This window comes from Python bivittatus, unplaced genomic scaffold (assembly GCF_059951505.1).
Source record: "Python bivittatus isolate LINGU-HERP-01145 unplaced genomic scaffold, Pbiv_v1 ctg000480_np1212, whole genome shotgun sequence".
NCBI lineage: Eukaryota > Metazoa > Chordata > Lepidosauria > Squamata > Pythonidae > Python > Python bivittatus.
In genome coordinates this window covers 69,713,277-69,835,179 of record NW_028277075.1, presented here as the reverse complement: position 1 = coordinate 69,835,179, position 121,903 = coordinate 69,713,277, and the positions used below count along the sequence as shown (strand labels likewise).

Here is a 121,903-nt window from a genome sequence, read left to right as displayed (position 1 = left end):
CCCAGCCATGGGATGATTACCTTTAGGAACACTTTAGCAACAAAATCTTCTATTGTTGTGAGTCTATAGCATGCAGAGTTAGTTTATTTTTTATGTTGCTGTTATTTATTTACTACAGATGCTTTATGCCACTTCAATCATTCCTATATCATGGACTATAAACATATAGTCATCACAATAAAATACTATACTCATACAGTAATGAAAGGAACCATCGTATACCAGATACAATAATCACAACCTATTGATCTCCGGTCACCCGTGGAACCCGCTACCCACCCAGCCGGCAAGTTTTCACAAGCTTTCTGTATCAAGAGGGGAGGCGCAGGTCTTATTTCTGAAGGAAAGGCATTCCGTAGGAGGAGAGTTCCCGCAGGTAAGCTTAAGAGTGATTGCCTATGTTATATTTGTATCTTCCAAAATAAACAATTGAAGGAGTAAAATTCTGAGCATGCTCCTGGTTAGGGTTTAAAGAGCCTTCCTACACTCCTTGGACTGCATTTCCCAGAAGGTAGCTGGCCTTGGGGGCTGGAGCTGTATTTGAATTTCCCCCGAGGGAGGTAAAAAAAAAAAAACTGTGCCTACAGTCGGAGCTGCTGTTCCACTCCTTTTCTTCAAGCTCGGGACAAAGTAAGTATCCACCCAACTTTTCTCCGGGTCGTTGTCCAGTTCCAAAATTGCGGGTCGCCTGCCATTTCCCTCCGGCGCGAGATCTTCCATTAACGCAACTTACCTGAAGTTTTAGGACGGGGAAGCAGCTGTACGCTTTCAGACAACCTGGCGTGATAGTGGTAACCACCTTCTGCCCCGCGCTCCCCGAGAAGGCAGTTGCGGAGAATTTTGTGGCTATCCCGCAGATAGTGGTTAAGCCGAGAGATGGACTTAGAAAGAGAGATTCGGTTCTTGTTCAACCGGTTGGAAATAGGATGGCGGTGGAAATGGCGTGGATTATACACACGGATCCTGAGATTATGCTTCTTCTTACATTCCTGGGGACAAGCTGTGTGGCAGAGCCACCAAGAGTCTCAAGAAAATGAACTTGGCGTGTAACTGCCTCCTTGCTTTGGAGTGGTATTTTTAAAATAAACATGCTCTAGGTAGTTTGCCTACAGTAGGTTTGGCTTTTTGGAAGCAAACTTCAGACTTGGGAGATCTGGGAGATTTCCGGGAGAATCTGGAAGGTCTGGCTACTGAGGCTTGAAGCAAAACAATGATTTTGGTAGGGGGACATTGGTTGTAGAGTGGGGTGTTTCTGAGCACATGCTGGACCTTGGCATTTATTGTGAATACCACAACCAAACGTTCACATCCTTTCCATTTTTAATTTTCTATCAAGCATCTGTGTGGGGGGGGGGGGTTGGGGGGGAGACATGCTGTAATTGTGGAGCAGTAGAAAACGACAATACGATCAGCGTTTGCATTTATCACCAGTTCTGCAATTTCATCTTCTAAGCAAGAAGTAGTAGCTTACATTATCCACGCCTTAGTTATACCATATTGGCTATTGTAAACACTCTCTGGAACTAATCTTGAAAAGTGTCTGGAAGTTCCAATTAGTGTAAAAAGTTGCAGCTTGGTTGCTGCCTAGTGTTATGATATGTATACTGAATGATTGTGGCTAGTGGCTGATTGCTTACTGGAGACAGTTAAAAGTGTTGGCATTAACTTTTAACCCCTAAGCAGTGTAGGATCTGACTATCCAAAGCCTCTTCTGTTACAAGACTGTCTGGGTATGAAGATCTGGATCTTTTCATTTTAAGCATTATTACCTTATGTATATATTTGAGGAAAAAAGCAGGGTATAAATTAAGTAATTACTTACAATAATTTGTATTGCTTGCAATTTCTTGGTTAAGACTGCATTTAATTTGAGATAAGCACCTGAAAGGGATTCCATATTCTTTAGGCATGGCTGATTTTTAGCAGCCCCAGCTAGCATGGCCAGCGATAATGAAACTAGAAGTTGTTGTTCAACATCCAAAGGGTGACAGGTTCTTCTCATGAAGAGAAATATATCTTACCTTAAGGAATGTGCTCTTTTGAATTATACTTGCAGAAAGGCTGGGTGTGAAGACAAGAACCAGAAAGATGACCGGAAGGAAACTTACCTTATGGAATTGCCCCAAGATAATGCTCACCTCATCCTTGGGCATCATTGTATTGCTCTCTCTCACACACATGTGTGTAACCAGTGCCCAACACCACCAAAGTTCATCTTGGCAAAAGAAGCGTATGGAACCTGACTTTTTATCTGAAGTGACTCGCACTGTAAGGAAAACACTGGAGAATTTGATTGGTAAAGAGAACTTTCTGATGCTGAATGAGGTATGGCAGAAGTGCTATCCTTATGTTTATGTATGTATGTGTGGAAAATAAGTAACAAAGGCATCTATGAATTGAGTGACACAATTTGGGAAGACATACAGTGATATAGTTTTTCCAGGGAATTATCCAGAGATAGGAGAATATTCAATCATGCTGTGTAAACATGGCAGGCAGATGAGACTGGAGGTGAAGGTATTGCCGTGCAAATAAGCGTGTGAAGGTGGTTCATGCTTGTTCTAAGTATGCTACCCTGGATAGAAGCCTCATCCTGGTAAAGTTTCCATAGGAATTCAGACTACTTCTATTTCATTGTCCAGTGACTGAAAATTTTAGTCACTGTATCTTCAAATATGCTACTATATCAGCCAGGCAAGCTCTTAGTTTAACATATCATTCCTAACTCTTACAATTTGAAGTGCAAGTGCTTTTATGTTTTCCATTTGGTTTATAGTTCTAGTCATCAGTTAAATCTGCACCTTATTATCATTACTCAATTTAGTCCCCACTGGTTTCAGCACTGGAGGGAGCTGCAGTCATACCATCTGCTATGTAGCCCAGGTGAAAAACCATATCCTTTATGGTAAATTGACTTGTATTTTAAGAGCTGATAAGAATATTTGATAATAAGGGAAAGAATTCTGTGTGTGTCTGGTCTCCTTGCAGAATATCTCTTCCCTGCTTTGGCTAGTTTCCTCTGGAATCTCTTCAGCCTTCCTTGTTGTGGCTCGAATTGCAGAGCAGTTTCTCACATCCTTTGGAATGGCTGGTAAGTGACCAGGTTATTGGCATAGTGGAAAAAAAGGTGCAGGTAAACAGAAGAGGCTAAGCATACTGCAGTGCAACAGTATCAGAGGACACAGCCCTATTCTCACTTAGTTACCCTTTCAAATTTTGTGGGATTGTCTTCCAAATAAGCAAAGGAAGGATTGTGATATTAAATGTTTACCTAAACTGGATCACTATTGAGTGGGAATCAGCATGTAGGAGTCTGAATAAACATGTAATGAACTCAAGAAAAGACCTGCTTGGTTGCAGCACGGCCAGCCTGGTTTGGTTCCTAGTTTATTTTTTGAATCTTGGACTAGCAATATAGCATGAATATTGTTGTTCATATTAATTCAGGAGGTTATCTCATTAGTCACTTCAAAGAGGTAAAGCTGAACTCCTGGTGATCAGGCCCACCCATGTGGTTTTTTTGGCGACAAGGTGGAAGTCATTCTTCATGAGCTTCTTTTGAGATACTATTCATCTTCCTGATAGCCTTCTGTCCAGCTGTTTGATTCTGGATACTTATTTGAGATAAACCAAAGTTGAGCCACTTAAGTCTGCTACTAAGTATACCCAGATCCGAAGCCGTTTTTGGGGTGGCCCAGCCACACCACTGCTAAATCCCATACCTCTCTCCAACTGCCAATTTTTTTTGTGTTTCTACTAGGCTGGGAGAAGGAAAGCCTTTTTTTCCCTCTTCCTACAGTCTTCCCTGCTGACATCATCAATTCTTTTCTTTTGGTAGATACATTATATTGCTGACCAGTTATATGGTTCAGAGTGTTACATTGGTGTCTTTTTGCCTTCAGCATAAATGCACTTTGTCCCGAGTCTTGGGGATGGGGTGTTTTCCCATATGAAAGGTCTACTGGGTTCAGTGGATTCAGCTTCCAAGTACAGGGTGCACAGGGTACAGTCTTATGACTATTTCCCAAACTGCATTTTTAAGAGAGTGCAAAGATATGTATGTATCTAAGAATATGTTTAAATATGGATATGTCTATTGCACAAGCAATACTTCCACCCAGATCGATGAAATTAAAGGTAACTTTACTGACATTTGTACATCCCGAGTTTTGGATTATTACAAATGAGCATGATTGTTCATAATTTGATGTTCCTTGGCTCTTCGTCTCCTCAGGAATAACAAAGCACACCCAGGAATTTTCATCCATGATTTGTTTAGCATTACATCAGAATTAGGGTCCGTGTTTAGTTGCTCCATAATAAGCCAGAGTCTGAAGTTAAGAACAAACCTTCCTATTTTCATGTATTAGCAGACCTTAGATATATGTTATAGTTGAGATTTTGTCATGGGGTTAGGTTTATAATATACTTGTATTGGATGTAGGACAAGTTAGAGTTTGAGTTCATTAAGGGTTTTGGTTAAAATTAGTGCCAGTGTCTGAGAGCACTGTTTTGATGTAGTGTTAGATTTAGATTACAGATGAGCTTTTTCAGAGGCCCAGTTTGCAGGGTATATTTACATATGGTGAACTTAGGATTTGGGGTAATAGAGGTTTACGGTTACATTTAGAGTCAGTGTTAGTATAAAGGCCAGGTTTAGTGTTAGTATTTTTATGGTTAGCAGTAATCTTAGTATTCCTCATCAAGTACTGCTACGCTGCCCCTTTGTGGTGGTGGGAGGAAGTTTCTTGGAGGGATGAGTGAAAAACACTGGGACTATACTGTATACCGGGAGTATATTCTCCCAGGAGGGTCACCCAAGGCATGAACGTCATGCCAGGTGCCCAGGCTGTCCAGGGGACAATATCAGTGTCCTGAACAAGTGCCTGGAGGCTGGGACTGGATGGGGAGGAACAGATTCACTCTCAATCCTGACAAGACCAAGTCGCCTTGCCCTTGGATGGGGTTGCACTTTTGCATTCCAGACTGCTGCACAATCTGGGGGTTGTCCTGAACTGACAGCTGGCAGTTGGGCAGCCTCTAAATCCAAAGAAAAATAAGCAGACGCCTATATTGGGATGTTGCTGGAGGCTTATGGAAACTTTAGTGACAACAACAAAGGCATCATTTCATATTACAATATACAGGAGAAGGCAATAATAAATCACTCCTGTATTTTAACAAGAAAATCACATGGATAGACAATATAAAGTGATTGATAATATAGTGTCGGAAGATGGGCTCCTCAGGTTGGATGCCATTCAACATGTTACTAAGGAACAGCACACAGAAATCAAATTGATTATATTTTTGGGACAAGAAGGTGAAAGAGTTCAGTTATAACAGCAAAGACGTGGCCAGGGACTGACTGAAACAGATTGTGAACTGCTCGTGTGCAAGTTTCAAGTCAAGCTAAAGTGGAAGAACACTGGTTTCTATGACGTGTTCTTGAACATAAACTCGTCAATTTCAAGGAGAACATCAGGAATCTCTTTGAAGTCCTGGACCTCATTGATAGGGAACCAGAGAAGCTATGGAATGAAATCAAGTAAGTTGTTAGGGGTAAATGTGAAAAGAAGCTGCCAAAGACCAAAAAACTGAAGAAACCAAACTGAATGTCAAAACAGTGGAAATTGACAAGAAGAGACAAGTAGGCAAAGCCAACAAAGACAATACTGTATCTCAGAACAAATTTAACAAAGCATTTCAGAGAGAAGATACAAAAAACAGTATTACAACAATCTGTGAAGAGATTAAAGATGGAAACAGACATGCAAAAACAAGGAAAATCTTGATCTCTAAACTCAGATGGAAATTCTAGCCATGAACTGGTATTTTGTAATACTTACTGTACCATTAACTTTAACTATAGTCTTTTATGATCCGGAACTCTAATCTTAACAATAGCTTAATCTTATCTCCAATGCAAATATGTGCTGTAAAACACAGAACAATACTGCTACTGTAGGCTTAAACTCAACCCTGACAAGATTGCGTTACTGTGGCCTTTTGGAATGCCCAGGGCTGGGAATGTTTCATCTTTAATCTGAATGGGATTACACATTTTCTTTTGGGACTGGTGTGCAAGTTGGACTTCTTGGACTCACAGCTCCTGCCCAAGGAGCAAGTAGAAACTGTGGCTAAGAAGGCCTTTGCACAAATCCATCTTGTGTGCCAATTGTGTCCTTACCTGGACCAGGAGTCCCTTCAGACAGTCACTCACAATTTGGTTACCTCACATACAAACTACTGCAATGTAATCTACATGGGGATGCTCTTGGAAACTATTTGGAAGTTGCAGCTGGTTCAGAATGCGGTAGCACAGGCAATTATGGGAATACCTTATCAAGCCTGTGTAACGCCTTTCCTCCTTGAGCTGCACTGGCTGCCAGTAGGCTTCAGGATACAATTCAAGATGCTGGTGATTACCTATAAACCCTCCAAGGCATAGGGTCTAGTTATCTAAAGACCATCTGTCTTTGGTGACCTCTGCCCAGCCTGTATGATTGGACAGAGTTGGCATGCTGAAGATTCCATCTATTAAGCACTGTCATCTGATGAGACCTAGGAAGTGTACTTTCTCTGTTCCAGCACTGCTCCCCCCAAGATTTATCTGGCTCCCACCCTGGCCATGTTCAGAAGAGCTCTGAAAACATGGCTTTTGATTAGAGTGAGAGGTGGGTCCTGTATGTTTGATTGCCTTTTAGTGGTTGTTTATCTTCCAGTGTTTAAAAGTATATTGTATAATTATTTTTACTGTATGCCACCCATATATGTGGTAGAACCCTAACCCTATAAATCTAAGACTTGTTCAGACATGAGGTTAATCATACCATGGATTGAAATTTTCTTGGGTGTTTAAGTGTTAGTGCTGAGAGGGGAGCAAATAGATGCCCCACCCTTCTTGTTCACAATGAGCCAAAATCTTCAGAATCAACCCAAAGCTTAATAGGCAAACAAAGATTTGCTCCTGTAAATTGTGGCAAAGCGCTCACCAGCTTCTTTGTGCATACTGGAATTAAGCCATACCATGAGGCAAGAAAGGAGGAGCTTGTTTGAGCTGTAATGCTTACACTTAAGTAAGCGAGCGTAGTTCTTCTTTGAAACAAAGTAGGCAGCTAGCAGGTGTGTTTCTTTCCTGCATTTGATAACACTTCCTCCTAATCTACCATAGATGTAGACCGTCCTGGCTGAAACCTGTCTTAATTCACCTGGGGGTGCCATGTGGGAAAGGCTGGTGTAGTGCTACACTGGACTGAATGTATTGCTTTTTCTTTTTTTGTGTTTCAGGAGATGAATTAACTCAGTTTCTGAAGCTGAGCCCTGACAAAGTGCAGACACTGCTGCTCTGGAGCCTGGCTGCCCTGATAAGCTACTGGGTGCTCTCGCTGCTGTTGAGTCTGTTGCTCGCGATTTTGAGCCGCATCATGTGGGGCCTCAAGTTTGTTCTCTTTGGAAGCTGCTTTGCATTTATTGTGTTTACCGTGCCCGACCGTTCGGTACAGGTTGGGCTTCTCTTGGCCTTGCTAACGCTCTATGTCTTGCTGGGTTGGCTGAGTGGGTCCAATCGCTCTGGTGCACGGCTGGAAGCTAAAGTGCACAGCTTGGAGCGCCAAGTGGAGGAACTGCAACGCCGGCAGAGGCAGTCTCCCAGGCACCTGGATGAGGAATAAGTTTCAGGCAGGGGGCTGCCACCTTCATTTACGCATCTTCTCTAAGAAGCAACTACGTTTCTCCCTTTCTTTATCCCTTACGTTACTTCTTTTCAGGCTGTAGATGTTCCTGGGAATCTTTTCACCCACTACTATTTAGGAGCATGGACGTCCTCCCTTAGAAGATGATTGCACCTGACATACTATAGCTTCTCAGTTGGTAGTAACATGTTGAAAAGCTTTTTCTTTACTTTTGTCTTCTGTCCTGTTATTTTCATGCCCCTTTTTAGACCCCGTCTTCCCCACTCTGTTTTTCATTTGACTCATGGCAGCCTGTTTGCTTCTTTAAAGACGATGGGCCTGATCATGAAGAATGCTGATTTCTGGGGATAAGAGAACAGGAATTTGCACAGTTCACACAGGGGTCCTTGGGCGTGGCTATCCCACACTAGCATGCTCATATTTATAAAGCTCAGTGCCTCTGTGAAAGTTAAGGATGATTGCTGTGTTTGTGACGATCCCCACAGCAGATCAGGACATTGTGCGTGTTGAAGTTGTTTTAATACTCACAAACCAAAGATGCCTTTTAAAAGCAAGGTTACACCATTTTCTTATGCATGCCAGTGCTGTGTGAGAAAATGTAAGAGTGTTATGACAAGTGGTGTTCACCTGCTGATCCGGAACAGAGATAAGCCATAGACAAGCGACCAAGGGAAGGTACGCAGGCCTTCCCGCCGGACTGAATTTATGCTGCAAGCAGGCAGAACCATAAATCCAGACTCATGACTACTTTGCCTGTTTGGGAATGGAGGCCTGTGGCTTTGTGCTATTAGCAACATATTCAAAAAAAAAAAATATATATATATATTTTAAAGCCCCAATTTTAAACAAATTGAATTACCTTCTTCCAAATAAAGCCTATCAAATCACATCCCATTGGCTTTGGCTGCTTTTTTCAGGCGATCCTTTTCCAAAGGGAGGAAATACATCGGTATGTAAGCTGCATGCAAGAAGGTTGTGGATGCACAGGCCATGTTAGTCTCTCTTTCCTCAGAATTCCGCAGAATCTTGTAGAAAAAACTTCTAAGGGTGGGAGAAGAGAATGGTTTCTGGTTTGACTTGACAAAGCAACATTTTTTTCAACAATCAGTGCTGAGCATACCTGCATATGCAGGTTGGTTGTATTGCAGTCTCATTCTATGAAACATTCAAGGGAGCTTATTTTTAAATAGCTCTACAAAGAATGTTGGCTTTGTTCTAATACTAGCACGTAACTTTTCATTAAGTCCGTACCATTGTGTAATGTAGGCTAAAGGTTTGTGGGTCGTCTGTAATAAAGAAATCTGTCTCTTCAACATATCCACAAATCTATGTTTACCATCATTTTCACTGCATGGGAAAAAATACATTTTCCTTGGAAAAGGTGTTGGACAAGAGGATGTTTAGGTGGTAAGCATTCTGCTACCTTTTGATTGTACAGTGCAATGTGATGTGGGCCTGGGGAATGAACATATGTCAGCAGTCTTTTTGTCCTTTGCAGTTTCGACTGCTACTTTTGCACACAGGTCATTGAAGTGTGTGCTTGGATCTCCCACCTGAGCAATGTATTTATTTATTTGGCAACCTGGTGTCCTCCAAATGTGCTGGACTGAGATTTTCACAACCTCCAGCCAACGTTGCTGATGGCAACTGATATACAGCCCTACTGGAAGTCTCCAGCTTAGGAAAGGCTTATATCAAGCTTTCCAAATGTAAAAGCCATGACACCACTTATGCTGAACCACAGCATAAATATGCCTTGGCAGCACTGTTTTTTACTTTATTGTGATGGCATACTTATATCCCCAGCCCATACATGAGACAGACTTATGTTGTCCTTAGCTGTGTTGGTGTTGAAAGATGATCCCCACACCCATTCCAATTCCATCCATCTGTAAAGATGTGCAAAATCTGTATGGCTTTATCATCCATTACCTGGGTTGGAAGGATCCACGTGATGGGGAGCAGAATCAGTAGAGGCAAGATAAAGAGAGGGAATGGATACAGCAAATTTCAAGCCAGTATGGATGGATAGCACTTCAACTCAGCAGGAGAGGGAAGACTTGAATGTCTTTATGTCTTGTCTGGATTAAAGAAAACGTGTTTTGTGGCAAGAAATATAGTTAATAGCTTCTATTCTCTGATGAGCAAGAGGACAGAATTACTAGAGTGAACCGATTTCACATCCCTAAATGCAGCAGGTGATTTGATGAAAACTTCAGATGAAAACTCCAGAACTCCTGGCCCATAAACAGAGTTCATGTATCTTGATGGTGCTTTATTCCAAGAACCTAGTGTGGAATTCATTCTAGCCCTTCACAGTTTTGTCTTGGCAAGCCAAAGATGCTAATTGTTCTACTGAGTTAATTTTTCAAGCCAGCCTCATTCATTGTTAAGCAACAGCTGCTTTGTCATGGCTGTTTTTTTATTAATACAAATTTCACTTACAAGCTGCTTTTAAAAGCCTGTTTCTAGTCATTCCAATGCAAATAGAGCATAGCGGTGATTAAACCACACTTAGGTTTGTTACAATAAAGCAACACAATTTTTCTGCAATTCATAATAGTAGACCTACTGCTTATACAGCTGCACCAGCTAATACCTTTTGGCCCTGAAAGCCTAATTTGTCATACAAGCTCCAACAGGAATGCTGTCAAGAAGCAGAGGCTGCTGCTTCCTGCCTGTATCAGAACCTGTTGCCCCAGGCCAGGCAGCTCAGCTTTTGGCTGTTGTGGAGCAGAACTCTCCTTAGCGAGACACTGTTTATTCCCTTGTCCAAATTCAGATCTCTGTTTCTCATTATTCTCCTAACTCTCATGGGACCAGATCTATCTCCTAGTCAAGTAATCACCAATTGCTGGAGGAACGATTTCAACATTAATTAACTAGAGGTCAGAAAAAAATTCCAAAAGGTCTTTTCCAAACTTTAAACCAAAAAACAAAATAGTAATGCTTTTTAAAAATGGCACCTAGCACTGGTGCAGCACTTCCAAATACATCACACATATGATTTCTTATAGTCTTTACAAAAACCCTGTAAATAAAACAAGTCAGGAATTATGCTTTCTATATTTCAAGGGGATATAGGCTGAAAATGAGACTCCGAATGCCATGTCATGAGATCACGGCAGATACGAATTATTAATTGGGGACTTTCTGATTTGTACCTCAGTCTCTAGGCTGCTACACCCCAGCACACCAATTCTTCTAGCAAGTGTCACATGATCAGAAACAGAGGATATTTATTTCCCTTTTTTAAGTATCGGGGCTTAGGTCCATGCCATCCATAGATCAATTTAATAATCAGTCAGCAAGCAAATATTATGATCTATCTAAAGATACCATCTTGCATCTAATAAATGGAGAGATAGGAGAAGTGATACTTATAATACCTAAATGGTCAGTTATGTAGTTTCACTGCAGTTGCATATCAATCATGTTGACCACTTTGCATAATAATGATGTGGGTAATGAAAAAAAAAAACTCTTTGGCCTACATTACTGAAAGAATGGGGTGGGATTGGACTCATGTCATAGAAGGCAACAGCTTGGTCAACCTAATAATAATGAACTGTTGCCCCAATCCTATGAAGATTCCATGTGTCTCTTCTAAAGATGGAGTTGTGAATGGGTAATAGTCACCAGATGGAAGTAGAGCTTGTTATGCTTGGCAGTTATGAGTAGATAGCTTATTCTCATCTATGGACTGAGTTTTGAAGAACATCTCCCATTCATAAAGTTCATATATTAAGCATTCATGTTCTTCCTGTGGAGTTCTTGGGGCTCTCTGAGCCTGTTTGTTTGTTTCCAGGCACTGTGCACTGATGATGTTACCTAGTTGGGTAATGAAACATCTGCAAGCAAACAAGCTCAGAGAGCACCAAGAACTCAGAGAGCATCAAGAAATATATGTAGCTCAGTTCAACCTTAAGCTACATGTATTCTCCTCTACCAGATTCATATTCTTCCATTTTTACCAGGACAACTGCTTCATTTCTTAAAATAAATAATAAATGTTAAAACAAGCCTTTTCCTAATTTTGGGTTGGGCCTACAGCTCCGAGTTCCCAGCCAACATGCTGGCTGAAATGCTAAATTGAGCTTAACCCTTTATTAGTCAGATATTTAAGCTCCAGTCATTGGAATCCAACTAAGGAACTCCACATTTGTTCCTTACTGACTAACATTCTCTGTCATTGATGATAATCAGCCAATTGGTCATATGAAACTATTATCTGATTACAGTGTGAAATGTCCTGCTTATGAATTCCATTTCCAAATGGATTCCAAATGCAACTGGGCAAAACGAAACTGCAACAATAACATGCCAAATACTGTACATAGATGGCCTCTGTTTAGGTTCTATTTTTAAAAGGGGTGATGGCAACCAGGCAGAGAGACTAGGCTTTTACCACAAGAAGTCTATGTTGTATAAATATATATACAAAATAGTCAAGATGTTCACTTGCTAAATACTGCTATTTCTTATTTGGGTCAATATTAAGCATCATGTCTTTACATTTGTTCTTTTCTATCATTTTTGAACTTAATTCCTTTTAGTTAGCTTTCAGTTTTTAACCTTGAGATTTCTCTGCATTTAACAGACTTTCTCTCTTGGCAAACACTAAATTATTCACTTCACTCCTCCTGATCTCACTTCTCTCTAATTATCTATCTTTGTTAATGATTTCCTGTGTCTTGTACGACTCAGACTTTTTTTATTGCTTTTACAACCTCTTGTTTCTTTTTCTCCCCCTTTCTCTTTCTTCCCCTAGAGTAATCCTTTTCTGCTTTTTCTGCCTTCTTCCTTCAAGAATCTGGGTTTGAGGTTGGTTCTCACAATAGAATATTTTATTACAGGTCACAGACCCACCAAGGATATCCAAATAAAAACAATAAGATGTGATACAATAAATACTCTGCTCTACATCAATCCAAAATTAATTTGCAATTAGTAAAGCATTAATTCTGTAGGCTACAAAGGCAAACTTAGCAACGGCTTGTGTTATCTTCATGTCTTTGTTTGCCAGAAGGAGATTTACATAAAATTCATCTGGTCATTGGGGAATGGCCTAAGGAAGAATGTTAAGAGCTCACTATCCATCTCTCTCTAGAAGTTACATCAGAGTAGAGGAGTACAGGGGCCAGTGATTTGATATTCACAGACTGACAGGGACAAGTTCTTTTTGAATAGGCGGGTTTCTAAAACTTGCCCTCCAGGATAGCTGAGGGCAGATATCAAACCACAGCAGAATAAAAGCCTTACAAAAGGGCTTAACTGTAAGCTGGTTAAGAAACTGAACCAATTTAAAGTAGATCTCATTGTATTCCAGTTGGTACGTTGCTATTTCAGTTTGCAATTCTGCATCCAGGCTCCCTTGTCTAAGAACTGCCATAGCGTGTCCTTGTCCCAGTGTCAATGATGCCTCTGGTGCAACACCCAAGTTCTGAATTCCATCTCCAATTTGCTCTTTCCAGGTGGGTTGGAATTGCCTAACCAAGTAAGAGAGGTCAAGGTAAGAGGGGTGTTTGTGGGGTTCCTCTATAAGGTTTCTTCTACCAAGAACCTACACAGGTGTGTCCACAAAGTTCCCTGGTGCTGAGCTCAGTTTGAGGGAGACTTCATCTGCAAAACAGTGAGCAAATGATTTGATCTCAGCAGAACACTCCATCACACATTCCCTTTGAACCACTTGGCCTGATGAAGCCTTCTGGAGATCTTAAAAGTTTGCACACTATTTTGTAGAATTTTGGTTAGGATCACCAAATGGCAGCAAAGAGACAGAGAAAACTCCAACTCTTTGACGCCATCTAGTGGTTCTCCAGATTTTTGCAACCCAGATCTGGTAGCCCTAACTTTGCTTGGACCTAATAAACTTTGGCACATCTATGGATTCTCTCATTATTTTTTTCTCCCTCAGGGAACCACACAGCTTCCTGGTTTCCTCCCATTCTCCCTCCCTCCCTTCAACAAAAAATGTTAATAATCTAGCTTGCATTGTATTTTTCATTCACAATTCAGGAGACATAAGCTAGTTGGGATCAATGGCTTTGGCGTGCTTCAAGTAGTAGTATGAAAAGGCCAATGTCCCACAGTGCTTGTCCTCCCATTGGCAGGGTGAGGTAGACGCCTTAGGTGGGGAAGGGTAGATGAATGGGTCAGGGCACTGAAGTGTCCCAGAATGGGTGCTACTCACCCCCCCACTAAGTTACTCAGCTGCCCTCTGGCTGGCTTTTGCACATGAGAAAGGAGGTAGCAGAAGTTCTCATGGCTAGCCCTGGCACCCTCAATGTTTTTATTGTACGTAAGAGGGTAGGAGTAAAGTTGTCAGTCAATATTTAATAAATCAAGAAATAACAATGGGGGGCTGGGGAATAGCAAAGAGATACATCTTATTGCTATGCTGCAGGAGAGGTGGTGAATATGAGATTTGAACTGCCCTGAGGATGAAAAATATGCAGATAAGTCTTTCCGCTACTGATTCTATCACTCTGCCCTCTTTGCAGCTGGTTCAGGGAGAAAGCATCTGCTAGAAATAGCAGAAATGAGGTATGCTAATTTGGCCTGTGTGCTGTGCACGTCCTTAATTTAAGTATTCAGAAATAAATCGCAGCCTGTGTAAATGAGGCTGCCTGGATGTGTGAGCCTGTGATAGGGCAACCGTGTTCATTAAGTGAGCAAATAGCTCACCGGCAGGAGCCCGGGAGCAGCAAGCAACAGTCACAGCAATGGTTGCTGCTGTCACCACTGTCGTTCTGGATGGTTTGATATGCAAATGGAAAGGAGACAGCTTTTGCAAAACAGAAAATAGTCTCAGTTTCTTCACTTGATATTTCAGTGTATTTGCCAGCTTAGGATTTTGAACAGAAGCCTAGTTAGAAATCAAGCATTCAGAATTAATATTAACATAGATAAAGCACAAGTCAGATAGTATCATTTGCTGGGTTCATCCGTTATGCCAAATGCGTGTGTGCACACGCATGCACACACGCACACACACACACGCTTTGGCTGAGAATAGTTGTGTGAACCCAGTCACTTGGTTAGGGAAAAAATGGTTTATGTCTGGTTTATAAACCAGGCTACAATGCACAACACTGCAATTAGATGGCATCTCCTTTGAGTCAAGCTGGATTTCTAGTAGCTTCATAAACATGTTCAGTTTCCTTGGTAAATGATGTTATATTAGGTACTGACTAGAGGAAGCACTGCACAACCAACTCTGTCCTTACTGGAAATCTTCAGGCATAGACATTCTCCATACGAGATGTTCTACATTCAGCCCTTTAACAGGGATTTGATCCTGTGGGTCTTGCACTCGATAACTCTACAGTACATTTAGCTTTAGAGCTATCTTGGCCCAGCTGTCAGTAGCTTGCAGGAAGGGAGATCTTATAGAAGGTACACAGCTGCCTCCTCCTCCTCCTCCTCTCTCATACTAGAGGAATTTGTGATTTTTCTTGGTAGGAGTATAGAAGTTATTTGGCCTCATCTTCATCTGGGGTGTTTTACTGATTTCCGAGTCTAGCCACAGTCCTGATATTTCCTAGTGGTCTCCCATCCAAGTGCTGAGGTTAGTTTACCATGATCGTCGGCAGATAATGTGAGTTTATGATTGAGGTGACCCTGAACAAGGGACTTCCCAACTCACATTAATTGTATCAACTCTGAGTTGAACCAAGGGACCCCAACTATTGTTAATTGAAGTGTACGAGCAGCTTTCCCCAAACTGGAACTCCTACAAATAAAGAGTGAGTTGGAGCCCTCAGGTTATAGAAGAACTGGAAAATTTTCTGACTTCACGTATTTGGCATGAGGTTTTAGTAGGCTGTTTTTCCTTACCCCAGAACTACTTTGACTACCATAATGGTAAGAAATAGTGTACTGTACTTTTAAAGTGATGGGCTTCTTTGGGGTCACTCACTAAAAGCCCAAAAGCTTAATAAGTGAGTGTGCATGGTCCATTATCATACTAACTGAAAGTTGCACTTTAATCAAAGTTTGAAGTTTATGTGTCATCCAGACAGAAAATGGCCCTTCTGAATTTGTGGTAACCAGACTCTCTAATCCAGTGCTTCTCAACCTGGACAACTTTAAGATGTGTGGACTTCAACTCCCAGAATTCCCTAGCCAGCATAGCTGGCTGGGGAATTCTGGGAGTTGAAGTCCACACATCTTAAAGTTGCCCAGGTTGAGAAGCACTGCTGTAATCTATGATAAGCCTTGGGTACAAAGTCTGGTTGAACCATTCCTAAACAGTAGCTAGCTACTTTGAATTCAGATAACATCCTAAATCTCAAGACCTGATTGTAGGGTAATGCACTGCAGAATGGGACAAGATCACAATGCATGCATGAACTGTAGGCTCATTAACCAGGCATTTGGGTCTAATGAGTTAACTGAACATAACACTGTAGTTCAGTTATTAATATCGGTGTACAGGGACCTAGATGGTGGTATCTGGTAAGAGCTACATGTCATGGTGTGAATCTGTATTTCAGTCTGAGCCAAAATGTCCTTTTGTCCTAGTATGTGGCAAGAGGCCACCCATTCTGGTTTATAAACCAAGGTTCACTTTAGCATGAAGCCAGCCTATTGTCTTTGGTTTAACAAACCATGGCTTAGGAGGATACTTAAAACATTGTCATTATGTTAAACATGTGATTTCTTTTCAGGGGTATTTTGTTAAAAAACAGCACTGTAGGGGTCAGTTGTGGGTTAACTCCTTCATAAGCCCCAGTCCTGATGAAAGTGCATCCAAGGAAGGAAACCATCAGAGGGAAACTGCCATGATTCAAATTTGGTCAAGTCCTTCTGTAATTACTGTTCTGAAATACCACACTGAACATACTCACTTAGCTCTCACCAAGCTATGTGTTCCCACACTAAGTGTACAATAGTTTGCTTAACCATTCTTAGCTGGGCTCCTACATTTCTGTAGCTGGGCTCCTACAACCAGACAAGCTATATTATGACGCAGTGTTTTGTGCAAAACCCATGAATTATTAGATATGGCTAGGATGCTAAAGACCAGTCCTCCCCAACCTAGTGCCCTCCAGATACAATGGGGTTCATAAGACATCTGGACATGCTAGTGGAGAATCCCAGGAGCAGCAGTCTCAACACGCCTGAAGGGTGTCATGTTGGGAAAGGCTGCTGTTGAGGGTCTCAGCCTGTGCTGAGGAATTTCCAAGTTTCTCTGCAATGGGAACATCCCGGTTGCTGGCTGATCTTTCTTGGTTCAGTAACAGAGTGGTTTTGCAAAGGAGAGCTTGTGGTCCATTGTTGTTACTGTTGTTCAGTCACTCAGTCACTTCTGATTCTTTGTGACAGACGGGCATCACTTTGTCAGGATTGTCTGTCAGTAAGGTCCTCTTTCAATTCTTGCACGCTCCTGCTTAGGTCATCAGAGATAGCATGCAGGCATTTGTTGGTCTCTTTTTTATCACTACATCTCTGGAAAAAGATGCAGCTCTTCTCCAAAGGTGTTTTCTTCACTTTCTGTGTTCAAAATGTTTACGTTTTAGTTTCCTTAATTGTGCTTCGAGTGACCCTTTAGATGCTGCTGAACTGAAACTCCCATCTTGGCCATGGTGGAGGCTCAAGGACTTGTAGCACAGGAACACTGGAGCGTGTGTGTGTGTGTGTGTACAGGTTTCCCTATTTTAAGAGCAACATAAAATAGCAAGCATGTAATGGTTGAAGTGGACTTTTCTTCAAAACAGCTTTTGAAACAGTTGTGAGGATAGATGGGGAGGGAGGGAGGGAGGAAGGGTTGAGTAATTCCTCTTCTTTTCCTTCAGAATGGGATGCCATTCCTCAGTCTGAAGGAATTGGTGAGCTTAGGGTTGCTCATAGCTTAATTAAGCTGCTAGTTCTTGCCAGAAGCCCTGAAATACGGTGGGATGATGGCTGAGGTAGCAAAGTCACCTGTACCCATCTCTCACATGACTGTCCCACTTACCTGTCTGGTACTCGCTTGCTTTTCTGGAAGGTAAGAGGTAGAGTTGGTTTCTTTTCAGCTGGGGCAAGAGCTTCTTGGAGAACCAGTTTGGTGTAGTGGCGAAGGTGCTGGGCTAGAAACCAGGAGACTCTGAGTTCTAGTCCCACCTTAGGCATGAAAGCTGGCTGGGTGACTTTGGGCCAGTCACTCTCTCTCAGCCCATCCCACCTCACAGGGTTGTTGTTGTGGGGAAAATAGGAGGCAGGAGCACTACATATACTGCCTTGAGTTGACTAAAAATAAAGGCAGGATCAAAATCTAATAATAAATACATAATAACAGTGATAAACAGTAATAAATAATTTCCAGTGATAGGAGCAGAATTTTACAAACCTCACTGAATGTGGGGCTGCAAAAATGTGAACATTTTCCTACTAGTAGCAAAGCAAAGGTTGATCTTGTTTCCACACCGATCAGTCTCTTGCTCTGAGGATGCTTACAAGCAGGCAGTGCTAGAGAAAAACATTCCTGTTTGCTTTATCTTGCAATCAGTATACTACCAACTCCGAGCAAGGAGACTCCAATTATACTACTATGGCTAATACTGTAGAACTCTAACAGCCAAGGATACCATAGCAAATAAATTCCTGTATAATACCAAACATTTTCACAGCACTACTCCTACACTGGACAGAATGCAGGGGTGTCCACAGGGTATGGTAAAAAAAATCAAGGTGGAGGTCACAATAGTGCGATCCAAGATTTTTTATTTGCGTTGCACACACAATTCACATATAAGACAGTTGGAGATCTGATTACGCTGTCATGGCCACCCTCTTGGCTTTCTGGGCCAAACCCTGTGGACAGCCCTGGCAGATGGCAGTACCATTTGGAGCCATTGCAACCATTCAGAAACAGCAATCTCCTGATGTTGGCTTAGTATGAGGCAGTTTTCCCCACTCCATTTTTAATCTCTTTTCCAATGCTAGAGTTCTGTATATCTTGTGGATAGTTTGTTGTTTCACTGGTGTGAATTCATGCTTCACCCTGCCTCTTGGATCTGTATTTCACTCATGTACTATTATTTCACAGGACTTTTAAGGGGAAAGGTGCCTTGACAACTTTGAAGCTCCCTTTCATTGCAATTCCTGAGATTTTTTTGCACACAATCAGATAGATACATACACCATGAAGAATTTCTGCTTTTATGTGGAATGGGGCAGAGGGGCTACATTTTATCCAGCACTAGTGGTACCTTTGGGCAAGTTCTATCTGAATGAAGTTTTTTTGTGCTCTCTCAACATTTTGAGGCCAGTGGAAAGGAGAAGGATTACAGGTTGACTTCAAACTACACTGAGTATTAAAGAACAGACACAGTAGCAATGTGGAAGTGCCCAAAGATTGGGAGGAAGCCAGTTTCTCCAATGTGAAGAAATATGAAAGGTGTTCAGGGCAAAGAACTAAAAGAGGAGAAGAGGTATGGTAAAATGGTATGACTGAGTGGCTCCATAGTACTAATTGGCAATTGACTGGGTGGAATAAAATGGAATATTTTAGAGGAGAATCTAGCTTGTTAGCTGGAACCCAAAACTGGAATGTAGTGTAATGGGGCTTTTTTTGCCATGATGAAAAACATGAATGCATGCCCTAAGTTACATGTAATAGATTTACTGGATTGCTTTGGGAAACATATGATTTTCAATGTTTGGTTGTTGTTTTTTGTTTACTTTCTATTTAAGAACAAAAGGGCAAATTTGCATGGGAACAACTCGCTTGGCAGTCCTGCTTCTTAATCTCAGCCATTCCCCCCCCCCCCCCCAATTTAACTGGGCAATAATGTGCCTCACTTCAGTGGGATAAGAAACTTTAGACATTTAGCCATGATGAACTGGAGTATAGATTCTTGATCATTATTTGGTGTAATATCAAAGAAAGCCTGTGATGAGGTGGTGAAGGCATTGACTGGGACCATCAGGACTCAGGTTGAAGCCACAGAAACACCCTGGGTGGCTCTCTGGGCCAGTCATCCTCTCAGCCCAACTTACCTTGTTGTGGGAAAGTTTCCCTGAGCTCCTAGATTAAAGACAGGAAATGTTTTAAAAATGTTGTGAATGGAAACAAACAACTTGCATTAAGACTAGATAAAGGTAAGAACTGAACCAAAGCATAGACCTATTCACCCTCTGCTCTGCAAAACCATTTCCCTGGTACTCCCTGAAATATTCCCTGCCCAAGAAAAGGGGGGTCCATATTCCTGTCTCTCAACCAGTTAGCCATGCCTGGGAACCCAAAGTCACACCACCTGTTATTGTTGCCTACCTCAGACTGTAGAATTATTAATATTTGGACAGATGGGGTGTGTGTTTGGAAAGGTCTTATTCGTTCCTTCGGGACATCTTAGAGCTACTACTGCGAATGTATAATTCATAAATCTGTATCGGCATTGCTGGTTTCTTGTTATGATAATCGATTTAAATAGATGAACACGCTGTTGTAAGGTTGTAAGCAGAGTTCTATGCGATGATAAAAAACGTGTGAAGAACTTCGTATCGCTCGCTCGTTCGCTCGCTCCAGATTTCCTCAGTTTTCTCCGCCCCCAGTCACCTCCTGTTTCCTCTTCTACTCTCTCCCTCCTTTCCTGCCACCGGCGCCGCGGCCCCGCCTGGCTCCGATCGCGATCAGTTTCTGCCCAAGCCGCTGCCTCGTCCCGGCTGGGGCGCTTCGGGTGTCGACGGAGGAGTTCTAGGACCCAGCAGGCACCCGCGCCGGAGCTGAGCCCATGTGCTCCGCTCCCCTCCTCCTCTTGCCTATCTCTATTGTCTGAGTAGCCTGGCGGCGGCAGCAGCACCAACAGCCTCAGCAACTATCCGGACAGGCTGCGCTGCGCGACTGGGGTAGCGAGCGGGCGAACGCGCGCGGACCAGCGCTCGGACAGGCGCCTGCCCTAAGCCGACTTCTGCAGCCGCGCCGGGCAGCCAGGCCCGGCGGGGTGGACATGCGTCCGGCAGCGGCGCGAGGGCGCATCTGAGCGGAGGGAGAGGCGGATCGGGTCCGGCAGGATGGGCTCCAGCCGCGCCGCCCCCGCGCTCTGGCTGGTCCTCGCGGTTCTTTTTCTGCGCGCTCCCAGAGGTGAGTGCTGGTGCCGGCGTTGGGAAACTTCCCCGGCTCAGCCCTACCCCTGAGGGAGCGGATCTTCCCCGGGAGTGTCTGTGCGATCGGGATCCGGCGGGGGGCAGGGGAGTCTCTCGTTCCGAGGGGAATCAGCCAATTCGGGTCTTCAGATCTCCGCCGCCTCGTGAGACTTGTTGAGTAAGGGAATCCCTCGGCATCGGGTCCCGAAAACTGCCTCGCGTTCCCGGGTGATCACCATGGAAACGCTGAGCCCGTCTGCGCGGTGGCGGTGTGCGAGTGCGTGTGTGAATGTAGATGGAGCCGCTGGGGCTTGCCGCTGTGGGCTCCCCTTCTCGGAGTCCTGGGCACGGCTCAGGGATCGCTAAAGGAGGTGCCCTCCGGTTGTTTGTCGAAGCCCAGAGGTTTCCCGCGGCGTTTTTTCAGGTTGCACCTCCCCCTCTCACAACCTGTATCTCCAGATGCTGCGGGATTTTCAATTCTTTCCCTCTACAAGTTCCCGCCACCTTCTTTACCTGCAATAGCGGGTTTTCCCGAAAGCGCGCTCCGCTGCTGGAACCTGGGACATCCAACTCCCCCACCGGCAGGACAGGCTTTAACTTGAAATGCAAAGAAATCGTTTCGCATCTCCGTAGCCCTCGTCTTCCCCCCTTCCAGTAGGGCAGGATCAGTCTCCATGGAGTAACTCTCTTCTCCCGCTCTCCTTCTCCCAGTCTTGAAGGAGGGCAACGGATGCCGTTTCCCTCAGGAAATAAAATTCCCTAAGAAAAGGTAATACCATTGTGCTTTACTGCTCCCTGAAAATATTCCATCTGACTCTCCAACTGGCTGAAAAGCTCATGAAATGTGGTTTGAAAAGCTCATCAAATATGGTTATTTGGGATCATTCATTTCTATGCACTTTGACCTTATTGCTGTTCTCTGAGTTCATTCCATGCATTCTTCTCTTTCAAAGCAGTGATTTGTCCAGAAAAAATATTCACCCCTGCCCCCCCCCCCATTTATGCTTAAAGCTCTTCTAGTGAGGGTAAGTGCTCATATAGTTGCCAACAGCACTTTAAGCAATTTCTCAGGCAACTGTGCTCAAGAGCGTATTAAGAATTAAGAGCAGAGCCTAGGTTTTGCCAGAGCAGCCTTCCCTACCCTGGTCCCCTCCAGAAGTACTGGACTATAATATTAATATTCCCCAGCTAGCATGGACATTGAGCATTAAAGTTCACACATGGGGGGAGACACAGGGTCAGAAAACTGATAGAGTTGCTGTGCCTTATTTGTTTCTCTTGTGGTGCAAATTGTTATAAAAGCCAAGAGCCAACAAGCCACATTCCTGCATTCTCGTTACAGTCCTGACTGATTTCAGAGCCACTGCTGAAGTCATATGAACAAGAGATACATAGCCAACGTGGATCCCTTAATACTAATAAACAGGATTGCATCAGGATGTAGTTGCCTCAATAATATTGAAGAAGTAAATACATGGAAGTGGGTCCCAATTATATTCTCAGCATCATTTTGCACAAAACTGATCCATGTGAGATCCTTGTTCTAAACCATAGATTATATCCTATGTTGAATTAAAGACATTTAATTCTCTTGAATTAAAGACATTATATCCTCCCTTTGAATTAAAGACATTTCTGGGCTCAGAGCCACTGGGTCCATTTTACAGTACTGAATCACTCCTCCTGGTTCTCTTCATTAAAAGCAAGTTTATAGCAAGCAGGAAAGTTTATCATTGCCTGAAATCGTAGAGTGCGTGTTCAGTTGGGGAGAGAGGGCCATTTGATTGTTTGTAATACCCTGATTTTGCTATGACTGTGAAATGGAGAGCTATTTCAGTGAAGGAAATTGTGTTGCACAAGATGGCATATGGAAGATTCTCCTTGTGGCCAACAGAGGGGGAGAGAAAACATAGGCGTATTGTGGGTGATGGACCCAAAATCTGTTGCGAGGGAGAAATTTCATTCTTAAAATGAAGTGGAAGCTTATGGCTGGATCACCATGTCAAGTTGATGAAGAAATAGTAATTAGCATAGAAGGGAGGAGAGGTGTCCCAGGTCACAGCCCAAGGGAGGAGGAAACCAGATTTGTAAGGAGTCCCTTGTTTCCTTCCCTGTCATCCCCCATTCTGGGACCTAACAGGGCAGGGGGTGATGTCATGGTATCTCTCAACCATCTGCTGCTTCTTCAGCAGGAAATCCTGTAACACAGAACCTGGGGGAGTTCTGATAAAGGGTGCCCAGGGGGTTCAGCATCTTTTAATGGACTGATTACTGCTCTGCCCTCACATCAGACAGAGGAGCAGGTGGGGATAGCAGAAGAAGTTGGTTTATGGCGGTTGCATTATAACCACTGATACAGATTTATGTGTGTGCATGCGTGTGAGAGAGATTCATTGTTGGACCAAGCACTTTCCCACTGTGCCTGCGGCTGCTAACCTCAATATGATATAGTGAAGTCTGGATCCTTTCTTATCCTTGCTCATCTGGCATAAATCGAGGATAGGATCATATAGGCAGCCAGTTTAACTCATGGTATTCTACGGTCAAAAAAGTAGTGTTGTAATTTATATGTAATAACAACACAATTTTAGTGAATACATCTCCTGCAACAGTTTAGAAAGCTGAAAATGCTGTTTAAGAGCTAACCCAAAAACCTAAGATAAACTAGAACTTGGTAGTCTGGCACTTTGTCCCTAGCGTGGATTGCCAAATGTCTTGGAATTCCCACAAGCATCGCCTTCTCATCTTGCCCAGGCTCTGGTCTTAAGACATATACTGTATCTGATCCAAGAGCTAATGCATAAATATCAAGACTACAGTAATCACCATTGATAGCCTTAGCCTTAATGACTTTATCCTCAGGTTGGCTTTTCAACTGACTGTCAACACTGGCTTCCAGCCAGGTGATGCTGAACCTATGCCTGCTTTACCTGAGTTTCAAAGAGCGACAACTATGTCAATGACTGTTAGGCAGACATTCATATTGCTCCAGAGAGTAGAAGGAAACCTAAGAGGTGGAAATTTCAGGAAGGTAGTCTTTCACTAAATATAAGGAAAACTTTCCTGAAAATATAAAATGTTCAACAATAGGACAGACTGCTTGAGGAGACGGTGAGATCTCTTTTGCAGAAGGCATTTAAGAAGAGGCTAGATGTCCAAGTATCTTGGATTAGTATCAGTTATATCTTGCATTATAGGACCTGTGTCAAGCAGTGGGTAGGATTAAATGATTCCCAGGTTCCATTGCAGCAGTGTAGAACTATTATTCTACTCCTAAACTGGGCAATCATAGAAAAGCATAAACTTGGTGGTTTGGATAGTAATTGTAGTTAAGTAGAAGTCCACATTGCATTGGTCTGTATCTTTTCCTGTTACAAAGGATGGTAGCTGCAGGGGATCAGTACAGGCATAAAGTCTGTGAGCATGGGTGTAGTGTGGTCTAATGGGCTGTGAGAATAACCCATTTATGGACTATACCTTTGCACTTGGACTTGTACCACATCTGAAGTTTGGGTTTCTATTAACATAAAACATTATCATATTACATCTTGCCTGAGTCATGATAAGAAGGACAGATTTTTCCTGATTAGATAGCAACTCCTTTTAATTGTTCATGTCCATAAGCACAACTGTAATGGTTGTGTACTGTTTGATGCTTTAATCCAAAAAGTGTCATTGAAAAATAAAAGCAGCAGATTTGAGATGATGTGGTATATAATAACACCATATTTATTTTGTATGCCATTTAGTTTTATAGGCTGTTTATTAGCACACTCAGAGAAAGGAGAATTTGCAAGAGGAAGTGGTTCAGTGAAGCAGTGCATCTTTCCTTGTTTTGCCCATTCCCATTCCCAGATCCTGCACTCTGCTAATACATTGTTCATGCCTGCAGTCTGTGATGCAATGTGACCCTTGAAGAACTTGTTATACTCTGGTTCCTTCAATGGAGGACCAAGTGGGATGTTGGATTTGTATCACGGAAGGCCAGGTGCAAATCGCCACCCAACCACGGAGCTTAGTATGTATCAGCCGGAGAATTATCTTTCAGATTACCCCACTTTACAGCTGTGTTTTGGGAATGAATCAGAATAATCTTGTGTGCTTTTACATTGTCCTTGGGGAAGGAAACAAGTATCAGGGATAAAGAAGTGCAATTTTGGCAGAGCAATTTGGCTTCCTAGAATATGGCATTTAGACTCGGGTTGAATACAAATTGTCTTTTGAAATTCTCCAGTGAATTTGTGGGCAGAGAATTAGGGTAAATGATTGTCTCCAGAGGAAGGGGAATTATTCTATCACTTTTTTCAAGAGCAAGATTTTCCCTTAGGGGTGATAGCAGCACCACTCTCGAAAAAGCCCTGTGTTAGGAATTCCCTCCTGATGTTTTTTCTTGGTACTTAACAAAAGCATGGGAAGCCCAGCAGGCTGCAGATTGCTGAAGAGAAGATAGTGCAGCAAAGATAGTTATTCTTACACAGTATCTGGCCAAATTGTAATTAGATAAGTCAAGTACACCACACTCCACCCATTAGATTTCTCCAAAGCCTTCCCCAGCCTAATGCTCTATAGAAGCATTGGATTTCAACTCCCAGAATACCCAGCCACCTTTGGGACTTCTGGGTATTCGTTCAACTCATCTGGAGGTCACCAGGCTGTTATACAAATACTAATCACTTTGTAACCACCCCCTGCCCTGGCAGCAGCCCAGGGCTTGAATTGGGGAGAAGCGATCACATCATTTCATTTAGGTAGGACTCAGAAGGTTCTATTCAGCATATCATATCTAGCCTCAAAATTCCAGATACCACTAGATCAGGGGTTCCTAAATTTTTTGCCATCAAACCTCCCTTTAGTGTAATCTCAATGTACACACCTCCCCTAAAAATCCAAACACCAAAATGAACCCAAATGAACAATGAAAACAATACAATGAAACTTTGGGAAAGATGGATTTATTCTAACAATGTAACTAAAAGGTTCTTCACACCTCCCCTGGACTCTGTCTGCACCTCCACACGGGAGGTTCACCTCACAGTTTGGGAAACCCTGCACTAGATGGTAAGAGAGATCTAGAGTTTTCTGTAACTCTTTCCTGCCTTCTAGGTGTCCTCCAGGCTGTTTGCATCTCAGATATAGTATGCCTAGTTTTTGTTTCTACTAGAGCTAGAGATGTTATATCCAAAAAGACAGAAAAACTCAGGACACCAACATTGGAAAGATTCTAAATCGCTCATGTAAAATATATAATTCACATGATGCAAATACCTTTCCAGTAGACCATCTACAGTACCACATACACACACACACAGACACACACTTTCTCTCCACATGTGGCTGCTTCAGTACTAGAAAATGCTACCTTTTGCCAGACACATAATTCACAGAGCACTTCATTAGACTTCAGTTAATTAAAACAACATCCTTATCATTTTCAACATTGTTGGAAGCTGGAAACATGCCAAACTAAAAACTCAAGTGTAGTTAAATAGTATTGTTCCAAGAAACTCTTACTGTTACTCCTTTGCACATCCAGAAGAAATAAAATGGCTGCTTTGAAACTGAAATCCCAGGTGAAACTGAAGTGCTGATCAGAAAACGAGGAAAACTGGATAAAGCCCATTATTGAGCAGATAGATGAGAAGGCCAGCGCTACCAGATTTGAACTATTGCATGTTTGTAGGGCCATTTGGGAAACATATAGTATGACAAGTGAGTTGTCAAACTCTGGAGTTTGTCTGCTGAGATCTGGGAGCCTTAAGTAGGGACAGTGGTTGATGTCCCTACTTGTTGATGAAACTGCAGATTTACGCTGGCAGAGACATCTGCAGGAAATCCTTAAACTGATCAACAGCTGTATTTCGACTGGCACTTATTTATTTATTAAAAACGCCTTTGATTTTGATTACGCAACTCACAAAGTAAAATGTAGTTCAAGATGACACAAACTAAGAGCTACAGCGGCTTTCTTGTGTTTTTGTCTTTACAATCAATTATTTAGTGATGGGCCAGAGTCAATTTACTATTTGTATAAAATATTTTAACCCATCTTTCAGGATAGTTAGTCTTCTCAAAGCAATTTAGATGATTATGAAACATCTACTGAGGGCACAGAATTTGGATGGATAATTGGAGTTAATTAATAATTAAGAGTTCCAATGAATGAAAAAGGAAAATAAAAGTATATTAGCATTTAAAAAACCAAACAGGAATAAATGTGTCTTCAGAGTTTTGCTTTGTTTTGTTTTTAAAAAGGATATTTTGGAGGACTTTCCCTCATATCCATCAATCTAACAGCTTGAATTGATGGGCCAGGGAGTAGAACTTTGGTTGGTCATCTTTGCAGTGGGCAGCATAGTGGCATAATGCCATCATCAAAGTGGGTGCAACAGAGTTTCTTATGGGACAGGTTTTTTTCAGGAGTTGAGCTTTGTAGGTAAGGGATTCTTGCGGCATTAAACCTAAACAAAAGCTTAAATCTTTATTTATAGTGGTTGTGTGTTGAAAAAAGTGAGAGACCATGCCTCCACATGCTATCAAAATTCAGCATGACAATTTTGGGAACTCTGTATATTATAAAAAGGGGGCTGAGAGATGCTGATCATTTCCATGGAAAATTGTCTCAAGGACATTAGGAAATTACTGGAGGTGGGGGTAGAGGTATGAAGGTGTGAAAGGCAACCATTGAAATTGGTCTTTCAGCTCTGTAACCCAGATGTTATGCCATAGTGCTCTGCTCATCTCAGATGGGATTTCATGGTAACAAGTACCCGCATATCTAATTATTCAAGCTATAATTGGTGCTGTACCTAGGTTTGTCTAAAGGAGGGTCAAAATCTGAGCACAACCAGACAATTGAAGTCCCATCCCTTTTAACATGTGTCACGAGCATTGCACACATATGAAAAGGGACATGGCCCAGATTGCCTGGTCACACCTGCCATATTGACATTATTGTCTCTCCCTGGCTGTACCCATACTCTGGAGAAGTCATGAGAGATGTTTATATCCCTAGCTTCCCCTAACTAGATCTCTGTTTATAAGCATTTATCAACAACACCCTTAAGACTTGAGGGGATTGTAGACAGACCCCTTCAGATATCCTGAATGAGGGATGGACTAGAAGATGAAATAAATTATGGAGGACAAGATCCCCTGCCCTTTAGCTGACATGAAGTCTAAATTGCCATAATAGTTTTTATTATTACAATAATAAAATAACTTCCGTGATAGGGCCTCCCTCCTTACCACACTCTTCAGACATTCCCAATTTCCCTCAAAAGCATACTGGGTTCCACAATCACCAAAAATGATGGTAAAATGCAGTTATTCTTGATCTATGTTATCCTAGCTACTGTACTTCTGCTTTAGTTGGGTCTAGTGCAGTCTCTGAGCTACTGGACATATCTGGGTCCTGGCTGTTTCAAAGATTTCTTTCTTACCCCCCAACAGTTTCATATCTGTCCCTTACAGAACAATTGGGAAACATGCAACCTTGATGTTACACAGCTATTTGGCTTTCATTCCCTTTCCTCATCTGATGGTGCCTGCATTCACTTTCTATCGAGCTGTGGGTGCCCAGAGAATTCTGAGCAGGATGAGAATTGAATTTATAATAGGAAGTGGGAAAAACAGAATGCAAACATCTGAAATAGAGACAGTATATCTGTCCTATGCCTTTCTGTGTATCACAAGGACAGAATTGTCGGTCCTAGGTACTGCAAATAACTGTATCTTACAAAAGGATTTGATTTTTCTTGTACTATTGGGTCGCTTAATCTTTTATGTAGAATCCTTCATCCTGAAAACATTTTAACTTCCCCATAGGCAGCTTTTGACAAAATGGCACAGAGTTATAAAACAGCTAAGGATTTAAAATATCTAGTAGCGTAAGTCAGGGTCAGTTCCCTTGTTGGATCTAGATTTGGTCATGCTTAGATTGAACCCTCTGAAATCAGATGGACTTAAATTAGCCAATTTACTAACCTAAATTTCATTTAGTTCAGTAGGCTGGATCTAAGCATGACTTAATCTGGACCCTATCCAATAAGAACATCATAAGAGCATAGGAGGGCTGTTTTATAGCCTTCTTTCATGCAAGTAGAACATGTACAGGGCACCTGAGAGCTAATGCGATATAACAGCTAGTATTAGGCAAGGACTGGGAAGACACAGGTTACATTCTAATCTTAGCCATGTAAACTTACTGGGTGGCTTTGAGCCAGTCATTCTCTCTCCGTACAATATATCTTGCAGGGATTATTGTTTTTGAGATAAAATGAAGGGAGATCTCATGTAAGCTACCTTGAGTTCCTGATTGCTGATACCCTGGAGAATTTAAAAAAACAAGCAAACACCAGCATGTGTAGGGATATCATTTTGTACATTCAGCATGCCTCCAGTAAAACTGGTCACAGTAATCTGCAAGCCGTTTGCCAAAGAGGAAGTCAATAGTAAAATGTGCTACAGATTGTTGTTCTGGTGCAATTCCAAATAGGCTGTACTGCAGAGTACAACAGTAGTTCACTTTACAGTACAGTCCTAAGGATACTTACTCTGAAATAGGTTAAGCTGAATTCATCAGGATTTACTCCCCGAACAATGTGTACATAATTTAGAAATATCTGATTGAACTCAAGACACATTTTTATATACAAATTTAATAGCTACAATTTACCAATTTCAATATTCAGAAAGAAAGTCCCTTTAGTTATTTCACCAAAATAGTGCAATTCCTAGGACAGACTTGAGGGAACTTTAACATTTGCAGAATTAGAGAGCTATGTAAAAGGGGCAAAAAAGCTCACGAAAAAGAAACATGAGACCACTCTCAATATACTTCTGTGAGAGCTTGAAATAACATGTAGGAAATAAATAGAATAAGTTTGTGACTATCTTAAAACATTGTATGAAATCTCAGTGGTAATAACAGTAATTTAATTCATTTTTATGTTTTCTTATTAAGTTACATTTGTTCACAGAATTTGTAACCTATTTGTCATTGATAGCAGAATCTCAAAGCATGGATAAACCATTTTTTTAGTGTAATGAAATATTATCTAGCTTTTTATAATCATAAAGGTATTAAAACCCTGTAACACAGGATGGAAATTCTAATACACAGATAATCAATAGCAAAACATGATGACGATGACGATGACAACAGTAACAATGTGGTACTCTCCATGGTACTGAATATAACCATTTAGACCCTCTCTTACATTGCTGCTTTACTAGCCTTCTCAAACTGTAGTTCAAACATTTGGACAATATCCAATAGGAGAAGTCATTGGTTCATTTGTCAGATTCTTTAGATATAATATACAGTATATCATGAGATTTGTTTAACAAGATCTTTAGTTGGGGATTAATGAGATGTTTGAATCTACTGAGCTGGTCCTTAAAATAGTACAATGGATAGATTGGATTTATTTAGAAATATAGATTTTTTAAAAATGTTTTAAACATTTTGAAAAAAATGCATTCTAGCTGCCACTTTAGGTTTGAAGACACCTGAAATGGACCTTGGCAGGAAGTGAAATATCAGTACTTTGTGCTACAAATCTGTCTTGATTCCAAGAACAGAAGAAATGATCTTATGTCCCACTGCCAGTCATTTGTTTTCTGGTTCTGTGTGCTTCATGCAATCTTTGTGGGTCTTCAAGAAGAGTTAGCAAGTTCTCCAGGAACACTACATAGTTTAAGAGTCCTTTCTAGTCATTCCTCACCCTCATCCCCACCCTGCCAAATCAATATGTTAGGTTTTAGGTGCTGGAAATTTTATATTGCTTACAGAGATTGTATCTCTCATTTGTGTCTTTGTATACTAGTTATAAATTATATGAATACATATATGAAATACATATGATTAAATATAAATTATTGCTGATTATCCCCCAACAAGGGTTCTACATATATGATATAATTAGTGCCTGTCAGCTGTTCAAAATAAGGTAAAAAATGAGAGACAAGTCTGCCTCCACCAACAAACCAGCTGATTGGTGCTGTTGAGAGGCTTCTGCCAAACAGCAGCCTTGTGGTATTGGTATATTGCTATGCAAAGATGTTGAGCAGCTATTCCATCTATCCTTCTCTTAATGATGAAGGGCTTTCATCATTAAGAAAAATGCCAAAAGAAATGGTGGGGAAACATGGGAACATTATAAATGAAAAAGAACATCCAAATCTCTTGTAAAACTTAAAAATCTATGAGTAATGCAGGGTCCTTGCACCACAAATATATTACAGTACTTGGGAACAAATTCATCAACAGATGTTTCTCTTGTTCTTCTGAGAGTCCATGAAGTCATATTAAACCAAGTAGCCAATTGCTGAAACAATTCAATTTAAAACTTGTAGAGGAATAAAAGTCAACTTGTTTGGGTGGGCTTTCTTTTTCATAGTTATACATTGCTTTGCACTCTTGTTTGATGAAGAAGAGAGAGAGAAAAAAACCCCATCCTCAATAAAATAAAGATTAACTTTATGCAATTGAATGTTGTCTTTGAAGTAGATTTTATCCCATCCTTCAGATATGTTACACTTCAACTTCCACTAATGCAGCCCAACTTTTTGGCTTGGTTTTGGTGGGAGTTGTAGTCCATTGTGCCTGGACAATATAACTGGGAAAATGTTGCTATATACTAAGTTAATACTCTGGCATTCTTGATATAATTTGGTATCTGAAAACATGCCTCCAAAATCTATGAGCAAATAATGGAGTTGAAATCATGCAGATGATCCAGACCTATGCCATTCTGCTTATATAAACTCAGTATAGTTTTAATCGTGAGCCACCCAGAGTCACCCTCTGGGGGAGATGGGCAGCATATAAATTTAATAAATAAATAAAATAAATAAAAATAATTTACTTATAAGAACTGATCACTAAGCAGAAGTCTGAGAAAGTTTGGTTTTCATTCTCCAAATATTTAATAGAAGCTCTGCTCAGATTGACTGTGAAGTAGAAGAGGCTGTCACCTGGAAATGTAGCCCTTGTCTCTAAGATGATGACCTGGAGACCAGGCTGATGGTCACACTCTACAATAAGAGTTGAATTTCCCTGATTGTAAAGGTTACATGTATGGAGCATATGAAACTCTTATTGTTCACAATTACAATTTTATTCAAGTGACATAAGGTCACCAGTTATGTGGGATTAATCTCATTGATGTATTATGTGCCATCAAGTCAGTGTTGACTCTTAGTAACCACATAGATGGATTTTCTCCATGAGGATTAATCTACATCCTTAGATATTTGTGTGTTTGTTTGTAGAAGGATATGGTATTTGGGCTGCAAAAACCCAACAACTACTAAATGGCAGCAAAGAGAATTTTCCATATCTCTTTTCCAGATTTCACAGTCTAGATATGGTAGTCCTATTCTTGAAGCCATACTTTTTTTGTTTCAGAGTGTGTATAGTAACCGGAACAACACTGATACAAAGCGTTATATGGGTGGATTGTTGCTTCTTTTTCTTTTAGTACAACTTTAGAGGAATTGGAGCCAGAGATAGTTGCCTTGGGAGCTAGTTGCCTATCTCTGATCCAAATCTGAGTTCCTAGTTTCAATAAGATAAGCTTGAACACAGTAAATTCCATGCTGTTGCTTAGGCTTTCCCCCCATCTCATGGAAGGATTGAGAGTGGGAATGGGGGCACAAATGTATATGCCTATGGTGTGTGATGGAATGGAATTATGAAGGCCAGGCTCAGGGTGAAAAACATTTTCTTAGCTCGCTGGAGGAGCGTGGGAGATACAAGAGGATGAGACTGGCACCTTCCTGAGGAATTCACAATGTTGTGGCTGGCGTTACTTGGGAGCTGGGGTTTCAATCTGGGAAGATTCTTCCTGGAGGTTGTAGCTAATAAACATAGATGGACTGAATTTACATGGTCTCTTGGAGTTCCTTGGGCTAGGCCTGACATCAATCAAGAAAATGTTTTTCGCCCTGAGCCTGGCCTTCATAATTCCATTCCATCACATGTGTGAGGAAGTTATATGTCTGATGTTGATGGACACAGTTCTCCTGTTTGCAGTGGATTGTGAATCTGATCCTCCTGACACGGTGTACTTGCCAGCTGAACTAAAAGTACTCAATGGCTCAGAGTATTTCCATCTTCAGCGTACTGACCGTTACTCACCAGGAAATGCCTCCTTCAGCTCTCGCTCAGAGACCTTCCTCTTCCTTCATCGTCGACTTGCAGGAAAGCCCAGCATCCAGGCTACCTACCTTCCTTTCACTGCCCAGCAGGTAAATTTGGCTTTTAATTGTTTGGGAAGATGCTTCAATGTAAAACAAGAGCCACAACCCTTGAATTGCATTTGGAACTTTAAGAGCATGTCATGGGAACTCTCACAAAATGTCCACCATGGAGAATGTGGCCAAAACTGGTGAGTTTGCATCTTGTTACACCGTCTCTTAGGATTCCCCTAACAAGAGGGGGGAGGGGTGGGAGGGGAAAATGACAAAACATGTTTTACAACAGAAGTACAAAAAGAGTGGGGCTTATGTGATGCCATAATGCAACATTTTGACATTTTGGTGTCATTGTGGTTAGGGATGGACACCTGTGTTCCCAATTACCTCTGTCTACTACTGTCAGCCTTTTTTTAAATAAATATCTTTGCTTCTAAACAACACAAAAGTTTGCAGCCACCTATTTTATTTCTTTTCTAAAAATGCATACGGCATCCACATGGGATCCAGAGTCATGCTTGTCAAATAGGATGATGCTAGAGGCTGCCGCTTTGCTTTGTAACTGGCTAGCTTACCATTTATATGTCTCTTCTAAATTGGGGCTGGAAACATGATAGGTACCAAGTGGGCACTACACTACACTAGTACCAATCTATGGGCACTACACTGAGGGCCCCAGGTGTAAGAAATGGAACAGGGCAGAGCTCCATTCTTCTCTAGACTTGTTCAAGGAGATTCTGCCCTGAATTCAGATTCTCTTTCCTCTCCAGGCAGTTCCAGCAGATAATTCCCAGTTGACAGATGTTGCTACCACCTGGGACATCCGTGCGGTATCCATTGAGGGCACAGTATCTCCTTATGAGCCATACGCTCGCGTCCTTTTCCACCTCCAGGGGCAGGATTGGATGTCAAGACAACAGTCTCTGCCTTGTGTCAGCCTACATGTCTTCCATCAGACCCAGGTTGTGCATCGGGCCTGCCGCCTTCAGGTAGGTACAGGATATATGTTTACATTCTCGCAAATTGTGGAGAAATTAAGTATGTGCTTTCAGATGCCATGAAAAGTAAAGCCCTGCTATGGCTGTTTAGCTGCACTTGGTTTAAGACAGTGGAAATGAATATGTGGAAGTAAGCAGAAGCTGTGGGGCACTAGTTGCTTGGAGGTACTCAAAGAGATCATGGACAAACAGCTCTATGATAATGATTTAATACTACAAGCCCCTGCGATGCTCTGCATGGTAAGGACCCATGCAGTTCATCCCAGAATCCATGATTCTAGAGCAGACAAGGTCAATCTTTAAATATTAAATAACATTTAAATATTAAATAATAGCATTCTTCTTGTAAACATTGTTTAAAGTAGAAGTGGCATGCCAAGCTCCTGACTGGTCTACCGCATCCCTTTCTCCTCCCTAATATACTTGCCATTCTAAATCCTCCCACCCCCTACCCACAAAGGCCATGAAGGGTAAGGCATGGAGTAATTGCTCCTTTCTTCATCTTGCACAACATGCCTTTATTCATGCAAGAGAATGATTCCAAGCTTAGCGCAAGGAGATTTGCACTAGGTGTATGTAATAATAAGTCTGAACTTTCTTTTGACATGAAATGTGTACTGTTGTTATGTGTTGATTCCGTTGTACTGAGTATCATTGCTCCAAAACATGGAAGTGATCCCTGCCAAAAGGGATCACTTGACCCTTAAAAAGATAGGATGGAGAATGAGAGGATTATCACTAGAGTGGTAAGACCAGGATGCTTTCAGAAAAGTATCTAGAAGCAGCAGATATTTGGGATAGGGGCCATAGCACATACATCTTGTATTTATAGCTTTCAAGTTTGATCCAGCCATTGCACTTAATAGTGTAAATGTGAGAAAGGTGTGTGTGAGAGAGACATTGGCCTCATTTCCTCAGGGACCTGTTGCCTATTAGAATAGGTGGAAGTAAGCAAGATAGACCAGGGCATTACACAGTATAAGCTTTGTGTAGCTTGAGGGTGGGCCTTACAATGAGTCAATAGCATGTGAGTCTCTCTGCTTTTCCTATCTAGGCTCCCCTGGGAATGTGTGTGGTGGAACTAGAACTCCCCCCTCGCTGGTTCTCTCCTCCACTTGCCACTCTTCAGCACAGATCAGAAGATTCAGCCATCCTACCTCTAAGAGCAGAGCTGTACTATAGGCTGGAGCTCTCTTTACCCGGGAAGATACACAAAGATTGTCCCCATGTGCGAACACAGCAGAGGCCACATCTGGGTACAGAAGGCCCCAAGGAGCAGCTGCACTACGTGGGCCCTGTGGACATCAGAGTGATGAGTCCGCCACGACGCCAGGAAGTGCGGCTGGATGACAATGTGATGGTCCGAGTACCTGACACTGCCCTGCGCCCAGGACAGCTGTTCACTGCCACTCTCATTCTGCAACAGAACTTCACAGCTGATCTGCTGACTCTCCGGTGAGTTACAGTTGCCATGTGCTTATCCCAATGACAGAGAGAATTTTGAATTCAAAAGTCTTTTCAGTTACAATGTACACAATCTTGATAAATAATAATAATTGTAATAAATAAGTATCACATTGCTTTCAACTATTTCAAGTGCATTGCATGCATTACTTAGTTATGAAATGTACAATGACTCTGGGTTTCTATATTATTCACCCCACTCCTGTAGTTGGGATTGAGGATGTGAGAGGGTGGCTTGCATAATTAGTTCATGGCAGAGGTGAGATTGACAGCAACTTATGGGTTTCTGGATGCGCAGTTCAGTCTCCAGGTCCTCTGATGCAGGGTTTCCTCTCTTCCAGAAGGTGCTCATCCTTCTAAGACTTCTCTTTGCTCACCTAACCTTACCACTGGGGCTATCTAGATGGCCTTTGCTTCTCTGTCTGTACGTCTTATTTTTATTTCTGCTTCCTTTCAGAATCAAAGTAAAGAAAGGGTTACAGGTTCTGGCTGCTCGCCCCACCAGACCAGAGGCTTGGACAGCAAAGCTGGACAAGTTCAAGAGTGCCAAACACCACACCGCTTTGATCACTTGTCGTCGTTCTGCCAGCAGTGGGTTGGAATGGAAGTACGTAACCATAGGCAGTGGAAAGACAGGGTCATAATGGCTTCTACAGAGCTACTTGGCTCACCTTGGGATGAGGCATCAGGCAGCACCTCTGATCAGGTTGTAGTGTATTGGGTGTTTTTCTTTTGAAAGGAAAACCTTGCCCTTATGTACATATACCTATGAAGAAAGCACTGAACGAGGACTCCATATACTCTGTCCCTCCCCATTCCTTGTATAGGACAATCCACTTTTTGCATGAAGAGAAATTGAATACTGCATCACTTATCAATTATATAGTTTGAGCAAAGTGCATGATTACTTAATTTGCATAATAATATAACTCTTCTAGTTTGTATAATTCTTGGTTCGTTAGTGACAGGAGGGGCAGGTTCTCCTTACAACAGCTGGAAATGTTAGTCTGCTGTTTCCTTCTTCACCACCACAAGGACTAAAAACTTGTTAAGCAGAGGTTGTTAACAGAAGCTGAGATGCCCCAGAAATGTAACTCTACACTCAGTACTCAGTTCTATGTCTTTAGGAGCTATTCGAATTGGAGCACAGTTCTGTAGAACTGTGGCATTATTCAGACAAGTCTGGTTTTTAGATTCTGAATGCCCTGGCTGGCCAAGAATCTAAAAAAAGCTAAGGAGTTAGACATAAATCCAGGGAACACAAAGACTTGAGTTTTTCCTTCCTTGGACCTCAACAAAGGAAGCTTCATCTGTTCTTCCCACCCACAGTATTGATTCCAGCTGGACACCCTTAAAGTTCTTCCCCTCTGATTTTTTTCTGGATAGGCACAATCATGGGGGTGGGGAGGGGGGATGAAGAGATAGTTCTTCCCAAAATCCAGCCAATCAGATTGGGTGTCTTATCTAGCATCATGCCCCCCCCCCCATACCCCCACTCTGCATTTGTTAATAGCAGTTCTCAATTCAGTTTGATGAAAGAAAATTTACTTGAGAAATTCTTCCCAAGGAGATGAGCATTTGGGAGAAATTCTCAGGGGCAGCATGTCATGTTCTTGAGTTATGTAGTGGTAAAGAGATGTATCATGAGACTATCCTGTCTTTCACTGTACATTCGCCTCTCTAGAGGTCTATAACCTCCCTGGCTTCTCATACTTCCACCAAATTCCAGGAAAAGAGATCCTGAAAGAACTTCTCCCATTGGGTTTTTTCCAATTGGGAAGTGAGGACAATCTGGGAGGCTTCTGAGTGAGGGGGAGATGTGTCACAGGAGCCAGTGTCAGCGGTAGTACCCTCTGCCACTTCCAAAAATAGAACGAACTCAGCAACGGTACCTAAGAGTAAGGTTCAAAACAAAGCAAAACCAGAGATCTATTTTGCAGGAAACTAAACATCTGAGAGAGTATAAGGCAGATTTTTGTCCAACAGTTTCAGTACCAATTGAAGATAATAATGATGATGATTTTCCTCACTGGGGTTGCACTTTTTGTTTATTTATGTATAAACAGAGGGGGATGTGGCTGAAATAGTTCATAGGCCATGAATTGCTTATCCCCGAGGCAAGACTAGGAGGAGAATAGCCATTTCCCCAGTGCGTGTTAGAGGCATTTGTGTGATGCTGGTGTCATCTTTGACTCTTACCATGAAAAAGCAGGACAAGAGTGGCTGGTTGGGTATCCTTCTTAGAGGCATCTGCTGTATATTTCTTTGTACCTTTCATGCTCCAGAGCAGAAAAGGAGACAGGGGACTGATTTAATGGTGTTGAGCTCCTGGGCTAATAGGCCAAGGGCTAATTATTTGCTACCCTGATGTTTTACCAGCAGCTGTGGCTGGCATCTTCAGAGGTGAAAGCGGTCTGCTCTGTAGTGGACTTCCTGGCAGCTCATACTGATGGAGCTCTTGTGTTTGCAGTAGACTATGGACTATGTCATCGGAACTCTGGAAAGCCAGTTTCTGACTGGGTTTTTTTTATGCAGGTGAATTTGTCTGATTTGAAGAAGTTCCAAAGGAACTAATTTTTTTTATTGGTCTTTCTTTGAAACACGCTGCTGTTTATTATTTTTCAGGTGAGACTGCTGTAGATTCTATGTAGTGTCGGTTAATTAAGGGCCGTTTTATTTTAGTGTGGTGTAAAGCTGGAAACCAGGCTTTGTTAACCTTCAGACTCTCTTCTTTCTTGTTAAAGTTATTGGGATGTTTATAAATTTCAATAGCTTCTCTGTGTAGTCATACAGGATGATTTGACACAGTTGCTAGTACTTGTGTGTCTTTAAACTGAATGTTGCACCCATTATGTAGCAGCAGGTGTTCAACTACCACAGATTTTTCAATTTTTTCTAGCTGGCAATATCTTTATGTCCTTTGAGTTGAGTGTTAATACTACATTTTGTAATCCCAATATATACCTGTCCACAGCTACAAGGTATGTGATAGATTCCTGATGATCAAAGTGGACTTCTATGAACCTGGAAGCTCATCATCATTGGATTGATGCTGGCTGTGAAAGCCTGCATTGATATAGAAGACTGATTTTCTCACTCTGCCCTTGTCTGGCTGGCAACTCATCAGGCTTGCCAGAGGGAGAAAGCAGTACTGGGCTTACTATAAGAAACGTTTTTTGAAAACCTGAATGTTTTTTGAGCCAGAGAATTCCATTCAGCTCTATCAGGATTTCACCTCAATGAAGATCAAGATAAATGAGGTGGACTTATTATTGTTACAGATGTTCTGTCATCTCCTTGGTTTTCCCTGGGTTCTCTGGCCTCTTAACTGTTGACTTCTAATCTCTCCATTTAGGGCAACGTATTCTCCAGAGTTCCTGTATTTGGATTTTCTTGTGGAGAATGGTACAGGTTCTCTGGCCTCCACACGTCCTGTCACCTGGCAAGTGGAGTACCCTGGCCAGGATCCTGAGGCTGAGAAGGACAAGATGGTGTGGGAGATTCAAGTATCAGAGAGAGATGTGCGGGCCTTGGTTCCATTAGTAAAGGTGAGGCCTGAGACTCAGTGTTTTTCTTCTCATGGATAACTTATAGCACTGGATCCTTATACAATTCCCTTGGCTCTCTCCAGGAACAGGAAATTGTGAACACTGCACTCCTCACAGGAATCCCTCAGTCTGTGCCCGTGAGGCTGGTTGTGGTTGAAACAGGAGGAGCTGTTTCAGAAGTAACACAGCAGATGGGGTGTGAGTCTTCTAATAAGCAGGTCCTACAGGTGAGAAACAAGTGACCTCATAAAGGATGTGCTTCTGAATCAAAATCAGTAACACTTATTAAGACTGCAGTCTTCTTCCCTCATTGCCAATTTATTTCTCAGATGAGAGTCAGAAGCTGGGTTACAAAATATGCTTAATCATGTCAGTTAAAGTCTTAGGGGTTGTGTTCACACATGATAGACTTCGTTAAGTTTTACTAACTTATCTTAGTTAATGTTTATAGTTTAGAGCAGTATTTCTCAACCTTGGCAGCTTTCAGATGTGTGGACTTCAGTTCCCAGAATTCCCCAGCCAGCCTTCAGGGAACTGAAATCCATACATCTGAAAGCTGCCAAGCTGAGAAACACTGGTTTAGGACGTTAGCAAATTCAGCCTGTTCAGTTAGTTTATGAATCAATATATTGTGCAGACAGACAAGGGTTTAGTAATCAAGTTAAGTGTGTTGTACAAACTCAGCCAGAGTTTCTATTCCAAATACTCAGACACCCTGTTTGTATTACTTTGTATTCCCAATTGTCTACTTATCTGTGGAAAAAACAGACCCTTCATTACTACCTGGAATGCTTGGAGATCTTGGTCACTAATCCTTGTAGCTTCCTCTTGATAACACCTCACCTTAATTTTACCTTAATTTTACTGTTTCCCATCATACACTGTAAGACTTGACAATCCATTGATCTAGCAAGCTCATACTATACTTTTAAGATGCTTCCTTCTAGTTTTCTCCATCAGTGGGCACAGCATTGTCTTTGTCTGTGTCAATTGTTCTTCCTCCATGTTTTCATGCATGTACCATTTCTATGGGAAACATGGCATGAAGCAGAGCAATGCTGAAGCTCAGGAAAAACAGTTATATATCCAATGGTAGTGAGTGGCTTCTCTTTCATCCTCGCTTATCTCCTTTGGAGTTTACAACACACTCCCTGTACCACCCAAAAGGACTTGATCTCCCACTGATAGATTATAAGAACTCACAACAATTTCCAGCTACAGTTCCATCTTCAGCTGTTCTAGAAGGATGGGAAGAGGGGGAAAAAAAGGAAAGAAATCCATACTGAAACAAGAAATCAATATGGGCATCCTTGCTTTCTTCTAACACTTTCTTATGCCTTTACATAGATGCCTTTACATCTATGGACCTCAATGTGTTTTCTAATTCACCTGTAGGTATCAGATGTATGTGATGCTGTCTATGTAGGGGGAAAAGAGAGCCGAGGGGCACGTGGCGTACGGGTGGATTTCTGGTACCGTCGTCTACATGCATCACTACTCTTTACTGTCTGGGCCCCACTTCTGCCTTTGCGCATTGAACTGACTGATACCTCTTTGGAGCAAATACGAGGCTGGAGGGTCCCTGGCCCAGCCTCTGAGAGGTAAGTGTTGTGGTGCCAAGAGAGTCATCCGCACTGGGTTGAGTAAATGGCATCTTTCCTCAACTTTGTTCCCTATAGATGTTTTGAGAGTACCGTTTCTAGAATTCCCTACCACCAAGACCAGTGCTGGTACAGAATACTGTGAGTTGTGACCACAACTCATCTGGAGGATACTAAATTAAGGAAAGCTGGCTTATTCTTTATATCTCAGACTAGGGCTGTCACCTATTCCTAAGCATTGTGGGAAATTATCATTGTGTAAGAATGTAGAAAGAAGATAAGGAAGGTCCATTTCAAGTACCATTGTCCAGAGTGTTGATATTTTGATATCTAATTCCTTCATGCCCAATAACGATTTCCATATAGACAGTGTTGCTGTGGGGGTCCAAGAGAATTAAGAATGTACAGTTGTGTGATAACTTATGTTAATGAAATCAACTTTGGATGGTGTAAGTAGGAACATGCAAGAGGACAAGAAAAAAAGTGTAAAGAAGTAGGAACAAAGTATTTGCATTGATGCAAAGTACCAAAGCAACCTTTGTTACGTCTTTCAGTTGGAAAAAGGATTTCTTGGGATATTGAAATTGCCTTGAATGCTTCTCTAGAAAGATGATGGAGAAATTAGAAACAGGCATTCTAATCAAAGTTCCTTATCTGGAGTTGATGCCAGTTTAATATAGATTAGTGAAAAAATGTACCGGAAGGATTGAAGTATATCTAACTCTTGTAAATGTGCTATGTGTTTGCATTTCTTCTCTGAACAGTCCAGCAGAGCCAGAAGAGGGTGGAGAAGAAGCTGAGAGGAGAGCGCGTGGCTGTCGGCTCCAGTACCAACGTGCAGGGGTCCGTTTCCTCACCCATTTTGTGGCTCACCCTCTAGATGGTGGACGTCACCTGACCTACATGCCAAGCTCTGATTGGCTGCTGGATGTCTCGCATCTGGTGCGGAAGCATGCTAGAATCCAAGACCCTCGAGTAGCAACGCTGGAAGGTGGGAGTGTGGTGGTTGGCCGTGAAGTAGGAATGACCTCTGTGGAGGTAAGGGCATGTGAGAAAAAAAAATGGGGGCTGAATAGTTCCTTGCTGAGATGGAGTGGGATGAGAAACTTGCTTGAAGGGTAATGATAGCTTGTTGCAGAGGGATGGGCTAGATGCTGTGCACATGCTCTGGATGTTACTTTTGTCTCTGGTTTGGGGAAAAGGTGGGATGGGTAAACTTTTAGAAACAAGGAGCCATGGTTAGTACAGAAGGAAATAGTAGATGATGGCCTGGTGTAAAAATGATGAGGTTGGCATAAGTGGGGGTAAATTCCAAGATAGAATGAAAAATTATATGGTGGATGTGGATATGAAGAAAGAGACTATGAAGAAAAAGAGGTTTGACAACCTTACAGGTAAGGGGAACTCACCTTCCCTATTTGGTCACTTGGCCGGCAAATTAACCATGCAATTAACCATGACCTGAAGTTGGGATGGATGAGAAGAGGCATCAAGTAAGATGGGTACAGGTTCTGTGGAAAGTCTCCTTATGAGAACAATTGTATATTCTCTATTCTTGTTCAGGTGCGTTCTCCTGTTTCTGATTCTATCTTGGGGGAACAGACTCTGGTGGTATCAGAAGAAAAGGTCTTGGTCTCAGAGCTGCAAGCCCAGCTGGTATCAGGTCTATCATTGACACTCTCTGCAGAACCAGGACATCTGAATGTTTTCACTGCGACGTGCCAGGGACTTTCTGCTTTGCATTCCCTGAAGCAGGTGAGAAGTTCCTCTAACAGTTCATACCCTAATGAATTTAATTTTTCATCCTTCTGGATTACAGAAGCACTAAATTGCATGTTGAGGGTGCAGCCTTCTCCTTCCGTGGTTCACTTCAGCTAAAGCTAGACATGATAGGAAATGGCATATTGCGGTTATCCTCAAATATAGAATCCTTGTGTCTTGTCCTCTCCATTTTGCAAAATCTGTTTCTATGCTTGGATGGCATGACATGGGATCACTGTACAGTGAGTTTTCCTGCCAGGATGTGTAGTATTCTAAGAAGAGGGGTAGACATTTGGTAATGTGGAAACTGCTGCATTGAGTTGGGTGACATGATTTAAATCTGCTACCATAATGGACTATGATGCCTCTGTCTGTCAACTCACTGAACCCAGCATTATCATTTGAAGCCAACTTGAGTTCCTAAACTCATGGATTCCATACTGCTGAGGATTCTGGGAACTGATATCCCAACCCAGTCAAAGGATACCACATTGGAGGAAGTGGCTTTAGCTCACATTAATCTCTGTATGTGTAAATCTCAACCTCTTAGTTGCATGATTCTCTTTCCTCAGATTCCAATTTTCTTTCTTTTTTTCTGCAGGAAGCAGTTCTGAGCATTTGGTTGGTATTCAGTGATCACACCTTGGCTCCAGTAGAGCTTTATGGTTGGCGGGATGCATCTCTCTTGCTTTCTTCTTTGAATCCTGATGTGGTTTCTGTGCGGCTGGAAGAGGAGCACTCTTACCCAGTGATCATTGCTGAAGGTCCAGGCCAGGGGTCCCTCCTGCAGCTCAGCCTACATTCCCCAGACTCTTGCCGCAAGGGGAAACATAGGGCTCCCCTTTCCCAGGGGACAGCATGGCTGGAAGTGAACTTTGGCTGGAACCTTCTGACCACTAAGAGCCCACAGCAAGAAGATCTCCATCTACATGGTAAGGCCCCCTTTCAGCGAGCAGAAGGTATCACATCAGGTGAAGCAGTGACTGTTGCAGCTATCACAGAGAGTGGAAGAGGTTCAAGGAGGCATGGCCCTGTAGCACTAGGGCCACCGATGACCAAATTTGAGGGGGCTGGTGCTAGCTCCTATGAGGATATTGAACAAGTGGAGGAAGTGGAGGAAGATGAGATGGTGAAGGCACCTGCAATGGTGACAGATCTAGAGATTGGCATGTATGTACTCCTGGGAGTTTTCTGTCTTGCCATCTTTATCTTCCTCATCAACTGTGTGGCCTTTGTCCTTCGTTACCAGCACAAGGAACCTCCTGATGCTGGATCCACTCCAGTTTCTTCTGCCCAGCAGCCTCACAATTGGATCTGGCTAGGCACTGACCAGGAGGAGATTAATCAGCAGCTGGATCTGTGCAAGCAGCACTGCAAAGACCAGCCTCAGGGCCCTTCTAGCGCCAATGATGAGTACGCTTGCTGTGCAGGGCCAGAAGGAACTTTGGAAGCTGTGGCCCCAGAGGGCCCAGCCCCATTACCAGAGCCAGAAACAGGGGTCTCTGCTAGTAATTTGGGCCTGACTGCCCCAGGGAACCCAGCTCTTACCACTACCTTGTCCAGGAAGAAAGAGGGCAGGGAGGTGGGTGGTCGGAGGAAGCGTGTAGAATTTGTGACCTTTGCTTCACCATCCAGCTCTACTCCCAGCCCCCCTGCTTCTGGACCAGTTGTTCAGTCCATCCTGGTGGCCAGTGAAGATGACATTCGTTGGGTGTGTGAGGACATGGGGCTGCGTGATCCAGATGAGCTGCGCAGCTACATGGAAAGGATCCGGGGTAGCTCCTGATCTCCCCTACCCCATCTGTATGGGCAAACCAATAAGATGGTCACCCCCTTAGGTGCTCTCTTAGGATCATTCAGCTGAGCTTTCTACCTGCTCCTTTTTAATGGGGGCTCTCCACAACAGGACACCAGCCTTGGACTAGTTTGTGAGGGGAAAACGGGCCAGAGATATTTCTGCTGCTCTCTATGTTAGAGATCCACTTCCTTGGCTATCCTATCGTTTTCATTCTGGTTAGAGACATTCTCTCCTCCGTTTATTCTCTCAGCAGAACTAGCACATTCCTCCTGGGAAGAGAGCCCACGTGTCCCCATTGCGTCTCCCTCCACCCCCTAAAATAATTCTTATTAGGTGTGGATGAGGGGTTTGCAGACCAGAAATTAGCTGCAGGTGAGTGGTAAGCTGGCTGTGATGTGCTGTGGAGGTGATCTAGGGGGGCTGGTCCAAAACCTCACATATTGCTTTGACCCTCATTGCCAGTGTGTGTCCATTGTGATGGTTTGAGCAACAAGTGTCTTTCCGTCCTTCCTGTGGTCTGAGCCTGGGGCTCTGCCCCCACCCCAGTCCCCTGATCCCTCCCCTAAAGCTGGGCAAGGACAGAGCTCCAGGGAGCACTGGCTGGGCCTTTCCCACCCTGGTTGTGTGCCTGATGTCCTTAAGAGTTTTGTACAATCGCTCATATTTTATACCGTACTATTGGGAGGCTGCCAGGCAAGTCCTTTATTTATGGAAGATTTTTAATTCTTACATTGTTAAAAAAAAAAAGTAAAATAAATAATAACTAAAAACAAGAGGTGTGTCATTTTTGTGCAGTCTGGTTTATTTGTGTTTCCTTGGTAATAGAGAGTAGTCCTCTCTGATGCAGGGATTAAATCCAAACAACCAACAATTCCTTTCACTTTGACTGTTTGTGGACTTGATCCAAGCCTAGGGCCAGTGTGGCATCGCTGTTGCGGCTCAGGAGATCCTCTGTATAGCTTTGGGCATGGTTCCTGTGTAGGTATTTGAAAGTATAAATAGTATAATATCAGTCCCTGTCAAAGAACTCTCTATCTGCTAAAAAAACTTTGCAACTAGGAAGTAGCTCATAGGAAAACTAAAGATCAGCACACAAAAGGATTTATGGCATGTACTAACAGGTATTGCTAGGTGTATTGTCTAGGTATTCATTAAACAAGAGTGCTCAGTAAAATTGTGGGCCACAACATAGTGGGTGATGTAGGTGGCTCGTAAATCATGTGGCTGCTGTATGCGTGGTTGCTGCTTCCCTAGGTTTACTAGCAGTGGCACCAGGTTCATTTCTCCTTCAGCTGCAGTGATGACTTCCAGCTTCACCATCCAGTCTTTGTACTTTTCTAATTTGCATAGGCAAGAGAGCTTTTGGAAATGATGCTTTTCACATCCTTCCATGTTGTATCTGCTAGAATGTTTCTCTTCTATGCAGCAATTCCTAAACTTCCTTAATTCTAAAAATTGTCAGCTCTGTGCAAACCTCCCCCAGCTGCTTTAACCAACTTTCTTCTTCCAATGTCTCCTCAAATAAAGCAGTAAATTACAGATCCACTAATTATAATTTTTTTCAGATTAAATTTCATGCTATCATGAACCCTTACTTCTCATCAATCCTATAATCCTGGTTATATCTAGGATTATACAGGCATAGGGAGTATAGAGGATGGTCTTGAAGGACAGAGGGAAAATCCATTACCAAGGCAACGATCAGATAAACATGGTTTGAGCCCAGGCTAAGAAAGTGGTTTATAAAAGCACCTCAGACAGGCCTCCCCCCCCCTCTATTCACATAAAGATAAAAGAGGATAGAAGGGAGACACACACAGACTTGCAAGATTCTGTTACTACAGCTATTCTAATAAAAGTAGGTTTAGGCCCATACAATAGCTGTTTTTTAGTTTGGTCCACCTTAAATTCTATAGAGAGTTAACAGCAATTTGAGTTTTAGAAATTCAAGAGCAAATTGAATGCTTGGAAAGGTGGATCAGAAATAAGCAAGCCCAGTGCAGTGTGTTTGATGTTCCAATACAGATCAAAAAGGCTTGATTTTAATTACTGTATCACTTTGGATCTGCACATGCTGGACATTTTTCACACCAATTACTTGGGAAAAATCTCCTTTTCAATTTTGTCTCTTAGATTTTGCAAGAATACTTGTACTTTCCATTCTTGCCATCCTGAAAGGAATAATGGATTTTATATCAATATCAAACAATTTCCTGAAGTTTTTTTTTTAAGTTCTTTAAGTTTTTGTACATGAATGCAGAAGTGCATTTCTCCAAAATGAAAGCTAGTTGCTATGTGCACGTACGGTCACATAACTGTAACTCCCATTATATATGCCCATATGCATAATATATAATGTGATATTTCTGTACTCTTCACATGTCACATCCAACAATATTTGAGAGCAAAGATTTTCATGCCCACAGATGAAGGACAATGCATTATTTATAGGAAAAAATGCTGCTACTGGTAATGTGCATCGTTAAGACTGTGGTAGGTTGCCGAAAAAGAAAATCTTCTAATACCTTCCTATTACATTAACAAAAGTTAGCTATCAATACATTTATTCCATCACTATGATCCCCATGAAGTCTCCATTTGCAACACTGATCTTTGGCTGGAGAGTATCAGAAGCTTCTGATGATTTTCAGATCTCCCAAGTATGTCTATGTACAGGTATATACAGTATGTATGACTTTCTCCTTTTTCTGAGGATTTAATTTTGCCTTCCCAAAAGATGGTTTAGCTCAAAGGGGATTGTAAGTACTAAGAGGGGCAAGAACACTTCTGGGAATGATCTATTTAATTTACATAGAGTAGTTAATACCCTAGGGTAATCTTAGCTTCAAGCTCCCCATAACTCCATCATTCACATTCAGTTTCTGGAAAATGTAAATAAGAATAAGAACTTTGAATAAGAAGCTGTAGTTCTTAGTATCCTGATTAGCTGCCATTGTTGGTAGTCGTCTGGATTATTTCCTCTAATTTATTAATATAGCTTTCACAACATTTGAATCAGTTAACTCTCTGCAACAGCCATGGCATCGAACAGCGTGCTGAGAACTGGAGAGGAAAGGCGCCTTCTTGCAGTCCTAAAAAGTACTATCAGTTATTCCCTCGGCTGGAGGATCGCTGCTGACGCTCATAGCGGATGGAGACCCAGATAAAGAGGACACATGTTGCTGCCTGAATCCCACCTAGGTGGAAGAAATAATAATCCATCCGACATTTGTTGATGTTTCCTAGGAAACAGAGAGAGCAAGAGAGCCTTTAGTATACAGCAGCAGGAAGATGTCTTCTTGCATTCTGTAGCATTCGCAGGTCTAGGAATCCTCTGTGTACAACAGTCTCTTGACACCACATTTTTGAATAATTTTCTCTAGGTCACCTCCAGTCTGCTTGCCATTACCAACAGACATTCAAGTTTGCTGGAGAACCCCGTGAAAACCCCTTGAACTCTCTTGGCTTCCCCATTGTCCTTAGTGGAAGAACTGCCCTGGGGATATGGCAGATACTCACCAAAATCTTCTGGACAGTGCATCCAACCAGTGGCTGGCAGGGAGAGTAAAGTGAGGAGGCCAGGTCCTAAAGGGGATCCAACTCCAGAAATGAAGAAGAAAAGACCCATGATCACTCCTTGCATGGATCTGGGAGCTTCAGAATAGGCAAACTCCAGCCCTGGGAAAACAGGAAGAATTCATAGGGTTACCAAGCTAGAGGAGCCCATTTCAGTTAGGTTTGAGGGACAGTTCAAGGCTTCTGAAGCCACAGTGAGAACTGTGGCCCTGTGCTCTTTCATCTCTTGGTGCAGTTAAGCTGCACTACCTCCAGATCAGGAAATCCTGGTTTAATGCTGATTTAGGAACGACAGGGAATAAAGCCTTGTTCTCTGGCTTACCTGGAATGCTGGCAAAGATTTCACTGATTCCAATGAGTAAATATTGAGGGATTTGCCACAAGATGGAGATTGGGGCTGCAAAGTATTCATCTTTCCCAATTTGTTGTGTGATTGTGTGATTGTTGTTCACATATTGCAGCCGCTTAGTCTCCAGAAAGCCTAGAGAGGAGAAGAATGCTTGGATCCTGAACAAGATATCGTGAAGGACATACATGATAGCATACTCATAGTTGAGGCAGATTTTTTTTTAAATAGAGAATATGTGGTCATATTTTTGTTATATTGGGTATATAATATTTATTAAGAATATCCTTAACCAACAATAGCATATCCTGTTAAAAAAGGAGCCATACGAAGCACTTCAGTGTCCTGCTTCCCAGTTAAAGCTTTGAATGGTCCTCTTGGTGTTGTTTTGAAAAGTTGTTAGGATTGCTCTGAAAACTGGACACTGAGAAAGTGAAAGAAGACAGGCACTTTCAAACTGTTGCTTTGGAGATGGTTATTAATAGTACCATGGACTGCAATAAGAACAAATTCTGGATCAAATTAAAACTGTGCACTTGCACTGATGATCAGCACATGGAAAGCACTACATACTTTGAGTGTGGGACGTGAGCAAATGAAGGACTAGAAGAAAAGATTATACTTGGCAAGGATGAGGGATGTAGACAATGGATAAGAGAGACTGACGGGGTTCAAGGAGATCATTGGAACATCCTTGGAACAGCTATGGATTGTCATCAGGGAGAGCTTACGATGCCAGGCACTTGTACATTCAGTCTCCAGAGAGCAAATGATGGCTTAAATGTTAATTATCAAGATTCTTAATTACTGAGGCACAGACAGCACTATACAAAATAACGGCGTTGTTTCCCTTGAGTCAGGCTCCTATTAACTACTTGATTGACTGATTACATTTTTATACTGCCAGACTTAAAAAAAACTCCTGGCATTTTACATCATAAAAACTTCAAAAAAGACTAAAATCAAGATAAAACAACATCTGCAATAATATGATAAATGTATAATGATGACTATTCTCTCCTCAAAACCCTCCAGAAATGCTTTGTCTTTAATTATTTCTGGAAAGCTAACAATGAAGGAAGTACCCTAATTTCCAGAGGGAGGTTATTCCATAATATGGGACTTGCAACTGTCCATGAGCCCCTGTCTTCACTTCATGTACTTTAAAAGGGACCATTAAAAGATGTGGTAGCGTGGGGTGAGTTGAGCTGGCCACTTCTATGCAGAGAAGGAATCACGTAAGTACCCTGGTGCCAAGCTTTACAAGGCTCTATTGGTCAAAACCAGCACTTTGAGTTGCACCAGGAAAGCTATTGTTAACCAGTGCAGCAACCATAAAACAGGTTTTAGGTGATTACAGCAAATTTGATTCACCAAGACATGGGTTGCTGTATTTTTCAAGGTGTCTTTGACGGCGGCACCATGTAGAGCTGATTGCAGTAATCCAAATGGGGGAGTCAGCAAGTACATGAGTAGCATTTTCACGACAATATAGAAATGATGTGCATTGCCTTCTTTCAGGGTGCAGAAGTGAAGGTGGCCAACATTGCATTTCAGCTGTAAGGAGAAATGGTTTTTTAAACCTTTATTTGCTTTAATATACAAAGGAGGGAGCAAGAAGGTGTAAATGAAAAGAAAAACCACAGGAAAGGGGAAAAGAAGAGGAAATCAAACTTTTTAAAAAATCATGTTTTTTTAGCACTGCATTAAACTTTGACCACATGGAATAATATTAGCCAGTCTTGCCTTTATGTCAATAGAGAGCCAGTTCAGAAAGAGAGAGTGAATGTGTATCACCAATTCAAAATCTTAACTTGGGGGGTAACCAGGGGAAGCTAATAATTAAATTATCCAGGACACTCTCTTGGTTTATTATTTGTATTTCCCTTTTGATTTTTGAAACATCAACTGGTTTCTTTTGTATGTCCAGTGAGACATCCTTTTCCGTGCCATTTCATAGCCTGTCATTTGTAGATACACTTTTGATGCCATCTCTGTCTTGTTAAATAAAACTTGTTCCTCATCTGCCATTTCTTCCATAACAGCTTTTGAACACAGTCTATCCATAGAAGCAAACATCACTATTGACACTGTTGATACTAACTTAGTGGTTAGTACAAACTTATGGACGAAATGCTTACCTGCTAATAGGACCGAGCCAAGGCCAAAGAACATGACTAGAGCCATCCTCCTCAGTGCTGATGGCAGAAGCTTCTTCTTTGCTAGGAATGGGTCTACCACCCAATCCTTCAATGGAATGAGGATCAGCAGAACCACTACATTGGCTAGAAGGAGCCAGGCCCCTGGGAGCTGAAGAGAGAGAAACTGTAAATCCCCCTCCCCCATATAAGCGAGTACAAAACCTATTCTGTGCCCCCCCTCCAACACCTTTAAGGTAGGTTGGCTTGAAAGAGAGCAGCCCAAACTCACTCAATGAGTTTCTATGGACTAGAATCTGGGTCTCCCTGCTCCTAGTCCAACACCTTAACCACTGTTGCCAGTTGAGTTCTTTTCCATTACAGAAAAAGGCTGCTGATTTTCTGGACCTCTAAAGAGTCAATACACCAAACCAAACTGTCATATTGTGTAGATCTATGCAGAGTTTCACAGACACTTCCAATACTTGTGCAACTGCTTATATCTTACAAGTTCTCTCCCACTAACAGCATTAGGAATGGCTACTAGAAGTGATACAAAAAGTGCTAGGGGATGTGGATGGAGTTGTGAATTGAATACCCATCGATGTACCATGACACTGCTTCTTTTAATGCCAGTATCTGCACAGATTCCCTCAACTAGCATCCATTCTCAGTGCTCTTGTTCAGGCTTGTGAAATGCAGATGGAGAACACCTGAAATCATAGTCTACTCCTGATTATCATAGATTGATTATGTACAGTCAAAAAGCTTTTAGCACATTGTTCCCGCTGAAAATGATTTGCAAGAAAAGCAAATGCTTCTCTTGGTTACCATTGCACTTTTGTCCAGACATTTCAACAGATTTCTGTAGAATATTATATGCCTTAGTCATGTCAATCAGCTTTCAGCAAGACCATTCTGTAAACTGGGGCAGTCACATTTCTGTTGGCTGGGGCAGCGAGAAATGTGTGGTGAATGATCCAGCAATTGAAAGGAGCAGTGCTGCATCGCATACGTGCAGTCCCTTCCCCCTCTTTTTTTAGTTTTTTGGGGGGATAGTATTACTTTGGCTGTGGTTAGAGTTCAAGATGTCATGCCACAGATTCTCAGCAATAATGAGCCACCTTTGCCTCAGAGTTCAGTTGAACTGTAGTAGGAGCCTCTTAACCACAAACAAACGTGTTGACCAGCTAGATCTAAATGGATGGTGATGGGAATACAAATTAAAATACGAAGAACAACTATTTTGTTCTCATCCTGAAATAGATCTCTTTGAGAAAAAGTTCAAAATCAACAAAAGTGTCAAAGGTAGTTTTCAAGAATCCTCGCTCTCCTACTTATACACACTCTCCTTTCTCCTGTTTCAGCAATTCCTCTACCACAACCCAACTTGTGGCTTGAAAGAAAATAGAACAGTTTCTCTTCTGTCTGTGGTAACCCAGGCCTATAATCATAACTAACTATGACATATGCAGTTGGTCAGGAGGTTTCCTGCTTACAAAAATAGGGACTGTATTTGGGTTCTTTGAGGAGAATTGAAAGTATCTGTTTCATGCTGCTTCACTCCATAAACAATCACTTTCCTTCCACTCAACAGAGCTATATATTTCTTAACACATCTACATTGGGCAGTGGCCCTTCATGTGAGCTGTTGAACACTTGTAACCTCTCCATCAGGGGGACATTTATTATGATTTGAGAGGGGCCACATTTGTCCCAGTGCCAATGTATTTCTGAATGAAACATTTTTTTTTCTTCCTAGCGTTTTTCCCACAGGTGCAGGGACTGCATTTTTTTTTCTGAATTAACTGAATGTTGATCCATTGGTTACAACGGGAAGTGACTGACCGGCTTGCCACTCGAGCCTGATGTCGTGGGCTGAGAGGGAGTGACCAGCCCAAGGTCACCCAGCTGGATTTCATGCCTAAGGCGGGACTAGAACTCACTGTCTCCTGGTTTCTAGTCTGATGCTTTAACCACTAGACCAATGACACTGTCACAGCCAAACTCCTTCTTAGAACATGAAACAACCCAAACTGATTGGCTGAACTGCCCAATAGCTTACCGTATAGCCAGTATCTATGGCTGTTGAGAATGCACTGTTGTTCATATGACTTTTCTGAAAGATGTTGGGGATGGAGAGATGGAGGCCCTGCAAGTAATAGGTTGACTGCATCTAAAATTCAATAGAAAGGGGTATTATTAAAGAAACATGCATGAAACTTAAAAGTTTGTCTATATAGCTTTCCTGTAGTAAAATAGTGTAGGCTAAACCTGACAGCCCTGAGACATGTTGGATTATGATGGCTGGTGATTATGGGAATTGAAGCTTAATACATTAGAAAGGCACTAAGCTGGGGAAAATTAATAAATTCTTATCTTGTGTCTTCAACAGAAGACCCTATCCACCTTCATGGAATGGTGAGGCTCATTATCTAAGCATGTCACATGGCAATGCTGGTTAAAAGTGTCCTGTAATAGACTCTTTGTAATATCATAACATAGCTAATCAGATATGGCAATTATGATGTAGGATGAGTTGGAAAGTGCAGGCCATCAACTTCCCCCCATCCCCCCAGTCAGTACAGGAATCCAAATGAGAGTATCCCTGACAGATGGCTGTTCATCTGCTTGAACACACCTAGTGAAAGTGAACTCCCACTCTCCCTTTGGTATTTGTTTCATTGCTGAACTGCTGTTTTAGTTAAGAAACTTTTCCTACCATTCATATATATGATTACCAAGCAAGTTGTCTCTCCTCCTATGCATGTTCATTTATTTTTCCTAAATGAAGAACTTCGTATTCAGCCCATTTCTCTAACAAAGCAAGATATTTTGAATTTTGTTTGTCTTCTAGAATAACAATTATCCCGTCCACTTCTTATGTCATCTGTCTAATTGATGTTTTAGAAGACGTAAATGAGAAATTAAATAAACACCTATCTCTCTTCTACCTTACTGTATGTTTTTTAAAAAATTTAATAAGCTTTTTGTGCAACCACATTGGTTGTTCTGCTGCTGTTGCTTTTTTTTTTCTTCAGTTTCTTCATTTTCTTTGTGATGATACTTTTAGTATTTCCATTTTTAGAAACTCCTATTCATTCTAGTTGCCTCTTCGGATGAGTTTCTTCCATCATGGAAACATACTTATGTTTAATAAAATCTGTTCTCTTGAAATCTAAGGTAGGCATTCATTTCTTATTTCTGTTTATCACTCTTGCCTTGGCTTTCTTCTTTCTTTGATCCTCTTCCTTATACAGAATTGTATTCCCCAAAAACTCCTTTCGGTTCTCACTGTTCACTCACTCCTTGTATCACAGCTGCCTTATATTCTCTCTACAATCGCTGCAATAGTCCCTGATTACTCCACAGGAACCAACCAGTCATTCACAATGAGCAGCCAGTAACTTTCAGGACACATCTTTTGCAATCAACAGCTACTCAGGAGATGACCTTTTCAATCGATATGGCTGAGCATACAGTCCGTGTATACGGCTGCTCTGTTACTCTCCTTTCCCTTTCCTGATGAACCCTACTGTCAAAATTTTGGGGAAAGGGGGTTAAGGATAATCCAGTGGATCCCTGTTGTCTTCTTCTTTTCTTACCCATGTATTTTTTTAGAATAATTGTTTCTAAATTTTCTTGGCAATCTAAATTCAGTGCATAACAAGGATTTACAATTCCTTAAAAAAAGGCTATAGAAACATACAGACTTACATGTTTTTGCTTTTTAAGTGCACATTTCATTCAGTTTATTGCAATCATTTATCAACTTTATTGCTGTGTTATAATAGCAAACAGGCATCAGGGGAGAAATAAAAGTGGAAGGCTTTTATTTTTCTCTATCCAATCTTTTTCAACGATTTAGAATGCCTGAAACCTGGCAGGTTAATGCTATTGAGGTGAATCTGGCTACTATTTATTCAGTGGGTTTAATCTGAATTTTGCACGGGCTGAAGCCTAATGGAATCTCCCTTCCTGCTAATAATTGGGCAGAGTTTATCTGGGGAAAAGACCAAGCTATTTTCATGTTGTGCATGATCAGGCTACACAGTGTGGGGATTTTCTCTAAAGACTGAGTAAAATCATGGCTATATAATGGCTATATCAATCAATCAATCAATCAATCAATCAATCAATCCGTCAAAGAACCTGGAGATATGAATGTTGTTTTTCTACACAGAAAAAAATCTGCCCAAATTAGTCTTCCAGGATTCTCCATCCAATTTAATGACACAGATATTAGGTGGATGATTTCTCCAAATTTCTTAAAAGTAAAGAAAAACTATTCAACTATTTATTAGTATAGGACTCCTCTTATTGCTAACAGTACCATTTAATGGAAGCACGGCAATCCTTTCTCCAAACTTCCAGAGGGAGGTTTGAACAATAAAAGAATATTCACACCCATATTTTGGCTGACTATCTTATAACTAACTCCCTAAGTGCAAGAACAACCCGCCACACCTATGAACGTTTCACTGAAATGCTTTTTTTCTTTGAAAGAATTTCTAAAGGAAATGCTCTTTTGTGAAAATGAATGAGGACTGATAGAAAAAAGATGCAGGAGAATTTCTTTTCCTGGTATGAGCTGAAATCCCCTTTTCTACATGTCTGAAAGATTCTGGAGCTCTCTCTTGCTTGTCTACAGACAACATTTCAAAGATCAAACTCGAGTTGCCACAAATATGCAATCTACAGAAGGCAGGATTCCCATTTTATATAGAGATCTCAGGCTGCCACCCCAAAATTATGACATGTTTCTCAAGGTTAATTGTCCTTCACCAGAGCACAACTGAAATAGGCAATACAGAGAAACAGATGGCGTGGAAAAAGAGCAGAACGGCTGTAGTCTGGTGATGAAGCACATCTTTTTCATATAATAGATATCAGGTTCAACCTTTGGCATCTCCTGGAAATATGAGGGCAGCTTTTCTGAAACACTGGAGAGATCCTAGCATTAGGACACGGATTTTCCACCTGGCCAGCATTTTCCTTCCCCAAATCCTCAGAACTGTTCCTGCAGCTGCCTCTGAGGGTCTTGGCTCAAACATTGCAGGAATGGGTATAAGCAGCCTGCACTCAATCCCACACTTAAGAAGGGAAAACCAAATTCAGTCCTCAGACAGAGCCTCACTTACCCCACGGCCTGCCCTTGGGCACAGCCAGATGGCCATGCTGAAGCGCAATCCACCACTCCTTGAGCCAGCAGAAAATTATGTTTGGTACAAAATTTGCTTGGAACAATAGATTTAGCTGTTTGCCACCTTACCCAGCTAACCGGCCGCAGCAGGTGTGAAGTGCTCCATACCTATGACCCGGTCAGTCAGACAGCACTTTACATTTTTAGGTATGCATCTGTAATGCTGAAAGTACTTTTTGGGAGAGAAAATGCAGCTGTATATAAATTGTCCACTAAAAAAAAAAAAGAACTTTTAACATTTTTGAAGATGCTACATCTTTTCTGAGGCATCTGAGATTCCTGTGTGACGCAGAATCTTCCAATTATGTTAAACTGCAAAGAAGAAAAATGTATCTGCCTGAAGTCCCCTTTTCACTGAAATCAATCTCAAGAGTCTTCTCTGGGGCTCCCCCAGGATGGAACTAGCAAATAGTGAGCAGAGAACAGACCTTTTCTAAATGGCCCTGCAATCAGGGAAGGCTTGCCCAAAGAAGCTGCTTGCTGGCCACTTTTTTTTGGTAATTTTGTTGCTAGGCAACTCCCTTATATTTCCAACCATTCAACTAAAAGGCTTCATCTAACACTGGATTTTTGCTGCTGTCCTTTTGTAGCTTCACTTTTAACCAATTCATTTTTACGTTATTATTGTTTAATCTTATTGTATGTGTGTGTGTAGATAGATTGTGTGTATAGATAAATAGGTAGACAGACAGACAGACAGATAGATAGTGGGGGAAGATGGAATATAAATCTGTAAATAGATACTAAGCAAGTGCTCACTATTAAAGTGCAAATTAAAAATGGCATTCTCTTCAGAGGATTTTCCCAGTTAAATGCTCCCTCCCAGAACACCTCAAACCTACTACTTTTTCTTCTGCTCCTTCTGGCTCTTCTACCCACTGATCAGAGCATCCTCCCGTATGAATGAAGCACTGCCCTGTAGGTTTGCTACCTGGAAGTAAACCATCCAGTATGGGATCAGGGTGAGCAGAACTGGCAGGATCTTTGCCATCACTTGGAGGTTGGAGGCGTATTCATGTGAAGACCCCGTGGGCTGGTTCCTTCCCCTGAAAGGGGATCAGGCCCTTCCGCTTCCAAGAGGGGATTGCTTGCCCTGTAGAGAAAAAGGAGAAGAAAGATGTTTGGATCTAAAACAGCTTTTCCTAAAAAGGAGCACCCCCAGATGGGTCAGACTACATCTCCCATAATCCATAGCCAGCTGGAAGCTGTTTTCCGACTACTGGAGGGCACCAGACTGGGAAGAACTGTTATCAGACATGATCAGAACCACATTCTGGGGTTCATAGGTAGCAAACTAGTTTCTTCAAAATGGCAGTTTCACTTCCTGTTAATTTATACGCATTACAGCTTTTACTTCAACTGCAACCTTCTGTAATCCTGCTCAATGGTATCCAGCTTTTTCTCACCAAGATTGCAGGACCCATCAGTCTGGTGACTGAGAATGCGTAAACAGTTGCCTGTAGGACCTCGGCAACAATGTGTAGAGAGTAAGGAAGATGAACTTGATGGAGATAGGTAGAATCTACTGCACTGCCTAGGCAAAAGGGGCTGAAATCTTTTTCACTCTAGAATAATGAGATAATATTTGGAAATGCTCAGGCAGACACCTCCCTAATCCACTGAATTATAAAAAGGAGGAGGAGAAGATACAGCACAATCAGACCCGCAAGATTCTGTTCTTATGGCCAATCTCCATAAAAGTAGTTTTAGCCTTCTTGTGGAGCTGATTTCCTGGTCTGGTTTACCCAGTGGGGCTAGCACAGTGATAATGAATTGGACTCGCACTGGGAAGACTCAGATTCAAGTCCACCCCTAGCCATGGAAGCACACTGAATGACTTTGGGCCTGAGCCCAATCTACCCCACCGGGTTGTTGTTGTGGGGAAAAACGGGAGAAGGAAGCACTACGTACATTGTCAGGGACTCCTGAAGGAAAGGCTGGAACTAAATCTAAGAAATAAGTGCTCAAGTGAAGTAAGGAATTCTCTTCCTGCTGTTCATGCTGCCAGAGAAACCTTGTGGGGAAGGGACATTGCTCAGTGGTTCCGCTCATGATTCAAACGCAAAAGGTCCCAAGTTTCATCTAGCAGCTCTAGTCAGGCCTGAGAAAATCTAAAATTCTGGAAAGGTACCACCAGTTATAAACAGCAACGTTTTCCTGAGATGGATGCACCACTGCTCTGACTCAGTCCTCAAACACTGAGCTACGGTATGAGGTTTAACCGGTTTGTTGAATAAACCACAATTTGCCTGGAACACACAGAATGCGAAGCCTTGAGTGTGCTGCCAAATTGTGACCAGCCAAAACAATCTCTCACCTCCCCACCCCACCATATTATTGCCTTCGGCCGTGCACAAGCCCTGCCAGTAGAACGCAGCTTCTTGTATACCTGGTGAGGGAGAAGACTGCACTGCTTCTTCTAATGCAATTTGAAGATTTCCTGCCCACCCCCTTATTTAATGGCTCTACTTACGCAATTTTCACTCATGAATTCCAAATAAAAATGGAAAAGCTCTCTCTCCTCCCATGGTTTAACCTTGGAGTTTCATCCATGTAAACAAATCAGAAGATGATGGGGAAGCATTATAAAACGGCAATCCCTCACTGCAGCTTGAAAACATACAGCCCATTTTACCAACTCTACCCTTGAGTCAAGGGCTGTATGTTTTCAAGCTGCAGTGAGGGATTGCCATTTTATAATGCTTCCCCATGTTTGTTTGTTTGTTTTTAAAAAAATGCTCTGCAAGCAGAAAACAAGCTCCTTTAGTTTTAGTTAGATTTAATTAAATCCTTTTTTTTTTTTTTGCTGATAATCCACAAGGAGTTCCTTGGATATTCCTCCTGCACCATAAAAATAGTAAAGTCTGTCCATACTCACGTGTTCTACCATTTCCTTCTCCTGAACATGCCCTCAAGTCATTGCGCTATGTGGCTTGCAGGGACAGCCACAGGCTTTAAGAGGTGTATAGCCCAGTCCTAAATTCAGAGAAGCCAAGTTTACTTCAAAGGCCTTGTCCAAGCAGATGGAAGTGGGCTGCTGAGACTCGTTCAGTGCCAATGCATGAGTCCAGATGGCTGCTACCACAGAGGGGACAAGTAACCCTGCACAGGCCACCTTGCGCAAAGAGGCATCTTTCTGCCTTACCTGATTTTTCTGGTCACCTTCTGCAGTGCTTTGCCACAACAGCTGTTCTGGAAAGCCAAATAGTACATGGTGGGGACTTGGCTGCCAGCAGCTGGCTTTGTGACAAAGATGGGGGCAGATAGGAGGAAGATTACAAGGGCCAGGGCCAGGCAGACAGCAGGAATAGCATAACCAATCAGGAAGTCCACATTCTGTGACAAGCAGCGAAAGCACAGCCTCAATGTTAATGCTCCAGTAGAACCAGTTGAAGAAACGCCGGGTAGCATCTGGGCCACGGTCTGTCACCTGGAATGAGAAAAAGAGAACAGAGTGAGGCTCCTTCTTCCTGAATTAGTCCCTAATATGCTAAGCCCTGTAAGAATTGTCCAGTCAGTTATGTGTTTGTCAATTTCTCTTTTCCTTCCTTCCTTCCTTCCTTCCTTCCTTCCTTCCTTCCTTCCTTCCTTCCTTCCTTCCTTCCTTCCTTCCTTCTTTTTTTCTTTTAGTACATCCAAATATAAAGCGGGCTCAGACTAATAAGCATTTATATAATTTAGCAACTTTTGTTAAATTATTGGCAAGTACAGAATGCATATAAAGAGCATCACTGGAATGCAGATAAAAGAAAATGTGAATATTTTATTTATTTATTTATTTATCATATTTATATAGCCTCCCATCTCACACAAAGTGACTCTTTGCATATGAATAAAACTCTGTCGTGTTTTATCCTCTGGGAAAGGAGATGACTCTCTATTGCTCTGTACAGAAAGCAGCAGTTCCTTGCACCTGGGAAAGGATGAAGGAACAGAGGAATTTGGGCCCAGGTTTGATAATGAAAGGATAAGTGTTGGCTGGGGGGAAAGAGAAGGAATGGGGTGTGTGAAAGCTTTCCTTTGGCAAGTGGCACTGCTCTTCCAGCTGTGGAGGAATTAAGTGGCGCTGAAACTAGGCCCTATCCCTGCTTGTACTTTACACAGCAGAGTCACACCCTTGCTTGCATGATATTGCCTTCATATCATCTCCAGGCTGTGCTTGAAACAACTTTAAATCTTTATTAGAAATACTAGTCTTAAAGCAACATTTTCCCCTTAAACCAACATTATCCCATCATAGCCCCAAGGGGTGTAAAATTCATCATGCTTTGCTGCCCCCTAGCTTGGAGGCAAAGTCAGCTATTGTGGATCTCATCAGAGGCAGGTTGGGAGGCCGAGGTGCATCCTCTGTGGTCATTAGCCATCTTCCACTGCAACCCTGTCTCTCCAAGAGTTAGTCCTCTCCATTAACACTTTGTTTCCCGAGTTCCCTTTAGAGCAGTCATCTCCCCATCTTCCACTCTGATTTGACATCAACTTCTCCCCCAGCTTCCAATAAGGTAGGTGAGAAATGAGCAGGCCACCATCATTTTATTTAACAAAGAGGAATATATTTGTTCTAGTCTGCTTAGCAACCCCAGGCCTTCCCTGTTCCTGCTGCTGTGCTCTGATTAGTGGATATTTTTCCCAGTAGTGATTTGAAAGGAACAGGAGCAAAGCTTGACTGTCAGGGATCCATAGAGGTGGCAAGGGGGACAAGTAACAAAATCCCCCTTGCAAAAACCATGACCTACATACTTGCATCAGACTTCAGAATGCAAGTATGAAGTTCATTTCATGATGTTATTATATCTATGTTGTCATTTTGATGTAATGTTGGTTTGCGTCAATTGCGTCAACTGGGACACCACCATTTCGATGTGACAGATGCAACAGAGGCAAGATAGGGATTGACACAAGGGACAATAAATTGTTTAACAGCTTAAGACCACCACTTTAACTGAATAGTGAGGAAAGATCCATATGATTTGAAAAAGAGAGATGAATGGATAACCTCAGGATTTCTAAACAAGAAAGAGTTAGCATTACAGGAGTGCTACGGGACTTCTGATTTGGAAGGGAAAAAATGCTATTCTGCTGTTCTGCTGCCATCACTGCTTCCACACAGCAAATTAACCACTGATTATGTTCTTTCTTTCCTTAAACTGTTTTATAGGAAGTTTACTATGTACTCTTTTTCCTCATTCTAAAGAATTTTTGCTGTAGTATAAAGCTCAGGTCCCCTCCAAGGCTGTAAATTGCTCTCTCTTTTGCATTAAGGGTGCTGCTTTAGCTACGTGGCCTAGAGATCATCTTGATGGGGAGGAGGGTATATAATGACACATCATGATTGCTGGAAGCACTTCCCCAGCTCTGGAATATTTTTCCCACAGAGCTTTGCCTTTTTAGTAGCAGGTAAAGTTCCTTTAATTTTCAGAGGCCTTTTCTATCTTTGCCTAATTTAACTGAATTATTATTGTGTCTTCCTATAGTCTTACTGATTTTAACTTGTTTCAGATGGCAATAATTTTGAAAATGTGTATCAGAAAGCATGGCACAAATATCAAATCAGTAAACATTAAACAGTAAAATACATTGCATTACATCAAAATATGTTTTTAAGAGCCCAGAGACAAAAAGCTGAGGATTATTGGAGACAGAACCATCCCAGCAACCCAATGAAAAATTTAAAAATCATTCCTTGATTTTTGCCTTGAAATAAACAAATAAAGAATGGATCTGAGAGAAGATCTCTCACCTGATCAGCACCAAACGGAGTGAGGTTGGCTTTCACAGAGCTGATGCCAAGGGCCAGGATCAGTAGACCAGTGTACAGGAGAGAGGCACAGTATGGACTTGGCAGCTCTTGCTCACACCCTGAGATGTTACCTTGGCACGAGGGCTGTATTGGGTATGCTGGCATCTCTCTGCACAGCCAGAGGTGCCCCTCCTGTGAGGCCGTGGTGGGCAACAGGCTTGCTGAGAGAAGGTAGAGGAGGAAGCTGAACACAATAGTCCAGTAGCGACCTAGGTAAGCATCTGTGAGCCAGACCCCGATGGGGGAGAGCAGGTAGGAGGCCCCTATGAAGACCAAAGCTGCCTGAGAAGCCTGAGAGCCACCCCAATTGAAGGTACTGCTGTTGAGGTACAAGACAAGGTTGGAGATGATACCAAAGAAAGTGCTCGCTCCGGGATCTCCACCAGCAGCACAGCCAGACAGGCAGCCTTTCTGCCTCAAAGGAAGATGGGGCTGGCCCACTGAGGGCTTCCTTCTGCTCGAAAAGGGGATTGCGCTCCCCTTGAGCTTCCCGGGAGACCATGGTGGAGGCCCTATCTCAGAGTCTTTGTTTTTGCCATTTCTCTCTGGATCTTTCTATGCTGGCTTTTATTTCCTGATCTCTTATCTTCTTCAAGCCTTTCAGTGCAGCATTCACTTCTCCATTTCTCTCCTCCAACACAGGCATCACATGACCGCTCATTTCCCTGAAAGGAAACATTCACATTACGCTGGCCAAGATGGACTTCTTTTTCATGGGACTCTTTGCATGTTTTCCCCTGCCCCTTTTCCAGTACCACCCCTTTTGCATCTGCTTTAAACACACACAAACACACACACACAGCCAAATTGCCTGTGTCTATCAAGGCAGAACTACATGACATAGGGGAGCCTCTGACAGACAACATATTTTTAGGTAGGATCAGCCCCAAGTGAAGTGTCCCTAATGCTATCAGTCAAAAACCTTATACAGTTACAGTATTCCAGATTTTCTTCTATAAAATTTTTTGCATGTGTCCACAAAAAAGAAAAAGAAACAAGAAACAAGACAGAAAAGGGTTACCACAACATTTGGACTTTCATAACGTTCCATGAATGAGTCAGGGTGATAATGCGATAAACTGCTTACTTAGGTACTGCCCTATTCACTTCCTTCCTTATAAGAGACAGAACATTCGGTATCTATGCTAATTTATCTCACTTTTGAAGATTTTTGTTGTTCAGTCGTTAAGTCGTGTTGATTTCCTTTAAGATTGACTGGTTTGACCTCCTAGCAGTCCAGGGGACTCTTAAGAGTCTTCTCCAGCACCACAGTTCAAAGGCATCAATTCTTTGGTGCTCAGCCTTCTTTATGGTCCAGCTCTCACAGCCATACATTACTACTGGATTTTGAAGATTAAGAGCTTTCAATAGGTTCACACTGTTTTTGAGAATTATTTTTGAAGGCATACTTTGATTTACACACACACACACCCTGCAGGTCCTGCTGTGCTGCCTCATTGTGGTGGTGGTGGTGGTGGTGGTGGTGGGGTTCCTGGGAGGGATGAGTGAAGAACATTGGGAGTGTACACCAAGAGTATATATTCCCAGCAGGGTCACCCAAGGCATGAAGGCCATCCCAGCTGTCCAGCTAAAGCAAGCAGGCACCTATACTGGGCAGCAGCAATATAGGAAGAGGCTGGAGGCAGATGATCACTTTAGTGACAATGGCAAAGGCATCAATTCATACTGCGCGGGAGAAGCCAATGATAAACCACTCCTATATTTTTTACCAAGAAAACCACATGGATAGAAAATATAAAATGATTGACAATATAGTGCCGGATGATGGGCCCCTCAGGTTGGGTGGCACTTAACATGCTACTGAGGAAGAGCTGAGGATTTTTCAGAGCACTAATGGTGTTTATGACGTGGCTAGATTAAAGCCTTTGGGATGTCTAGTTGGTGATGTTATTATACAGGAAAAGAAAATCTGAAACTGCAAAGATAGAATTACAGTAGGAACATGGAACATAAGAAGCACGAACACAAGAAGTTCAGCACAATGAAAGATGGAATGAAATGACTACAAAAGGACATCCTAGGCATTGGCCAATTGAGATGAACTGGGATCGGACACTTTCCTGTTCACATGAAAAAACAGGTTAGGGATAGATTATTTTGGAGAAAATCTGTCTATGTGGTCACTAGGAGTCAAAAACGACTTGATGGCACATAATCGATCGGGCTTGATTTAATTGATATTTGGAGCATAGTATCACATGCAAGTGATGATTGTCTCACTCAGAACTCTTGATGCACACTCAGCTCTTCTGCTGAAGATTCTTTTCCCACAAATATCAATTCCTGACCCCAATTGCTTTTAAGATGGATCTTTTGGGCAGTCATAACTTGTATGTCCTGCTGAATACAGTACAATGTGCTAGAAAGTGGTTATACTGTTTCTTTAGTCCTGGGATGCTAAAAAGGGAAGATGTATGCTACTTATATAATGGTGTGTGGAAAAGCAAACCAGGGAGTTTTCTACCAGATTGTGAAATGGAAGATTAGATTCTCTATTAAGAGTGGCTTAGGAAATTGTGGAAACAGCAAAATGTGTGCGTATGTGTGTTAAAAAGGCAAAATGAACAACCTGATCTCTGCTTCTCCCAAAGGATTAGTGGGCAAGAAAAAATGGATTTCTTCTTACTATTTATAACAATGATATCTGATTTGCAGGAATTAAGGAATGATTTGATCAGATAATCAACTAAATAAAAAAAAGCACAGCTGCAATTTCCATTTTAGATTGCATTAACAGTTTCAAAATTACGAGAGAGAAAATTACAGCTCTAATTCTATGAATCTATAATGAACACACACAACTGCAGTGCTATTGATGTCTAGAATACATGATCTTTTTAGCACCTCCTGCTTTTTCTGCAGCTATCAGGGGCATTACCTTGTACTCCTTTCTAAACACAGCAGATTAACTGCATGCCTAGTAAACAGCAACTTGATTTGGAAAACCACCACTATCTGGCACGTCTTACACACAAAGAGCTCCAGTGTAGAACTTGTCATGCACTCACCTGGGGGTTGGAAGGAATCCCATATTTGACTTAAAGAAGAGACAAATGGGTCATTATCAACAGGGGGTGGGGGCTGGCATTTTTCAAATCTTGCCATGGATCCTGTTAACAATTCCACAGGAAGGTTGATGTCTCTCAGCTTGTGATAATCCTGCATTTCTTCTTTGAGAGGGAAGATGAGATGCAGGCAAAATACAGTGGGGCTGCTAGCAACAGTTGGGTTTGGAAGGCGGAGGTTTGGGGATCAGGAATCCACGTTGAAGTTCATAACCAATGAATAGAGAGGAGGGGAGATTCCTGATTCAGCACACAGTAGCCAACTGGAGTGGAGATTTGTGCTGAGAATGAAACGAAAAGCAGCAGGTGGACTAGACGCCATCACATGTGCCAGCACTGGTCAGAAAACACTACATTTTGTACATTGCAAGAAAAGACAAGGGAAGGTTGCTTTCCATGCTGTAGTGTCTTCAAGAAATGTTAGTGGCCCAAGGTTGTGGTGAGGCACCCTCGTCACGTAGATCAGCTTCCCTCTCTTTGCTGAATGCTGCTGCCATTCCCTCTCTGTTCCTTTTTTGTGTGTCTGAAAACATGTTCTTAGTTATAATTTTCAATAGGATTGATAAACCCCACAAGTCTGTTTTAGCTAACTATTGTTCCAATTCCAGCTTCCTGCTTGAAAATGCCCTCATTTTGCTGTTGTGGTGGTTATTTTTGCTTTATTTGGGTTTGTTGTTCCCCTGTAGAATGTAGGATGTATCTCCATTCAAAACCAACTGAAATTCCACACTCAGCTGTTACTGTATTATGTTTCTAGATTTGGGTGGTTTTATTTTTTTCTATGTAAACCAACTTGAGTTGTTCATAGTATAGTAGGACAGAAATCTTGTTATGAATAGATACAGCATTAGGAAAGGCAGCTCTGGAAACTTTCATAAGGTAACCCAGGAATATATCATACTTCTCAGAAGTAAATAGTAGATTGATACAGTCCCTGTGGGAAGCTGTAGTGGCAAATCTGCTGTGAAATGCATGTTTTGAATACCAGCTCTGTAAAATGATTCACAGACAAAACACCCATCCAATTTAAGTAGCTGAGAAAGGGATATGGATTAAATGCTAAAGGCGATGTACCTCTGCATCTGTAATTTCCTTTTGCAAATGGAAGAAAGACCCAGAAAGTAAGGGGACATTTTTAAAAGGTAAAGTGGATAATGTGGTCAGACAATTGGAAATGCACAAAACAGAGCTTGCAACTGGCAATTCCCCCTGTGTCAATTAAGACCCTTCTGTGTGCTGTTTCAATTGTCTGGTCATGTTATTCACTCAGACATAGCTTACTACACACCAGAATGGTCATCTCGTTCTTCATCCTGATAGATTACTGTCCTTTGGCCCCATATGTTAGACTAGAAATTCCACCATTTCTAGCTAAGATACCCATGCTGACTGGGGATTATGTGGATAGCAGCCCAGGAGGAAAGGTTCTGGGTCAGATGCTTGCACGAAGAATATCCAACTGCTCATAATGCTAGATGTAGTTTACTCCTGCTTGTCTTGCCTTCAGGGTACCAAAGAATCCATTGGTGACGGAGGTGAAAGGAGGATGACTGCACACCAGGCAATTCTCATATGCCATTTTTATACAAGCAAGATTAAAGTAAAGACTAAATACTGTAGAGCTCTTGAACCTTTAATAAATGTTTCTACAGTTTTGTGGATGTCTAATCTGCAGCAGGTAGCAATTTGAGCTGACCTTGAAAACAAAGCTGAGTCGGACTAGATTCATACTTGGATGGGAGCCTGGAAAGTTAAAAAAATCCCAGAAGAAGGCAAATGGCAAACCACTTTCATGTACTGTAGTTGCCAGAGTCATTCAGGAGTGGAGCATGATTTAAGAGAATTTAATTAGTATTTCAGGAGAAGTTGCACCTGTCAAATTCTCCCTTTTATACTTCTGCTATACAGGAGCCTTGCCAGTGATGGATGATCCTATTCTCCTCCTTTCTAAAGGCTCTGCTTATTCTATTTTTAAAATTGATTATTTGCACTGAAGCTATTTCCATCGATGAAAACTCAGTTGGGAATGTCATAATTGAATGAATATGGTAGGACTCAGACCACCAATAGAATTTGGGAGTGTAGTTGTAGCACTAGGATGACTGGAAAAAGAAATAATCAGGAACAGCTTTTCCCAGGTTGAATTTGCAGGAATGGAATATATGTATGTATATATGTATGTATGTGTATAAAACCAGCTGCATTTCTGCTGATCATGCAGCTGTTCAAGGCACAGAAGTAAAGGCCTGCCTCCCTCTATTCACAGGATCTACACTGTTCAACATATCATAGAAAAAAGAGGAATATATTCAGGACTTTACCTGTATCCTGAATGTGTCAATACTGTATACTTCCTGCAACTTCTAGTTAGTGTAATATGCATACAGTCTTTTATGGCAGTCACTAGATTAGACTGGCATTAGATGCTAGTCATATGGCACGAAATAGCATGAACAAACATGGGGTAAAACTGGTCTTTGGTTGCACTTGTGCTATATTAGCAAACAATTGCCAGAACTGACACGGCACTCTTCAAGGAATGCTGCGTGCAGCATAGCTATGACTGAGGCTAATAAGGTAGTCTACATCTTTTCTATTTTACTAAAAAGCATTATGTGAAGGACTCAAAGGCATGATGGGGGTAGAGATCAGCAACTCTGAGCCTGTGGTAGAACTTGGAATGAAAGAAAAATAAATGGCAAACAGCATCAATTAACCAATGAAACAGAAGAAAGAAAAACAGATTCATCATATGTCTGTAAAGCTGAAAGAAAGGGGAAATATATGATAGGTCTGAATAAAGGTGGTCGTATCATGCGGAATGGAGTTGATGAATGCGTGCAGGGAAGTGAAAGTGAAGGTTTAATTATAAATGAAAGGACTAAAATGTATGTCAGAAAGTATAAACTGGTATCATCTAGATTGCTGTGGATGGATGTATATGAAAAATAGAAATTCAGAGGTTGGTGTTAGTTATAGGTTACACTCCAGTGAATTTTTGGAAAAATTGCCATTCTCAATGAATATGATCGGGGAGAAAAGCTATTCTGTTCGGTGACATGGATGGGTGGGAATAAGACGAGAGAGTATAGAGAAAGTGATTCAACCATTCAGAGACCTGAGAATATATGAGAATAGTGACTAGTGAGTATCTGCCTAGAAAATTTCTGTTTGTTTCAAATATGCAATTTAAGCTACATATGGCAGAGATATGAATAGAAATTTAAGAACACAAGTAATTCTGAGCAGACCATTTTCAAGAGTAGTTTTAACAGCAGATCTTGGAAAAAATGGGCACAGAAGAGAAAAGAAAAAAAGAAAAGAAGAGAAAAAAGAGAAAGTTTTAGGAAGAAACAGTATGAGTCCTGTAAATGTATTTGACAATACAGTAATCTCCCAGCTGAATGAATGGAAGTGGATATAAGAGAAAAATATGAGTAAGCTGCTTAGAACAGAGTGAAAATAATTATGTTGCAAAATGCAACAGAAGGATGTGAAGTTAACGCTAATGGGAAATATAAAGAATGCTTTGTGGAATGATGAAGTGAAAGAAAGAGTGGATAAGAAGACATGCGTGTGAGACAGTTACAAAAATGAGGATGAGAGAAAGCTACTCTATAATGTACATAGAAAAAATAACTGCAAAGCATACAGTCAAAAGAGAATACAGAATAGTTCAGAATAAAAGAAGCTGACAAAATGCAAAATGATTTTGATTGGAAAAAATTGTTTTGGAAACTGGTGAAAACAATTAAAAAGGACCCTCCAGCAGAGTGAATGGAATTAAAGATTAAATGATTTGGGATAAAACTGAAGCAAAAGAATGTTAGAGATCCCTAGGGGAATGAAAATGGTATGTCAAAGAAGGAAAAATGAAACAAATGCTATATATGTAAATATCCAATCAATAAAAAATGGATGAAAACGAAGTCATACATCCTGTGACAATGTTGAAAAATGGTGCATGGCATAACTGAAGAACGTTGATAAATGTTTTGCTTATGTGACTTTTTAACATATGCGTGAAGATTGTATCCATGCCTTTGTACAATGAGAAAGGTCAAAAGAAGGTACCTGGGAAGGCATTTGACAGAATTCGAACTGAAAAGGCCTCAGAGGCGACAACAAACAACACCTGGGAAGGCGAATCTGAATGCTGAGCAGGGGATATGTGGCTCGGAAATTTTCTGTTCAGCAGGTCACTGAAAATTGTATGAGTACGAGAGAGAAATGCATTGCCTGTTTATGGATTTAGAGCAGTGTTGTCCAAACTTGGCCACTTTAAGATGAGTGGACTTCAACTCCCAGAATTCCCCAGCCAGCCACTCATCTTAAAGTGGCCAAGTTTGGACAACACTGATTTAGAGAAAGGGAATAGGATTGAAATTATGAAACATTCTGGAAACTATGGGGTTGATTTTTTAAATAAGTGAAGAATAACTAAGATAAACAAAACAAAAACAAAAAAGAATGGGTCAGTCACTGTACAGTAAAAAAAAAAAAACGACACATGTTCCAGTGATTAAAGTAAACTGAGTACAAATGAAGAAGTAAAAGAAACTAGGAGGGGGGAAAAAAGCTCCTTTCAGTGAAAAATTAATTCAATCCTTAAATGTATCATTAAATGTAGAAACATATTGCTTCATCTTATGTTAGAATATAAAGATATTTCAAACACTGATAAAGAATATGCATTTTGAATCCATTCATTAACATCAGGAGAATAAATTTCCTTCCATTTACATAGAATTATTCTTTTTGCCAAGCCCCAGACTTGATAAACTGAAGCTCATCATAAACGTCAAATTCCAGTTTTTAGGAGCATAATTCCACATCACATTTACACTTTTAACTATTATAGTTTTCCCAGGACTATCCCATTTTTTTACATTTACATTTTTTTTACATTTCTTAAAACTTAGATCCCCTGATTTTCCAAAACTGGATATTCCCACTCCTCATTTCACATTTCTATGAAATGTGCAGTTGAAGATTGATTGCTGAAAGTGATAAGAGATGATGGAAATAAAGTATGTGGGGAATAAATGGAATGTCTAGCAAATGGCTCACCATTGAGCAGAGAGTGAGGCAAGGATGTTTAATGTATTGATGGACAAATATATAAGGAACGTCTGTGGTGACTGTGAAAGTATGTGTGTCAGCAATGTGAATATACAGATACCTTGTATGCAGATAATTTTGTGTTGCTGACTGAAAACCTAAATGGCTTGCAGTGAATTTTAGATAGATGTACGACACAGTGAGAAGTATGGATCTGAAAATTAATATATCAAAGACCAACGGAATTATGTTTGTCAAGAAAATACAAGGACCAACTGCAAAGTATATATAATTGTTGGGAAATTAGATCAAGTAGTGGAATCTGTGTACCTTGACAAAATGTTTAAATATAGAAAGATGGAGAAATTGTAAGATTTATAAAAACTGTAAGGCCCATAGCTAGCCTAAAAGTATAGCTATGAGCTATGGGAGGAATAGCAGCCAAAGAATTGGGGGGCACTGCTCTCTGCATTAACTAGTCTGCAGACAAGTTTTAAGTCAATGTTGTAAACTTTGATTAAAACTGTATTTTTGCAGCTGTAATTAATTTATTCTCCTTGCGAATCGCAGTTGCATTGAATTATCTTGAATCAATTAATAAAAAAGAAAAAAGATACCAAACACAGAATCAATACATAACCCTAATATTCAGTTTGCATAATGATTTGTTGGTTCTATAGTTAACTGAGAGATAATATTGTGGCTCATCAATTTTTTTCAAGAAACTATGCCTCTTGAAATAAAATACCTTTTAAGAGTCACCAGAGTTGAAGGCTTATTGATTGATTGATTATGTGCTGTAAAGTCACTTTTGACTCTTAGCAGCCATATAGATAGAACTTCTCCAGCTCTTCAGTCCCTGGCCCTTTGTCTTCCACCAGTGCACCCATCACCACTATAATCAAGTCCATCCACCTTGCTGCTGGTCATCCTTTTCTATATCCTTCCATCTTTCCCAGCATTATATAAACTTCTCAAGAAAGCTGTGTCTTCACATAATGTGTCCAAAATATAATAATTTGAGCCTGGCCATTTGTGTCTTGAGTGAGAATTCTGAATTGAATTGTTGTATGATCCATTTGTTTATTTTCTTAGCTATTATCTATAGTCAGGAGTCTTCTCCAACACCAAAGTTCAAAAGTGCCAATATTCTTTCCATTCTGTTTCTTCAGACTCCAACTTTTGTATCCATAGAATGTCACAGGGAAAGCCAATGCCTAGTGATTCTGATCATTGTAAATATAGACATATCACAACATTTGAATATCTTTTCCAATGCTTTCATTGCTTTCCTACTAACTGCTAATCTATGGTATATTTCTTGACTGCTGATTCTTTAATGTTGACAGTTGATCCTAAAAGGCAGAAACCATCCACCACTTCAGAATCTTCATTGTCAATTCTAAAGCTAGCTGTTGTCCCTGCTGTCATTAATTTGATTTTCTTTACATTTAATTTTAGGCCCATTTTTTCACTTGTTCCCTGATTTTCTTTACTACAGCTGGCACGTTATTTGCATTTTCAGCTATCAGAGTAGTGTCAACAGTAGGTTAATGACATTTCTTCCTCCAATTTTAAATCATGCTCACCTTCCTTCAGTCCAGCTTCCCTCAGTATCTATTCAGCATATTGTTTGAATGAATAAGGAAAAAGTATACAGCCTTGTCTCACTCCTTTACCTGTTTTGCTATGCTGGAGTATGGTTTCCTGTCCCATGTATAGGTTTCTCATGAGGACTAAGAAGTGTTCTGGGATATCCATCTTTTCACACCTTGATATGGCCTATGCAATCAATGGCCTTTCTGTAATCAATGAAGTACATATTGACTTCTTTCTGATATTCTTTGGCTTCCTCAATTATCCAGCGTGCATTAGCAATAATGTCTCTTGCTCCTCAAATTTTCCTAAAATGTGTTGGATGAATCTAAGCATTATTCTGCTAGCATGTGAAATTAAGGATATAATACAATAGTTTGTGCACTCTGTTAAGTCTCCTTTCTGGTACTGATATGTAGATTGACCTCTTCCAATCTATTGTCCACTGTGTTGTTCTCCAGATTTGCTGGCATAGCTTGATTAGCACCTTTACTGATTCTTCTTCTGTTGCTTGCCATATTTCTGTAGATATTCCATTAATTCCTGTAGTCTTTTGACTTGGTAATGACCCAAGTGCTGATCTAGCTTCACCTTCTAATTCTAGAGCTTCTTATAAGTAAAAAATATTTTCTAAAGTATCATGTATATTGAGATCTCTGCTGTACAGAATTTCAATATATCCCTTCCATCTTTATTTGATCTTTCTTGAAACAGTATTTGTTCTTTGGTGTCCTTTGTGTACCAGTTCAAGGTTTGAACTTTCTGTGTTTGGAGATCTTTTGGAAGACTTTCCTTGCTTCTTTGTGTCCGTTTTCATCTTTGATGTCTTTACAGATGTCATTTAATACTGGTTCTTGTCTCTTCTAACAGCTTACATTCTTTGTTAAAATCCTTCCTGAGATGGTTGTCTTTCTCGGCTTTGACTTCTCTTCTCTTTGTTTAGCTCTACCATTTGATCTGACATCCCCTTTGCTTTCTTCTGTTTCTTGATCATTGGTAGTCTCATTTGAAACTTGTATCTATGGTGGCCTATCTTTAAAAAGAGATTTAGTCAAGTGATGTTGTGCCCTTAGATTTTGTAATTTTTTATGCTGGTCAGGAGTGTGTGTTAAAATTTCACAGAGAATGGATTAAGTGACGCACACAGCAAACAACAACAAAACATTAACAAGTGGAACTGTACCAGAGGAAGTCCCTCTGCTGGATGGTTCTTCTTCTCCATCAAAAATCAGAATTAAATTAAAATCCAATCATTTCTTTGCCCCCAAGCTAAAGAACATTAACTTCTAAGATTAAAGTGCCTTCTATAATGTCTTGTATCCACCTTCTTTTGCCTTCCCCCACCTACCAGAAAACAAAATAAATAGACAAAAATCCCATCCTCCCCCTCCCAGAAACATAAGAGGGATTAATTTATATTAAAAAATACTTCTGCTGCTGCCTTAGCTCTTGATTCTTTTTTGTGGCTCCCAGCTGAAAAAAAAAGATGAAAATGAAAATTGTAATCCTCATTTAGGAACCCTCAAACACAATTTATTTATATTCAATTGCTTCCTCTATTGCCTTAACTCGTCCTCTTTCTTCTTCCCCCTCCCTCTCATTATACTCAAGAGAATAAAGACAAAATCACTACTTTTAAATTTGTTAAAATCACTACTACTCCAATAAAGCAGAGCACAGCAACATGAGAAAAATCAGTTTTTCTAACATAAATGGGCATTTTGAAATAAACATGAACTCTCAAGCACATATTTCTATGGTTGAATGTATTCTCTGAGTTTGTAGTGTCCTATTTTGTAGTCATTAAGTATGTCTTATTCCAAAAATACTGTCCTACATTTCATGCAATGCACTGCCACCTCAGCCATATTTGGTAGACGACATACAATATAAAGTATAAATTCAATATGCCCTTCCAACTTGTAGATATAATTAAAAATAGGCATTGGCCAGTTGAATTACTTGTTCTCTTCTTTTTATTAACCTCCCTCCCACTTTTTAACAAGGCAAAGGCATTTGACTAAATTAAACTTAACGAGGCATCTATAAAGGCAGCCATTGCTAGAGGCTGTTAAATGACAGACTGGAAGATGTATAATTCAAGCTGGGTATTAACTATAGTGCCTCCACAACCTCAGCTCTGGGTGATGAGTAATTAATACATAATCAAGAGTGACATTTGGGGGATGGGAATGAAGCCCTGGAGGGGCAATGTAAGACAGCTGTGAGGTTACAGCAAGGATGGACATATGGGAGAGGCTAGGCTGTGGATGCAGGCGACAGAAATGTTCCGTTTTGTGGTGCGGCACGCAGCGGGAGCCAGTAAACATAATTATAAAGTTAAAACCCTAGCAAACTTCTGCTATAATCAGTAAGGCCAACTTAGCCACCTTGCAGATACATAGATGTCTAAGCAGGCTGCTTTCTCTCTCTGCTTCTCTCTGCTATTTCTGTCAGGCCTTTCCGAGTCAAACAGATTGGAAAATCAAGCATGATGCTTGATAGCAGACTGACCCTTTCTCCCTGAATCTCCCTGTAGAGAATCAACAGTCCAATTTTGGAATGTTCTGCTTACATGGGAATCAATCACTGTATTTCTTATGCCAAAGTGAGGAAAATATATCAGATTCAGATATTTATTAGAACTGATCATACCTGCTGATCTTTGTGACAGACTAAGCTGCTTCACAAGTTCTGAAGTTGGAAATAATCTCTTTTGCTGCTGAATGTTTGACAAAGTTGACTTCTAGATCTCCTTTATCACTGACCAGTGATAAGTCCATCTTTTGAAATAATCAAATTGATCCCCAGACGGTATTATTGATCCTCCTTTATGGTGCTGTTTCCTTCTGATGTAATTTCTGAGCTTTTGAGATGGGTTGTCACCACATTTCAACCCCCCCCCATCCCCCCTATCTGTGACCTACAAATTGAATTCTTTAAAACAAGAGGAGGAAGGGAGGCCTAAACTAAAGCTTGAGCAAAGCTCAGGAGACGTTTGCTGTTCACATGTTGTCAGACCTTAATCTTGGCAGTCATGTTCTGAACTAATTTAAATAAGGAAGATGAAGTGGGAGGGGGAAAACATCTGACATGGAAGTAGCATCCCAAACCACCACTTGGCAAAGGCTGCTCTTCATTCTGGCTGAGTTACATCCAAACAGCTTGATGCTGTCAAAACAGATTGTATGTTACTGGGGAGGTGTCCCTATTGGTACAAAATCTATAATCCTGCATAGCCTAGGACCAAATTAATGATAGCTGCACTAATAACTGATCTTTAGATAATTTGGCAAGGAACCGTCTCATGCTAATTTAGAGTCAATCATGAACTACTGTGCCAATATTATACCCACATCTGTTTCATGAAGGCAGAAGTCAAGCAAGTTTACAAAACTATGGACTGGACAATATCAGTTACTTGCTGCAGTATGATTCAAGATGTACTGGATTAATCTGGACTTATAGTCCATCAGTCCAATTTATAGTCTGGAACTTATAGCTTTCCCCAGTCTGGTACTCCTCAGATATCTTGGACTATAACTCCCAAAATTTCCAGTCAGCAGAATGATTGGTCACACTGGGTGGACAATTCTGAGTAGTAATTCAAAGTATCTAGAGGACAACAAAATGGGAAAAATTGGGACAGGTGGAAGAAAATGTTGATGTTATATGTTCTACTTTCCATATCTCACAATGTTTCCATTTCTTTTGCGTTCCACATTTTTCTATTAAGTGCTTCAAAAAGGCATTTTTCCTCTCTCCAAATGAGATTTTCTTCACTCACAGTGTCAAGACTTGATAGTTGAGGCAATAGATCTTTGAGTTAAGAAGCAGGCAAGCACCCAGGCAGGAAGGAATGCAGATAAACAGGCAAAATATTAAATCAGTTGTGTGAATGCCCAGTAGGCAATTTCCCTGACTGAGCTAATAGATCATAATCAGGAGCTTTATAGCAGTGTTTTTCAACCTTGGCAACCTTAAGATGTGGGGACTTCAACTCCCAGAATTCTTTAGCCAGTGTGCTGGGGAATTCCAGGAGTTGAGGTCCACACATCTTAAAGTTGCCAAGGTGAAAAAACACTGCTTTGAAGATTCAGGAGAAGGTGAACCTTCTTGGTTTTTGGAGCCCTTCCTCACCAGCCAAACTTAACAAAACCCAGTCACTGCTGGTCTAGTTATCTGTAGTCTTGTTCCTACTTTATAGCACCGGGGACTGGCTAAATCAAATGTGTGTTGTCTGCTAAGGCAGTGCAGATCTTTGAAGAATATGCTTTGCTTTTTGTAAGTTGAGCAAAGTGCCCCTTTTGAAGCAAAACTAAAAAGCAAAGTGGAGTCCCACTTCTAAACTGCAAAAGGGAGTGGGTGGATTGCTTTGCTGAATACCCACAGAGCACATGTTTAGCACATGCACAGAAAACAGAAGCTCCTGATATTGAAACAAGCCACTCATCAAAACCGACTGCCTCTGCTCTGCCTCGAACTTTCTCAAGGCTGATCACCACTCCTCCAGAGGACTTTATCACACTGTGTGGTTGATTGGTGAGCAAGTCAAAATTCTTCACTGAGGCAGGTTCTGGGCAACACATGGGGGAGGTGGTATATATTGAAGGTGGGGATTGGCTGAAGAACAACCAGGGGCACATACTTCCCACATTTCTTTTTTGTAAGATATGCTCTTTGTGTCAGTGTCATCTGGGCATGAGAATCTACCAATTAAAATCAAAGTTGATCTGGCACATGAATCTAACTCTCTCAAAAGTCAGATTGCAAAGAGGCAAAGTTACCATGTTTTTTCCCATCATGGTTCTATGTTGAATAGGAAAAAAAATTGGTTAATTTGTAATAGTTAAACCAGTGGGATTGCATTATTTAAACCATGGCCTAAGGATGAGAGGGGGATGCAGTGGCACAGAGGCTTAATAACGCTGAAAGTTGCCGGCCAGAAACGGTCGACGCTTCAGCGGTTCGAGTCCAGCCTTCGCATTAACAGGGTGAGCTCCTGTTTCCTCCCCAGTTCCTGTCAACCCAACAGTTCGAAAACTCACGTGAGTAGATACAGTAAACGGGGACTCTCACTCCGGTGGGAGGAAAAAAGCTGGTGGCGCCTTGCAGAAGGAGTCGGGAGCAGTTGCCGGTAAGCGCAAAAAACCGTGCACGCCCAAAAAGGGCGCAAAGCAATGGAAACCCCGCCTCCTGCGCTCGCCAGCTGGGCTCTGCTCTAGGAAGGAGGCTCTGGCAAACCACTTCCAAAACACCTTGCCTTGAAAACTGCAAGGACTCGTCCAAGCAGTCACTGCAGAGTCGGTAACGACTGAGCGCAGATTAAAAAAAAAAAAGGATGAGAGAAGATTGGTGTCAAGAGACCAAAAAGGTAACACTGGGATTTTCAGGCAATTCTGGTGAAGCTGTAAATCTCTTCTGAGGAAAACCTCTTAGACATATCTGACTGAAGTGATTCTTCTTGTTCTTTAAATAATAGCTGTGGGAATTTGTTATATATGAAATTGGCACAGATTATTTCTATTTATTTCTTTATCCAATTTATATAGCCCCCCATCTCATCGAGTGAGTCTGGGCAGTGAACAGAATTAAAATAAAATAAAAACAATAAAAACATTATAAAAATTAAAATACAGGCAGCCAAGAAATCACTAACACAACCAAGAAGTGGGTCCCTGCACACACTTGGAGCCCCAGGCCCAGGCCCAGAACCAGATCCTGAAGTCATTTTGTTAAAGTTTGAAAGGACTCACTGACATAAGTGCCTCCTGTCCCGAATCTTTCAGGAGATTCAACATTATATACAAAGGAAGAATGGGTGGTGAAGTTGATGGAGTTAACCGAGATGGCGAAATTGACAGCTTTGCTTAGAGAAAAAACACTGATTAACTTTAATGCCAGTTGGGAGCTCCCTTTGGATGTTTTTGCAGGAAACAGAAAAAAATGAAATTATGATATATGGATTTAATGATTAGTTAAATTAATAGATTAAACAAAATATGTATGTCAAGATGTAGTTTTAGAGTAAGAGGTTATTATATGATTCATTTATATCTGCTGTATAAGAGGTCAGAAGTTATTCTTTTGTATTTCTTTTTTCCTCTTCTTTTTTTCTATTTTCTACCACTTTTGCTTTCTTTCTTTCTTTCTTGCTTGCTTGCTTGCTTTTCTTGCTTTCTACTCTTCTTCTTGATTATTAGTTCTTGTTTGCTTTTATCCTTTTGCTTTTTAAAATTTAATACAGTTCTTTTTTAAAAAGTCCCTCCTGTTCCTATTTTATTTATTTGCCCTCTGCATGAACGTCCTATGGGAACGGCATTGGCCAGGTCCATGGCTTTGGATGTGTGCAGCATATGGCTTACATACTCTTCCACATGAGTTCCCCTTTGGAGATTACAATAAGAGTCCAAAAGGTAGAACTGTGCAAGAACAGTATACCCAGTTACCAGCACCTGTCCTGAGATTAAAGCCCATCTGTTATAATCCAATAATGATAAATTAAGTGCAACTGGAAATTCCTGAGCTCTATTCATTGCAACTGAGCAGATGCATCTTTCACACTGAGCCCTGCTACAGCCCTCCCCGCTTTCAATCAAACCCATTCTGTGTTTTCTCCCCATTGCCCTTGTCGTCCCTGCATTCCAAACACATGGAGGATTTGCAGAGAGACCACCTTTGGCAAGTCCTGTAAACATGTTAACCCAGCAAATCCTGAGCAGAAAATAGTATTCCATGGGCTTCTAAAAACAAGCTGAGAGGGAGGGATGCAGCAGGTAGTCTCCCACATACTGGAGTGTGAGCGGTATCTGACACTGAGGCACACAAGAGAGAAAAATGGGATGATGAGGAGACAACAGAGCCTCTCACAGCTTGTAATATGTTACCACTGCTTTGCACTGGCCATTGTACAATAGATAGAGGTGTGTTCCGGAGCAGGTGGATCGAACATGTATAGGGTTCAACCTGTCAACCTTCCAGCTTAGCCCTCCCCCATATATTTCTGTAGTACTGATAGAGTTCCATTAGAGGGCAGCATTTCAAAACTTCCTGGGATTTTGTGCAGAGGACTAGAGGCTAAAGTTAGAATTAAAACTATATTTTTGCGGGCTTTTGCGACACTTTTTGCGGGCATGCTGTGTTTTCTGATTTATCTGGTTAAAAGCACCAGATCAAAAGTCACTGCATGTGCAGTCCAGTGGAAATGATACTACAAAAAAGGAAATCATTAAGGAGGGAGGATTGTGCTGAATTGATTTTACTCAGTAGAGCTGAAGGATCTTCAGAAATTGCCAAAAGATATTCCAGCTTTAAAAAGTGCCCATCTTTTTCAGCTAGCGCCCAGATGGTTTCTGCTGAGTTTTATGACAGGGAATTAGTCAAACTAAGGACACGATGAATCAGATGACACAAATGTGGAAACAGCTGGTTCAAAAATAATGCATAGAATTTTATAATCTCAACAATCTTCACTGAAATTCACCCCATCAGAAGAAAAGGGAACACGTTCATTGTAGAGGAAAAACAACAGCTGAATCATGCAGTTCTGAAAAAAAGAACAACGTAAAAGTATCAAGGCCTTGTTCTTTGTATCTTGTTACACTCTGCTTCTCCTGGAAGGAGTCCTCTGTAGCATCTTGATCTCCAGTATCATTTCAGAAGGGTTTTATTTTTGTTTCTTCCTCCAGCCTCTGAATGCTGTTATCTCATTCGGCTGTATTTTTCAGCTTCTCTGAGCTGCCACCAAGACTAGGACCATATCGACAGCTTCTTGACGAGCGAAACCACAAGTGAGTGAGGGATGTTGCTATATGGAAATTAGTTACAACGTCAGGAGAATGAACTACACAGCATGCTGGGGATTTTTCTTTGCCCAACTCTGAAGATCTTTGTTTGTAATATACACTCAAGAGAAATGGATTTGGTGGTGGTGTTCGTTATGGCCCTTTCCCTAATGGCTGTCAGAAAAGGTACCTCTTCCTTCTTGCTTAGTTCTGTGTCTTCATTCCTCTCCTTTCAAGCGTTCTGTTTCTTTCTTAGCTTTTTCTCAAGGAGCTTTGGATGAGGCCTCTGCTCAAAGTCAGTGTGTCTCTTCATTTAATATTCAAACCTCCTCCTTCTTTGGGGTCTTGCCTTTTGTGATAAAGTTGCAATTTCTACTGACTTGTTGGTATCAGCAACACTTTGTGGTAGAACCTGAAGCTCAGAGGTGCTGCTTCTCCATTTTCTTTGTTCTGCTCAAGATAGAAGTACTCTGATGTGATCCCCGCATTGCATGGAAGGGTTCCTGATTAACCCCTTGCCAAAAGAGATGGGAAGAGACTCTTTACTCATTTCATCTGCAGTTCTTAAATGGCCCTCAAATAGCTACAGAAGTGAAACTGAAAAAGCAATTCAGGTAAATGATAGATGACAAGTCCCTTAATCATCAATATTATTTCACTGCTCAGAATCCAAACATCATGTCAAATGTTCATCTTGTATCCAGAAGACAAGAAACATGTTAGGAAAAGTGGAAGAAGAAGCAGGCTACATTCTTAGGAAAGATAATACGTAAAGAGGGGTATCAGGGAGCCCCTGATCACATTATCCCAGTGCAGATGCAGGGACCTCTTAAGGAGCTGCGTAACAACGTAAAAGGAACTCTAATGGTTTGGGGCAAGGATCTTTCTAATCCAGGACCATGGCCAACAAACTATTTCTGGAAAGTGCACAAGCAGAGGATCTCAGCAATGATTCTTCTCCTCACCCACCACCACACTCCCAGTTTGCTCCTATCTAGCTGCTGATAGTTTTATTCTCTACTATGTGTTTGTTCAATCCCCCTTTAAAAGCTATTTAAATTTTTTGGAGACAGTAAATTCCTTAAGGGACCATTTTCTTTTGTCCTGAATCTGTTGCCAGCCAATTTTGATAGGCGATTCTTAAATGATAACAGAAAAAGCAAACATTTAATTCAATCATGGACTTAATTTTATAATATTCCACCATGTGTGTCTCCTCCACTCCCACAGTGATCATTTTTCCAAACGACAAAAACACTGTATAGTCAAAAAATGCTGCTCTAAGCATTCAATCCCTTGTTCTCTTTCTCAATTATTTCATTTTCATCCTTTTCTGAATACTCAAAAGCATGGGATCTGTTGGCCATCTTTGCTGTTTTGCACTGAACTGTCCCAGATTTCTCTTTCCTGATAGTTCAGATGAGAGAGAGAGAGAGAGAGAGAGAGATCTGATAGGAATGAAATTAGGAATTTCATTTTTGGCCCAATTTGCTTCACTTCACTGTGGTTATTTTATTTTTCACAGTTGGGGAAAAAACCTTGTAGAGGTTCCATCATCTGATAGAATTTTCAAAATTTCAGTGTATTTTCTACCAAATTCTCACAAAATAAACAGAATTCTCACAAACAAAGCAGATTTTGGGGTCCTCCAAGAATTTGTATTAGGACTAGTGCTATTATCTGGAATAGCATTTGATAACTGGTACAGGGCGAATCTTAAAGTGTTGAATGAAGTTGTCTTCGGCCATTGGTTTTCATGATTGTGAAAGTTGTTACTACATGCACATTTTTTTTTTTTTTTTTGCTGGTGAGGAAAAAGCATTTGGGGAGAAATACTCCATTTGTTCACAGCAGTCTAAGTGTTAGTCATCGATCTGGGTGTTGTTTGCTTCCTTTGGAGGCTGAACTCCATTGTATTGGGCTGATCTATTAAAGCTTATTGCTAGTCCCTTTGGAGGCCTAATGAAACATGACAAATAAATTTTCAAAGCAATTGGCCATACTTTCCCAGCTTCTTTTGTAGATGCCGATAGGAAGCAGAGATTTTAAAGGTCTGAATACCGAAGTTGGTTGTGCTCCTAATACAAAGGAAGCAGTCCAGAGCAAAAGGAGTGAACTTGGCAGCACTGTGTTGCACCTTTCAGCTGCTCTTTTAAAAATCAGGTTGTGCATCTTGCACAAGAACCAAGTACCTTTCGCCTTCTTCTGAACGCATTACCTGAAAAGGTATTTGCTGGATATAATTCTGTAGTGAGGAGAACTGCCATCAGTTTTTAATTCACTAAGGTCTGTGGGCAAGGCTTCGGTGTTTTTAAAAGGGCTGCATCTTTCGTAAATGGCCAAATGAGAGGTTGATGTAGTTTATTACCTTTTCTGTCCTTGTACTGTACAGCTGACATCTTTTAAAAGTGAACCAACCAGCAAATGAGGGATCTGGATAACTGCTGAATTTCGGGAGGAAATGACATTTTGCTCCCCTCCACCCCCTGCTTCTCAGTCAAAAGCAAGCCCATCTTTCCGTTCCCATTTATAAAATGGAGGAAATTGCCCATTGGTGCCAGCCATTGCTAATAACGGGTGAAGGGGGAATAATTCCAATCGGAGACTTGTGGTGTGTGCACAGAGTCCCAGTCTGGCACAGCCTCTCTGCCCATGTCAGCTTTAATTTTCATAACTAGCTATGCAAGTACAAAACCATGCATCATTTATAATTTGGTCCTGCTGTACTTTATTTTATAGGAGGAGAATTTTTTTTCTTAGTTAATTTGTTATTAGAGGTCAGTACAGCTGATCACCTCAGCCCGGCGGCCATGTGTGCTTCACAACTGCTCTGTAATCCATCAAATCCTTGTTAAGCTTCCATAGCAATAATCCAACGAACAGCATTTAAAAAGAGTATAATCAATATGCTTCCATTTTAGCAGAATTAATGCTACCCATAGTCCTCAGAGTCCATTCTGAATGGCTTGTTAAAAATTGACAGAAGATGAGTCAACCTTCTGCATTTCAGCTTTGATCCATTTTGTAAACTTCAGATGCAAAAGGATCTAAAGAACTTTGCAAGATTTATCTGGACTGAAGTCACAGAAAAGATGGGACAGAAAATATAAAATTTTTAATTCTAACATGGATAACAACAATAAGTTGTTGGAAAATGAGTCCGTTTTTGAGTACATAATTATTATGAATTTCTTTAGTCTCTAGGACTATAATTGCAGTTTAATCCATCAATATAGAACTGATGTTACTTAAAAAATATGGTTGCTTGAGTTTATTATTCATTCCCTTTTATCAATGCTTTTTTGTTGTTTCTCCATCATTATTTTTTTAAAAAAATATTTAAATAATCACTATACAAATGGTTGCAATACAGCCTTTTTGCATTGGTTTATATATTATTTTATTCTTCCTCAATTATTGTTAAATAGAAATAGTAAGCAAGATTTAATGACACTAGTTCCTGCTGAGCTTCATATTTGTGCCCCTCTCTGCTGAGCATCTAAACAAACTGATCCTCTCTTTGAATCATCTCCTGCTTCTTTCAGATAAGTCTAAAGAGATATCAAGAAGGATTTTAATGATTATTTGTGCATTTGAATCTTGTTCCTGGAGCTATAGTCAAAATCATTCACTCTCTCAAGCCATTGAAGCCTTTTTTGCATGACGATAGATAGATAGATAGATAGATAGATAGATAGATAGATAGATAGATAGATAGATAGATAGATAGATAGACAGACAGACAGACAGACAGACCGACCGACCGACCGACCGACAGACCATTGGGAGAGATGATCAGGACCAAGACTGTTCCTTACTTGGAGATGTGTTTTTCTGGCATCAAAGATGACTCCTTCCCTTCACCCTGCAATGGGATTCAAATCCTGATCCACCCTCCCTCCCACACCCTCATATTGGCCATTTAACACTTTGGAAAAAATCAGAACTCCAAAATACATCCATGCATTCACATTTTGTTCAGTTTGGTCACCAATGAAATGGTCCACAAATATGAAACAGGCCTTGCCAATGACCAAATATGTACACCTTGCAAACTGTTACAAAAGTCTGAATTCAGTTCTTCTTAGCCAGCAGGGAATAAATCTTTTTCTTATCAGTTTGTCAGTTTATACAATTGAATTGAAGGCCACAGCAGGCACACATAAACTTCCCACATGGGACAGGTCCTATTTAAATGCACTTTCCATATGTGCTGGCCCATTTGTGTCTTATTGTAAAATAATAGTGAAAAATAGTTATTGGAGGCCTGGAAGAATGTGCCACTGATATGCTGGCAATGCTCACAGTTGGTTAAATACCTCTGCTTGTGGAAAATTGCTATGTTGCCATGTTTTACTCTTTGTCATGTTCAGAAACTGGTACAATGGGTACTTGAACCTGGTGTCAACTCTGGTAACATAGCCATGTCATCCCCTGTGTCTTAGGGTGACTTTTTGACTTAGAGAACCCAGGACAGGTTGCATTAATCACCTAGTCCAAGATGTCACTGCAACCACCTGCCCTACCTGCAAGTGTTATGGATTAATGATCTCAGAAGCGAATTTGGGTAAGCTGCTTCAGACTGCAGATAAGAAATCATATTTTTGAAAGCTTCTGTCTCTAAAAATAGAACACCTGTCCCTCCCAATCTCTCTTCAAACAGAAAATAAGCCACATGGGAAGAAATCTGGAATTGAATATTATTCTGATTGTTAATTTGTTTATCTGATACATGGTTCTTGGAGCATTAGAAAATGGTATCCATCCTATCTACAGACTGAAATGACCCAAGATATTCCTACCTCCCCATTTTTCTGTCTTTGTAACAAAGGAGTTGCATTATTCTACTAAAATGGGTAGGGATTTGTGGCTATTTATAGGTATAAACGAAAATAGTTCCTTAATATTTATTCCTTCTAAGTTTCCTATCCTATAGTTACAACTCACTTGACTGGTAAAGCTCTGCCATTTCATTATCAGCTCAAGGTTAGACCTGAGGTTTTACAATTTTTGTATGTTGCATGAAAATCTCATTCTTCTAAACTGTGAATGGAAAATTCCAGCTAGGAGGGCACATGAGAAAATATTGATGTTCCCAGAAATTGTGCCTTCTGGCCGGTCTGTAGTGATCCAGTGAAACGAGATTCTTGGGCCAGCTGAATAGTCTAGTGCTAGGAATGTATCATGAGAGGAACAGCTTGCAAACAATTATAGTCAGGGTAAGGCTGTGCTGGGTCAAGTCTCACTTGTTGGCTGCAACTCTTTTTTGGAGCGCAAGACAGGTAAATGTTATGATTTAATCTAAGTGTGATTATGTATCTGTCAAAGCTGAAGCGTGAGGTCATTATCTATTGGAATAAGCCTTTGAAATGAGAATTGGAGCAATTAATTCAGGCCAAATGATGCAGGATAACAATTGCCAGCAGCATGGAATTTTTAAAAATTAAATTAAATTTATTTACGGTCCAAGTCCAAACATCAGCACAGAAGTGCTTAAGTCTGCGGAGAATCATTATTATGCTGAGTCTGCTCACTGATCAAAAATCTACTTTTATATGAGAAATAAAATTCATAGCAGCAAGCTGTGAATGAAAGACTAAGCTAAACGTAGCAGAGACAGAAAAGCAAGACACAGAGATATTTATTTAAAGCATATTCAAACTTTGGAATGCTATGAGCCATTAAAAAGACATATGCATTTGTGTGACAATCCCCCAAACTAATGATTTTGTTGACTTTAGGGTAGGGCAAGAAATAGATATCCATGTATTTTTAATAATTAAGTTTTAATCTATATATCAAATAGATTGAAAATACTGAACTTTACTAATGCATACACTTCTATAGGCACTTCAAGGGCTGTGGATGAAGTACTAAATGTCATCCTAGTGGAGCAGCCAAAGCTCTTAACAAATACAAAAATATTTCCAAGCAAAGACAAACTCATTAGGGGTTTTTGTCAATGGATCACCTATATTTCATAACATCAATCCCATAATTGTCATGCGATCAAGTGTCAGTTGCCATACTCTACAGAAATGGAAGTTTTGTCCATTTCAACTGCATTAAAAAAAATCTGATTCACAAAAATCATCATCGTCATCGTCATCATCATCATCATCATCAATTAAATGTATATGCTGCCTGACTCCCAATGACTTTGCAGTTTACAAATTGTTAAAACATTTAAAAAAAAGGAACTATACAAAAAACGCAAAAGCAACCCAAAACAAAGGAACAGAGATGGCAGAGAAAACAAACCCAGATGGGAACAAGGAAAAGGAAGAAAATGGGCATCAATTGCCTCACCAAGGGCCTGGGTAAAGAGCCAGGGTCCTTCAGGGTCTTTTGAAACACCAGTAGGGTAGGGGCTGTTAGAATCTCGGGGGGGGGGGACCTCATTCCAGAGGGCAGGCGCTGCTACAGAGAAGGCACGCTTTGGGGGCCCTGACAAATGGCATGGCTTAATTGAAGGCACCCCGAGTGCACCAGCCCTGCCTGATCAAACTGGCTGGGCAGATACTCTGGGAGACAGGTGTTCCTCAAGTAACCAGGCCCTGTGCCATCTGGGCTTTATAGGTAGCGACCAGCACCTTGAATCACACCCAGAAGCGAACTGGCAACCGGTGCAGCTCATGAAGCAGAGGTTGCCAGTTCACTGAGGCATGCCCATCCCTTTTTGAATTTAAATTTAAATTAACTCAAATTGAATGTTGAATTTAAATTTTAAAAATAAATTTAATAATTTAATTATACTTTCAGTAAAGCAGATAATGAAAGCTTTCAAAATATCTGACACACGGACAGCTTTTGATGGAAACATCGAAACATTTTGTGAAATAATTAGAGATGCACGTATAAAAATGCTCATTTCGAAATAACATTCCGTGATGTGAAAAATAATTTAATGAATGCAATTTGGCCACAGTTCTTAAGAAAAGGAAGCAAGTGAAACTTGTTCATAAGCTCAGCGCTACTCATATTCTGAGCTAGACTACCATGATATTTTTAAAGGATTTTTTTTTTAAAAAAATTTTTGATTGCCTTGAGAATTTACACATAGTTTGAGAATTCTTGGGTTAGCGTAAAATGAACCTGTGTTAACAATAAGGTGCATTAGGCTACAGTCTATTGGCAATGTGGTTCACACAGAATAGCAAGCCTGGAGACCACAACCTGTATTTGAAATAAGCTCCTTCTTTTGCCCCCAGCAGTTATCGGCAGAGCTCAGTGGTGGGGAAACAGAAACAGTCACAATCGCAATAAGCCTATTTTAATTATTAGATTTTTCGGTGCTTTGCATTTTAATCTGCTAACCCTAATCATTGCCACTCCTGTTGTATTTGGATTCCTAACCTTCAATTTGGAATCATTTATTATGGATAGATGGCCTTTCTACAAAACATAGCAACAAAAAGGGAAAGCCTGATTCACTTTTTGTTTGTGGAGTCTGATTCAGATTGCAATATCCTGTTTTATGCTGTTGGCATTTGATCTATCGTAACATTGTATTTCTCTGCAGAAGGGGCTTGGTTCTCTTATGTCTCTGGACCAATTGTTTCCTGCGTGCCCTTCAAGTATGTGGAATTCAACTCCAAGAATTTCCCAGCCAGTACTGTATGGCATCACTATGGATTTAAAGAGCTGAAGTTCACATAAATGGGCGAAACTGTCATAGGCTATCAAAACTAGAAGAAAGAGGCCTTTATTGTGACCTAGGAAATATTTATTAAGTTGCAAACTACAGGATCTGAAAGTTTTAGAATGACAAAGAGTTTTGTAGTATCACCTTAAAGGCTTAAAATTTTATAGACCTGGGAAACTATTCTTTGAAACATTACTTGTACCATAATATTTTTGTTATTCATGAAGATGTCACATCCAACTGTTTTGTTCTTTTTACTGGACCAGACTAGTCTGTCCAATAATCACTTACTTTATTTATTTTATTTTATTTATCAAATTTGTCACCTCCCATTTCATTGAAACGACTCTGGGTGGTTTACAGCAAAGATAAAATTCATTAAAATACAACATAAAACAGTCCTAATAATAAATAAATAGCTTCCAAGAAAGATGGAGAGTTGGAGGATAATTCAAGGGAGCGTCATCAGGGTGCTAACCACCCCCAAGGATGGTTAGAGCCCATATCGCCCCATGCACATTATGTTGATCTTATATGTGGTTTCTTGAGTACTTTGTCACTGGAACTAGCATTCCTTGCATGATGCCCCTCTTTAATATAGAAACAATTAACGATATATTGAAACTATGCAATCAGTTGAATGCTGATATTTTAGTGCTTTAGAGTTAATTCCACTCTTTATCAAGGGGTTAAGCACAATTAACAACTGTGTGTGGTTCACCAAGGTTAGGTGCTGCCCCAAGAATTCTCTCAGCTATATTGTCAATATGCCAATACATTGTGGCAATAACAATTCAATGTGCTTTGGCAAGCTGCACCAAAGCCTTCTTCAAGGCATGTCTTCATGCGCTTGCATGATGACCTAGTTACTTCAGAGCAGAAAAGAAGCACGTCTCACCAGGAAAAAGCAAATTCTTAGTTGCCTGTTATGAAATCCAACGAAATACTGGCATGTGTATGTATCTCCTGCTATCTTAACTAACTTGACCTAATGTAGGTGAGAGTGTGATTGTGTGCAGATAATTATATTGTCATCTCCTAGGTTTCGGTTTGAAGAATGAATGGCCTCCAAGAATACAAAAGTCAGTCCTCTGTGCTCATAAAATCCTTGACATATGTACAGTTGGAACAAAGATAAGGGATGATTCTCAGAATTGTAAAAATTCCATTTCCCATGTAGTTTTCAACTGCTATAGTACAGCTAGATAGCTATAGGTTTGACAGTCTCACAGAAGCTCCCTTTAACCAAGCAGGCAATGACATTTGTCTTCTTTGTACCTTCTTCAATCTTAGCTTCACAACGGCTTCTGCATTCTTAATTCATTAAAGCAAAAACAGAAACAAGCAAGCCAGTTTTTTCTATCTGATTTAAAAAATAATAATTTGAGTGTGCATCATGCTGAATTTTTGACTGGTATCACAGCACCGTTGTGCCTAAAGAAGTAAAGGCAAGTTGTTTGCTTCAATTGCCCTGATGCTAAAAGCCTTCAGCTGGAATGGAAAACACTGTTCAAAAGATTATTTTAACATTATTTATCATAAAAATAATAAAATAAACAGGTGGGTTGTATGCATACACATCATTATCATTTTGGAGGTTATTTCATTAACAAGAATCAAATAGGAGTAATTCTAAATCCTAAAACAAACCTGTTCATTTGAAAATTGTGATTTAATTGAGTTTCAGGCCTGCCCAATAAGGTTTCCTTCAAGAAGCAACTTGGTGGGAAAAAATAGGAGGATTTTTAATTTGTTTGGAGTTTTTGTTATAAAATAGAATTAGAGATTGGGGGGGGGGGGAGCCTGAGAATAAGAAAAAAAAAGTTTGATGCTGATAATAATTAAAATCTCCTTATGCTGCTTTTGTACATTAAGGGCTACAGAGCTTTAAAAAAATTGGTTTCATTTCAATCCATAGGGTTTCCTAAAGAATTTATTTACCTTTAATGGAGATTAATTTATTCTTAGTCAACATTCATGTGAGGACTTGAAGCAGTATAATTTTCTGGTCTTATGCTTTAGAATTTCAAAGATGTGATTATGTGCCATTTTCTTTCTTTCTTTCACACCAAAACTCAAACAAATATTTTTTTTCCCCACCAGCAATCTATTCTGGAACCAATTTAGGGAATACAATTAATAATTAATTGCATTTTTGTAGAATAAATTTTGGTGTAATATAACAGTAACTGAGAAAATAAACTTCAGGACAACATTCATTTGAATTACAGTGGTGATTCCAACTCAGGAATTTAACATATTTTCCTTCTGTACAAGCTTTTTACAGTTATTAACTGAACAAATTGTTCACGGAAAATAAAACTATCTAAGCATATGCAGATACTCTTATTCATGAGTATTTCAAGAGAATGGCTTTCAAGAGACATTAAAATATTGCTTAATTAGATTTGTGTGCTGAGATGAAAGATCTAATGTCAATAATGCAGATTTCTGCTAATCTGCTTTCTGCCTAGGCTGATGATGACTGTCAGGGGTGTCCTCAGGGTATAATCAAAAAAGTCAAGACACCATGTGCAACACACACAAAAAATAGATGAAGCTTCAATTGTACCGTTGTGGCCGCCATCTTGACTTTTTTGCCATACCCTGAGCACACTCCTGAGTCCTGTGTCAATTTACATATAAGAGTGTTCCTGGAAAACCTATGAGGCTTTTCAATAACTTTTTATTGGACTAAGTCACACAGCAAATTCTAAGATAACCTCTTCCAGATGTTTCACTGAATCAGTGGATTTGTATGAATATAAAACAAAATATATGTTGATGTTTTAGTTTGTATTATTGGAAAACCCGGTTTATATATTTGCACTTAAGGGTACTCAGCCGAGATACGAAGGTGATCGTTAAATATTTTGGAATGAGTATGCGATACTAATTGCTTGCTTGCTTCTTAGATTTGCCATTTGCCTTTTCCCTGCAAAATGATGTTCGAGGGAATTAGCAGAGCGGAAACTGTGGCAAAGTATATTTTTGGTGCTGGGCGGTTGCTGTATTCTGCACCTAAAATTTGGTCAGGGTGGGACAAAGAAGTTGGCTAAGGCAAAAAAAAAACAAACCCAACAATTAAACCCCCCTCCCCTTAAAATATTAATGGATTTCCGTTACACTGATTGTATGGCCTTAAGGTATAGAATCACTACGTATATTTCATGATGTCCTTCTATGATATTGCAAATTGTCTTTTGGCAGTCATCTCTGGAGGGACTCTACTGGCCTTGTGGCTATACACGTTATGTACTGTCCTGGCGTCTACAGAGCGGGGAGCCGGTGGCCTCGCAACTGAGGCTGGACGACAAAGTCTCATCGTTCCTGGCCATGCGGGATGGGGCTGGTGGGCACTGCAGTCTAGAAAGCCACAGGTTCCCCAGACCTAGGATTAATTTTTTGCCTTGATCAGAACAAGGCTTTATCTAAGTGCGAATCCAGGCAAGCTAGCTAACAGCAGCAATAGCTGGTGATTTGATACATGGATAAAAGCATCCCAACGGCAGATGAGTTCCACTGACTCATCTTTAGCTGTTTATTTCTGCTTCTCAGAATTTTTTGAAAGAAACGTGTCCTATAAATCACGCTTGAAAGGCTTCGAGGCAATTCAGCAATATTTCCCGCATGTACAAATAAACTTTTTCCAAATTAATTTGGCAGTCTGGTTCAGTTTGGCGATTAGATTTAGAAATCAGACCAACTTATTGAATTACAAATTCAAAGCAAATAAATTATGAAATTTGAATCAGTTCAAATCAGATCTGATTCTCATACCCTTAATAATGATTTCTGCATGTTATGGTTATATTACATAAGCCTCATAACAGTCACATTCCCGTGCCCGGATGAAAATAGTGTTGCAAGCCTAGGAAGGGATCCATTTGCTACTAGGGAGGATGGACTGGATTTGGTCAAACTTTAAATATCAAGCAAAATTTGTGGCTGGACAAGGGAAAATGCTATTTCTCTGAAGCGGCTCAGAACCAAAGCTCTGCAAGAGATTCTTTACTTCTGAGCCCTTAAAGAAATATTGTTCCCATTTCTCCATAAACAGCCTGGACAGAAAGAGGATTGGAGTGAAATGGCTGAGTTGACTTTGTAGAAACTGTGGGTTTATCAGGGCTCTCCACTCACAAAGCTTTGGAGGAGATCTTTGTTTATGGCAGGGTTTCCTAAACAGAGGTGAACCTCCCTTGGGGTTAGGGTTAGGGTTTGGGTTAGAGTTAGATGGAGTCCAGGGGAGGTGTGAAGAACTTTTTAGTTGTACATTGTTACAATACATTCCTCTTTCCCAAAATACTAGTTTCACGTGAGTAACATGGTGATAGAGGAGGCACAAACTTTGCTTTTTTATTTTTAGGTTTTATTAAAAAATCAAGTTTCATTGTATTGTTTTCGTTGTTCATTTGTGTTCATTTTGATGTTTGGATTTTTAGGAGTGGCATGTACACTAAAAGAGAGGTGTGATGGCAAAAAGTTTAGGAACCCCTGGTTTATGGGCTCTTGGCACTATAAGTAGCTCCAGCCTCACGCTACTTCTTAGCAGTCCCACTCTCAACTGTACTTGGCAATGGAGCCAGTTTATTTTGGCCTGAGCTGTGGGAATATCTAGAATTGCAAATAGTGTGCATGGATCTTGAGTTATCTTAGAATGAGGTACAAAGGCTTTGAATATCTACGGCTGTTCTGGTTGTATAAAACAAAACAATACCCCAAAATCCAAAGAAGCAATTTTTTCATTAAGCCAAAAGAAATTTACAGTTCTTTAAAACATTAGTTGGCATAATAAAGGTATTGCCTCTATAGATATTGGATTCTGTGTGGGGCTGGACCTTTGTGTGTGTGTGTGTGTGTGTGTGTGTGTATTTTCTTACTCCTGTATACAGTTTATAATTTGGGAACTGACAGCATTAATGCTCCAAGAGATACTGTTTTGATAGATATGACTGCTAAACTTGTAAGCAGAGCTCCCTTTCCTTTCCTTTCCTTTCCTTTCCTTTCCTTTCCTTTCCTTTCCTTTCCTTTCCTTTCCTTTCCTTTCCTTTCCTTTCCTTTCCTTTCCTCTCCTCTCCTCTCCTCTCCTCTCCTCTCCTCTCCTCTCCTCTCCTCTCCTCTCCTCCTCCTCCTCCTCTTTTTCTTTTTTACTTCTTTTTTCTTTTTTTTCTTCTGCCACCTGAATTCCCCCTCCCTGCCCCCCCCCCACTGGTGGAGGATGAAGGAAGAATCAGGAAAGAAGAAAACCAACAAGATTTCCCACTCATTCCTTCTCAGTGCAAACACAGCATTAGCATAATGAACTGTAAAAACTGAGACAGCAGTAATTTCATTATGAACAGCAGGACTTTATTTATTTTAACAATCATGTTTTCTGTCTTTAAATCAAGCTATCGTTCTTTATATTAAACAAGCATAAGGGAAGGGAAGGGGAGGGAAGGGCATCCTAGATGGGCTGACAGTTGGTTTGTGGAGTCCTTGGGGTTCTCTGAGCTTGGTTGTTTTCTTGCAAATGTTTTGTTACCCGGCTAGGTAACATCTTCAGTGCTAAAATGGGATGGGGTTTGCTCTCTGTTTATACACAGTTCTGCAGAGCACATCCATGAACAGCAACTAGCAGTCAGAAGACACGATGAAAACTCCTTAATCTCACAACACATGGACAGACTTAACCATAGTGTCAACTGGGAAACTGACAGCATTTTAGACCAAGCTAAATCCAAAAATGCAAGGGAATTCCTGGAATCTTGGTATTCAGACAAGGCAGCCATCAACAGATAAACAACATCTACACACTATTCAAAAGAGACAATAAAAAGGAAAACAAAAGGCCAGAACATCTCCTCACCAGCAATCGTCATCCAGATAAGCAGAGATTAACACCAAGATCACCACCAGACATACAATCAAACAGTGAACAATACCCTAATCAAGGAACTACCAGAGGGAAAAAATAAAACAAAACAAAAACCCCACCCGCACCAACACCGGCAGGGCAGGCCACAGTATATAAACAGAGAGCAAACCCCACTCCATTCTAGCACTGAAGATGTTACCTAGCCGGGCAACGAAACGTTTGCAAGAAAAGAACCAAGCTCAGAGAACCCCAAGGACTCCACAGTTCAACCCTGAGCTACACATATTAGTTTCTACTGAAAGTTGGTTTTATAGGGCTTTTTCACCTGAAAGATGCTTTCAGAGTTTCCTCTAAGCTCTCTAACTTCCAGAGGCACAATCTTAACTGACTCTTTTTCAGCTGAAGCTCTATACAATGGCTTACATTTTTAAGCATGCCTAGGTAGAGAAGAATTATCCTTCTAATGCTGAATATTTTTTAAAAAGTAGAGTCACAGGGCTTGCAGGGTGCACATCATTTCCTGGGCCGATGGCCACCTTTGCCCAAGTCTTTTGGAATTCACTCCAAAAAATAATGGGCATGAGTGTGTATGCAGGACAAACAACTAGATAAATGAATTTGATGCCACCTGCATCGTGACATCACAACACATATTTGCCATTTGGGAAAAACCTCTGGTTTCAGTAGACCCATGATTTTCCATTTCTATCACATTGAAAGGAACAATATTGGAACAACCTTTGGAAGTCTCTGAGATCCCACAGGGGGCTTTTGAGAGCAGGAGACTTTACCAGAGCGGAGAGAAAGATCACTACACTTCAAGATGGAAAACTCTTTGTCTGTTTGTCTTTGTGCAATTTTAGCAGTGAGGGAACCTGGCCTGTGCCACTGATAGAACATTTTATTATATTTTTTAAAGAGTTCCATGTTTTTCTTTTGTGTGCATTATTTTACATTGTTCCTGCTGTTTTGTAAAAGATTGTTAAATCCTGTGATGCACATTTTAAACATTTCACTGATTAGTTGTATTTCTTTTATGCTTTTCTCAACTGCATAGACCAGTAAACACTCCTCCAGTTGTCCTTGGATTCTGACTCCAGTCATTCCTGATTATTGGTGATGGTCCAGCAACATCTCAAGGGCCACAGATTTTCCTCTAGTAGCATAAATCCAAAGAAGGCAAATTCACAATGCTGCAATATTATTTGCCCCCAGAAAGCTATGTGTGCATTATACTGTATGTCACATCTTCTTGGAGGCAAAGATTACTTAGAGCCTCTGTAGGAGAAGAGCTGTGTTAGTCTATGGTGGCAAAAATCAGGAGGAATCTGGTAGCACTTTCTCCGACTAACAATTTTTATTGAAAAGTATAAGCTTTTATGAGTTGCAGCTTATGACTTTTAATGAAATTTATTAGTTGGAAAAGGTGCTACCAGACTACTACTGACTGGAGCCCTGCTGCATTTCCAGAGAAAATATTCTGTTTTGAGTTTTTTCAGAGAGAAACGTGTGTCTTCATCAGTCTAAGTTAAAAGAAATATGGGAAGGAGAAGATGCACATTTTCAAGAATATGTGATATTATTGACTGAGAAAGTGGCCATTTGCTTTCTCTTCTCCAGGAGAACTTGTCACTCAGTTGATTTTCCTGTCAAAGAAGTGTAGGATGGATTTACTTTCAAGAAAAAGATGGTGAGGTTTAGTAGGCTGTGTCTTAAGTTGATGGGGTCCCTCACTATTTGCTTCTTCCCAAGCATTCAGTGCCTTTTAGAGGATGGAAACCAACCAGGTGAAAACTTAGACATAAAGCTTTTTTCATTTAGCAGTTTAATTAGTTTCTTATAAGTAACTGCTTATTAATATAAGTTATTGGAAATTTATTAAATGCAATATATAGTGCTTCTTTAATCTGAGAAAATTACTAAAAAAATGAAATATTACAGAGAACCTGTTTAATGTATTAAGGTGGTCGTTTGCTTTTGATCAGTAAACGTTTAATTCGTTTTAAAATAGCTGTTAATGTAAGCTAAGTTATAATTGTAAGATTATTAAATACAACATACATGGTATTTTTTAGGTCTGAATATTATTTATGCAGTACTAAAATGAAATGGAATGTTTTGCCAACGTTGAGAGCAAAGTTATTCTTAGGTTCATATCCCATCTTTATTTTGTAGAAATCAAAGGGACATATTAAATGTTCCTGCTTTCTATTTTCCCCACAACAACAACCCTGTGAAGTGAGTTGGATGGAGAGAGAGTGAGTGGCCCAAAGTCACCCAGCCGGCTTTCATGCCTAAGGGAGGCCTAGAATGCCTGGTTTCTACTCCAGCACCTTAACTACTGCCCCAAACTGGCTGACGGTTAGACTTCCCCCATTCAAACTGGACTGGAATCACTCAGGCAAGGTGACAAAAAATCCAAGAACTTTGGATAAGTAATCCTGATTGAAGAAAGTTGGAAAGCCATCACTCTGTGGGTTTCAGCTGTTCAAGCAGTAGTCTTAATTATAGTAAGAGTGTTTAAACCTTCTTGTGTTCCATTTAATTCCCTGCCTTAAATAGCAGACTACTTGGTCTCCTCTTTTGAGTGGGCTGGCTTGTTTCTATCTGGTTTTGTAATGGTCAGATTTGCTCGCATCTGTTACTGACAGCATCAGAACTAACTCTCACAAAACTCACTTTCCGCAATGCATGCATATTTAAATTTTCTGTAAAAATGGCATTCAGGTCATGTCAGTCATTTAAATTAATTTCAGATCATGCATACACTTAGTCTGAGTTCAGATGCTAACTCTGCAAAAAATTCAGAATGATCTCCCACTGAGACCTCCTTTGCTCATTAATCAAGAGCGATAGCATCTGAATAGTAAGGGGTTTTTGGTACAGGAAAACAGGAATTAAAACCTGCCATGATCTGCCTGAAATGAGGGGAAAAAATTCTCCAACTGTTCCTCAATGGCAGGCTCCCCTTTAGCCCTAATAGTAATCTCACTGCTCAAAAGCCTACCTTGGGATGAATTTCCTTCTGGTTCTTCTCCTGGAATCTAATGGAAGTGTGGGAAGCCAGGGAGGCTGTGGATCACTAGGGAAAATAATTGCCCAGCGAAAGATAGATATTCACATCAACCCCATGGCCGACATGTAAGTGCTTAGAAGTACAAGAATACTCCACCTGTGAGAATGTCTCCAAAGTTCTCTTCTCCTTTGAAAGAGACGCCTAAAGCAAATTCTCTTTCTTTACTGAGCAAGAAGTGATAGGAAAAAATAGAGAAGAATGGCATTGCTCAGCACCAGTTTGGATGGCACATTTTCTAGAGCTTTACTATTGCGCAAGATCCATCCATCTTTCATTAGCTGATTTGAGCCTGGAGATGATAAGCATTCATCTAGTCAACGTTTTAAGCAGATACAGTATTCTTTTTGCGGAGTGCCATTGATAATGGGCTGAATGGGACAGGGATATCAAATGGGCAGAGAATAACCAATATTCTCTGAAATTAATTTCATTAAGCAATGCTTGATACAGCTCTGATAATTTCATAGGTCTTATTGGGGCACTGCTTGGAATCATACATAAGGTCCGTTGATCTGATCATTTCTAAAGAGGTTACCTGTGAATCTTTTGCAACAAAAGCAACCTAATGATGAACTTATTTATTCCGGAGTAAGGTTCCAGGAATTACTGACTACTTAATCAAGTGCAGTATTTTATTATTTAACACTTTCTCATAATAAGTTGGAACTTCATTTTCAAAATAATCTCTGGTTCTAAGCAGCAGGTAAACTATGGTACTGGAATGAAGTACTCTTATCGACTAATTTCAGTAGCCTTGGAATAAAAATCAGAGATGGGAAATATTTAAAATAAAAGTGAACTTCTACTGCAGTTTAAAACATTGATATTTGTTTAAATAGAACCAGAAGTAAATTGGAACAGGTTAAAATAATGTTTCTTGGGAAAAAATGACAAGTGTTTACAATTTTAACTGCTAGAATGTATACATTATTATGTTGTTTTGTAGTTTAATATTTGTGGGATTTTTCCAGATTAATATTTGGAGTGAATAGTTCTCGTGAATACATTAAAACATTTTCTCAGTGACATTATTGTTATCTGCTTAATTTTTTTCACGCCGATTGATTGCAAGAGGGATCAAAAGCTTTGATACGTATAAGTCCAACTTGATCCATATTGAAAAGATAGTACCTGCTACTAGAAAGAATCTCCAAAAATATTCCAACCATAAGATTGGGTTTTTCAAGAGTTTGCTACTCAAAACATACCAAATATCACTTCTCAAGTTTGAACGAGTCCTAAATTAGACACAGTGGCATTCTTTCAGATTATTTATGGCTGTTCTATGGTTTCAGGTTAGGGGTGGAAATGCTGTTTTTCTGTTGGGGTCTTGGATGCAAATACTGGTGACATTTCATTTTAAATCCTCTTTGTTTTAATTTCAGTCCAGCCCAAGCCAGCTGAACATTCTGCTCTCAGAAATACCAACAGCAGCACAACTGCAGAACCAGGTAAAAACATGGGAGGGAAAACTCTAGTTAGGAAGAACCCTTTTAAACTTAGGGTGTGTTTTGCTCTTAGGATGAGGTGACAAATATTACTTGGCAGGCCTGGAACCCTGATGCAGAGAATGTAAAAATAAGGAATGACTCACGTGGCTGTTTTTGTCCATGTCATCAGGGTCTGTGAAGGGTAGGGTCAAAAAAGTGAAGATGGTGGCCTGATTGTGTGATCAATCTGTTTTTATGTTCATTGTGGCCATTTTGACATTTTTGACCAAATGCTGCATACGCCCCTGTTATATTCCTCCATTGTCATGAAGTTCTATATGTACCAACCAGAGATATTTTTTATGGGGATGATGACATGGTTCAGCCAACTCTTTGGGAATGCACGTCAGGGACAACTAGCAAGTAATTTCCTTATTTAAGTTGCATATTGTAAAACTCTACATTTATGATCTCTTCTGAATGATCTCTGCTGCTCCGTTTCTTGGGCCAGTTCCTCAGTAATGATTTATACTATTTTACAATTTCATCCAACCAATTCTGAGATGGTTGAAAGCCTGTCCTTATTACACTTATTTCAGCACTGCAATGGAAGGATGATGCTGTAAAAGACCAATGAGGAAATAGCCTCAATCTGTCTCTTATCTTTTTTTCCCCTCAAATCAGCAATTAATGTTGCCCATAAGATTGCTTTCCATGGGCAGGAGGGGGAGGGGAGAAATAGGGTGGGAAGAACAGAAAATGCCTCACTTTTATTCTGCTTCACCAGTCACTCCAACCGCCTGGGCAGGTTGGAGAAAAGAAGTGGCTGAACATGAAAAACACATCAGGTTGGAGTGAACTGGAGCAGAGAATGTGATTTTTAATTTGCACGTTACTGTTAAGCGGTTCCTTTTTATTTGTTTTAGAGATTCATATTTCACCCTCCCCCATAACCCTCTGTTAGAATATGATTAAACAATAATAAAATTAAAAATGAACTTATTAAAATTGAAGAAATGAAAGGAAGGCAAAAAAAAATCGGCATCAGATTTCAGAAGAAAGCTTTTAATTTTAATAATTGGGAAAAAATAAGGAGGTCACCTAGCAACAAAATAACAAAAGTCTCTGGCAAACAGCTTCTTTGGGCAAGACTGCCATTGTTGTAGAGTCACTCAGAAAGGTTGTGCTGTCTTCATAACACTTGCTGTTTCCATGCTGGGGGAGCCCCAAAGTAGTGCTTTTGATGTTGACTTCAAAAAAAAAAAAAAAAAAAAAAGATGGGCTCAGGGAGAGACATGTTGCTTCTTTGCAGACTTCTAGTATCAGGCAGGCAGCTCAGAAACGTGAAGCATGCAAATATTTGCTGTTCAACACACTTGGAAGTTGGTGATACACCAAAGCACAAATGCATGAGCAAAGATGTTGTCTGTAGATATATGCTATCACTACCTTTTGGGGGTAAACAATGCTATACAAAGTGCTGAAGAGTGACAAAGGAATTAAATTCAGGAAATAAAAGAAAAAGAAAGGAAATGTTGTTAAGTCTAGTGTGCAGCAACATCATTCACTTTGTGTCTCCATATCTTCGTGTTCTTGCAAACCATCCTTGCTTCCTTCACATCCATATGCTACTTCATACATTGTTTTTTTAATTTGTCACCACTGTCTGTTTGAGAAGCTCATCAATTTTATGAAGTCATTATTCTCTCCATCTTCCCCCTCCTCTTGACCCATTCATTCTTCTTTCATACATTTGATTTGTGATTTAATCCCTTACTCATTTCTCTAAATGACCAAAGTACCTCAACATACTTCTTTCATAGTGATCACTCACTTTTTTATTCAGTCCCTTTCTCTTCCTGTTTTACTACATTCACTCTTGCTACTTTCCCCTTTGTGCAAGGGAATAGTAACATAATTCTCCAGACTGACAGGCATAGATGCAGCCTTTGTACATTACTGGTTGCTCAGCCATTCCATAAGCAAATCACTTGTGAATTGTAATATATTTCAAATTACACCACTCCATATTTGCATATTTGCCATTTTTCAACTTTTCCACAGCATTCATGACCTCACTTTCATCAATCTATTGCTATGGCTTTTCTGTACTGAAGCCTTAAAGTTGCTCAGCTCCTATCCATGGGATGACTGGAAATGAAGCAGGGTTAAGAAATGCCTTTTTGAATTTCCTCTGCTTTGGCCAAGATGATGGCCTGATGTGCTCTGCAGACTGTATTTACCATGGGCCCTGATCGGTGGATCCCCCTGGATTTCTTTATCTTTCCCATCTGTGTCAGGAAAACAAGCTCCAATCACTTTCATTTCTGTAGGAGGGACCTTGAGAACGCATAATTTCTTTTGAATGAACCTCCTCCATTGACTCTCCCTTATACTTGACATTTTCCCATCAGCATATTCCCTGATGGGCAAAGAGGAAAACACTACAGTTTTATCATTTTTCCTGTCACTGAGGTCAGAGGGAAAAAGTGGCGGAACATCTATCCAGTTCACCAAGAAGAAGGAGGAGAAGGAGGAAGAAGAACAAAAAGAAAAGTCCGCCATTTCACTGCTCTATTATTGAACTTGTAAAAGAAAAGAGCCAGTGTTTCACCTCATTGGTGAACTTGTAAAAATAATACGGCCATGGAGGGCAGTGATCAGTGACCGGAGGGAGTGCTTCTGCTACCAGACTCAACAGCCAAATGAAATGGAGATCTTTGCCTTTGCTAAAACAAAGTGAAGCAGGCAAATCAGACACCACTGCTTGAACTGACCCAAGTTAAAAACACTACTTTTGATGCATAGGAGGAAATGATGTGCAGAGGTGGCTGGCGGTGGAGAAGAAAGACAACATCATGCATTCCTGTCCTTGAGAAATGGTCAGTGGACCACACTCATGCCAAAGCAAGCTGGTAATGCAGACTAGTATGTTTATAGTTCCCATAGAAATCTTTAAAATGCTCTTTCTGGCATTCCCTTACTTCAGTTTCACCCCAAATCATTTATCACTTCATTTGCAATTCTGTTCACTCTGCTGGAGGTTCCTTGTTTATCCTTCTCCATTTCCAAAAGAACTTTTTATTCCCATCAAAACCACTCTGCGTCTTCTCTGTTTCTTTTTCTCTTCATTTTGTCTTACATTCCAAGTCTTAATCTTTCAAACACCATTGTCTTCTTCAGCGGCACAGAAAGATTAAATGTACCTGTCTGACAGGCATATCCTTCATCTCACTGCTTTGTTCTGACAGCTGATGGAAGATAGACAATTCAGAACAATAGCATCCCAAAATATGATGATGGACCATTAATTCAGAAGTTGGGATGGCCTTGTAATTGCTCTCCAAAATCCATGTGCATAAAGATTGGGTGGGGATAAGCTGGCCAGCTTCCACTACCTCCACCCCATCTACTCCTGATTGTCAAGGAATATAATCTGCTTTTCCGTTTGGAAACAGAACAGCTCTAATATTTTCAGGTGTGTAGTAGTGCTCAGTGGGACCCTGGAGATCTGTGGTGCAAGAATAGCTAAGTGCCCCACTGGGATTCTTCCCAGGCAGAGGCGTTTACCTTAGCACTGGTATTTGTGGTTGCTCTGAGCTCCATGCACACTCACCTCAGTGACATTTTTTATCAAAGAGGCAGGAAGCTGTGTGGGTGGTAGTTTGTGTTTATCCACCTCACTGATAAGAGGACTAGGGTGGGGGAGAGTGATTTCTACTTCTTTTTTAGTGACCTTTTTTGGGACCCATTAGGTGGTGCTGGTGATTTCTATGGGGTGGGGTGGCTCTTGGCAGAATCCATCTTGGGATGTTGTGAACTCCCTGACAGTTAATCCACCTCGGAGCATTAGTTTTGTCAATCCAATTGAAGTGTGTGTATGTGTTCTAGAAGAGCAGTAAATCAGTACTGTACACAATACCCACGTATGCCTTTTCTCCATAACAGTTTCATACCTGCTTAATGGGACTTTTCAACTTCTTGAAAGCTCTGATAGAAAGCCAAATTGAATGTCATTTGCTCCTTTGTGCTCCAAGTGTCATCTAATATAAGGGATTTTTGAAATCGTTTAAATGTTCATGTTCTTCTTTGGAGAGGGAGGATGTGTGCCTGTACATATAGCTCTGAAGAGGAAGAGGAGGGAAAACACTCTCAAATCCTCAAGACATTTTCTCATCCTCTGCACCACATTATCAATGAGAATGCCCCTCAGCTAAAATTCAGGTTGCAGAGATTTCCCAACAATTGAATTCTGTGCTATCAGAACGTATCTCAGATGGATTCCCATGTGCAGCTACGGCATTTGATTTCTCAGTACTTAAGGCAGCTGACACATTCAGCACAGAATGAAGTGGATGATGACACCTGAAGGAGAACAATGGGCTGTATCATTTCGCATTCTCCACACTCTCTGATCTTTAAAAAAATGCTACTGGCATTATAGTCAGAGGCTGACACAATAGGGTGTGAGCCAACTTTGAACTTTTCTTTCTAATGGGTGGGTGGGTGGGGGGGTTGTGGAGTACTTGGGTTCTCTGAGCTTGGTTGTTTTCTTGCAGATGTTTCATTACCCAGCTAGGTAACATCACTGAAGATGTTACCTAGCCGGGTAACGAAACGTTTGCAAGAAAACAACCAAGCTCAGAGAACCCCAAGGACTCCACAGTTCAACCTTGAGCTACATATATTCTCTTCTATTGGTACCACATAAGGGGTTTTTTTTTTAGCAGGAACTTTGGTACATGATAGAATGATCAAAAAGTCAACTCCTTATCACCTGACATGGTGCAACCCACTTTATCATCACCTCATTCTGCTGTTATGTTCTGGCCTTGTTATTGAACATTAAATTTTTGTTATGGTGGGATAAAAGTTCTACCATACTGTTACTACTGGGCTGTAGACCTTCATTCTATAAATGGGAACGTCACTTAAAATAATTTCCAGCAAATAGGAAACTAGAAAAGGAAACTCTCTGAGGGTTCATTCATCATGCCTTGAATGGTTATAAGAAAATGAGCGGTGGAATAAAAATAACCTACCATCTTCTTCTATAGTCACTTAGAGCTTTTCCCACTTGCATCTAACCGTGGCACAAACATGCCCTGGCAACATGTTCTTGTTATGACAGTGCCTCCATCTTGTCCCCAGCCCTTGAATGAGACAAACTTAAGCTGTCCTTAGCTATATTGCTATTAAAGTTGCATTTTCTTCCCTTATTCCTACACCATCAAGAAACAGCCTCAGGATGTATGAAATCTGTTAGGCTTTGTGCCCCATTACCTTTGTGGGAAGGCAAGGGACTGACAGTGACATGAAACAAAAGCGGTACAGCCAGGACAGGGATCAGCAACAGGGACAGCAAATGTCATGCCTGTATTGTTTTCCACTGCCTTAAGGATGGGTAGAGAGTGTTTCAAACAGCAATGGAAAAAGCTCCATAGACTCTAAGTATGTTTTCTGTTCTGAGGCATTTATCCCATCCCCAAATCTGTCAAAGAAGAAAAGTCAGAACAGTTGCACTATGTTTTTTTGACTGACATTGTTAGGAGATATTCATCTAGAAACCACCTCACACTGTAATTCAAGGAACTTGTAACACAGCTAATTTAGGTATAGAAAATCTTGTAGATTTCCCCCAGCTATATTTATTATCTTCCTATTGTTTCAGTCTACAGCTGCATGACCTGTGATTGTCTTTAATATGTCAACTTCTTACCTTGCAGAAACTCAGAGATTACGTTTGATGGACGGAGGAAGCAATTGTTCGGGCAGGGTCGAGTTGGAAGTCATGGGTACTTGGGGCACTGTATGTGATGACAACTGGGACCTGGCTGATGCTGAAGTCGTGTGCCAGCAACTTGGCTGTGGTTCAGCCATTCAGGCTCTCAATGGCTCTCATTTCCAAAAGGGGACAGGCCCCATCCATTTGGATGAAGTGAAATGCTTGGGGAATGAATCGTATCTATGGGATTGTCTGTCTGAGACGAACCATGATTGTGGACACAAGGAAGATGCCGGTGTGATTTGTTTAGGTTTGTGGATAGAACTTAACTAAATTTCTATTATTTGTGTTCATATTTAATTAATGTTCATCAGGGTTCAGGCCTGGATATGGGACCCAGATAGCACTGATTACTTATGTTGGTGACCTGTGGCAGGACAGGATAGGAGACGTGTGACCGTCCCAATCCTCTGAGCACCATTCAGTACCACAAGGCATGGTATCCTTTTGGACTGCCCTCAGGGGTTGAGAGCAGGGGGCACCGTTTACTTGGGTTCTTTCCCTCTCTGAACAGTTGGTTTCAGTTACTTGTAGTGGAGGGATGAGAATCAAGTGTACAGGACCTCTGCTGTGGGTGCCTGAGGGCTCTACCCTCTTCCCCAAATTATTTAACAACTACATGAAAATGATAGGGGACAGCACACCTTGGCATGGAGTAAAGTATCATCAGTACACAGATGACACCCAGTTGTATATCTCCATCCTGAGATGAACAGGAGATACTGTCAAGGACCTGTCCCAGTGGCTGGAGGCGTTTAGGATCTGGAGGGCATGAAACAGGCTCAGATTTAATTCCAACAAAACTGTAGATTTGGAAGCCCTCTTATTCTGTAAGTAGTCTGCCTTTAGTTTTGGGCAGAACTGTGCTCCCATGCAATGCTGGTTCACAGTCTGGGGAGCTTCTAGGATTCATGGTTCCTGCTTCAAGGGCAAATGAAGGCCATGGCCAGGTGGGCTTTTACAAAACTCTATCTTATGCACCAGTTGGGACCTTTTCTGGATCAGGAGGCTCTGTTGTCATTCATGTCCTCATCACCACTTCTACTCCAAGAACAAAATAAAAAGAGCCATCAAACCAAGAAAACAACACGCAACTGAAGAAGAAAAACAGCCCCCCACCAACAAAGTATTTCTGCCCTACATCAAAGGGGTCACGGACCGCATGGGAAAACTGATGGAAAAACACAACTTCCAAACAATCTTTAGACCCACCAGAAAAATACAACAAATGCTAAAATCAGCAAAAGACAAAAGGGACCCCCTCACCGCCGCAGGAGTATACCTCATACCATGCAGCTGCAGACAAGTATACATCGGGACCACAAAACGCAGCATCCAGACCAGGATAAAAGAACATGAAAGACACTACAGACTACAGCAACCATAAAAATGTGCAGTAGTTGAACATGCTCTCAAGCACACTGGACACAAAATCCTATTTGAAAACACAGAGATACTGGACAACACCAACAGCCACTATACCAGGCTATACCGGGAAGCCATTGAGATTCACAAACACAAGCACAGTTTCAATAAAAAAGAGGAGAGTCTAAAAATCAACAAAACCTGGGTACCAGTCCTGAAAAATACAGCCTGTAAAAGGTCAACGAACTCAGCTCAACCACCAGGATGTGTGAACAGTTCACACAATGAACATGCTAATCACCCTCAGCAGCCCCTCGTTAACAACTCAACAGAAAAAACCCTGCCTAACCCCCAGGAAGATACACACATATTCTAATCACCAAAACAAGCAGCCACTCGTTAACCCACAACCCCCCCGCCCCCCACAGACACCCTGGCTGATCTCTATAAATACCCACAAAGGGTCACATCATCCTGGGCACAGAGAGAACTGCTCCTGTCTGTGCTCCTGCACTCTGAAGATGCTGGTCACAGGTGCTGGCAAAACATTAGGAACCAAAACTTCCAGAACACGGCCACACAGTCCGGAAGACCCACATCAGCCATGGCCTCACTTTGTTTAAGGCCAGGACTGTCCCAGTTCCCTCCAGTTTGAAACTGTGCTACTTTATCAATATGCCACCCAGGTACTTAGCCCATAGCTAAAATCTCTTTCAGAGATTTGCCTGAAGACATAAAGGGCTCACTCTCTGTAGAAATGGGTCATCCAAGCAGCCTCACATCCACTTCTCTCCAAACGCCACAGATTCAAGCAGAAGGCCTGAAGGGGAAGGGCCCTGGCCCTGAATTAGATGTGAGCACAGCTCTGTGGAGAGTAAAGAGGACAACCTTGCTGGAGAGAGAGAAGATCCTTGACCAAGGCAACCAGGAGATAAACATTGCAGAGGCTCAGATGGGGATGGGAGGTCATGAAAACATCTCAGGCAGGCAGCCCCCGAATTCACATGATATACTGTACAGAAGAGGGAGGAGCGGAAGCACGTTCAGACTTGCAAGACTCTGTTATTATAGCCAATCTTAATACATATAGTTTTAGGCTTAGGTGGCCTCTGTTTCTTGGTCTGGTTTACCTTGCAGGGTTGATAAGCTCTCCGCATGACCCAGGACTGAAATAAAGCACAGTTTATTCACTTTCCAGACGACACAAGCATTGCTTCCCTTCAAACTGCTTAGCTAAAAGTATTGAGGCTAAAGAGAGGCAGGAGTGGGGCCACCTGCATGCTCTTGTTTCTTCCCCACTTTCACTTGTCTACCTGTTCGGGCGAGTGCCCAAATAGGGCTGCAGGACACCCAAAGTCTTGATATTATGCTGCACATTGCAGCAAGTGGCATAAGAGAGCTGGCAAGTTCCTACCCATTTTCCCTCCATTAACTCTGCCTCCTTTCCTTTTCCATCATATGTGCAGAGCACCAGGAGTGGCGACTGTCAGGAGGACTAGATGCTTGTGCTGGCCGAGTGGAGGTCTATTACCATGGCATCTGGAATACCATCTGTGACGGTAGCTGGTACCAGAATGAGGCTGATGTGCTCTGCCACTCCTTGAGCTGCAGTGACAAAGCTCTAGAACCAAGGGTGCCTTTCGAGCATACACTGCTGGGAAAGATGTATTACCAGTGTTCGGGGACTGAAGACTCACTTGCCAGTTGTGAGTGGCGCTACAACAAAGCCACTCTGTGTGATCAGTTCAGAGCGGCTGGAGTGATATGCAATGGTAACTGCTACCTAGGGCTTATTCAGGGTCTCTGTTAAATTCTTATTCTCATGTTCTCATCTGCGGTAGAATGAACAAGCTAAGGAGGGAGGTGGGGGAGACAAACATGCTATCTTTATCGCCCCCGCCCCTTGCCATTCTCTTTTCCCTCCCCCACTAAAGAAGTAAATAAATTCCATCACAGGTTCTACAGGAAGTGAATTTCCATTCTCCCCCGGACTTGATACTGGGTGAACGCTAGCATTAAACAAGTTCTACTAGCATTTGTATTTCCCCAGTCAAAACCTATCCCAAAGAAACATGTGGGAAAAGGCACGTTACTAAGGCACTACAGTAATTGTAATGTTTGAAAAAGGGAGCTTACTACAAAGGAATTTGGATTTTACAGCAACATGTATCAGAGAAATGTATGGATTCAGAACTGAAAACAGCTATTATTTTCTTTTAAAAAAATGCTTTATGGCAATTAGGTTAACATAAGTTAGAGGAAATCTGTGACTATTTAAATTAGATTTGTAACCTCATTAATTAGAGGAAGATTTGTGCCAAGTTTGGTATGAATGTACATGGTTATAAAATGGTTTTGTGAATTTATTTTATCCACTGGGGGAAAATCGTGGATTGGAATCTGCCGTATTTAGGCAGCCAGTCATGTGAGTAGGAGTTTTAAAACTTTGGAGAGCTTTTTAAATCTATGGTCTTTCCCAATACGAGTTAGGATGTTGACATTCCAGGGTTCTGCATCACATGATAAGTCTCCATGGCTGCAAAAAGTTCCTTGTTGCAAAACTTTATTTTCAAAACATGGAGGAGGATGAGAACATCCACAGAAGAGTACAGCTCAGGATATTCGGCCTCATTCCCATGTTACTGTGAAAATGAACATCGGAATTAACCTGATCTTCTTTTTCTGTCTTTCCTATGGAAAATCCTACAGAGAATTAAGTGAAGGGGGAGAATTGCATCACAATGTGAGTCTCTTGACTTTTTTCAGAAAAGGCTAGGTAAGCATCCATGGGCTGTATGTTTTTTTCCAAAGAAAACAGGAGACCACTGCAAGTCTGATGGTGAAAATCAGTCAAACAATCAATCAATCATAGTAGTTACCTTGTGTGTGATCTACTCTATCCTCTTGCTCACTGCAGGATCTGAAATTACATCATCCCTGACGAATGGGCCATCCAGTCTTTGCTTATATATCTCCAGTAAAGAAAAATCCCCATCTTCTGAAGTAGTCTGTTTCATTGCTGGATACATTTTATAATCTGGAAGTTTCCCCTAAAGCTTAAGGAAAATCTTCAGTTTCCTTTGTAATGCTTTTAATCTTGCTTTCTAAAGCAGTAGGAGACACATCTGATCCATCCTCTGCTTGACTTAACACTTTAGGTTTTAAATACATAGGCTATCATGTCTTCTTTTAGTCTTCTCTTCTCAAGACTAAGCATATGCTGGCCTTTTGGCCATTCCTTATAAGACTTGGTTTCCAGATTCTTAATACCCTTCTTAAAATGTGGCATTAAAAACTGGACTTGATACTCTGCCTGCAGCCTGACCAGTGCAGAACAGAGGTGAATGATTATTTCCTGAGACCCAGGATACTATGCTTCTATTAACACAGCCAAACATCACATCATCATTTTTAGTAGCTCTATTGCACTGCAAATCTTTGTCCAGAGCAAAAGATGGAATTACCCCCAGAATCAAATGGCTTCTGAGGCCTTTGCCACTCTATCTTACTAAACCTGTTTCTCCCCATCGAGACCCTCATAGCCTCCAGGCATCAGTTCAAGACTTCTGTTGCATCAGCCAGACAGTCTGGGATACAGAAATAACATTGGGTATCATCTGCATATCGATGATGCCTGTGAGGTAGGCCAGGTCAGGAAGAAGACTCCACAAGTGACTGGAACTATTCTCTTTCTTATTTATTTATTTATTTATTTATTTATTCATTCATTCATTCATTCATTCATTCATTCATTCATTCATTCATTCATTCATCTTTTATAGCTGCCCATCTCAGACCAGTGACACTATTTTATTGAGATAGGTTAGAGTAACAGAATCTTGAAAGCCTGGCTGAGTTTTCCCCTCCCTCCCTCCCTCCCTCCCTCTTATACTAGTGATTTAGGGAGGAGTCAGTCTCAGCTTCTTTCTCACACTTTCTGTTTCTCAGGCAACCATCATCTCAGCTTAGTTTCTCCAAGGTCACCTCTGTGGCTCTCTGCAGTATCTTACTCCAAATAGTTGAACAACCTTTCCAATGGTTTCATGTACTGCAGATGTTAAATAAGATAGGAGAGAGACTGTGGTATCCCATTGTTAGCCCTACGAGGTAAACCAGACCGTGAAAGAGACCCCACAGGAAGACTAGAACTATACTTTATTGAGATAGGCTATAGTAACAAAAACTTGCAAGTCTGATTTTCCTCCCCTCCCACTTATACCCCAGTGAATCAAGGAGGAGTCAGCCTGAGTCTCTTCTGAATACAGTCTCCCTTCCCAGGATATAAGGAATGCTTCTGTCTTTTTTGTTTATGTAATGGTTTCTGAATATTTGCTCCAAGGCCACCTCCCCAGCTCTCCACACCCATATCAAAGAGCCCTACAGCTCATCTTCTCCTTCACCCTCCCCAACTGGAGCTGACTACACAGAGGGACACCATGGTCAATGGTCCTGAAAGCTGCATAGGCTGGTAGGGTCACACTCCCCCTTTTGAAACCCCATCGTCAGTAATCAACAAGAGCGACAATGTGGTTTCAGTTCCCAGCTTCCCATGCTCAGGTTTGAACTCTGACTGAAAAGGATCATGTTCCACTTGTGAGCCACTAGGAAAATTAAATTAGTTTTACATCTATTCTATCCTAATCAGCCTACACTTATGACTGTGATATTTTAGTACTCAGTTGTAGAACTTTACATTTATCTCTTGAATTTCATCTGGATAGTTTTGGGCCCAGGGTTCCACCTTGTCAAAATTGTTTTGAATTCTGTCTTTGATTCTGCTTTTTGTGTTGTTGGCCTCTGAGTTCTGTGTCATCTGCAAATTTGATAAATGTCCCCAGATTGCCTTCTTTCAAGTCCAAATATAACACAGAGGCTAGGACAGATCTATGGCATTCCACTTGAGCTGATACAAGCTGATACTTATTTACTGATACAAGCTGAGCCATTTATTTGAGCATTTGGGGGTATGGTTGTTCAATCATCTGGGTCTCTTGCTAACAGTAATATTGTCCATCGTACACTTAAGGGATCTTTTCACACGACACATGCACTGTTCTGTATATTGGCTCTATGTCCCTGTGATCCTTGTCAGAATCCTGGCATCATTCCTGTTCAGTAGCTGAGCTAATAATGCCAACTTAGTTGTCATGTATTTGAAATCATTTGAAAGCTAGTTTGCTTTTTGGCATGTTGCAGCTTTGTGGGGCTTGTGGATGGACCTTTCCTCACCTACAGAGAACCTTCCCTCACCCCACAACTTGGCACTTAGGCTGCAGCCATGCTGGCAGGTCTTTCAAGGGGAAAGGTGGCTTGACAGCTCTTCAGCCCTCAGGAGTTGCTGGGATTTTTTTGTAGACAGACAAATGAAATGTGAAGTAATATGGCTGGAGGAGTACAAGTAAATAACTTTCTTTATCAGTAATATGGAGTCAGGGTGGATTTAAAAATTTTTTATTTTATTTTGTGTCACTGCAGGACAAGTGACACTCACCCATGTGCATTCTTGCTCTTTGTTCTCCACACCTGAAGTCAGCAGAAGTAAAGACATAGGGAAACAGTGGAGGTGTGGAAGTGCCCTTGAATCTGAAAAGGAAAGGAAAAGAGAACACAAAAGTAGGGAAGATTAATAGGAGTAGATAGATAAAGTAAGGGAAAATGGCAAGGATTAAGTTAAAAGACAGAGGCATCAATGCCATCTTTTCTGGGTGCTTGCTTATCGGTGCTGTATGATGGAAGTAACAAGTTGTCAAAGGGAGAGGACTGTTGGTTGGTGGGTGCACTCATGCTAACCCTCCCCTTCCTGATTCCAACAGTATGTAGCCACATTTCAAGTTGGGGTTGCCTTCTGATTTCCTTGCTGCAACATGTGTTTCCTACCATGAAGCTGTTTGGCTTCTGGGAGGGGAACTTGAGATGCTACTTGGCAACTGTCTTACCATCACCACCTAGAAATGTCCTAACTCTGTGACAGTTTAGCAAGGATAGCTTGTTTGGAAAGCAAGGAATCTGCTATCAAATTAGCTATTGTAGTCTGTAGGAGCTTTCAGTTGGCTTTGATTGGAAAGGTTATTTTGCTCCAGACCTCTGATGTGCTTCATTCTGTTATTGATTCTGGCCTATTGATCCATACAATGATGTTCATGCTGCAAAACCTATACACATTCTGCGATCCTGAGTCCCTGAGATATGTGATTGGGGTTAAGGCCTGGGTTTCCCTGGGGGAATTCCCCTGCTTCTTGATGTGCACAAGTATCTTAGAGTATACAGTCTGGACAAGCCAAGATTAATTGTATCTTTGCCTTTTTCTGTCTGAATTTGAATCTGATCCACTTCTCCAGTGTTATTGGTTTTCCATTTTAATTAATTAATTAATTAATTAATTAATTAATTTAGTATCCTTTTATGATTTCAGGCTCACTGGGCTTGCAGGGGCCTACAAATACAACAGAAATGGAAATGGTGACTTCAGTCTCCCATCTACCCAGCCTCTGTAAGTGAAAGTCTCTTCAAAGCACTTCCAGCTCACACACTGCAATTGCTAAACAAACTAGTTATAGGTTGCCTCCTTACTAAGCGCTCACTGCATGCAGTTCGCTTTGAGCAGTGTTTTTTCTTTTTCAACTATATCTTTTGGCTTAGACCCAACTCATCTTAGTGGTACAATCAGCCAGAAGCAGAATTCCAATCTGACTGACATTTGGCAATAGACTGAATCAGGACTTCTTAAAATTTGCAGTAGAAGGATCCCCAGAATGATAAATGCATTTATGAGATTCCCTGAATCAATGTATTGATTTAAATTGCTGTTTAGGGTTAAGAAGAAATAAATATACCACTTAGTTTTAATAATTAAGATTCCATCCCAGTTTCTGAACGTGATGCCACATCTGCCCACTGCCCACTGGGGCTTCCCAGGCAAAGGCTGGAACAAAGCCCAAGCAAACGTTGACAGTTCTCCCACTCTGTCTGGGCAAATCTAACTGTGACCCCTGGCTCTAATTTGTTTATGTTTATTTCTCAGGAGGTCACAACCCACACACTGAGAACCTGTGGGTTAAAAAGTTCCCTAGAAGCTCTATTTCACGGATGCCTTTAGGAATGAAAGTAAACCCTGTCCTCTGATGGGCTGAACTGCTCTGAAGGCAAGAGAATGAGACCGCTATGAAGAGCCCTGGTTGCCACTAACTGAACAGCTTTGTTTATCAGGATCCCAGGAAGAGGAGGCACAACTGCAAAAGGGCTCCCAAAGAAGAGATAAATATGAAAAGGGGGGAGGAAAAAGAGAGGAGACCAGCCAGGAGCTACAAAGCTGGGGAAAGCTGAAGTTCATCTATTGATCGGAAGGCAGCAGCTGAATATCTACTAAAGGCCTTTAGCAATATATTAATGCAATAAATCAATAAGGAGAAACTATTCAACCTATGTTCTTTTTAATTTCATTTTTTTATCAGATAGTTTTTATTAATCCATTTTCAAATAAATAAACATAAAATAATATAAAATAAAATAAAAATGAACCATTTCTGAGGAACAAAAAATGAACTTATGTTTTTTATATTGCTCAACAGTCTAGGAGAACTTGACCTGGGTGACCTTGTAACACCCTCCCAAGTAGGGTTTCCGTTTTAATGGATTACTCCACACATTTCTAAAGTGGGACTAAGATATACTGAGGAATGAGTGGGGTAAACAACTTGTGTCTCTCCAGCTGCTGTGCTTTGGCTTGTCTGTGTCCAGCTGTTGAAAGTTTTTTCAGTGCTGTTCGTAGGCAGAGCAAATGATGGCCCATGCATGGGGACGACATCACATAAATGCCACAATTTAACATCAGATATCAGAATGCAGATATGTCACGGGGGCATTGTAGGTTGATGTCATTGTGTGCCTAGCGCTTTGGTCTCCTCATGGCTTTCTGTGGGCGCCGCTGCTGGAGATAACTGTATTGTGCTATTGTCTGGTCTTATTCATGAGTTCTTTCTGAATGTCCTAATAAAATCATTGTTGATTAGTAATCCTCCGGTCTTTCCATGCTGTTCCACACTATTTCTTTTCAGATAAAATCTCTTTACAAGTCAAAGCTTGCTACTTTTTGACTGATAGCACTAGACTTCTCTGAAAGGATCCCTTATCTAGCCCCGTTCTTAGTCTGTGTCCTCAAGGCGATACTGGTACTTACAGACCAGGTTGTCTGTGTTAAGCAAGAGCCAACCCGCCCCCTGCCCCCAGCCTCAGAAAGCACTTTCCTTCTTCCATTTCCTCATGTCTACCAATGTTTCCCTTTGCAGATTTGACGATTCCTGAAGAGAAGGAAGCAACATCACCAGATCAGAAACTGCAGATCGCTTGCATCATTCTGGGTGTTCTCCTTTTTCTGACCACTGTGATGGTTATTATCCTTTCGCTGAATAGACGCAAGAAAAACGGTACCTTTGGTATACCAGGGATCACCAGTGCTGTGGGGGGAGTGGCTTAGAAGACATCTTTTATTCATTCATTCATTCATTCATTCATTCATTCATTCATTCATTCATCATATTTATATGGCCATGCATCTAACAAAACATGACTCTGGGTGGCGTACGATAAAAAGCTATAGAACAGAAATATAAAAACAATCAATTAAAGTATTAATATTATGATTAAAAGGCAAGGAGATATTAAAAGGTTGTGGGAACTGTGGTGGGATTTTAATGTGTTTTATTTAGATGCTATAGTACTAGGGTAAACTGCAGTGTGAAACATGAGACCAATTCTCTTTTGACAGAAACAGAGTAACGGTGAAGTATCCTTGCTAAGAATTTCCACATCCAGCAAGCAACATCATAAGCTCAGTATTGTTGTAGGTCTGCTATTTCCGAAAACCTCCATTAGGCTAGAACGGAAATTTCAATCTGCTGAAAGAATGTGCAGATGGAATATGGACTGATTAGCAGGAGGCTTAGAGCCTTTTTACGAATGTACTTAATAGAGCCACTATTTCTCAGGCTCCTTTACATGATCTTGTTTATGATATTTGCACTGCCAGATTTATTTGTATTGGAAGATAGAGATAAAAGGGCGTTTTCGGCAAAGATGCAGCACTGCTTAAGGCTGTGCAACACTCACTCTCTCTCAGCCCAATTCACCTCACAGAGTTGTTGCTGCGGGGAAAATAGGAGGAAGGAGTACTAGATATGTTTGCTGTCTTGAGTTATTTATAAAAATAATAAAGGTGGGATAAAAAATCTGAAACAAAAAAAAGATAAAGACAAAAGGGCTTTTTCTGCAAAGACAGAGTACTGCTTACGGTTGTGCAACACTTGGGATTTAATCTCCAAAAGATGCTTGAGAGCTTGTGGGTGTGTGAATGTAGCACCCCCACACAACACCTTAAAGCAGCCTTGTGAGATTGTTCCCCTATTCCAGGAAAGAGTGTGGCTTCTTTAGCACGTCGCACACAGCCAGGTGCTCTGTTTCTGCTCCACAGCTCCAACTGGAAATCAAATCAAAGTGCTGTTCAGCTGTAGTCACCTTCAGCCTACTAGCTTCTGGCATTTTGTCATGTGTTTTTCAACTGAAATAGGCAGACAGGCCACTAGTGAAGTAGCAAGTCCACACAGATTGGAATGCATAGATCTGTGGCAGCTGCATACAATGGATGTGATCTTACCATGGATGTGTCCCCTGATAGCAAGAAAATCTGTGGGCAGAAGAGGAAAAGGGGCCCCTTTCGCAGTGATCTTATATAGTGGAACTTCTGATTTGCAAACTGTGTTATTTCTTCTGCTTCAGTATCTGCCCCCGTCTTGATGAATCACACTGTGCAGAGTTTAACCACTGAAGGGAATGTCTCCCCAAGTCTCCCCAAAACAGAAGGTATCAACAGAAGCACTTGCTTGCTTGCTTGCTTGCCTGCCTGAACTACTGGTTCTCCTTTTCCTACTATCTTTCTTCTCTCTTTTTCCTTCTGCTTGCTCCCTGACAATTAACTTTTTCCACTTCTGATCATTTAGGCTAGAATCCATCAGACCTGGGTGTCCATAGCGGGCTGTTGGAATGACTTTAGGATCCCACCCGGCAAACAAGCCAACAACTCTTGCAGTTCTTGGGGAAATTCTGTCTTTTTAAGTTAGTAATTGGGGAGAAAATCTCCACTGTTATCAACTCTAACCCCGACCCTCAGCCATCGTCATCTGCAAATGCTGAAAACATGCATGTTAAATTCAAAGAGCATTTAACATCCTCTCTATTATAGGACTTAGCTTTATATATATTTGGAAAAAAACATTGCAGCAGATCAATCTTTGTTGTTGCTTGTCTGAAGCGTTGATGTGGCCGCCTAACTCAGGCAACATGATTCTGGGCAACACATATAAAAACAAAGAAACAATAAATATAAAAGAAAACAACACGCACCATTAAAAACTAAGACAATAAAATGGCGGTCAGAACTAAAATATACTATAACCCCTCTGATTGGGAACTCTGTTTTGAACCCTGTCCAAAAATCCAGAGAAAGAGGCAGTGGAAATGGAAGAATCTGCCAGGTATAGTTTGGTTCAATTTCTCATTTCTTTAGGTTGAAGTTTACTTCTTTTCTCTCCCTCATCACTTTTAAAAACCATTATCTGTTTGAAAATTCGTATGCATTTTCACACAAATGTTTCATAGTATCTCTATTTCTCTTTCGACTTTTCCTGATTTACACACACTTGCAATATGACAAATTTTTATACATTATTTTCCACAATATGTATATTTTTGTTTGCCCTTTTTGCTAATAGCTGTAGTTGTGTCCCTATTTTTGTTTGAAAAACTGTATAATATTGAAGAATAATTGTATTTTGGTTCATTTATATCTTTGGGATCTGTGAATAATGTTATTATTGAAATCTGAACCAAATGACTCCCTCAACGCTAATCAGATAGTAGTAGAAGTTGTAAACTTTAATTGCAATTGGTGTTTCTTTTTAATTAAACAGTACAACAATAACATTTTAAAAGTTTAAAAGGGCATAATAAGGAAAACAAATGAAAACTATACAAAGCAAAGCCCTGAATATTTTAGGAATGTATATGTAAAAGTACATATTTAATCTTAAAGATACAACATTTTAGTCATCTATATTCAGTGTTGTAGCTAAAGATAAATTTTCATAGATAGAGGAAATATATTAGGAATGAATTAATTAATACAACCAAAACACTGAGACCAAATATGAATAAAATGTGTCAAAAAATGTTTAGCTGATGGCAGATAAATTCGCACAGGCAAGTTCTGTGAACTTTTCTTAATCGACAACTCAATTACATGAATATTAATCAAAAACTGTTTGTTTACAGGACTTATATGGCCACCTATCTCATATAGTCACCTAGGCAGCTCACAACAATCCACAAAAATGTGGCTAAAATGTTAAATGAATATTGCACAGATATATCATGTAGAATGAGAGCCAGTTCGATATAGTGGTTAAGGCACCAGGCTAGAAACTGAGAGACCATGAGTTCTAGCCGCACTTTCAGCACGAAGCCAGGTGGGTGGCCTTAGGCCAGTGATACCCTCTCAGCCCTAGGAAGCAGGCCAGGGCAAACCACCTCTGAAAATCTTGCCAAGAAGTGCAGGGACTAGTCCAGGCACTTGCCAGGAGACAACACTGACTCAGAGGCACGCACGTGTGCACGTGTACACACACACGCATAATGTAGAATGCCTTTGAAAGACATCTTGTTGTGATTACAGCCCTGGCACAAACATTTACATGGGCAATGGTCAAAATAAGCTGCTGAAACTACTGGTGGGCAAAAAAAGAACAAGAGGTGTTCATGAAAATTTGTGCTTTGGTATCCACTGGGTTTCACTGGGTTCTGTTGCATTAAATGTTAATATGTCACAAGTCTCTTTTTGTTTCAATATATTAGCAGAGATAACACCTCTGGATATTTAGTTAATATCAAATGTATACTTGCATGGTCCTGACATATCAGCCTATGACAGTGCATAATACAAAAATAAAAAGTATTAAACAACAACCCTTAATGTGAAGTTAAGCAGCATAAATATAAACAATCAATAACAATAAGCATACATAAAATCCAATCCAGCCATCATCAAAATCATGAAAGTGTTAACATTAAAAAGAAAATTCTTGCTTATCCAGCTAGGTTTTGGGAGTTCTCTTGAAATCAGTGTGTCACAATATTGATGAATTCCTTCAAATGGTTTAGTTTTATGAGTACATCCAGAAGGACTTCCAACTGTCCATGATAATGTTTAATATTTATAATGAAGATTCATTTTGTAATTAGGACTGCAGTATTTTAAAGATCCAATCCTACATTGTAGTAGGATATACCAGGTGCTCCGTTTTCTAAACTCAGCTGGTTTTCCAAGACATTTGTTCCTGTTCTCTCTTTCACAAACAGATGTGATCCCTTCTCCAGCTCATGAAGACTCTGATTCTGATTATGAAGCCTACGATTTCAGCATGAAGCCACCTGTGCTTCTCTCTACCTTCTACAGTGAGCAATCCCCCATGGCTATCTTTCTAGCCACTTATAACCTCCTGCAGCTGAACTTTGTGTTACTCAGAAGATTCAGGAAATTTGTGAGATCTTTTTTCATTCAAAACTCAGGCTCAACCTTCATTGTGGTTCCCATGCTGAAAAAAACAAGGAAGGATTTCTGTCCAAATCACACTGAGCTACAATAAGATATTTTTTTCTTTCATACCTAAAGGTGTTCTTCCTGTGTTTAGAAAAAAAGGCCTCCTTTCCCAACATTTCCCCAAGACGACTGCTTCTTCCCCAGGCCCTTTACTTTAACCCTAATCGTGGGTGTACACAGTCAGAGCAAAGTACATAAAATAATCTTATTTCCTGGCAACTGTACAACTGTCTTTAAGACACATTTAAGACACATCAGTGAGTAACCATGCAAAAATTGTACCAAAAATGTTACAGTGTCAGACATCTCTGTTCTGAGAAATCCCACATGTTCCCAGTGCCAATTATGAGCATTCTGTTTTGTAAGCAATCCATTGCCAAAACAGTGAGAGTTGCTGCAAAAGGGGCAGTGTTTCACTAGGTTGAGTTGTGTGGGTCAAACTGTGCAGTTATTAAGGGAGACACCCAACATGCCTTGCCTCTAACCACACAGAGTGACCAAAACGCATAGCGGAACAAGGGATTTGATGGCTAGCCAGCACGATGAGCACCACAAACACGTCTTTCTTCTATTTTTATTTACAGATAGGGAAACGGAAGGGGCATGACAAGGCACTCCTTGCTGGCCAGCAGGTGGTCACTGATCACCTTAGACACCTCTTTGCTCATCTGCTGGCCAGAAAAGGAACATTCTGATGGACTAGGGATTCTCTGCAAATGCTGCAGATTGACAAGTGATATCAGAGATCTGGTATATTTACAGATCTGCAACCTCCTGATCAAGCCCTGTTTAGCTGTAAAATCACAAGGCTTAGGCAATAGCTCATTTCCTGAAAGTGATACACCTTTTAAGAAAAGGAGCAGGGGTATGGCAACCCAATTCTTGTCCTCCAAGGATCAATTTCTGAGAGTTTAATGGACTATGGCCCTGTTTTCAGATTCTCTTCGCTATCAAGCAACTGGTGAGGAGCTTTCACCCCACAATTTCCCCCTATCAACAATGCACCAGGATGATGCGACCATGCATCCAGAGGACTATGGACAACAGGGTGAGAGCCTTTTATCCTTTTTCACTATGTCCATTTCTTCTTGACTATATGTTAGATCCAGATATCTTTCCACATTTTATATCCCCTGGGAAGGATGAGGCTCCTTTGGTTGTTCTGCCAAGTTCCTGGATTCTTTCTTTCTTCCTTCCTTCCTTCCTTCCTTCCTTCCTTCCTTCCTTCCTTCCTTCCTTCCTCCCTCCCTCCCTCCCTCCCTCTTTCTTTCTTTCTTTCTTTCTTTCTTTCTTTCTTTCTTTCTTTCTTTCTTTCTTTCTTTCTTTCTTTCTTTCTTTCTTTCTTGGTTTTACTTTCCTTCCCTTTTACATGACGTGTTGGTGAGGGGATGTTTTTGCAATCCATAACACCTTGGGGTGGCACAGTGATTTTCCCCCTTTGCGCTCATCATTTCAAATTGGCAGAAGTGAAAAAAACTCATAGATTATCTTCTATCATGTCTGAGAGTTTGAGAACTGAAAACAATGGCTGTATAAAACTGCCCTTAGCAGCTCACTGGATTACTCAGATTGGTTCAGATTCTGATGTAACATTTGGGAGAATCCATGTTGTGGTGTTATAACCACCTTATACTGCTATCCATGCAGCCCAGTCTTTGCCATCCAGGTGCATTAAGAGACTGGAGTTCACAGTAGTACTGTACTAGTAACTGTTTTGTCAAGAGAAGACATGTTTTTGTAAAGACAGAGTAGACAACAAGCTAAGCAGGTACTGGCTACCTTCCCTTCTTACAGACACCTAGCAGAGGTCCTTGTATGTGTACCGTTGTCCCCTTCCCAATTTTTTATATCCCTTGAGCAATAATCAGTCATTATTCTCTTGCCATTGAGCATGTTCATTCAGCTGATTTGCCCACCCTCCTATCAAATAAAATTCTATTTGATGTAATAAGTATTAGGAGTTAGATATGGCTATCAATAGACATTAATCATGATGTTTATATATTGTATCAGTATCTAAGGTAGTATACTCTCAATAGAGTTGCCAAGAGAATGAACATGAATAGGGTGGTTGTCTGTTATTCTGTATATCCCCTTCATATTTCAATCACTCATCTCTACAATCACCTTCCTATTTCCAGGACTATATAAAATGCAAATAAGCCCTAGGGAGATGAATGTGGAACAGCCTTCTTAAAGTTAGTGCCTTCCAGGTATTTTGGACTTCAGCTGCCACGTACGATTAAAATTATGGGAATTAAAGTCCAACACATCAGGAGAGAACCAGTTTGGAATGAGGATGTTAAGGAACACCAATGAATTAATGCCTGGGGAATGTACCTACCCTGTCATCTGGGAACAGTTTGATCCTGTTGGGCTTGAGGAAGTGGACAGGGTCCTCTGGACCATAAATGCCACCATTTGTCAATTAGATCCAGGCCCCTCCTGGCTCGGGAGGGGATGTGTGGGTGGGTCCAGGCAATGGTGAATTCATCCTTGATGGAGGGAGTGTTTCTTGCTGCCTTAAAGAGCCACTGATGCACCCCCTCCTCAAAAACCCATATAGGCAGTGCATGTGTGCTTCAGAAGGTTTGAGAGGCAAAAATAGTGGCTTTGTGATTCCTTTCCATACTGGAGACTCATGGTTTTCTCCAATAGGGCCTACAGCTGAAGACAGTGACAGCACCTCTTCTGGAGATGCAGACTGGTACGAGAATATCCAAAAACCAGAGCAACAAATAGAGCAACCAGGAGATGAAAATTCCTTTGCAGGTGAAGAATGAATGTGTTAAAAACACACAGCCTTTAATTAGTCAATTGTTCATCAAAAGACATTGCAAAGCAAAATACCACAAAAAGCAATTACAGAATACTCTCTTTGTTTCCATCTAGTGGTTGTCCAGATTCTTGCAGCACATGAAAGCTCTAACTCTGGCCATCTTTTCTATATATTAGAAACAGACAAAATCTGTTGCTGCCATTCTCATGTAAGCATAGGTCCACCTCATTACAGTCCTCAGCATATGGCTATAGCCACAGCTGGGTGAAATAACTCTCTACCCTTCTGGCTCCCTCCAGATGTGTTGGGGCTACAACTCCCAGAATTCTAGTTTAATGTCAGAGCTCTCATCCCTGATATCAATACTTTTCTCCCATCCATTCCAAAAGATGACCTGGCTAGATAATTAGGTCACCAGATTTCTCAGCTAATCTCCAAACCTCTTTCTTCTGTGATACTGCCATTTGTTTCTTGGATCCTGAGGTGATTATTCTTCTTATTTCTTTGCTTCAGGTTTGACCACTTTTGCCAGACCTTTGTCAAACTGCTTGACTGGTTCTGGAAATGATTCATTTGACAGCAGTGACTACGATAACATGTGACCCTAATGACCTGGGCTACTGAAGGGAGACAGCCCCATGCCTAGTCTCTCCTTCAGAAATGGCCAAGGCTGGCAACAATGACCTGAGACCTGAGAGAGACAACTTTCCACACTTTCAGCCTTGAGGACTCAGCCCTGAAAAAGAAGATCAGAGGATCTCAGAATCTTCAGAATCTGCAAAGGCGCATCCATGACCATTCCCCTCCCTGATTCAATTAGAAATATGCTGCATTTATAAAGACACATATTTCCATCCTGTCTTATCATGGGAGAACCCTGTGGAGGATTAGCACTGAGCTCTGGATTTGATTCCCCTAATTTGATTTTGTTTTGTCAGACAGTGAGGTGCCATCATACCGAGATTTGTCTTGAAAATACCGTGTAAGCCATTTGAGCAGAATGTTCCAGCCATGTTGCCTTGTTAGTACGTTGATGACTTCTGGGAACCTCTCTTCCAGGAGCCAAAAGGCCAATTTTGTCCTTGAGGAAATTCTTAGCTAAAGGCCGGAGACTACTTAGAGTTTTCTGGGTAGCAAAGGAATGGTCTCATGGATGGAATTACTTGCCAATGCTGCTTCTCCTGAAGAAAGTTTGGCTGACCCCAAAAAGATTCTGAAAGGAGGGTACAGTATAGGTTTTTATATTGATGCCCTGGAGTAACTACACTATCAAATGCCAAACATTTATGGCAGGAACTGTCACCCCTTCGAGGTAGCTCAGACCAAGAAACCAAAGTTATGAATGCTAATACTACTTTTATTATACGAGTACAGTAACCAAATCTTGCAAGTGTGAATGCACCTCTCCCTTCCCTGGTTTTATGTTCAAGAGAACTAGAGTGGGCCGAGTCTGATCCGCTTTCTCAAATTACATTCCTGCTTTGGAGTCAGATTTATCTTATCTGACTGTTATCTTGGTTGCAGCTCTTCTTCCTGTTATTCTAGGTTATTCTCCCACCCCATTACATCAACATGAAAAGTTTAAACCCATGCCAGATGAAGCATGTGTGTGCGTATGTCTAAGCAAAATTGCACTGCCTCATTGATAGATATTTACTGTGTTTGGGCTGTTATCTTCCCACATTTTCTAATTGTTTTTCTAATCACAAAAAAATCCAAGAAGGGAAAGATTAAGGAACTGCAGAGTTAAGCACCACACAGCAAAGCACAGGCTGTGAATGAAGAAAGTTAAAGGCTGCTTCCAAATCAGTTTTGTGTGTGTATGAGAGAGAGGCAGGGCAAGTGTGTCATTGTGTTGCCTCATTCATAGAATTGTAAGGGAGAGATCCAGACACCAACTCTCTTATGTTTTCCCACCTCTTCTCCCACCAAGGAGGGAGGCACAGGCTGGCTCGGCCATATCTTTACTGTCCACTTGGAAATGCCCTGTCTCAATGACCTGGTTCACACATCACACAAAGCTAGGGCTACCACGTATCATCTACAAAATCTAGAAAACCACTAAATGATAGCAAAGAGACAGAGTTCTATGCTTCTTTGCTGCCATTCAAGTGTCATATGAATTTTTGCAATCACAATGTAATTTGTTTGATTTTGGCCTAATGTCTTATCTGTTTTCCATCATGGCTTGAAAAGGATGGTTTATGGTTTGATGTACTGCAGGAACTAGCCTACTTTGGTTGATTCAGTAAGCCATATTTAGGCAAACTATGACTTAGCACGTCATGCAAAGCTAACTATACTATGGAAAATTTCCCTTCTCTTTTTGTACTTGGGTAAAGGAAAAGGGCAGTGATGTTCATTTCTTTCATAGCAATATTATTGGTCTTCTCTGGGATGTCTCTGGGATATGTGGAGATCTGTGATTTCATGAGCTAGAAGTAGAACAAAGCACTGTTCAAAAAAGTATTGGTTTGGATGTCAAGCATGAGGCCTTTCAAAACAGAGTAAGATGCACAGTTGCTGGAACAGGAAGACTCTAACATTAGCAGTCATATAATTGATGAGACCTCAATATAAGCATAATATATGTCTAAAGG

The 121,903-nt window shown here is 40.9% G+C and overlaps 4 protein-coding genes across 4 annotated transcripts; 3 read left to right on the top strand and 1 right to left on the bottom strand.

Moving 5' to 3' along the window:
• The first annotated feature begins 486 nt into the window (after window positions 1–486).
• On the top strand, window positions 487–8,508 carry TMEM109 (transmembrane protein 109). Its single transcript, XM_007431407.3, has 4 exons — window positions 487–630; window positions 2,057–2,325; window positions 2,989–3,091; window positions 7,291–8,508. The coding sequence occupies exons 2-4, from the start codon at window positions 2,089–2,091 to the stop codon at window positions 7,671–7,673; spliced, it is 723 nt and encodes a 240-aa protein (XP_007431469.2). The 5' UTR covers window positions 487–630; window positions 2,057–2,088; the 3' UTR covers window positions 7,674–8,508.
• Window positions 8,509–20,403: 11,895 nt separating this feature from the next.
• On the top strand, window positions 20,404–44,906 carry TMEM132A (transmembrane protein 132A). The gene is made up of 11 exons (XM_088146206.1): window positions 20,404–20,763; window positions 32,803–33,017; window positions 33,734–33,952; window positions 35,016–35,416; window positions 35,883–36,032; window positions 38,781–38,973; window positions 39,057–39,200; window positions 40,369–40,574; window positions 41,339–41,612; window positions 42,138–42,329; window positions 42,937–44,906. Exons 1-11 carry the CDS (start codon window positions 20,694–20,696, stop codon window positions 44,119–44,121), a joined length of 3,249 nt encoding a protein of 1,082 aa, XP_088002332.1. The 5' UTR covers window positions 20,404–20,693; the 3' UTR covers window positions 44,122–44,906.
• A 2,295-nt stretch (window positions 44,907–47,201) lies between these two features.
• SLC15A3 (solute carrier family 15 member 3) lies at window positions 47,202–61,695 on the bottom strand. Its single transcript, XM_088145143.1, is given in 12 exon segments — window positions 47,202–47,375; window positions 47,653–47,811; window positions 48,032–48,190; window positions 50,197–50,365; window positions 52,259–52,369; window positions 56,328–56,437; window positions 56,440–56,489; window positions 58,542–58,736; window positions 58,738–58,826; window positions 61,134–61,555; window positions 61,558–61,611; window positions 61,614–61,695. Coding segments are annotated over 12 exon segments (1,737 nt in total). The 3' UTR covers window positions 47,202–47,238.
• A 17,008-nt stretch (window positions 61,696–78,703) lies between these two features.
• CD6 (CD6 molecule) lies at window positions 78,704–120,334 on the top strand. Its single transcript, XM_088145142.1, has 11 exons — window positions 78,704–78,906; window positions 96,684–96,749; window positions 102,455–102,763; window positions 105,345–105,650; window positions 110,291–110,368; window positions 112,164–112,301; window positions 113,650–113,733; window positions 116,284–116,379; window positions 117,462–117,572; window positions 119,183–119,296; window positions 119,817–120,334. Exons 1-11 carry the CDS (start codon window positions 78,789–78,791, stop codon window positions 119,903–119,905), a joined length of 1,509 nt encoding a protein of 502 aa, XP_088001268.1. The 5' UTR covers window positions 78,704–78,788; the 3' UTR covers window positions 119,906–120,334.
• Window positions 120,335–121,903: the final 1,569 nt, after the last annotated feature.

What these genes read in the sequence shown, in the direction of transcription:
- TMEM109 (XM_007431407.3), top strand. Translation starts at nt 2,089, where the DNA reads ATGACCGGAAGGAAACTTACCTTATGGAATTGCCCCAAGATAATGCTC. An exon ending in ACTTTCTGATGCTGAATGAG is followed by an intron (nt 2,326 to 2,988) that starts GTATGGCAGAAG and finishes GTCTCCTTGCAG; the next exon opens with AATATCTCTTCCCTGCTTTG. An exon ending in CACATCCTTTGGAATGGCTG is followed by an intron (nt 3,092 to 7,290) that starts GTAAGTGACCAG and finishes TTTGTGTTTCAG; the next exon opens with GAGATGAATTAACTCAGTTT.
- TMEM132A (XM_088146206.1), top strand. Translation starts at nt 20,694, where the DNA reads ATGGGCTCCAGCCGCGCCGCCCCCGCGCTCTGGCTGGTCCTCGCGGTT. An exon ending in ATCGGGCCTGCCGCCTTCAG is followed by an intron (nt 33,953 to 35,015) that starts GTAGGTACAGGA and finishes TTTCCTATCTAG; the next exon opens with GCTCCCCTGGGAATGTGTGT. An exon ending in CTTTGCATTCCCTGAAGCAG is followed by an intron (nt 42,330 to 42,936) that starts GTGAGAAGTTCC and finishes TTTTTTCTGCAG; the next exon opens with GAAGCAGTTCTGAGCATTTG.
- CD6 (XM_088145142.1), top strand. Translation starts at nt 78,789, where the DNA reads ATGCTGGGGATTTTTCTTTGCCCAACTCTGAAGATCTTTGTTTGTAAT. An exon ending in GAATAGACGCAAGAAAAACG is followed by an intron (nt 112,302 to 113,649) that starts GTACCTTTGGTA and finishes CTTCTGCTTCAG; the next exon opens with TATCTGCCCCCGTCTTGATG. An exon ending in AGATGAAAATTCCTTTGCAG is followed by an intron (nt 119,297 to 119,816) that starts GTGAAGAATGAA and finishes TCTTTGCTTCAG; the next exon opens with GTTTGACCACTTTTGCCAGA.